Below are 144,179 nucleotides of genomic sequence, written 5' to 3'. Positions count from 1 at the left end.
TCACTCACTTTTGCAACTTTGTACTTTTGGGTTACTCGCAGCAACAACTCCACCTCATTGTTAGTCCATTTAAAAAACTCAGTGCTTTCCTCTACATTTTGTAAATAAACGGCAGACAGAAATGAGGCGGGTCGAATCTTCTTGCGTTTCACGCATGCGCAGTACTGGAACGTAACCATTTCAATGTGGACGCGCAACTCTGTGAAAACGCCTGAAAACGCTAGTGTGGACGCGGAGCGTTTTCTAACGAAAACGCCGTTTTCAAATCTATCTGGGCTAGTGTGGACGTAGCCTTAGCAAACATCACAGTTTGCTAAGTCTATGACTTCGTCCTGTGGTGTTGTTACTCGTGTTTAGCAAGTATGTCATCAACACTGTGACAGTTTTGTGAGTCCCTGGTTTTTTGCACACATTAAGGATGAACCTTTTTGGAGTTTTTTGGTGCCTCCAGTTCTAACACACTAAAATTAAACTATTTAAGGGAAACTTTACATTAAAAATCATATAAGTCTAATATCAAACGTCTCTACAATAACCAGAGGTTTTTATTTTGTTTCCAGATGTGTTGCACACTCAGTCTCCTACCTAAGTCCAACTGCGTGTCAAGATGAGACGCTTAATTCTTAAAGACAAAAATGAAAATAAATTCATACTGACACTTGAAGCACTTTGCTGAGAGTAAAGATATGCGTTTAAATGGAAGTAAAAGCGACCAGACCAACTACACCGCTCTGCATCCTCACTTTCTGACTGCTGAGACTGTGTGTGTAGACAGGTTACATTCATTTTCATTAAGAACGGACAAATTACGTTTGGGAGGGACTTAATCAGATTTTGTGTTCTGTGGAAGTCTGTGGTTTCTTATACAACCTTGTGTTCCATCAGCTGGGTGAAATTTTTAGATTTGATTACTTGATTGATTTGATTACTCTGATTTAATCAACAGAGTAACTACTAAGAAAATTGCTGCAGCTTGTTAAGACTGTCCTTGACTAGGGCAGGTAACAGAAGGAAATTTATGAAAGTGGTTTTTTTAAAAAGCAAAAAAAAAATCACGTCTTTTCATATTTATTGCCAATTCTTGATATTTGATCACCTTCAAAGACCAAAAACTAAACAGATTTATTAAAATTCTTTGACAATGAACTGTTCACAAAGTGAAAAGCAGAAGGAGAGATTTAAGGATGTTTTCACGAGCGGGATAATTTGATTGTTGTTGATCGTCTTGTCCTCAGGTGACCTCGAGTCTATTTACTGTAAAACTGTTCAAAGACACAAGTTTTTTGTGTGTGTTTCAAATCTGATCAAAAATTACATTTCTATGATGACCTGAAATCAACCTCAGAATCACAAATTCATAGTAATGCAGTACTGCGCAAAAGTTTCTTTAAATTTGTTTTCCAAGCAGCAAGACTTTCCCGTCATATTTCAAAAGTGGTTTCGATAAATAGTTCTTCAGACTTATTTTTAGTCAAACCCTCATAAAAAGCCGACTCTAATCAAGGGATGAAAAAATGTCATTTCTGCATATTGTGGGGGCTGCATTTCTGCCAGTGGTGTTGAAAATCTTAAAATTAATGAAATCATAAAGGCACAGAATTACCGGTAGATTTTGATCAACACTGCAGTACCATCTGGAAAGCATGTGATTGGGAACAACTTCATTTTTGAGCATAATAGCGATCCCAATCACACTACCAGTGCCTGGATAGAAAAACACTCTTAGTCATGGATTGGCCTCCCCTGAGTGAGGACTTCAACATTATTGGATCAGTGTGAGATCAGAAAAAGGAGGGCTTTGAACGTTTTTCAAGAAGCCTGGAGAGCCATTCCTGAAGGCCGCTTAAAGAACTCACAAGAACGCGTAACTAAGAGAGTTCAAGTTGTCTTGAAGAATAAGGATGGCCATGTTAAATATTGACTTTGAGTTCATTAGAACTATACAAACTCTATTTTGCATTACATACTATACATATACACATTCCAATAAATCGCGGCATTAGAAAATTATGCCTGCTAAAAATATATATATATATATATATATATATATATAAAACCTGGTGCATGTTTTTTGTATGTTTTGTTTTCTTAATCAGTAAGAAGTGTTAAATTCTATGTAATTATTTCATGTGTGAACAAAAGAATATGGGAAGATTACAGACACAATGAGCAAGTGATTATTTGAGACAGTGTGATGCAGCATGGGTAATCATGTATAGAAAAAATGAATTATGGTAGTGTAGCATTATTGAAAATCAAACAACATGCAGTGCACAAAAGCAAGATTCTTAAGATAGCAGTGCACCATGGGGAATTTGCTCATTTAGTAATAAGTCACATAGCTCTCCTATGTTGCTTCTGAGGTTACTGCCAGAGGTGGGACCAAGTCATTGTTTTGCAAGTCTCAAGTAAGTCTCAAGTCTTTATCCTCAAGTCTCAAGTCAAGTCTCAAGTAATGTCAGGCAAGTCAGAGTCGAGTCTCAAGTCACTGGTGTAAAAGTCCGAGTCAAGTCACAAGTCTGAAACTTTGAATTTCAAGTCCTTTCGAGTCATTCAAAAAAACGAAAAAAAGCATGTTGCAGTTATATGCTAAATGTAAATATTAGACCATGTAATTTTTAAATCTGTGTTTTTCTCAACACATGACAAAATAGTGAACTTAGAAAATATACACAAATTGTGAAATTGCACCTCTTTAAAATGCAGCTCAATTAAACCTAGCTCCAAGAATAATTTTCACCGACAGTTCTGAGATAAGCTGCATGTTATTCTTGGATGCGGTTGTAGGACCAGCTTTAAAATCGCATGACAAAAATATCATACACATTAAAAAAAAACTGCATCACCAACGTAGCCTGGACAACATTTGCTAGTTAGATGAAGTCAGCTATCTCATCGTAGCATATTTATATGCATATTTATAATTATACGGTTCTTGGAGTGAGTGCATACACTCATGAAGTTTAGTAACTTCAGGTCACTGCAACAAGCCCAGGTACAGTGTACCAACGGATGGGTGCAGGACCTTGAAATGCACCGTGTAGAACGAAAGACCATCGTACATATCATAAGTTTACCAGTCTCACAAATCGTCGTCATAAATACACATTCCTTAACCGTTTATTAATAGGACCTTTGAGCTCAACGATAATTAATTAGTAGTGGAAATAATTTCTGGTAGCATCACAGAAATGTAGCAGTGACAATAATATTGTATGCTGTAATCCTACTGGGCAATTAGTGATACAAAAAAACCTGTTTTATCCTGTGAATAAAAGTATATGTTTTTGTCAATGTACCATAATAACAGAAGCGAAACGCAATATTGTGTCAGGACAATTCACTATTTATGCACAATAAATAAAGGAGCATAGCGCGACAATTTCTGTTCAGCGCCAGACTTGCTTGTAACCTATATCACCAATTATGTTAAGAAAAATGACGCATTAACTACAACAGCAGACTGACCTGTGTGGAAATGCTTGGAGCAGAGTAACCTGTGAGCTGGAGTGTTCTAGGACGTTATATTTGATCTTTGAATGGCTGCAATCCAGGCCATCCGTCGCGTCTTTGTTACTTCGGAAACATGGCTCGAACAATTTCTCTTCAACGACGTAATCCGATAACAACCGATCTCTTTACCCGTCGGCTTCCCGTGGCTGTCATGCGACCGGCTATTGCAGTTAATAATACAACAGCTTCTTGACATTTTTGTGTTTCTTTTTATTGCTGTATAACTGATTTCAATTGAAAGTCTGTGTGCGCTAGTACCTCTTGCCACGAGTTCCCAGAATCCTTTGCGGTTCTACCCGTGAATGACGTCACATTTTCAATCTCTATATAATATGCATGTTAAATTTTATATTTGGGGTAAAATATCAAGTCTTTTCAAGTAAACCGGTTCAAGTCCAATTCAAGTCCCAAGTCATTGGTGTAAAAGTCCAAGTCAAGTCACAAGTCTTAGAACATTTTTTCAAGTCAAGTCTAAAGTCATAAAATTAATGACTCGAGTCTGACTCGAGTCCAAGTCATGTGACTCGAGTCCACACCTCTGGTTACTGCTCCATGTGCATTAAGCCAACTACATTATGTGATATATGAAATGATATATAAGGACTGCTCTGCAACAACTAGCCAGGATTCAACTAGTATAAGGATGTTACCATAGGAGATCATCAGCCTACATACAAACTGATTCCTCCAGGTCCTGCTATTTCTGGGCACTTAGTTCAAAAGTTATTTGAAGAGAAATCTAAATGCAATAATCACTTAAAATATTGGCCTTGAAACATTGCATTAACCCTTTAAGCCTTTGTTAACCTGTTAAAAGCTTTTTTCTTCTGGCAGTTATATGTCTGTCATCATCTTTACTGGTAAAATATTCAGATTTGATGAAAGTTATCACTATTACAAGTGCAGGACTCAAATGCAGGACTCTGAATGAAAAGTCAAAAGGTGGTTTATTTAAACAGGTGTCACCAGGTGAGATATATACATATATACAGTGCTGGGGGGAGGACCAGGGCAACCAGGGGAAGGTCCAAACTCCTCTTCACACAGTCTGTGACTCACGACAGTCTACACACTAATCCAGTCCAAACTCACGCTCACTCACTCAGGCCAAGTGTGGGAGCAGTCACTGATAATGGACAGCAGGTGAGTAATTATTCATCATAGGTGACAGGTGAAGAGGCTGCACAGGTGAACACTGAGGTGGGGACCAGGGCCAGACTCTGCCCTGGCGGTGAGGATTAAAGGAGAAACAACAACAAACAATCCAGAAAAACCTGGGAACATGACAAAGTGTTGTGTATTTTCAATAAAAAAAGAAAACAAAAGAAAACAAAAAAACAACTGTAAAATAAGTCTTTGTATGAGGGGAAGATGTTGCAGGGCCATCTGTTCATAAGCATGTCTAACCACATTCTTCAAAAGAAAAAAGAAACAAAGACGGACAAAGACCGAGCTGTACTTCTCAGGTGGTAAGAGACAGTCTGACTAGACTTCTATTGTAGGTAGAAACAGCGCTGATGTGCATCCGTCTATATTGCAGCTTTTATAGTCTCATAGTTTTGACCAGGGAGATGATGCCAGGGTTTCAATCCATCTAGAAGTTGAGAAAGTTCATGCCAGAGGGACAGAAATGAGTGATTACACGTATTAAGTGAACTGAAACAGTGCAAGGTTATTTGTGATTTCCACCTTTATTCAGATGGGTTTTTTTTTCCTATGCTGGGTGAGCTATAACAATCTTTTCACAACAACTTTGTTTTTTACAGAGATGTGAGAACGGGTCAAATGAAGCCACAACCCAGGAAAAATGAGAATCTGAGAGGCTTAATGAATAACATGGGGTCAGACTCGGAGGCCAGTCTGGAAGTAGTTTTCCGAAGAAAAAGCACGACTTGCTCCTAAAACTGAAGGAGCACTACTTAATCTTGACTCATTCAAGCACTCTTCTTCAAGGTCGACAAGTCACACATGATTTGACTGATTTAGCCACAGTTCCAAAGGCTTTTGTATGTTTTTTGTGATGAAAAAACCCATCTGTTTTCTTGTGAAGCGAATGTGAGATAAGATTTAAAGATATATTTTATTTATTGCAAAAATAGGGAGATTATGCTGTCACAGCAGCCAAAACATTAAACACTTCTTTACTGTCTCATTGCACAAACAGCCTTTGCTAAATAAAAACCACAGTCTGCCGATCGTATGGGGAAATTTCTAGAATTTTGGTTGCAGTGAATTTGTGCCTCAGCTTGACCTTCTAGATGTGCTCACATAGCATATTTCCATTAGTATTTCAAGGTAAAAATCCCCCGGTTCAGCGAAAAGAATGAAAGGTCGTCTTACCCGTAGGCTCGGAGACAGTTGGTGATTTCTGGTCAATATTCATGTCCCATAAGCTGATGTGCTGCAGCATGCTAATAACTTCATCGTTATACCAGGGAGCAAGCAGACCTTATGACATCCTTGAGAAAAGCTGCTTTGGCAGACAGGACAAGGCAGGAGAAGATCGGAAGACTCTGAAATATAAACACAATGTAATTATATATATATTTTTTTTTTATTTCATTTATAGATTTTTAATTTATTTATTAGATTTGAAACAGAGAGTTTCAGAGAGTTGCTGATTCCTTTGTAGGGTAAGATTTAGTTTGGGAACATGTTTAGAAGTGATGAGGTAATTGCCATTACGAGAATTGAAAAACAAGAAGCAGAGGCACAGACGGGGAAGACTAGAAACACTTACAATGCTTTCAAAATTCATTTGTTGGATTGTTAGAAATCCTAGCAGTATTTCAGTTACAAATTTCTGCATCCCCTTGAGCCGAGAAGCTAGCATGCTTAACCTCAGGTTTGTACTGGCTTATTTGCAATCAGAATATTAAAATATTAGATTTTACTGATTAATTCCTTAAGTATAGATGCACAGCAATTTATCCTCTTTAAAGGTGAGGTATTCATATACCCAAGAATCTGGAAAACCAAACTATAAGAGAAAAAGCATAAGCACAGTGCATGTGCTGTAGCATATAAATATTTAAAAAGGCACATATATGCTTCTTACACAACGCTGGGTGAGAGGTGTAACACAAGACGTCTCCACTCTTCTACCCTTAAGGCCTGAAACAGCTGAGGCCACGGGAAACAGATTAAACCAGAGATATTAAAAATGGAGACATTTATACTAAATACAAGAAGTGCTGTTTAAAAATGGATTACCCATAAAGACATGTTCCTTTGTAGCTTTGGCCCCGAGAAAGAAAACGTGTTTTGCTGAGAGCTTAGAGCCAGCGGTGCTGCTCTGGCCCTGTAGGAGATAACAGAAGATTGCTCAGGCGAATCAGCGGGTACAGCACCATTTCAGCTGACACTGGTTTTGTCTCTTTCTGTCAAGAAAATCTATTTGTAAGCTCATTGCCAGATTTCTGCGAGGTCCTAAGGTGAGGTGTAGAGTAGGATGTGTCGGTGTAGTCGGGGTCACTGCCTTTGAGAAGCTCTAATACTTCCGTCTGATAAAGCGAGTGACTTGAACTGAAACAACAACATGAGTCAACCACCAGCGCTGAAGTTGCTACTGCAGTGTCTGTTGTACTACGGAAAACAAAAGAAAGAAGGATGTACTCCTTCACGCAATTGGTTTGGTGCTATGTTTAACTGCTTAAGGTAATTTGAAAAGCATTCACCTTTAGATTTCTTTGCATAACACCTTTCAAGTTGCTTCTGAGTTTTCTTGTGCTCCCAGTTTAGCTTCTTGTCTGCTAGGTTCCCTTTTGTGCCTTTTTCTTTGTGTCTCCTATGAGACTCTGTCTTGTCGTTTGTGTTTACACATGTCTTAGTCATGTCTTTGTGTTTCGTCTCCCTCTTTGGTTTCCATGCTCGTACATCCAGGTGTGTTCTCCTAGACCCCTCTCTCTCCGTTTCCCTCCATGTCTCTCATTCCCTCTCCCCCGCCCTCTGTGTCTAAATCTTGTCACTGTTTTGTCTTCCTTACCGGTTTTCCTCTTCCTCTCCGTGTGTTTCACCTTTTGCCTCCCTGTTTGTTTATCCCCGCTCATGTGTCAAGTTTGAGTCTTTGTGTACTTCCTGTTTTACTTTGGCAGTCTCGTGTCCGGTGTGTTCAGGTGTTGCTTCCTCATGTCTTGTCATGTTTAACTCGTTCCTGCTGTGTTTCCCGTGTGCTTCCACTTCCCTTGTCACCTTCGTGTGTATAACTGCAAAGCTCTCCAGCGGGTAGTGCGGTGCTCTGAACGGATAATTGGAGGTGAGCTTCCCTCCCTCCAAGACATCTACAGGAAGCGGTGCCTGAGGAAAGCGGGGAGGATCATCAAGGACTCCAGTCACCCCAGCCATAAACTGTTCAGACTACTTCCCTCAGGAAGGAGGTTCTGCAGCATCCGGTCCCGAACCAGCAGACTGAGAGACCGCTTCTTCCACCAGGCCATCAGACTGCTGAACACGTCATAGACACCTCACACAGCAAATCCAGCATGTCCAAATTAACACTGTCGGATTTGATTTCAACACTATTAAAGTGTCTATATGGGTCCACACCAGAGAGTGTTAATTTAACTCTTTTTGGTACGTTAACTCTGATTTAGTGTTAAACACCAAATCTGTCTGGAGTTGATAATTTAACACTTGGTGTTAAGAGTTTATATATTAACTCTCAAAGAGTATTTTAGTTTAACTACGTAAGAGTTATCTTCTAATTCATTCTAAAAAGCGGGAATTTTACTGTTCTGAACTTCTAGAAATTTCTTTTGGAAATAAACATTTACTAAAAAGATGCAATGGTTTTTGAAAAACATTTATTCTGAACTGTGCACCACAATTTCAAAACATTTTCTGAAAGATGTAACAGTGTACATGTTCTCACTTTCATTAGAATTTTGTTTATCAAAAGGTCTGACATGGTAAATGCAAATAACAGCATTCTCATCACTTATTTCTTCAATACAATATGCATGTCCTTCATTCATCCCTTTGTGGAACTTCAACGCACTTCTGCTCTCCCCCATATTCCATCTTCACAAGCATATCCTGTGCGGAGATTGAATAAAAATTAGTTGACACTAATTAATAGCACAAATAATCCAGTAAACAATTGCAGCACAGTAAAAAAAAAAAAAAAAAGGAATCCTCTTTGAGCCATTACTTGTGTAAAGTATTTTCCCAAAAGACACAGGCAACAGGTAATACTGAACTAAATGTAAAACCTCAACCTTTTTAATTTTTACCTAAACCGTGTGCACAAAACTCTGGAGGGATCTATGCTAACGTAGAATCCAGTCAGGAGGTCTGCTACTGCTGTTTGCTCGTTTTTTTTTTTTTTATGGGCGATCGTTTTCAGGCTTCAAGTAGCACCATTATACCAACATTTCACATTCTAGACATTGTTTTAGGTGTATTTGACCAAAAGTTTGACTGAAAATTCACATGCAAGCTTTTTTTCAAGGCTGTGGTATTTGCCCGCAGACAATACCTTTCAGCTAGCTAAAACAGAATATTATGCTATCAGCGAGCAACATGGCTAATGCCTTTCACACAGCTTTGTCTCAACTCCAAAGAGCCACAGAAGTAAAAGCTCATAATAATAATTGAAACAATCTTTGAAAAAATGACTTACCAAGCATGGCAAACAACTCAAATATGTAGAGCAAAATGTTCTGAAACAGCTTCACTTCAGCTTCGATTGGAGCCGTGCTGGGGGCGGAGTCTGTGAATTTACTCTATTGGTGTCATAGCCCCTGTAGGAGTTCAGAGTTAAGAGGTCAAGAGTTAATGTTTCCATTGTAACACCAGATTTGACAGAGAAACACTCATTTTTAACACTCGATTTTAACTACTATCATTTTACACCTCAGAGTTACATTAAAAGAATGTGACTCTGCTTAGAGTAAAATTAACTCTACTTTTGCAAGAAGACTATTAACACCAAAACATTTAACACTTTTGAATTTGCTGTGCACCTTCACTACTGGAACTTTAACATTATGCACTCCATACTGTACAGTAATGCCACTGTTTTGCACATGTCTCAACTCTGTATATTTTTATATATTTTATTTATTGTTTACTCTATTTAATTTGTAAAATATGTGTACACACACACACACACACACACACACACACACACACACATAGAAAAATATTAGTATACACATCCAGAAATGCATATACTATTATATATTGTACATATATTTATTAGTTTCAGATGTAGCCATTCTTGTATTTTGCTTGTTTACATTATTGTATTTGCACAACTCTGTTGCTTGTGAAGCTCGCACACAAGAATTTCACTCACATGTGCTGTACCAATGTACCTGCACATGTGATGTGACAATAAAAGTGATTTGATTTGATTGTGCCTGTTTCCCTGTGATCGTTGTCAGATCATCTTGTGTCTCCTTGTCTCATGCATTCAGGTATTTCCAGACATTCCAGGTATTCTAGGCTTCATGCATTTGTTTTTTTTCCAGTTTAGGTTTTATGTTAGTTTTTCCTCTAGTTGCTCCCCTCGTTTGGTTTATGTTTGTGTATCAAGCACCAAAAAAGCCTGATTTTTTTGTTAAGTTCAGTCTTGCCTTAGTTTGTGTGCATTTTGGGTCCACGCCACACACCGGCCACCCAGCCATGACAGTCAATCACAGGGCTAATGGTGAATTTATGATTCTGCAACATAGGTGCATCTTCATCGTAAACCCTTCTGAAACCCTAAAGCATGTCTTTTTTTTCTACCACTACATTTTTCCTAATGGACGGGAAGAGAATAGATAAGTTCAAAGAGAGATTCACCATCTAGTTCTCTGTTGGCAGACTTGCAAAGCATTGCAAATGAACACAGGTGAAAGAACCCATTTGTGCTGGCCTTGTCAATGGTGCCAGACAACAAAAAGTGATATCATGTTCACTGGGGCTTGTTGTTTCGGCCAGTCGTGCACCTCTCAACTTTTGTAACTATACAGTTTAGCCATTGCCACTGCAATTGGACAATGAACGGGTTTGAGGCATGGCTGTGTGAGCAAGTCTGCTTGCACAGACATTTCATGACAGAACAGGGATTCCCAGATAGGCCCTCAGGGAGATTTCTGAAATAGTGCTGGAGAAGATAGACAAATAGACGAAAGCACCACGGTCACATAGAGTATAAAAGAATGTGGTCATGGGCTCTGCATAGAGGTAACATTTTAGATGTTAACCAAACGAGCACATCTTCGGACTGTGGTAGGAAACCAGAGCAGTTCAACATTAGTAAAAGTTAAAAAGTGCAGCACAAACCAGAAATAGTGAAGGTTAGCTAAAGTCACTTAAACTTTAAATTAAAAGTGATGCCTTTTGAAACATGTTGGCAGCAGCAGCTTTACACTTTTTACTACAGCTGGGAGATTACCTGACTGTAGCAATATGCTAGCAAACAAAGTAAACACAAAGAGGTTTTTACTAACAGCCATCAACCTCCAGCAACCACGCACATTCGACAACTGGTAATTGTCAGATAGTGGGCGGAGCAGTCTCTGTGTCACTGGGGCCTCATTCTTTTGATCCTACACTGATACACAAGATTGTCACACATGCAAAATGACGAATGAGTTAACATTGCATGGTTAAATGCTGCATGGCAGGAAAACCTCAACATGGAAAACACTCAGGCTTGACTGTTTGCTCTCCATGCAAAAATAAGCTCTCAATGAACAGTAGACAGACATCTAATGATAAAATATAACAAATACATAACACGTTGTTATGAAAATAAATGTCCAGTGAATGGGTGATTGACATTTTAGCCTAATACTGAGGTTACTTTCAAACTTTAAATGAAGCTGCCTTCATGGAACCTCTCAGCTCTTGTTCAGACAATTGGTTTATTTGAACAGAGCAGCAGAGAGGTGCAATTATCCAGTAATTATAAAACATTATGCTCTTTGGGGTCATGTGAATGACCTGGTCCTTCAAGCTAACTGGACAGCATATTGTCCAAAGAAGACATAGTAATCAGCCTGGGGGCACCGTCACACAATACAGGTCTGAAGCAATTTACTAGAATTTAGGAGATCCATTAGTTAAGTAGTCAACTAAACAAAATGAGCCACAGACCTGCGGTTTAATAATGAGATGAATGTTGACACTGAATAGCCTACAGTTAATAATGCTGCCAAAATGAAAATGGAGTGCACAAAGCATTCCCAGCTGATATATGTATTCAGCCAGTTCTTCATTTATTATTAAGTAGTATGAGCATCAAGGGTAAATTATATAAGATTACAGTCCAGTTATGGGAGCTCAAGAGGCATGTAATTTGTTTAGATACCACCAGATCCCAAAATTCTTCACCACATGAGCGTAAACAACCTAATGAGGAGTATCGCTTTAAATTTAATGTTTTGCTCTTACTCAGAGGAATATTTTGAAGCTAGGGAAGATAAGGATTTGTTCCGAATGCATCAGTGATTAATTAAACAAAAGAATCAAGGCCTGTGTCTTTATAAGACGCATTATTGGAGGAGGCTGGGCTTAGCAGTGCTGCTGCTGCACAGCAGGAGCGTATTGAAAGTAAGCACAGAGGTCTGGTCTTATATGCAAAGCATACACTCCCTGAATAGCTACATACGCACATGCTCTCTCATCCAGAACACATACTGTACATGCACACAAGCTTTGCTCTCAGAGGTTAACTCGCAACCACTGTTCATTCATGCATGTATGAAACATATTGTTTATCAAGGAACAGTGCCCATGCACCATCTTTAACTGTAAACACTTATAGTTCATGCAGATCCACACCTGATCTCACACTCTTCCCGTTTGCTGCTGGAAGCCGCAATGAATGAAACATGAATTCTACAGTTTCCAAGCTCACTGTTCATTTCTGAGTGAAGCATGCCTCATTACTTCATTTGGCCTCACAAAGAAAACAGTGATATTCATCATCTCTTACTGAGAGATTCGCTGTGTCTGAGAAGTGAACAGCTAAATGGAGTTTCGGACTCAAGCTGACCTTTGAACCTTGATGTTTACCTGCTGAAGGTTGGAGGCAAAGTGATGACGTCTCTCTGTTGTCTTCTTCGTGTGTTACTCATCCATAAACACAGTGCTCATTAATAATGTAACAGGTGCACAGTGTGCTTGGCTTAGCTGAGGGCTTATACCAAACTGTCAATATTGCACAGATGAAGCCCTCTCCATGTGCATGTTGGGATTTCTGGCTTTGTGAGCCTCTCTATGTATGTCTGTCTAATCCCAACCTTTAAAAAGTCTTTCCAAAAACCGTTTTTACCCTCAAAGTCCACTATGTACGGCCTTACAAATACATAAAATACACATGCACACACACACACACCGAATAACCTGGAGATCGTACATCTTCCCTGTTCATGCTTGTCACAACTGTTTAGTGTTGTTTGTCACAGACATTAAAGCCCTAATCCATGAAGTTGTTGTATGTTTGTTTCACTACATACTAATATTTCTGTTCTTGATTATATACAGTTTTCTGTAATCTGTGGATTCTCCACAGAAGTCGAGTACAGCGGAGAGAGAGACTATCCTTGTAGGGCACCACAATTAATCACATTTCAGATCTGAATCATAATTTTGGCTTCCCACATTTAAAGGAAAGAAACTGAACAATATTGAAAATGTGTGCTCCACCAATAGAAAGCGAGCACTCCCTAAATCACAGCCGTTCCCTGCACCGTGCAGCTTGAAATATCCTGGACAAGTCTAGATGTGTAACACTATGTTAAAAGGCAGATATACAACAAAATTCAAATGTCTGGCGCAGCCGAAGGCAAAGAGTTCGTCCTTCAAAGCAGTTCATTATCCACTGTTTGAAAATACTGTTGGATTTACTACAAGCTTTGTTTAACAAGAGCAAATCCAATGCAAAGAGTGATGTAGAGTTATGTCTTATTCACTCAGCTGTCAGTGTGTTTATCGGCTCTCAAAGACACACTGAAATCACAAATAGGTCTACATGCCCTATATTACTGACTGTGTTCAGTGGACACGGTCAGTAATGAAGGCTTCAGGAAAATGCTCAGCACAGTGGACAGCAGCTGTGTGGCTCAAGAGTTGGGTGTTCGTCTTGTAATCGGAAGGTTGTTGTGTCCTTGGGCAAGACACTTCACCTACCGCCTACTGGTGATGGCCAGAGGGGCCGATGGCGTGATATGGCAGCCTCGCCTCTGTCAGTCTGCCCCAGGGCAGCTGTGGCTACAACTGTAGCTTGTCTTTACCAGTGTATGAATGTGAGCGTGAATGAATAGTGGTATTGTAAAGCGCTTTGAGGGGTCCCAAAAAGCGCTATATAAATACAATCCATTATTATTATTATTATTTATTATCTCCTGAGGCAATTATTTTTCTAAATAATTGCAATATCCACACTGCATCCAAGATTTAGTCACATCCAGCTGTGAATGGAGTGAAAGACTATTCTGCTTCTACCAGGTAAACTCAAGTCAGGGGACTAAAGACCTGATTTTTTATGATTTTATTTAAATTAACAAAACTGTAGCACAGTGAAAAGATGCAATCAGTGCCCTTTTGCTCAAGATTTTTCTGGTACAGTATTTAAAATGTGTGTGTGTGTTTTTTAATTTTTCTTGTGCACTGTATTACTAAGATAAGATGAATGAGGAATATTATTTATTTTGATGCATTTGTCTCATTATCAGGAATGCACCACTTTTAACATGGATGTTAAAGGACATTTTTCACCACTAAAATCAACGAGTAAACACACTGAAAGCAAATCACTTTCCAGTCCAGTGGGAGATGGTGGTACACCTTACACACACCAACACAGGACTAACACAGAGCGGCAGACAAGCATTTATCCTCACATTCACACCTACTGTCAATTTAGAGTCGCTAGTTAACTTAACAAGCATATCTTTGGACTCTGCACCTTGTTCCTGTGAGGCAGCAATGCTAAAGTACTCTGTGCTCTTTGAGGCAGTATTATGAAATTTGTGCAGCAGCTGCATTTCACCTGGGACAGCTAATCCTCCTTTACAAAGACAAACACGAAAATCAAATGTCAGTTTAATAAAAATCATGAAAAATAAAGTGGAGGCTGGTATAATCTTCTGATACGTGACACTACCATATGGCGTCACATGCTGTATTCTCATTTATGCTTTTCCAGAATTTAGTTGACTATTATTCTTTTCATAGATTTAAAAGAAAATCCTTACCCTTGTGTTTGTTCAAAGTTCTTTAAATTCAGTACAAACCTTCATTGTGACTCAAGGATGAAGTATTAAAAGTTTGTTGGTCAAAAGTAAAGGTCATTATGACTTCAAAAAAAAACCCCTTTTTAACCAAAACTCAAGAATAAATTCCTCTTATGATGATAAAATGTCACACAGATGTCTAAGAGGATAATATGATGAAGCGATTACAGGCTTTTTCAAGCTGTTATTTAAAAAAATACTCCAGGAGCAGAAGGGGAGATTGTGGCCATATTTCACATTTTCTTGGATAATGGCCAATAATCTTTGGTGCCAACCAATAAAAGTCCTCTAAAGTCCATAAAAGTTTTTACTAAAACTATATAAACACTACATATCCGTCCTGAGATCTCTCATCGTTGGCAACACTTTTTCTCAACATCTACTGCAAGAGTAAAGCAGACTACGGCAGTGAAAGACCAAAGCAATCTCGCAAATGCCTAAAACTCAAGTGAACTGTTGTGATTGTCCACCAGGGGAGCTGTTGTATTGAATCTTCACACTAGTTATCTAGATCTTAAATCCGAGTCACTGCGGCAGCATTTATGAGCGAAGGGAGACCCAGTTCACGCACACGAAAGTACAGTATGAGCTGAACGAAAACAGACACTCAGTGACTCAGATGAGTAAATAACCTTAATTATGTCCTCAGAGCAAATGACAACAAAGGCTGGCACAGGAAACCACAAAACACACAAGCAATAATATGGATTTCATATGAAGGAATTGCAATAGGCAGGGGATGAATGAACGCAGAAACGGAGTGAGAGCTAATTCCCTGTTATACTCCCACCCACCCCACCCCATCCCCTTCCCCACTTGTCGATGTGCAATTAGATAAGCAAGTGTTCGATGAGGCACTTGGCGCCCACATGCTTCCATTTCAGAGCTGCTTTCATAACAGCAAAGCTCAACTCTACCAGTCCACTTTGACCAAACTCTATCAAACAGAGCCCCTTATCCCTCTCCAACGCAGGGAGTCACATCCCGGCCGCCCACTCCAAACTAACTCATTTCCCCCTGCTGTCACACATCATCCAACCTAATGGAAGTGCTCCCCCCTCCCTCTCCTGTAATTCACTCGGATTCAGCTAAACCACCTCGTGTTATGGAGCAGTTCAAATTTACTTTGAAAATCTAATTCGCTTTTCTTTTTTTCCCTTAATGGGTGCAGAAAGTCAATATTTGAGAGCTGAGCTGTTTGATGGTTTTGATTAGATTTTCATTTCCAAATGTCATCACTGAAAACATCTTTTAATAAGGTTTTGGAAAGGAAAGTGTTTAATTTAGCCCGAGGAAGAATGGGCCAATCATTCAGTGAATTTAAAATTCACTTTTTAAAATGTAAAGCATCATTTAACCCTTCAAGACCTACCATAGAACCAAGTTCGCCAGAGCTTATATTATATTTTTACATGCTGTGGAGCCATTTTTGGGAGCATTTCAAGTTGCTATACATCAATACAACCATTATAGCCCAAACTTTAATAATATGTCTGCATTAGGTGCATAGTAATTACATAAATTGCAAAAAAGTGCAATAAACTACAAAAAAATTGAAAATCGTTTTTGTTTTTTTAACATATATTTCTAGTTAGAGAAATTTAAGAGGCTTATCCCTCAAAACTGTAAATACAAAAAAGTTACACAAACTAGTTTCCCACCACAGGAAATTTATTTTGAGTGTCTTCATAGTTTTATTTTTGAGATACACCAATTTTTATATACTGCAGGAAAAACGAAAATAAATATTATAGTGCAAATTTGCAAAATAACAGCATGTGCATCAAAATAAACTATTTCCAGCAGTGCAATATGAGTCTTAAGCATCCCAGAAACGACACAGAAAGTCATAAAGTCAAACATAACTTTTTAAAACACATAACAAGTAAAACACAAGCTCATAAGGCCCCGATCGTAAAAAACTACATTTCCGCAAAATGACGTCACTTCCGGTTTCGGGCAGGTCATGCGGTCATGTGATAGTTCGCGCTGATGGACGTAGGAAGTGTTACAAACAGCTGATGGATCGGCGAAGCGTGTTTCTGGAATATCATGTTTTTGTTGCTGCAAGTGATTTTTATGCAGTTTTTGCAAAGCTATATGTGGAAGGAAACTGTGACCTAGGACAAGCTGATGGCATAAGATGTTAAGTACAACTCCTCCAGTTTCATATGCAAAAAAAATTATTGCGCTAGCTTACTTGGTTTCAGAGCTACCGGGATTTAAAAATAGTTACGCAAAACAGAGCGTGCCCGCTCCGATCGGCTGTAAAGGGTTAAACAACGTTTTGTTTGTTTGTTTGTTTGTTTGTTTTTTAATTTTCTTCCCAGCATTTGTAGTGAGACGAGATAAAATGACTCCTCCTGAAAAACTGTTTCTTATCTCTGAAATGTCAATAAGCAATTTTAAATGTAGGCAGTAATTGTCTATGTAGGTAGACAATTATATTTACCTTAAAAATACAACTAACCAAGTACAATTTTATATCCCTTAATAAAAGTGTCAGCCTGCCTTAAACTGCTCTGTTTTCCTCATTTGCACAGTTATTAGACAGTGATCCACTACATGTGCAGAGGTTAAAATTAAATGCTCCCTCCAGTCACTTTTCATGCATTCAAAAAAGTGCAGTAGCATGAAGACACTGGAGGACAGTGTGCCTGAATGTGTCCCCTGTTGTCCCCATTTTGATGACTCATCTCACTGCTCAGTTATGGCAGTTTCTCTCCCACCTTCAGCTATAAACAGTTCTGCCCTCAGGCGTGTTTAGACACTTCACAGAAATGATTAAGGCTAGTTTGAAGACTCTTAAAACTATAGGTGTTACCACCACAAAAGGAGGATGACAAACCTGGGATGCATCGATGGTACAAAAGCCTGATTGCTTTTATGTTTTGCATAAGCCCCTTGCAGACATGAGCTCCTTCCCATTAATCTGACAGGATCTGAACATGGCTTTATGTCTGAATGTACAGAGCTGCAGTGGAGGGAGCTTTTGATGGCTGCAAAACTTCAAACTACAGCAGTGAGCAATATGCAACATTTGCAGTGACAATCGGAGAGACCTGACCTCCCTATGGGGGCCCCACTTGACTGCACTCACTTCAGTTGCAAGTGGCCTGCATGATTCTGTTTAAACAAACCCAATTTCAATGAGGAAAGCCACTCAATGAAAACGAAGGGTATTATCTTTCTCAGAGTGATAAGAGAAAGGATAAAAAGAGAAAGAGTCTGGGTGTAAAGATAAAACTAACTAACTAAATGCTTCTAGTCCAGCTTTAACTGTTAAGGCTAAGTGACAGATACTTGAGTAATGTAAGTTCTACGAGCATCACATTACTTCTTCTGTTTACTTTGATGGTCAGCATCAAACATAGGTTAGCTAAGTTAAGGTAGTTAGCCTAAGTCAGGGGTGCCCAATCCCGGTCCTCGAGAGCTACCGTCCTGCAGCTTTTAGATGCATCCCTACTCCAACACAGCTGAATCAAATGGTTTGATTACCTCTTCAGCATGCCATCGTGTTTGGCAAAGGCCTGATAACAAGCCATTCATTTGATTCAGCTGTGTTGGAGTAGGGATGCATCTAAAAGCTGCAGGATAGTAGCTCTCGAGGACTGGGATTGGGCAGCCCTGGCCTAAGTTATCCAACCTAGCAGAGCAGCAGTGTGTCCAGTACCACAGATGACTTGTTAACATCACAGAAACACTGTAAACGGGTTACTGTCAATTTTAGAGTATTCACTGGCTGCTAGCTGCCAATAAAGTTACTGCAAAAAACTATTTACAGTAACTTCACTGTAATTTTATATTTTTTGCTATACTGTCATTTCAGGCTGAACGACAGTAAGCTTTTAGTAACAGTAATCTACATCTGACAGTCAGTCAGACAGAACTCCAAAACACAACCTTAGCAACATAGTGTATGCTGTACAGTGTAGCAAAGAATGCTCAGACCTCTACATTGGAGAGACCAATCAGCCACTTCATAAACGCATGGCACAACATAGAAGACAAGACTTGGTGGGCTATATGGTGGGGCTAGGTATCACAGCGGATTCTCCCGAAACCTTGGCTGATTGTCACCTACACCCGTTTTCACACCTTGGCTCATGTGATTAGGTAGGACGTCCATGTCCCTCTTGGAGGAAACTCCCATAGGGCTTAAATCTGGGACTGTCCACCATTTACCTTAGAACTGAAGAAGCTTCATGGATGAGAGGTGAAACGTCTTCAAGCAACTCAAAGAAGTCCTTTTCTTTCCAAGCTCCTTAGACTACGATAACCTGGATGACTGAGAACCTTCACAGACAGTATGCCACATCGTTTGATGGAAAGAAAAACTATCAACTTGCAGAGGGATGAATTTAAAGACATCACGAGAGTCAAAGTAAAAAACTGACATGGTCGGCATTAGATAGATTGAATCAAAATGTCAAAGGTGTCCTGCTGGATTTTTGTCAGGTGTGCTAGGGGCCAGAAAATGGTATCAGTTCATTCATCATGCAGGAACTTACTGCATATTCTCACCACTTAAGGCCAGGAATTGTGTGCAGGAACCCACAACCCAGCCTAGAATTTGGCAGTGGGATCAAGGATTTCATTCTGATAGCTAATGGCAGTCATGTTGCTGTTGCCTGTAAAGGCCTGTTGGTGCTCCGCATGGATATGCCTCCACAGACCATCACTGAACCCCTGCCAAATCGGTCATGCTGAATGATGTTACAGGCAGCATAATTTTCTCCTTGGCTTTTCCAGACTCTTCCACACCTGCCACATGCCAATCAGACTCCATGGTGCCAGGTAGTGAGCACAGGGCACACTAGAGGACAGTAGCCCCTAATGAAGTCTGTTTCTGATTGTTTGACCATAGACATTTACACCATTGGGCTCATGGAAGTCCTTTGGTAGCTCTAGCAATCAGCATCCTTGTACAAAAGAGCAGAGACTGGTCCTCCAGATGAGTTGAGTATCTTCCACGGCCTTCTCCAGCCCTCCTAGAGCAACTGCCTGTCTCCTTGAATCTGCTGCATGTTCTTGAGACTATGTTGGAAGACACAGCAAACCTTCTCACAAAGGTATGCACATGTACCATTCTGGATACCTGTGCAACCTCTGTAGGGTCCATGTATCGCCTCACACTACGAGTAAGGACACTGGCCCAACTCAGTGGCCTCTACCTGTAAAATGTTTCCTGTTTGGGGGGTTGTCTCACTGTCACTATCACTGTCATCAACACTGAAGCAGCTGAAACTGATCAGCACCCCCATCTGCTACCTGACCGACCAGATCAATGTCTCGGAATTTTAACTGGCCTGATGTTATACTGGCAAAGCAGTTTTTGTGACTAGTCCTCTCCAAACACTTTCCTACTGAGCTAATAGGCTTAGTCATTTGTTTTGGGTGAAATTAAATAAAACGCATTAAGTCCATTTTGTAAATCCTGCTCGTACTATGTTTCAAAATGGAGACGTTCATTGATATTACTGGGCCTAAGAACATTTTAATATCATCATGTCATGATAATAACAACAAAGCTGCAGTAGCAGAGAGGTGTAAACCAATAAGTAAATCCTAAACCCTCATGCTGTCCTTAAGTTTCTGTAGTTTTTGTTTAATGACAGCAGGGACTCTCTGTGATGACATTAAAAACACCGATTGGCTGAAGCAGTATTTACCCTGGGGGAAATCATACAAATGTTAATTTCAGGACAGCAGCTTGGTTGAATCAGGAGCTGTGAGAGACAGTAATATAAAAGTGACCTGTGCCAATGATGCTAACAATGTTATGTATCCTATGTCTAAAAGGAGCTATAAAGATATAGCTCATAAAGACTCAAGGGTAAAGTGACCTTATGCAACTGCACACTCTTGCCTGACTTTAAGTGATCCTGAGTCACTACAAATAAAATTATCAGAAGGTGTGGGCATCATCTCCTCTTCTGTAACATAAATCTAAGTAAAAAATTACAGTAAGGAAGATAATTGTGTTCTCCTGTTAGCTATGCCCTTCTTCTGCCTCTCCCTTTGTGTCCATCTCATCACATTACCCAAGCAGGGGACTTCTGTCAGATTTTACCATAACCCGTGTCTCACACCCAGTCATTAGGTTGCTTTCTCTGCTGCTGTCAGCTGTCATTTCAGTGTCATATTGATGCGGTGCTCTCCCCTTTCACCTCCAGTTTTCATCACCAGTGATGTCCATGTGTCCGTCCAATCAGCTTCACGTCACTATCTATCTTCAGCATCATTCTGTTTCTAGACGTCATTGTGTGAATATTTCTGCACATTGCTACCCTGGATGATATGTTAAAATACATTTTCTCTAGCCTAAACACTGAAGGTTGCATGTGGACAAACCTTAAACAATGCTGCTCAGAGCTTTAACGCCCGGCGAATTTGCACAACCTCTGTCGACTCAGTGCTCCCTCTTAACGAATCATCTTGTATAAGTCAGCATAAAATTAGCCCTTTTGATAGTTTAATTCCCACTGCAGCTAACCCTGAGGAAGGTGGATGCACTGCATTGCAGGATACAATGAAATGTGTTAACTGTGATCCCCAGAGGCCGCAGATCCTCTCGCAAACTTTATTGCACTTGCGCTTTAGATCCTGGCAGTGGCAGATGAATGTGTGGAAGGGCACCTTGAGGGTCGATGGAGGGGCCGCTGCCCTTCCAGAGGCTGACAGAGTCATTTGTCAAACGGAGAAGGCCGTGAATTTACTGCACTCGCTGTCTTATCCGCATGTTTAACCCCATGTGCTCCTAACACACATACACATATACACACACACACACACATACGCACGCACGCACGCACGCACGCACACACACACACACACACACATCTCCTGCCCCTGCAATGTACGCAAAGGGATCCGGATCTGATGGAATTAGAGTGAGACAGAGGGAGAGAGCGGGCTATGGAGCAGACAGGGAGAGAGAGTTTATTTAATTATAGAGACACAGGAAGAGAACTGAGTGACATCATTTCAATGTCGCCTCTGTCGCTCTCCCCCCCTCACCCCCAAACTGTTCACTGTCAAGAGCTCCATCTGGTAGACACATGACGCACACACACATTCACGTCCACACGTATATTCACATGGACAGACTCATGCTCTGATACTCTGCGTGCTCCTCTTCACTGAGTCAGTAGTTCAAAAAAGAAAAAAAAGAAAGCTTCTGCATTTCACATCCGAGCTATTCATCATGGGTTTCACTCCCACCACACAGTCTGATTTTTAACCCATGTCCCTGTTCATGGAGGGGTTCATAAAGCCAGGACTGTAAGTGATACATGTGACACATTCATGCAAGATGCAGGACTATGAGGATGTCTCATGGATCAATATGGGAATGGAGTCATATACTGATAATGTTCTTGTAAGTCTGCACACTCAATGCACGACAGACACGACAGAGTTGATCAGCCACTTCGTAATACTGGGGGGTTAGCATCTTGCCCCAGGACACTTTGTCACATGGACTTGATCAAAACACCAACCTTCCAATTAGCAGGCAACCTGCTCTGCCTACTGAGCTACAGCTGCACTTTTAATAAAACATATGACACATTTGTAATGAATTTTTTTGGTGATGATAAGTTAGATCTTGAAAGCTGAAAGTCAAAATATTATTTATTGGAAAAATGATATAAAGATACATATCTGTGTTCAAAACATTTTAACCGTTTTTTTCAGCAATTAATTAAATAAGATTTAATAAATAATTGTTGCCAGCCCTGGACATCAACCTAAAGTAGTTTAAGCTCATTTGTTTTTGTCTCCTGATATTCCACCACATGACAATTTCTTCAGGACTCAGTTCACTGATAGGTGCTCTGACATTTTCCCATAGAATTTGGTAAATGGACTGGTGCTTGTACAGTGTAGTGTGTTTCAAACTGAGCACTCAAAGCACTTTACTACGCAAGTTTTACTCTACGCCTTTAAATGCTTTCCAGCTATCACACATGCACATATTCACACTCTGATGGATGCATTGGGAGCAGTTTGGGGTTTTCTGGGTCAACACTTTAACACCTTTGCGACAACACGCACCCATTTGCTGGTATAATTCATTGCTTCATCAGAAATGGTCGCCCTATATATGAAGCAAAACAGGCTCAGACCATGACATCAACACCACCATGGTTCGCAGGTTGAATGAGGTACTAATGGTGGAATTCAGTGTTCGCTTCTCTCGAGAAATAAAGTACAGATACTTTTGACTGCTACGTTATTTGCAAAGGGTCACAGCATGTTTTGATATGGCAGAGTTTTATGCTGGATGCTCTTCCTGGCACAACCCTAGAGAGCTTTTTGTCTGCTCTCAGGGTTGAACTGAGGTTCTTTTTTCCTTAGTACCAAATGTATAAACCATGATACAACGAAAAAAAATTCTCATACAAAACATTGTTGACGTTCAACAAACTCTGGACAAAGCTCTTTATGGAGGCCAGATGCTTTCTCCTGTCTTCCTGCCAATGCATGTGCAGCACAGTAACTTATTCACTTTTTAAAAAATTATTATCATTTTAGCTGTGGTTTAAAAAGACTAAATTATTATAATTTTTAGTTCTTAACTTGCTTTGACATTTAGTCACAGGCTTAAGTAAAGTGAAGTTTGTTAAAGCCTGATCAAACAAATTTATATCTGTATATAAATTTATGTATTAGTACAGTCAGCGTTAATCTCGTTAAAATGACAAATCTCTGTTAGCGAGTTAACGTGGATCGCCCCGTGCGTGGGGAACAATCAGCTGAGACTGCAAGACCAGACTGACAAACCTGTGCACTGCCTGGATTGATCACAAGAAGGCCTATAACTCAATGCCCCACATATGGATCCTGGAATCCCTAGAACTATACAAGATCAACAGGACCCTAAGAGCCTTCATCAGGAACTCAGTGGGGATGTGGCGTACAACACTAGAGACCAACTTCAAGCCCATAGCACATAGCGGTCCTGAATGATGGCAAAATCAGGAAGAAGGAACACGAGAAGCTGGAGAAATACCAAGGGCTCAGAGAAGAGCTCGAGAAGATGTGGAGGGTGAAGGTAACGGTGGTCCCCGTGGTAATCGGAGCACTAGGTGCGGTGACTCCCAAGCTAGGCGAGTGGCTCCAGCAGATCCCGGGAACAACATCGGAGATCTCTGTCCAGAAGAGCGCAGTCCTGGGAACAGCTAAGATACTGCGCAGGACCCTCAAGCTCCCAGGCCTCTGGTAGAGGACCCAAGCTTGAAGGATAAACCACCCGAAGGGGCGTGCTGGGTGTTTATATATGTATGTGTATGTGTGTGTCTATCTGTGTTTTTAATGTTCCTCATACATATCTAAAAGATCATTTATGGGGAAAAATGCCCAACAGAGTACTGATAAAGACACTGTTAGTTCATCTAACATTTAGCATCTACTAACCAACAATAAACAATACATATCTCAAAAACCATGCCATTCATAAAGAGGATACAGCTGTCTGCTAAATAGATAAAAATTAAATAGTAAATATAGGACTAGGAAAAAGTGGAAAGAAATGCAACAATAAAAAAGGGTTTGATTAATTCTAGCTATGTGACACTAATAACTGATCTCCAGTAGCCCCCAGTTTGTATGGAGTACTGTGATAGTGAGGAAATAATCAAAGCATAAAATACATAATAAAAATAACCTATTATCTGTTCAGTTCTAAGGTTTTGCACATGAGGCTATAATGAAAAATTATCTGGCCCTAAGCACGTCTTAGAATTAGGTAAACACAACCTCAAATGAACAAAGGCAGATGAAATGCTAAATAGAAAACAAGAAAGGATGTAACATATGTTTTTACCAAGTTTTAATACCTGCCAAGATCATATATTTCATTTGGAAACAACACCTCAGTACCTTATTTTGTTAGATTTCCATTAAAGGTGTGTATTTATCTTCTGTGTCATATGCAGATGGAATGAACAGCGTTGTATTTTAGACTCCAACTATCCCAGCCGCACTGCAGAGCCATTGTAGCATAGCAGCACTGAGTCCCAGAAGCGTACAGCAGTGAATCTTCAGACAGTGAATCCTGCAGCACCTGCTGCATGAATGCTGAAGCCATTCTCTATTTCAGGGCAGTAAACACATGTGTTGTGTCAACCAGCATCTCTGCATGTATAACCAAGTGTGTTAGTAAGTAGTGTAAGTGAATGTGGGGGTGTGCATGTGTGTCATGTGTGTACATCTCAGCACGGAGTGGGTAGGTTGAGAACCACACAGGACGTGAAGTGTGCAGTGAAGTGTGGAGCATGTGGTGTGCATGTGTTACATGTACAGTATTAATGGAGGAGTGAACCTCCCATGGCTGGATCAGTAGCTAACCGCAGGGGACGAGGTGTCCAGGAGAGCTGTCAGTTTTATCCAGCACGAGCGCATTTGACGCATGAGCAGGTGACATTTATTGGATCAACTCTGTTTACACAATTGCCAAATATAACACATTTGTTCAAGACTAAGTAAGTAAAATTTATACCTTGACAGAAATCGCATTAACTGTTTGAGGAGATTTCAAAACCAGATTTGGACAGACTGAATTGGATATATGTTATACCTGAAGCATGTTACGAGGTTACAAAATCTTACAGGTAACAAATTAACAGGCTCTGTTCCATTTATCTAATCTCTACAAAAACCAAAGGACACAACTGACAGTGATAATGTCAGCGTCAGTTTGTCATTGCTCAGTGTGCTACACCTGGGAAGGCTTCATCATTAAACTCCCATACAAGCTCTTTAAAATCTATAGGCTCCTCCTGTTTGTATTTTAAAGTTGGGCAGATAGAACCAAATAGCAATAGTATCAATACCAATGCTGTTATGTGATTTAGTGGACATTAAAATGTATTCAGAATTTGCAAATTGATCATGGTTCATCTCATGGATCATGACGCACTGCTCTCCTCTTCATAAGCTGCCTTTGTGGGTTAAAAACTCTCAGTATCGGTATTGGTAGTGGCAGTATCAGCCCTATATTTAATAGGTATCAGATCAACACCAAAATTTGCCTTATTGAATAGCACCATTGTAGTTTTCTTTTTCTTTTATTTTGTCTGTTTATTCATTTTTATCATCATCCACAGTGTAACATGGCAATGCCAGAGGTGACAGGAAGGAAAAAAGTCCGGCTGTCTCTCCAATAGTTTGCACTTTGTCCGTTCTCCCTCTGCGCTCTTTCCCCGACCTCTAACCAATTGCAGTGATTGGCTGCCCCTCCCTGAGCCTGGTTCTGCTGAAGGTTTTTTCCTTTTAAAAGGGAGTTTTTCCTGCTCAGCAGAGACTCACTGCTCCAGACCAAGAAACTGTCATAAAAAAAATCCTGACTGTCATCTTCATACTTCATTTAATATAAACATTGGCATGAAAGGAAATCAACACAAGTATTTCTTTAATGAAAAGGCAAGTTATTAGCATTTTTGTTGACCACTGAATGTCATAAATGAGACAGCTTCAAAAAGCATTTAATGCTGAAGGTCTCATGAAGCTTTGTGAATGTGAAGCATGCACTTCTAAATGCATTCAGACTTCCATACAAGAAGTTCAAAGCTCCTCATTGAAGTTTTTATTTAAATTTCTATTTATAAGAAACTTCAAGAATGACTCTAAGGAATTTCCAATACAGCCAATAATTTAATAACGGGAAAACTTTTTTTGTTGTTGCTGCACTGCTCTTAGGAAAAAGGTTGGATACATGTATTCATAATAGATAAATGCCCATATGCATGCATGTGTGCGCCCTATAATGTATATAAAAGATGGATGATGGGGCTCCACTTGCTGAGACCATACATTTCATAGTTTCAGACCTTGCTGTCTTTGGCTTCCAGGGTCTGTGCAGGAGTGCTCCGGGCTGGACTTTATTCATTTGAATTCAAATTGATGGCAGTGTATACTAACTATACTAACTACTAACTATTTTAACAAGGCACAAATTTGTACATACTCTTGTTTTATGTACATAATTTATTTAGCTCCTGCTGTCAGTATGGAGCTGGTTTGGCAGATGTGTTGAGAAGGTTAACAGGCCGTATTTCAATGTATTTCATTCAAAACTGTGATTAAATTATAGTTGCCTATAAATAATAAAAAGTAGACACACAAGAAAAAGGGGGTAACAACTCTGTTTTTTACAGGAAACAGAAATGTTTATACCGTAAGTAGATTTAAGTACTGTTCAAAAATGTTTAATTAGTGTGCAGTTTCATGTTAACTTATATATAATCTTACATGATAAAGACGCTGTACATTTCGGGGGGCGGGCCATATTATTGAGTGGATTTATCTAGCCTTTTTGCATTTTTATTTAATATTAATTATGTTGATGTGTATGTATACTGTTCTCTCTTACTAACGTACATGAAAAAATAAACACTATCACATTTCTCAGGTCTATGTGATTTTATAACAATGGAGTAAAGTCTAACTTAAATTTTCTTTCACAATTACTGTTCAAAGATCAAAAGGAAATACCTAAAATACTTACATAATAATATATGTACTGTATACTTTCCTGTAAATTAAATGAGGTTCTACAATACTTAAAATTACTTGTGATTTATTCAAAATTACCTGCAAACTGTTTAATTTTACTTATAGTATAATGATTTTTCCCTTTCAAAACTTAAGTTGCTACCCCTTTATTCTAGTGCATATATCTTTAACTAATTGTAGATAGATATAATTACATTGTAATTTAATTTAAATTAAGGGGTCTTGCAACCCTACATACAGGCCGTATTATAAAGTGCTGCTGAGTCATTGTGGGATTAAATCTGTGTTTCAAGTGTGACCAGCAAAGTGATTCAGATGGACTTTTCCAACCTTTGATTGTTTGCACATGGGCAGGAATCCCTAATTACAAGACCAATCCAATGAAATGTGTTTTGTTGATGTAAATGAAAACAGGAAGTGGAGTAAAATGGGTGGGGTTTTTGTGTCCAGGATCAAACAGACTTATGTTTTAACCCTTTGCACTGACATGTCACAAACTCACAGAATAGCCTTCTTCCCACATCGTGAAATCTCTGCCCCAGAATTACAGGTCGACCTTGGGGTCAGGCTGAGATGGATCAGGGCCATGTGTAACGAAAAAAATGCACCCAGGCAGCAGGAGTAGAAATCACCAGGGAGGCTGTGAAACAGCAGGAAATGGTTTTGGTCATAACCTCTTGTCAGGAGAGGTCACAGCACAGATTATTTCACAAACGTGTCAAAGTAAGGAGGTGCTATTATGGCCAGGACTCCCTTGCAAAAGAGGTTTTTAATCTCAATGGGACTTTTCCTGGTTAAATAAAGGTTAATAATAATAATAAATGTACGCTGGCAGGTGGAAACAGAGGTATGACTGTAATATATTTGCCTGCAATAAACTTCTTCGATAGTGTAACCTGGACGTGTGTCCCTCTATCCCAATAAAGTGATCCACCCTACTGGCCCCAAGTGTAATACTTACAGCCCTCATCTGGTAGTTTAATTTCCGGGTTTGCCCTGGAGGCATCACCTGCAGCTCAGGTGGGGCCGAAAAACAGGAGTACGAGCGGGGAGAGCGAAGGGAAGCACGGGTTGTCCAATTCGTGGGGAAGGAAAACTTTCCGTGGAGTGTAACACTTACATTGTATGGGTCTAGGGCCTTCCAGTGTAGAATCACCACAAGGCTACTCCGATTCGCACTCACTAACCCACTAGGTTCCGAAAGGAGATTGGCCGTAGCCGACTAAATGGAAGCAAATAAGGCCTCCAGCCCACACAACACACGCTGATGAACAGGAAATTTCTTTATGATGCATTCAAAGAACCCTGTACTTTTGAGTGCTGTGAATCTAACCAGGTTTACAATAGCAAAGGGTTGTAATGAACACCGCGAGGGTGGGACAAAGTGAGGAAGAGGAAACACAGCAGCACCACAGAGAATACCAACTGGCTCGCCGGAGCTGAAATTGAGTTTTTTCTCGTACCAAATTGTCGCCGTTGTATCACATTTATTACATCACTGTGATATATAACACAATAGAGGATTCTGCCAAAGCAAATCTCCCTGAACATTTGTAGATATTAAAGAGAAAGCAAATAATGAAAAATCTAAATCATCTTGCAGACGTCTCACCTTCACATTCCCTGCTTAAACATGAGTAGTCGGCGTTACAAATAAAAGCAGAGACGCGAGAGCCAAGACGTCGCGCCGCTTGCAGAAAATTACACTCGGGGGAAAGCTGAAGTACAGCAGAGGAAATAAACAAAAGGTTTTGAGCTGAGAGCAAGGGCTGGCTCTTTGATGTCATTAAAGTTTGTGATGTGCTTGTCTGAGGAAACACTTTACTGTATCCATGTTCTGCAGATATGTGAAGATGAACAAAGATTAGGAAAGAATGCATTCAGCCTGCTTCTGTGTGTGTGTACAGTGTGTTAAATATTTTGCGATTTCGCCTGCTACCCGTGTGCACTGATATGTTGGGGGATTTGAGTTGATTGCTTGAGCTCAACACTTCCTCACGAGCTCAGAAAGGATCCATTATCCTTCAGTCGGGTAATGTCAGTCGTGCCAATTAACACAGAGCTTAATGCTTCACTATTACACACTGTGACACCTCATTCATCACAATTACAGAGCTGCTATCATTTTAAATCGCGCTGTGATCCTCATCAGAAGCGTGCAATTAAACAATGATTTCTTCTTTTTTTTTTCACCCCCACTTCTACAGCCTGTGACACTTTCAAACACATTTTTCACAAATGGGAAAAGTCTGTTAAGGGAACCCATTCGAGGCAATTATAGAGCAGTTTTTGACGGTAAATCAGATTAGCGTCTGATTTAGCGTCAGACGCTAATCTTTGTTTCTTGATCAAGCAACAAAGAACTCATGCACCCAGTTAACAAAATCCAGTGTCTCAAGAGAAACCCGAGGCCTTTATGCTGCACAAATGAGACTAAAGTCCTCCTATCCAGGGAAAGACTCTTTGTCAGAGGTGTAAGAAATCAAGAAATCAAGGCTACATTATGTTTTTTTCTCTGATCTTAAAGTTCAGATGCTGGGGTTTGGCATGGAGCTAGAAAATAGTTTTCAACTGTTGCTGCCGCTGATTGTTAAAGATTCAGAGGAGATGGAGAAGGCGAGCATGGAGGGCAAAAGAAAAGAAGATGGAGGCTGACAGATTGAGAGAGAAAGTGAGAGGCAAAGAGAGAGAGAGAATAGATATACAAAGATTGAAAAAAAATGGATCGGTTGGGGGAAGATGAGGTGGTGGGGAAATGAGAGGGAGGAAGAACGGATACCAGAGAAAAACACTTTTGGAAATGATACACATAATCTGGCTGATGCACTGTGAAACACCTGCAGGGATGCTGAAACTCATATAGCTCAGATAAAAGAAAATACGCCCTCTTTCATTTCTAATGTTTTACATATCAATAAAAAATCATCTTATTCTCAGCAGGTCTTACAATTATTCCAGCACAAGCTCAGACACCGAGTCTTTACTTATTTTAAAATCATGCATCCTTACTGCCTCCATAGGAGTTAAGATGAGGGTAAGTAGGAGACGTGAGCACCTCTGTGAAAGGAGATTTTTTTGGGCTGTTTGCTGGTTTGGAGCATACGGGTGTGTGTTAACACAATGCCAAAAAGGAAAGACATCACAAATGATCGTAGAGAAGAAACTGCTGCTGCATGCCAATCTGTAAAAGGTTACAAGGACATTTCCAAATAATCCAATTCCATCATTCTACAGTGAGAAACATTATTCACAAGCTGAAAACATTCAAGGCAGGTATCAGTGTTCCCGTTCACTCACACAAGTTAGGCCCATGCAATATTCAGAGAATCTGAATCACAATTAGAAAAACACTGAACAAGTGTGGCTTGTTTGGAAGGGCCGCCAGGAGAAAGCATCTTCTCTCTAAAAAAAACAACATGGCAGCACAGCTTAGGTTTACAAAGTTGCATCCGAACAAACTGCAAGACTTCTCGTCTGTCCTTCTAGAGTCAAATGTGAGGCCATCTGTCTGACAGCTGAAGCTTGGCACAAAGTGGGTCATGCAACAGGACAATGATCCCGAGCACAGCAACAAATCTACAACAGAATGGCTGAAAAAGAAAAGAATCAATGTGCTGCAACGGCCCGGTCAAAGTCCAGCCCTCAGTCGGTGGCGGGACCTGAAGAGACCGGTTCTACAAGCTACTATGAGGTGTGCTTGTGTTTACACACACTACTTGGCTTTTAATAAATAAATAATGACACTATGTAATATCTCATGTGTTGCTGTTCATCTGAGCTTGGACTTAAATCATTTTAGCACCTGGTAAAGACCAGAAAATGTTTTATTATTTCCTGATATGTAAAACGTTAGATACGACTGGGTTGAGTTGTAGCAGCATGAAAGTTTCTGTTTCAGTACACGAGTGTAACTGTGTGCAGGTAGTGAACCACACAGGCGAAGGTAAACAGAACTGTAAAGGCAATTTCACAGCATCTGCATGGGCATTTGTATAAAACCACAGGAGGGATATAAAGGTGTGCATACTGTTGATACAGATAATTAGGAAGTCTGCTGTAAGAGATACTGGAAAATAAGGCTAATGTAGGAAGAAACATCAAAGCGCTTACCTACAAAATAGATGACTACATACTAAACACACACACACACACACACACACAGATTTTATATGCATCTGTCCTCATTTTACACTGATTTTATTATATTTAATAAACAAGCTGTCACCAAACCCTCAGCAGCTTCAAATGAGAAACCCACAATTTTGTTTGTGTGTAAAAATCCATGAAAAAGGAAAAAAAGTTTAGAGTGTTTTGAAGTGCAGATCAGATTAAATGAAATGCTCATTTAAGTCAGTCATGTATACAAATCAGTCAATTAGGCTATATTATTTAGTATACTTCAACACTACTTCTTCTTGTGAGTTAGCTGATAGCCTAAATAAATCATTCAACTTAGCATTAGACTGAAAACAGGTTAAGAAAATTCACCTATTTGACAATAATTGCAAGAGCTGTGACCCACCTGATAACAGGTTATCGCCACCTCTGCTCAAGAAGCAGTCTGACACACACCTTGGCACCGAACAGTCAGGCTTGCTGTTTTCAGTTTTTAAGTTAAGCTAAGATAAGCAGTGCAGGCTGTAATTATCATTTTAATTAGTTTTTTTTATCCCAAATTTTAAGATATGTGACATCATAGGCACAAAACAGACAGAGGGATGATGAGCAAAGTGGATGATGCTGCCATGCACAAAAATTAAACACTTTTCATTTTACATGATTGCTTCTGAGAGCGTTTGCTCGGGTTGAGGAGTGGGTGACACGGTGCAGAAAACTGTTATTTTGCAGTAAAACAGTTCATGTAATAAACAGCAAGCAGAGAGGCACTTCAGGATGAGGGGAGTGACAGTGAGTAAGAAAGACGAAATGATAGCAGGACAGCGACGGCGCCCTCACAGAAATAATTCAGTTTCCTCTGCCACGCTGAAGGTCACTCAGTAAGAAACAGTGGATAACCCCGTTTAGCTGTGCCAAAGACCCAGGTGTGCTTAGTGAGAATTAGAAATATCAAGCACATAAATCTACAGACAGAACAAGGATAGGCGAGACCCAACATCGTACGGAGGTTGTGGTTTAATTACAAAGCCGTCTTTTCATATTAAAACCCCACAGAGACGTGTTGGCCTGGGAAGAACTGTATTAATTTCACATTTTTCTCAGCCTGCTTTGAACCTCTGAGATTAGCAAAGCTCAGTGACAGCAGACTGTCTGTTTCTATTGGTGTCAGACATACATTATAGTAACACGTCTTACATTATAGTAACTGAGGTTTTGATTGTCACCCTTGTGATTTTCCATAGTTACAGTCACAGGATTGTTTTTAGACAGTGCTTTTATTTATTCTTGCATTAGCCTACATTTACTGTGTTGGAATGTTTGATAGAACTTTATTATATAGCCCAGGACTCCTGTAGAAATCTCAGAGAATTAAAGGGAATTTCAAGGAATGTTACCTGAAATGAACAGAAATGAATGACATCATGTAATCGTGCATTTTCCTACATATTTCCCAGCAGATACACTATAATAACAATTCAGGTTTTCACAAAAAGGAAGAAAAAATAGATTGTAAGTAATTTTAAGAACTGCATAAATAATAGTACTGTGTAATTTGAAGTACCACATAACTTCAGGAATTGCTGCTAAATTACCCACAGTTACACACTTATTTAAGTTACTTCCTGCGTCATTTTTTCTATAAAATATTACTTTTTTCTTCCTATAAAAGGCTGAATTGTTACCCCATTTTTTGAATGTACCTATTGGTAAGGCTTTGTAGTTAAATATAGTAATTTCAGATAAAATACAAATACATTTGTAGGGGAATTAAGCCTTAAATGTGTGCATGTTGATGACAATGGTTGTTGTCATTGTCAGTTAAAAAGATAAGCAGCTCTTTGCCACAGTGCTAATAATATCAAAGCTAAACAATGTTACTTTACAAGTATAACTATGTTTAGAATGTTAGCATGCTAGAGTTAGGCATGAAGTAAGACTGAACCGGTGGTGATGTCATTATTTTGACAAGCACTGAGTCATTAACCAGCGTTAGAGAAACTTACATTTTGAAATGAAAATTGTGCCAGACTTTTCCACATACTGAATGCGGAATAGCTGTTGCTAGTTCCTGGTACCAGCTACTGTTTTGGTACCTACTCCACCCGGCTTCCAAGCGATCCGAGGAGATCCAAAAATGTGACATCAGCAGACTGCATGCCACTGATTGGCTGGTCGGTGGTGTTACTCCTTCACCAAATTTAAAACCGCTGTTTTAGAAACTTGGCAACGAAGGAAACAGCTACAAAAAACAACGCTGTGGGGGATGCCACAAGATGGGAGGTTGAGGGGTTGAAGGTTCCCAGAACTTTGACTGTTTTCATCATTTCTCCGCTTTAGAAAAATGAAACGAGCACCAAAATGTAATTACAGCTGCTAAATCAAAGTGAAGAGTGCCGAATGCTGCCTTCAGCGGGATGTGAAAGAATGCACCCGTGTTTCCTTCTTAGAGCTGGTGTCAGCAGATCATTTACCTGTTTTTGTTCCAAAATGATCCAAAATATTTGAAAGCCAAGGAATAAAGTTGATGTAAGCAGCACCTGGCAGTCGCCCCTGTCACAAACTGCATCCTGATCCTGAAGGAGGAGAAGACCACAGGCAACTGTAACAAACAAACCAGTAATTTTATGGTAATTCTTGAGGGAAAGTCAGGGCTTCACACAGTAAACAGTAAATTTTGATCCCTGGTGGTTCTAACATCATATCATGTGTTGATGATTTGGGATCAGATGCTCCCGATTCCTCTGGGGACATTTTCCCAATCCAGCTAAAAACCTGTGATGTTTCAGGATGAAGAAAAGTGGCGTCTGTCTGACGAACACTACCATCCCTAAATGGATAAACTACGACTTCCACTAAGCATGATCATGGATATTAAAACGCAGCCGGCTGCTTTCTTCTCTACTGAGTCAGTCTCCCACATAATCTGTTCACATTTTCTACTCATTCCACTGTAAACCACAGAAAGCTGTTCTTTCAGCAGTCTTTTAGCAATATGCACATCACACCAGTAATTTTCAACTAAGGCTCTATGGCTTTGTTGTCCTCAATGAAGGAAATAATATGCCAACCAGAGAAAAAAAAATGTTTTTTAAACCCTTCTGCAGTGCATATGTGATTTTAGGTTCTTTTTATGAGCTCCATTATTTTCAAGGCTGGAACAAGAAGCTGTACAGCCTCGACCCTGCCACTTCTTCTACTGGACATCTTTTAGTGACCTGCAAGTTTTTCTTGTGCTAGTGTCTCTGAATAAGGGCCTTTTAAATCAGCATAGACAATAAGGTCATGTGTGCTTTTAAATCCTTCTGTCCACGAAAACTGACGCACCAAATCAGAAACAAGAGCACCAGATGTTTGATTTCTGCCTGAAATGTGTGTAGGATGGACAAAAACAAAATAAAGAACTGAAATATTTTAGCATTTAAAAGTGCCTGTACTGTTTTCAATTCAGAGCATTATATTAAAGTTCGTTTTTTTAACGTCAGCTCGTTGGCTGAAAACGGGATCTAAAAACTGTTTAAAAAAGAGATGTTAAAAGTGCTGCTTTGGTTTATTCAAATCGTAGTCGTTTAAACAGAAAGAAGACAAAAAAACAACAACTTGCACATCTCACACACACACACACACTCACATGTTTGGGATTAGTAGAGCTGCTTCCACTGAGCCAACCGCTGAAGTGAGCATTTATATTGTGTGATGTAAAATGTCAGCGGGTATTTCCAGGCAGCAGATGGTGACAGTTTGCCTACTTAACTTTAACACAATGCATCTGAACACACTTACACACACACGTAAGCACAGGGACCCAAACTCCAACTTTCACCATAAAAACAAAACAAAACCCCCTATACGTTCTCAGTCCCATATTCCCATCTGAAAATAGCAGGTACTGCATGCCATTTAAATGCAAACACCCAAACGCACGCGCACACACACACACACACATTTACCAGCGACAAAAGCCTGCCTCTATCGACCATGACATCAGTGCCGTTTCCCACAGATGATACAGGAACTGCAGATGACAGATTGATTGAAAAGATCTTCCTCTCTCTCTCATACATCACTCTGGCCTCTTTATCATCGTCTTGCTGCTCAATCCATCTGCTGGAAAGAGAAGAGAATTCCATTTAGGCCAGCCCTGACCACCAGAGCAGCTTTATGCATCATATCCAAAGCAAGACAGCCATGATTTCTTCTCCTTTAATTCTACTTTGCCCTCCTCCTGACGATGGAAACGACTGGATGCTATTAGCCTTGTGAAGTTTGAGCTGCTTGATAATCTAATGCCAAAAGTTCTGTACTTTTGAGAGGTTGGGAGAAGCCTAAAATTTAATCTAAAGTCGTGGAGGGATTTGTCTGAGCTCCTCTGAAATGTTTGGAAGTTTCTTTTTAAAAATCTATTCGCCTTGGCAATATGTTTAGAAAAAACGAGAGAAATGGAGAAAATTTTTATAATGCAAAGAAGATACAATATACCGTATGTATATATGTGAGGCGAAGCTCTAACTGTATCACACTTATCTCTGTTGTAATGTCACCATAATGAGCAACTGCACGGATCAACACAGGCAGACTTTTGGAGATGACAGAAATGAAACACCTACGCAGCAACTCTGCAGGCAAACATATGCAAAATGATTCAGTAGCTACAAGCAAGTTTAAGAAGACTGACTCTTTTGGATTAACTTGGCTTTTCACTGTAATGCTTGCACATCATTTAAGTACGTCTGAGCATCTTTAGATATTTTGTGGACATGTGACCACTTATTATGTGACGTTAACTTCCTCTGCTATTTTGCATGTGTGACAACTATGGTGGCAGTATATGATAATATAAATAAGGTCTCATAACACAGCTGGTCTGTGACCATCTAGCAATCAACAATCAGGAGGGAAAACTGAGTAGTTGCAGCCAGTACCCAAGTGGTTGCTGTAATGGCAGTTGCTGGAAAAATGATTGCTATAAAGCAACATTTAAGCAGGCCTACAGACTGGTCAGTGACACTCTGGCAAAAATATGCAATCCTCAACTGGTTGGCAAGTGATTGCAACACACTGCTAGCTATCACAAGGTGCAAAAAACCCTCCTTGTGATTGTTTTAGTCACTAGCAGATTTCCATGGTTGCCAATAGCCAACTTATCTGCGAACGCTCGCCATTTAATCTCTGAGCTGCATTGAAGATTGTGTAGTGTAAAGCGCTTTGGGGTCCTTAGGGACTAAGTAAAAGAGCTATACAAATATAGGCCATTTACCATTTAAGATTGAAAAAATGTGCTGCAAACAGGAAACGAATAAAGTTCACCTTCAAAGTAAAAGTTCTTTATTTCCAATTTGCATGGTGCATTTCACATTTTTACTATTGCTTGGCATGTATTTGATGTTTGCAGACAAATCGCCATCTTCCATGCAAACTGGTGGCCATGAGGGCACCAGTTTAGTTCACTGGTTGAGCTGGTGTCTGTATTACCCAAGGCTGAAATGCAGCAGCCTGGTTATGCCTGGTCTGACCTCTGGGTACGAGTCTGAAAAAAACAACAACCCAAAAAACCAAAAACGAAGCAGTGACGAAAAACCCTGTAGTTTTTCAGTGCATAAAGAAATTCCATTTTGCAATTGGTTTTGTGGTACTGACTGCCAGCAACTGGCCGTACAACATAGTTGCCAGGGGGAATACAAATTTTTTACTGACCAGTGGTTGCCAAGTGGTTGCCAGACAGTTGCAGACTAGTCTCTGTATCAGTGTGACTGTAATCACAAGGACACCCTCTTTGTGATTCCACTGAGGAACCAACAACACATTTTTCGCCAACTGTTTGGGTTATACCCGAGATTCCAGAGGAACTGAAGGTTTCCACAGGATCAGTGGCTTCTGATTCTCCTTTCTGCAGTTTCATGGAAACTAAAAGAAACTACTCTGATGACACTGACTAGAAAAGAGACAGCAGATTTTTATTCATATTTCTTTTGTTAATATTCCCTTTAATAGACATGTGATGCATAACAATCACTGTAAGATAAAATTCAATGTCTTGAAAAACTTTCAGACTAATCTGAAATGGTTCGAGGTGTTTTAATATGAGTCATACCTCATAGATCAAAGCATATTGTGAGGAGAATGAATTAGACAGCTCCGTACATTAATCCTGCAGCTCTCCAGCAGTCTCAGAGAAGTTACTAAATTTCATCTCAGTAGCAGAAATCCAAAGACAGAGCACTGCTGGGAGAGAAGCCAGGGAGCAACATTGATTAGCAGCATTATCACCTCTATTCCTACCAGTTGTGCGCACACACATCGACACACACACACACACACACACACACACACACACACACACACACACACACACACACAGGCACTTCCAAGGTTATTGCAGGTTTCTTTCACTTTGATATTGGCTGCTGCACTCAGAGTGACAATGAATTTTTCAAAGCGTTGGATTTCTCACATACAAACAAGATTTTTTTTTCTTTCTTTCTTTTTTTTTCTCCTTTCAAATGAGCCAGATAGAACTGTTTTGTGAGTTATTAAAATCTGAAGAACTCACTTGTCTTGTCCATAAGGGGCTGCTATCTGATGCTTCAAATGATATGCATGATAGTATAAGAAAGCCTCTAAAAAGCCAGAGTGTAAACATACAGTCCACAGCATATGAGGATTGATTGGCTCATCACACACAATCAGTTCTTCTAAAATGTCTCCTGGGAAGACTTTTGGTGGAGTGTTTTTTCTTTTGATAGCCTGTTATATTGATGTTCTCAGCTCGTGCAGAGCAATTATGACTTCATCCCATCTTTCAGCATAAAAGGTAAACAAACTAAAATGAGAAAAGAAATACGCTGAGGCTATTTTTGTATCCTTTGTAAGTCTTGCAATTGGAACACAGAGCTCTGCGTTCACTTGGGAACTGATCACAAGGATAGCGTTAGCAATTTGAATGGCTGAGGTAAAAATGCAACAAATAACACAAAAAATCCAGTCTGGCAGTGGCAAAAGTAAAAAAAAAAAAAAATACTGGTAAAATTGTAGTGTTACACATAGTCTCAACTGTTTTTATTTATCCACTTTTTAAGACAAAAAATTAAAGTAGGATTGGTTTGAATTTTTGATTCAAAGCTACTTTACAAAAATATAACAACAAAACAATGAAAGTAAGCATATATTTTAAGGCTCTGTCCAACAGCCAGTTATTTAACATAGTTCAACTGTTTGTCAGTAATTTGGTTAAATATGACATTTATCAGATTTTAAAAAAAATTATAAACTGAGATTAGAGCAGTTTCTTGGTTGGAAGCAGCTGACGGCAACTAGCTAAAACTCCAGGGCGTTCCTCATCCAGGCCCAAGATATAATCTGGGAATGTTTCATTCCTGCGCTTAAGTTTAGTTTAGAACTTATTGCTAACCAGTGAGCTTACAAGTGCTTGTAGGAAAATTACAATATCTTTAATTGGAGGTAGGCTATAACACTTTAAACAAGTGTTTGAGCTAAGATAAGCTAAGCTAAGTTAAACATGTACTAGCTGCATCTTCCTGCATAACCTAGCTGGGTGTGTCCTTATGAACTGGATGGGCAACAAACGTCGACAGAGGAGTATTTGTTTCTAGTCACTTGCACATTGTATATGTACAAACTCGGGGTGTAAAGTAAGAACTCTTAAATTTTCTTAATTCTTAATTTCTTCTTCAGACTGAGTTTAGTTCATGTTTTTCCAGCTGAGGCCCAGCTCCGTCATCTAACATCCAGGACATCATTAGTCAAGCTAATCTGCTTTGTATTAGCATCGGCTTTGTTTGTCTGCATGTCAGCCACATCGTGGGCTGCTGTGGCACCTGAGCCAGAAGGCAGAACGATGCAGGTGATTAATGCAAGCCACAGTTTATGATAAATAAACCCACCGGCCTCTCATCTCTCTGCTGTTGGAGGAGCAATGACAGCATTCTGTAATCTGTTGTAGAGAAAGCTTTACTGCCGCATTCTTGTTGGCGTCTATATGAAATGAGAATGTAGATAAGCGATGAGGTGGTGAGTGTGTAATCCATATGGTGCACATCTATCTGGGTTTGTTTTGCTTGTCAGTGACCCTGAGAGTGTGAGGCACAGATGTACTGCATCCTAAATGAGCAGGTGTTGTCCAAAACAGCTATTCCAATGCATGAGTCAGGCAGGCAGGCATGACAAATATTCATGACTGCTGTTGACATGGTGTTGAAGAAATTTCCAGAACATCCGCCTACAAATGAAACTTTCATCTGGCAAGTTTGTTTTTAAAGTTTCTTTTTCTGCTCGTCAGCTTTTAAATATTTATGAACGAAAAGGCTGGAGAGATTTGTAGGGGGGAGAAAACACAGTGTTTAAACAGGAGTGAAGGTTGGCCAGACAGACAGCACCCTCTTCTGGTCACTTCTAAAAACTGCAGATTGCAAAGGCGTGTCAGAACAGACAGGTCTCTGGACATCAGTATAGTGGTTTTAAAAATAAGAATCTATTAAATTAACATTTTTGTTTAATAGTGTTTTGTTTAATGACTAACATATTGACATGATAGCATCACACAGTTGCTGCAAATTTGTTGACTGCACATCCATGACCTCACTCTTCTCTATGAGGTGCCGTAAGGGACATTATTACTGAAACGCTCTCACACACACTACTGAAACGCTCTCACACACACTACTGAAATTTTAGCTCTCACACACACAACTGAAACGCTCTCACACACACTACTGAAACGCTCTCACACACACTACTGAAATTTTAGCTCTCACACACACTACTGAAACGCTCTCACACACACTACTGAAACGCTCTCACACACACTACTGAAACGTTCTCACACACACTACTGAAACGTTCTCACACACACTACTGAAATTTTAGCTCTCACACACACTACTGAAATTTTAGCTCTCACACACACAACTGAAACGCTCTCACACACACTACTGAAACGCTCTCACACACACTACTGAAATTTTAGCTCTCACACACACTACTGAAACGCTCTCACACACACTACTGAAATTTTAGCTCTCACACACACTACTGAAACGCTCTCACACACACTACTGAAACGCTCTCACACACACTACTGAAATTTTAGCTCTCACACACACTACTGAAACGTTCTCACACACACTACTGAAACGCTCTCACACACACTACTGAAATTTTAGCTCTCACACACACTACTGAAACGTTCTCACACACACTACTGAAACGCTCTCACACACACTACTGAAACGCTCTCACACACACTACTGAAACGCTCTCACACACACTACTGAAATTTTAGCTCTCACACACACTACTGAAATTTTAGCTCTCACACACACTACTGAAATTTTAGCTCTCACACACACTACTGAAACGCTCTCACACACACTACTGAAATTTTAGCTCTCACACACACTACTGAAACGCTCTCACACACACTACTGAAATTTTAGCTCTCACACACACTACTGAAACGTTCTCACACACACTACTGAAACGCTCTCACACACACTACTGAAATTTTAGCTCTCACACACACTACTGAAACGCTCTCACACACACTACTGAAACGTTCTCACACACACTACTGAAACGTTCTCACACACACTACTGAAACGTTCTCACACACACTACTGAAACGCTCTCACACACACTACTGAAATTTTAGCTCTCACACACACTACTGAAACACTCTCACACACACTACTGAAACGCTCTCACACACACTACTGAAATTTTAGCTCTCACACACACAACTGAAACGCTCTCACACACACTACTGAAATTTTAGCTCTCACACACACTACTGAAACGCTCTCACACACACTACTGAAACGCTCTCACACACACTACTGAAACGCTCTCACACACACTACTGAAATTTTAGCTCTCACACACACAACTGAAACGCTCTCACACACACTACTGAAACGCTCTCACACACACTACTGAAATTTTAGCTCTCACACACACTACTGAAACGCTCTCACACACACTACTGAAACGCTCTCACACACACTACTGAAATTTTAGCTCTCACACACACAACTGAAACGCTCTCACACACACTACTGAAATTTTAGCTCTCACACACACTACTGAAACGCTCTCACACACACTACTGAAATTTTAGCTCTCACACACACAACTGAAACGCTCTCACACACACTACTGAAACGCTCTCACACACACAACTGAAATGCTCTCACACACACTACTGAAACGCTCTCATACACACTACTGAAATTTTAGCTCTCACACACACTACTGAAACGCTCTCACACACACAACTGAAACGCTCTCACACACACTACTGAAAAACCAAGTCATTTCAGTGAACAGGAAGGTGTTTCAGTTGAACAGGAAGGCGTTTCAGTTGAACAGGAAGTTAATTCTTGACAAGGAAACTGAAGGAAAAAGTGTTAGATTTCAAACAAACCACTACACAGATGTCTACTCAGCAACCTGTTAGTTAGGGGTGGGTTTTTATAATCGATTTATTGATTAAAATCGATTCTGGCTTGGATAACGTGAAATCGATTCATTAAAATCCTGAATCGATTTTTTAATATAAATTTATTTTGCCCGAAATGCCAGAATCTCTGGTGAAACCTCACAAAATTTCAACAACCACCAAACAGCTAAGACAGTAAATGAGAGCAGGTACACGGCTTCTGCACAAAGACGTAAACACACAGCGCGGACCCGCGGATCAGAATCAGTGAGATGTCGCCTTTCTCACCCGACAGCACGGACACGGTCGGGGCTGAAAGCCGACAGCTCGCTGACTCTGATCTGTCGGCAGGTCCGCGCTTTGTTTTCACGCCGTTTTTGCGCCGATTCTAAAGCTGTTAGTTTGATCTCTCTCCAAACAATATTGACTGAACCAGCAGCAAAAGAAGATCCAAACTGCGCTTCACATAAACATCGTCATGAATTCCTTCACTGTTTTGCTTCCACCACGATAAAATCGCACGTCATGCACAGCCCTCTCTCTCTCTCTTTCTCTCTCTCTGTACTTCAAGAACAGTTTCTCGTCTAAAAATCTGTTTTCTGCATTATTCGCTTGCTTGTTATGCACAAGTCTACTGTTGTTTACAGCGCAGTCGGCCGCTGGTTTTTTTTTTTTTTTTTCATTTTACATACTTCCGAAAAGAAAACCTAATTTCTGCCATTCAATACTGAATAAATTTAAACTTTTTAAAATTATGCAAAATGCAAAACGTTAGCCGTGTCTCTAATAAAACCGCTGTAACGTCAGAGGTAACGTTCATATGTTGATTAATGGTTTTCTTTCGTTTTTGATGTACTGCAGAATATTTTTTATAAAATCCCAGGCCAGGAAAACCACCTTCATGTTTTTATGTGTTTTATCTTCAGCTACTTTGACACAAAGGCATCTGCTGTGATGCTCACACCTTTGATAAAGTCTTGCGTGTGTCAGCTTCCTTTTTTTAAATACAAAAATATGTAAATGTACTGATCTGAATTATAATATTTCTGACTGTCAAAATTCCCCATAATCAAATCGAATTGAATTGAATCGAATCGTGGAACAAATCGATTCTGGACCTTAGTGAGACAGCTGCATTACTTAACAATATATTAGCCTCAGCATAAGTCAAAATTTAGAATAGCGGGAGACGTGCATTATCCTGGTTATTTTTTTGGCATATGTGCTTTTTGTCTTTTTTAGCAAAGAAAAATATCTTAAAATCATCAATAAAACCAGGGAGAGAAGGCTTAGCGTTCCTCCATTTAGCACAATGGATATGATATTTACTCAAAAGTATGATGATGTTAATAATGTCTGAGACATCCAATGCTAGATGATCCATATAAAAAAAATTATGATGTAATTCAAACAGTGGCACATCATTAATATTTAGGGAAATCCAATTTTTTAAGTTGCACCAAATACATTGTGTGATAGGGCATAGAAAAAAAAAAAAGATGTTCTAGGGTTTCATTTTCATCAGTACAAAAAGAACACTGATCCACCTCAAAGCCAAATCTCTTTTTTTAGAAATTCTGCCACAGTATTAGTTTTGTTTAAAGTGTGTTTCTTTAACTTTAGGTAGAATAGGCTATTTCATAAATTTTTAGTATGCTTTATCCAGTGTATATGAAATAACTAAACTAGAACCATGCCATGTAACCATTCTGTTGTAACTATGAAATATTTTGTCTTTGAAGAAACTACTAACAAATTTCTTATTGCATTTTTATCAAACAGCTGACATTGCCCTAGCAATAAATTTGGGAGCACTGATGAGAAATTATTGTATATCATAAAAATTTTAATCAAATGAAGCAGAGGCAGTGGGACCAGTTCACAAAATGTGTTATATTCTCTTTGAGAACAGTTTAGACAATATTTTTCTGAAAAGTCTGTGTAACTTAGAATGACACCTTTATCATCCAACAAATCTGTTATGAATATAATATTTTTGTTCAAACCAGTCACTCTTGAAAATAGATTTTTGATTAAGTGTTATTACCCTATTATTCCATAAGGTTGAATTATGGGGAGAAGTTGTGGGTACATCTCATTTTCCCAAAAATGCAACGTCTGTTTTGGAAAGTTTGATATCTTTATGGGGATTTTATTTGCCGCAAAATCACATTTAAAAATAAAGTCTAATCCTGTATACTATTTTATTAAACAAGAATCATGGGATGTGGAGCTAAGTAGAGTCTGGCTGTGACAGACAAGATTTTAACCATTTAATTCTAAGGGTGCCAACCATAAATTCCAATTCTGGAGTTTTGATACCACCTTTACTGTATCCCTTCACAAGCTGAGATCTTTCTATGTAATGGGTTTTATTCCTCCACAAAAATTCGAACACATTTCTATTTATGGTTTTCATGGTATTTATGGTTTTTTTATTTTTATATCGTTTACGTGGCGCAAAAAAGGTTGGGGACTGCTGTACTAGCAGGTTGCTGAGTAGAAATCCTTGTAGTGTTTTGAAATATACCACTTTTTCCATCAGTTTCCTTGTCAGGAAACAACTTCCTGTTCAGCGGAAATGCGTTTCAGTAGTGTGTGTGAGAGCTAAAATTTCAGTAGTGTGTGTGAGAGCGTTTCAGTAGTGTGTGTGAGAGCTAAAATTTCAGTAGTGTGTGTGAGAGCGTTTCAGTAGTGTGTGTGAGAGCATTTCAGTAGTGTGTGTGAGAGCGTTTCAGTAGTGTGTGTGAGAGCGTTTCAGTAGTGTGTGTAAGAGCTAAAATTTCAGTAGTGTTTGTGAGAGCGTTTCAGTTGTGTGTGTGAGAGCGTTTCAGTAGTGTGTGTGAGAGCGTTTCAGTAGTGTGTGTGAGAGCGTTTCAGTTGTGTGTGTGAGAGCGTTTCAGTTGTGTGTGTGAGAGCTAAAATTTCAGTAGTGTGTGTGAGAGCGTTTCAGTAGTGTGTGTGAGAGCGTTTCAGTAGTGTGTGTGAGAGCTAAAATTTCAGTAGTGTGTGTGAGAGCGTTTCAGTTGTGTGTGTGAGAGCGTTTCAGTAGTGTGTGTGAGAGCGTTTCAGTAGTGTGTGTGAGAGCGTTTCAGTTGTGTGTGTGAGAGCTAAAATTTCAGTAGTGTGTGTGAGAGCGTTTCAGTAGTGTGTGTGAGAGCTAAAATTTCAGTAGTGTGTGTGAGAGCGTTTCAGTAGTGTGTGTGAGAGCGTTTCAGTTGTGTGTGTGAGAGCTAAAATTTCAGTAGTGTGTGTGAGAGCGTTTCAGTAGTGTGTGTGAGAGCGTTTCAGTAGTGTGTGTGAGAGCGTTTCAGTAGTGTGTGTGAGAGCGTTTCAGTTGTGTGTGTGAGAGTGTTTCAGTTGTGTGTGTGAGAGCGTTTCAGTAGTGTGTGTGAGAGCGTTTCAGTTGTGTGTGTGAGAGCTAAAATTTCAGTAGTGTGTGTGAGAGCTAAAATTTCAGTAGTGTGTGTGAGAGCTAAAATTTCAGTAGTGTGTGTGAGAGCGTTTCAGTAGTGTGTGTGAGAGCGTTTCAGTTGTGTGTGTGTGAGAGCGTTTCAGTAGTGTGTGTGAGAGCGTTTCAGTAGTGTGTGTGAGAGCGTTTCAGTAGTGTGTGTGAGAGCGTTTCAGTAGTGTGTGTGAGAGCGTTTCAGTTGTGTGTGTGAGAGCTAAAATTTCAGTAGTGTGTGTGAGAGCGTTTCAGTTGTGTGTGTGAGAGCTAAAATTTCAGTAGTGTGTGTGAGAGCGTTTCAGTTGTGTGTGTGAGAGCGTTTCAGTAGTGTGTGTGAGAGCGTTTCAGTTGTGTGTGTGAGAGCTAAAATTTCAGTAGTGTGTGTGAGAGCGTTTCAGTAGTGTGTGTGAGAGCGTTTCAGTAGTGTGTGTGAGAGCGTTTCAGTTGTGTGTGTGAGAGCTAAAGTTTCAGTAGTGTGTGTGAGAGCGTTTCAGTTGTGTGTGTGAGAGCTAAAATTTCAGTAGTGTGTGTGAGAGCTAAAATTTCAGTAGTGTGTGTGAGAGCGTTTCAGTAGTGTGTGTGAGAGCTAAAATTTCAGTAGTGTGTGTGAGAGCGTTTCAGTAGTGTGTGTGAGAGCTAAAGTTTCAGTAGTGTGTGTGAGAGCTAAAGTTTCAGTAGTGTGTGTGAGAGCGTTTCAGTAATAATGTCCCTTACGGCACCTCATACTTCTCTTCCACGACATCCCAAAGGTGCTCTATTAGATTGAGATTTGGTGACTGTGGAGGCCATCTGAGTACAGTGAACTCATGGTCATGTTCAAGAAAACAGTCTGAGATTATATAAGCTTTGTAAGATGGTGAGTTATCCTGCTGTAGGCAGCCATCAGATACTGGATATATTTTGGTCAGAGATGGAAATGGTCAGCAACAATACCCCCAAAAAGTGCCAAGAACATATTCCCAATATCATTACACCACCACCACCAGCCTGGCTATATGGCAGGATGGGTCCATTCTGACCCTACAATCCAAATGTTGCAGCAGAAATTGAGACTCATCACACCAGGCAAAGTTTTCCCAGCCATATGTTGTCCAAATGTGCTGACCTTGAGTGTTTAGTCTTACTTTCCTGTTCTTAGCTGACAGTCTGGTCTTCTGCTGCTGCAGCTCATCTGCTTCATGGTTTGACACGTTAAGGCTTCAGAGATGCTTTTCTGCACACCTTGGTTGTAACAACTGGTTAGTTACTGTTGCCCTCATTGGAACCCATTTTTGCCCAGAGAACTGCCACTCACTGGATATTTTCTCTTTCTCGGACCATTCTCTGTAAACTACAGAGATTATGTGATCAGTAGATCAGCAGTTTCTGAAATACTCAGAGGAGCCCCTCTGGCTTCCAACATTTTAAAGTCAACAGATCATCCTGACCACATCACATCTACATACCTAGAAGCACCGAGTAGCTGCCATGTGATTTCCTGACTAGCAGATGAATAGGTTTACCTACGACACGTTCTCATCCTGACGCGTAAAATACAGACGATTGTGACAAGTCGATATTTTACACGTTGGGAATGAGAGCTGGTTGGAATGAATCTGTTTTACGTGTGAAATGAAAATGATAAACCTGTCAAAGCATGATGTACGTTAAATCTGTTCACTTTCAGATCCTGAATCACTATGTGATGGCCACAACATGAAGCTATTTTATTGTTGAATTATGAGTGATACTTTGTGTTTGTGTTGGAATGGACGGCTGGAGCCTCTGCTCGAAGCGTCTCATCGTATTATCACTGGATTGTGCAGTTTCCCCTCTATATCTATCTCTCTATCTACTTTTGTTTATGAGGCTAACAATGAGAGTGATGATGAAATTATTCCCAATACTCTCTGAATAATTACATCAGAATACATAATTTTTTTTAATACATTTTATTTGAAAAGGGAATACTGAGCATCTCATTTCCAAACCACCAAACTTTTATTTTATGTGCTAAAAAAAAATAAAAGCTGGCCCCAAACAAATCATACAGATCTTATTTAATCACAAAAAAGATGCATATTGCAACATAATGAATGCATGATTGTGAACACCATGCAGAGAGTTCAGACGTGACAGGCAGCTTTACTACCAGCATGCTGTATATACCATCATATCATTACAGGGAGTACGTTTGCATTAAAGGCAGTTATGCAGCACAGTTTCTCTCAGTCTCTCTTCACAACACACACCTAATACTTTTAAAAGTTGCACCCTTGCTCACAAAAAAAAAAAAAAATCACACATACACAGAAAAACATAAATGAGACAAAGCTTAGATTTGGTCCCAGATAACCAGAGGGGCAGTTAATTATAAGAACAAACTAATCGATATTAATGATCAACGAGGATATTTTTGGGGGGAGAGTTTTGCAGATTGCTTTGTTGCTCATGCGTCTGCACAAATTTAAAAATGCTAAAAACTGAATATTTTTCTGTGTGTGAATCAGACGTCTGTATCAACACTCTGGTTAAAGAGCAGCAGAGAATCATAGATTACAGGAATTGTGCACAGACCTTCAATTTTTCTTCCTCTGTTCTCAAAATATGTCGATATGTCATATTTCTGCTGTGCAATTGTTTTTCTTAACACAGAGGTGGCTTTTCCATGACGCATTTCAAAAAAAAAAAAAAAAAAGAAAGAAAGAAAAGGAGTAAATAAAATTCCCAAAGTATAAAGACCACAGGCATTTTTTCATAAACAAACACAGTTTTAAATGAGAAATAAAACTGATAAAAAACATTTATGGTATATTACATATTTATAATATGAGGATAAATGTAAAACAAAACATTTCTATTAACCCTTGTGTGGTGTTCGTATTTTTGTTACTCAGCCAGTGTTCATGGGTCTGGTGGACCCGCTAGAGTTTTGGCTTTCCAAATTAACACTATCAAACAATTTTATGTTAAATTACTCAACAGATGTTTACTTCATCCCAATTACAAGACATATGAACAGCAAACATGGTTAATTTTTTCCCTTTACCTTTGTTAGATCACATTTATGAATTAATGTGCTTCTCGTTTTTCTTTTATATAAAATGTTATAAATAAATCAGTTATAATCAAGTGGAGTGAGTGGAAAGACACAACACATTTACACGTGAAAAAAATAATTAATTGTTTAATTTTTCTTTTGAAAAAAACTGAACACGGGTCTCACAGACCCGAACACCATACAAGGGTTAAAAAAAAAAAAGGTTAGCAATTGCACATAGGCTAGAATATTTCACTGATAAAGGGGGAAAATGGCACTGTTTTTTAAAAATAGATCAACATTTGAACAAAATTGTACATTTGCTTTTCCTAAGTCTTTCTACAAAATGAGGCCTGTTTGTTTTTAATAAAACACGTTAAAAATAAAAAAGACCCAACAGATGCGTGAAGAAAACGATGCGGTTTTAAAACAGACCCTTGCTTTTCTTCAGATTCTTTTGCTTCCAGTTTGGCAGAGCGTTGAACTCAACGCGACTCATCTCAAGAAGTTTCTATAAAACATTAAAAGTGAGCGGAAAAATAAATGTCGGCATTTATAACATTTTTCTTTATTTACTGAATTTAAATGTAACAAATAATTCTAATGGCCACGGAGCGAGTTCTACCTTGAAGTCCTGGTCTGAGAGGTAATCCTCCAGACGCAGAGGGTCCACTCCCTCTGGCAGCGGTTTCCTGGTCAGCTCCTCGATGGAGTACTGCTGCTTACTGAGCTTGGACAGGGCCTCTTTCACCAAGATCACTTTTTTGGAGAGCCCAGCCTGCGAACACAGAGGCAGAAATACTCTACTTTCTATTTTTTTCCACATTTAAGCTCAAACTCTGTCTTTTTGCAACACATTTAATCAAACATAACACCTGAATAAAAGGATAGAAAACAGCACTGCACTCTTGCTGCGATGCTTAGGACAAAATAATCTCCAGTTCAAGCTGTGACAGCTCCCTGACACCAACACTTCATAAGACAGACTGAAGTAAAAGACAAGCCATCACCCACCTTTGAAGCGATATTGGGGTCCTTCTCCCAGTATGGGAAGATGTTGGTGAAGGTCAGGGGTTCACAGCCTGCTAGGATCAAATAGGCCAGAGGGGGGCGCCGAGGATTCTTCTCTGTAGGTCAATGTTGTATTGAAAAACAGAAGGAAAACATAAGCCAAAAAAGAGACCAGACATTTAAGTACAGAATATTAGAGACTTTACATAAGAACAACATTACTCAGACAAACACGTTACTACGAAAATCATTCCTGCATGACTCGACTGTTAAAGTGAAATCTGTGATCTGAAGATTTTTATGGCCTCTCTCTTTGATTTCTCTTCTTTTCTTATATTTAAAAATGATGATGAAGTATTTGTGAAGAATATTGCAAAACTTTAAATAAAATGTTCAAAATGCTTGTGTGTGACCTCTGACCTTTGCAGTACTGCAGCACAGTTTCCATGGCGCACTTCCTCTCGCTGTCCCAGCGCATTTTCGCAGATCCGGTGCACTGTGTGTCTTCAGGCTGCCAGCCCTGCCACAGATACACCTCCATACGGTTGTCGAGCAGAAACAAGGCTGAAGAAGAAATAGTGATGTGATAAGATAGCAAGCCATAACATGATTACATTGAACTTTTGTGTTGCGTTTGAACTGTTGCAAAATATTTGTGATGCATGTGGCATAAGCAGGCGTTCCTCTTGATTCCATCTTTCTTCATATCTGTAGATGTTTGCTGAAGATAAGCCTGAACTTGCTTCGCTAACTTTAAACTTTCTTTAAGAACTGAAATGTAGAAATAACTGAAATGCGACATTGCTCGCAGCTTGTGTTACCTGGTTGTTGTGCTGCGTAGAGGTTCTCCTGCAGGAAAGGCATCGCCATGACTCCTTCTGCTACCCTGGCGGGATACAGCACCTCCTCCCCTTCAAACACCCCGGAGCTCGCACTTAAGCTGAAGAGCCGCGGTGTGTGGTTGTACTTTCCTGGATCTGCAACACACACACACACACACACACACACACACACACACACACACACACACACACACACACACACACACACACACACACATTATCTCTCTATCTACATATCTACATTCTGCTAAACACCTGGATAGTTGCTAAGCAGCGCATGTTGGGCCGTACCATCCAGCATACAGTCGTAGGCCTTCTTGTCTTTCAGACCCAGAGCCTTCACAAACTCCGCAGGTTCAGATCCTTCCTCCACCTCCTCCACTCTCACGCTGCTGCTGAGGCTCAGGCCTAACTCTGACGGATGCCTTGAAGACACAGACACGTGTTGATCCGCAGCCGCAGCCAAACATCCATTCATACATTTACACATCCTGTGCCTTACCTCTGGGTTAGTTTGTCCACTGCTCTTTTGGCCACCTGCTTGGCGCTTGCATGAGCTTTGCAGCCGTGCCACAAGTAGAGCTGGCCTTTCTCAGCATTAAGCAACACCAGGCTGCCACGAGAGCGCAGACTGCTATGCTGGCAGTCCACCTCCACCAGCAAGGCCTCTGACTCTGCCTCACCACGGACACAAAACAACCTCCAGGCTTCTGCAGAGGTGAAATGGACGTGGCATGCTTTCATGTTTTCTACCAGAACCACCTAAATAATTCATTCGGTTTATGAAGTATTGTGAAGCTTTAATCTTTTACAACAAGTCAAAGTTTCAACATGACATTTTTTTGGTTACCTGTGTTGTTGGTGTTGTTCTCTCTGCTGCCCTTATGGATGATCAGACCTCCCTGGAAGAGCTGCAGGAAGCAAGGAGGTTCTTTTCCCTGAGTCACCAACACCTGGAGAGCCACCCGCAAAGAAAAAGGTGAACAAAGCTGGATCTAAATTTACTTTCAACAAGCAGGGATTGTGATTCTAACACTTATTGTGGTTATTTTTGGTGCATCTGTGACTCACCTGTGACCCCCTGTGGCTTCCGAGCTCCACCGTCATGAGAGCGGAGGTTCCTTTCTCACTGGCACTGGAGTGGCGGCCCTGCCAGAAAAAATACGCAGCCCTCTCTCTCCCAGGACCTCCAGCGCTCAGCTCCCCAGGTTTCTGCCGCTTCCCCACTGGAAGAACAGAGCACAGAAAACCTTCTGCTTATTCGGTTCAGGCTTTCAGTGACATAACAGTCAGCTTTTCTTCACATGCTGTTCTGATGAATGTGTGCCAACATGGTAAGCATGTGAAGCCACACAAATTTATTATTATTATTTTTGCTCGCATCTTCTTCCACTATTTATTCTGAGGCTGTGCCAAAATGTGACTCACCGAGCGTGGTGACAGAGTACTTCCAGCGGATGATGTAGGCGTCGCCCTCGTGCAGCTGGCCCAGGCTTTCCTCAGGCACTTCCTCCTCTCCGTGCTCTCTTATGTGCCACGCCTCTACGGCCACGGTTGCTAACTCTGCCTGCCTCCCATCCTCCGTCCTCACCAGGCCGTGACCCCGCTGGACATTGATGCCCTCCAGAATGGTCTTCACCGGCTCCGGCTCATTGTTCAGCAGATCTTTAGCGTCACATGGGTGGAGCTCCAAGTCAAGTGGGGCGCGCACAGTGGAGTGGACTGGGCTCTGAGCAAACCAGGACACTTTTAATTAGCTTTAAATTTGTTACTTTAAAAAAAAAAAAAAAAAAACAAACCCAAACAAACAAAACAAATCTCCTCTACCTTAACTTCCTCAGCTTGAGCCGCTTCCTCTTTCTTCCTCTCAGCCCAGTCCAGGAACTTCTCTCTGAACAGGGACGTCTCATTGTGCTCTGACAAACGACCAAACAGAGCCCAGCTCGGACGACCTTCCCCTTTCCTACATGTCACACACATGAAAGTTACCTTTAGTATTTTTAGTGTCTTCTCTGTGTGGCTGTACATGCACAGTGAGACCACTAGGGGCTGCAATATAACTAAAAATCTAACATAGGTCTCCGCTTGAACAGACAATAGAGGTTTCTGGCACAACTTCACCTACTTCCAAAGTGCATAGAGAAGAACAAGAGTCTGAAGAGGTTGAAGCTCCAGCTGCGCATGCAGTTTAAAGAACAGCTTTATTACTTAACCAAACAATAAAGCTGTTCTTTAAACTACGTGTGCTGCTGAAGCTCCAAACTTCTTAAACCATTTATAGCTGCTTTAAATGTGAGATGACCACATCATGCATTTAAAAAGCACCCCACAGAGGACAGAATACAGGATTAACATGTCACACTCACTGAGGCGTGTTCTGGTCTGTGCAGGAAGCATCCAGCGGGTTGACTCTGCAGTGGCTGTAATCGTAGCTGCCGCTGTAGAGCTGTTTGCCTAGTTTGACGGCCACTTTTCTGTCGCTCAAGGGCACATCTTTCCCGTGCCACACGTACACTTCGCTGCCAAAATCAAACACCAACACCTGGTGTGAGACAACAGCAGCAAGAGGAAGGAGGAGAGAGAGACGTTGGTTAAGTGTTTACTGAAATCTCTGTCTTGACTTTTATGGACGTGTCCTAAAGATCTTCAGCTTCCTGTAAGCTTTTAAAGACTTAAGGCTTGTAGGAGAATGAAATGGACTGAGTTTCTATTCCACTTATCAGAACTTCCCAGACATATGAGTGACATCACCTCTTTAGAGTCGAGCAAGGACACACTTGGGATAGAGGCCCAGGCGTCTTCGTGAGGCACCAGCTTGTCTCCCTGGAGTCTGTACACGCCATTAGAGTCCACCACGCCACTCTCGTACAGCTCATCCTCCTCTGGCTCTCCCGCCCCTACAATCAAAAACAGGGTAAGCACATGTGTGTGGTGGAGTGGGGGCTCAGTGGTTAGACAGATAATCCTTCAAGAGGATAAGAGAAGTGCTCTAAGGAGAGTTTGACAGAATATCTACTGGTACTAGTCAGTATTATTAGAGATACAGATGTCAGAGACTGTGTTGGTGTTTACTTATGAAAATGTGTGCACGTACCTCTGTATTTGGTCTTTCCACCCAGCAGGGTCCAGAACTCTTTGGCCCATCTGCTCTCAGTGTTGATGCCCTCCTCCAGCACCGTCACCTGAGGGGCCTTACAGCCGAGGTCCCTCTTAGCCTGAACGAACGCCGCCATCTCCGACGTCTGTCCACACAAAGCACACGTTACAGCAAATACACAGCAGTCACATTTTTTTCTAAATGTGTAAGAGCAGACACATATTAGCTCATTTAATCCATCTGTAGTGATCGGACTTTGTGAAAATGAGAACACAAAGCAGCTACACTATGCTAACTTGTGTGAGAATAGCACAGGCAACACTTGTGGCTGTCCCACATTCTGCAGGCCCTACTCAGACAGGGCCCTCACCCAACCAAATCAAGTATCCCCAGTAGTGAGAAAAGAAATGATGAAATAGAGGTGGAGGAATCATCTGAACCTGTCTCAGCCGGTGTCTTATTAATTCAGCAATTCTCTAACCACAAGAATCCGTCACCCTGTAGTGTCAGCTCTCCAGCTCAGGCACAGCCTTTGATCTACTGATGAAATTCAGCTGATATAAACACTGACACCATTGTCTACTTACCTGTATATGTTTGAGGGTTCAACGTATCCCTGTTTATATATTTTATGTTTTTATGTTCAATATTTTACATTTGGAAACAAACATGTTTTAGGTTGAACTCCTAAAACCAAAGTGGTTCTCTGTTGCATCTCTTTGGTGTGATGATTGTTTGAGTCACAGATCAAACAGTGTAAAGACGTCTTTATGTCAGAGACCTTATTTTGGTTTCATGGATTTTAAGATTTTTGGTTGAGACCTCAGGATCTTCAGAGACAAATTTGTTAAACTCATTTTTCACGTGAAGATACTGACATATAATAACTGAAAAAGTTCACATAACATGAACGTCTGACAAGCTTTTTTGATTTCAGTGGCAGAAACAAGCTTTCATACATTACACAATGCAATAAACACGAGAGCAGCAGAGATCACCTCCCACGGGACAGTGTCCCTTTGGTAGGTATAGTTAAAGCCTTTTATAATCCGTTTGTTTCAACTCTGAATATATCAAACATCAAACTTGATCCTGCAGTTCATGATGGAAACAGCCCGTCAATGCACAACATTATCTGCTCTGAATCTCTTTGTTTTTTCAAATGTGGTCATTAGGGTGCTGATTGAGTGTGTGAGGTTCACTACCTTTGCTTTCTCAATGACATTGGCGAACTCTCCACTCCACATGTAGCAGTGCTTTGGTGTTATCAGAAGAAAGCAGTCACCACTGTTTAGAGACTGAGCTGTGGGCTCCACCAACCGAACCTGGACGTGCCTCCGGCCTTCACAAAGTAACAAAAAAAGACCTTTTACTTATTTGAAACATTAAAGGGATTTAAACTGTGGAAAAAAAGAAGTTGATTTACCAAATATTTTTAAGAAATGAAACAAGAAACATTTTACTGAACCTTTGATCGCTTCAATATTCAACACGTAATCATAGAAAGAGTTAATCCCCTCGTGTTTCCTCACCTTTGATGCGGATAAGCATGAGCTTATTGAAAGGAACTGCACTGTTATTGGTCACAACATCAGTGGACTTCACACTTCGCAGGTTCACCTTGCGAAAGTTTTCCTTGCTGGCCAGACCGGCCAAGGCAACGTCAGCCAGGTTCGAGTGTTTTGCCACTGGACAGGTGAGAAAACAAGAACAGGGACTCAGTTACACATCAGCTCTTGAAATATTAAACTGTTTTGAGGTTTTGATGATTTTCTGTTCCTTTTTCTAATTCTTCATAAACAAAGAGACGAGACACACTTTAATTATTTCTTTCATGTGAGCTATACTAGCACACAGCACACGTAGCTGTGGTGCTCACTTCCTCTTTTGTAAACTGTGAAGACGTCACTGTGGTCAGTCAGCAGAGTAGAATACTTGTTCAAGCAAACATCACACTAATATGATACAATAACCGGCTGGCAACAGCCCCACAGCTTTACCTGAACATCATTTTCATATTTTCTTCTTACATACAGTGTGTTTACGTTACGGCTGATTCACGACACAAACAAGAAATTCACTCTCCAGACATATTTCCTGTATAAAATAATTCACTGACTTTAATGTGATTTTTTTCTTTTTTAGAAATAACCCTTTTTGTGCTCCTTTAAAGCTATCCAAGACTTTCTGGCTATCTTGGGTGAGAATATACTGTTTGAGCACTTACTCCTCTCCACTTGGATCCTCTTGGTCTCCACGGTGGCTACGTTAAGCCTCTGCTCGGTGTAGACCTGCCTGATGTCATTGCGGGCAGCTAAAGCTCGCAGAGGGTTCCTGGAGCCTTGGTTCCTTCTGGCTGGTCGCACCGCTCGCTTGTGCTCTGCTACTGCTGAAGTGAGCCTGATGACAAAGTTTAAGACTTAAAAATATTATAATACTAAAAAACAAAGGACAAAAAACCCATTTATGTTTATTACAAACTTACTTTGGCGACTCAGTCGGGATCTGGCTTAGGTCTTCCTCAGTCACCACCACGCCGGTGTCCTGGATTGCTGAGGGCGAGACGGATCTGTAGAAGTTGCCGAACGTCTCTTCGTCGTCCAGCTTCATCACTTCTTTCTCCATCTCTGCTGTCACCTCGATGGTGGATGTCTTGCTTTTGCTCACACCTGCGCCCACAAGCCATAACATCGGCAAGAAGAAAAGATGGAAAAGGAAGTGCTACAAAGACTTTTTGTGCATAACATTTCTGGCATTTTACAGGTCAAAGGTCACATGTGGTGATGGATGTCCTGTGATGTCTATAGCTCAAATGCTTACACTAATTGAAAGTCAACTTTTTTTAATGTTATTAAATTAGTGTGTATTATATTAATAGGATGAAACAGAGAAGAGCTTACTAAACTGCACAGGGATAAAAATTTACTTAAAATAATAAACAGGGCAAAAAAATAGATGAATAGAAGGAAAAATAACAATTCTGCAATTTTACTTGTGCATTCATTTATTTTTGCTTTTTTTTTTTTTTGTTTAAATTCCTTAAAGTAAAAAAAAGCTCCAAAATCTTAATTTAATCTGAAAAACAAATGTTCTGCCAATCTCATCGTTTCCACTAATCCACATGGTGGCCCAAACATTTGTGTTGGCAGTTGCTCTGCGTGATTCTTAAATGCTTAAAAATATGTTCCTGTATGTTGAAGTGGTCAAAATCAGGTTTGTTTGTTTTTTGGCAAAGACACAATTTTTGTAGTTTTGCCTCAGCAAACGATCAGCAGTGGATTTTAAATCAAACATTCAAGATATGATTGAAATGCAGACTTTCAGCTTTATTTCAGTGGGTTTAACTACAGCTCTAGATTTTAACTTTGGAATGACACATTTTTACCAACTCGGTATAATCGTGTACTATACGATTGTGCAATACATCATCAAATTCAATACTGTGTACAATAATCAGAAGCAGAGAAAGTGTACCTTTATTGTGGAGCTTGTCTAGGAAGGACTCCAGCTTGTCGAGCCGTTTATCTCCTTCCACCTTGACATCAGATCGAGTGGAGATTTCTGTACAGCAGAGAAAAACTCATTTACTTTTCAGTGGATTTTCCAACTATCTTTTTCATCTGTAATTAAGTGGCAGTTTGAGCCATATTTAATCATGAATATACTTTTAAAAGACCTTTCAGTGAGGTATTAGAAAGATTTACAGACCTTCAAGAGGTTTGACGGGTGTTGCATTAGCCTTCTTCAGAGCTCGAATGGGTGACTCTTCTACTCCTGACACGAGACCTTGCAAAAAAAATAAAACGTTTCAGTATTGGTTATTTGTTTGTTTCTTTTTTGGTCTTTAAATTCAAATGTTTGGTTTTTTGTGACTGTCTGGACTACAGAGATATTTGTATCTACTTTACAACGAGTGCATTCAACCCGACGGCTTGGAAACGTCCTATTCAAAGTAGTACGCTTTGTGTAATCAAATATAGGTCGTCTGCGTCTGTTGGGAGGGTTGGATTTCTGTGTATAATGTTATAAGGGCTGCAGTTATTAGGATTGTTGTCAGTGGAAAACAATGAGCTTATTCAGGCCAACTAAAGCCCAGAGTATAGTCTCACCTTTCTTGGCCATGCGTCCAGCCACAGTGAACTGGTTTGAGTCGTTGGCCGCTCCTTTGCCTTTGCATTTCCACTGCTCCTCCTTCTCCTTGAGAATTTTCATCCTGTCTGCCAGCGACATTTTGGGCTCCACATCTACGTTGGATTTCTGTTGAAACATTCAAACACTTTCAGCTTTGTGTTTGTTTGTGTGTGTGTTTGAATGCAAATCTGTTAAGGCTTACACTCTGATAAACTGTGTACACAAGAGCAGACACACATGAAAACTTGGTGCAGTAACTATGAGAGAGAAAAAAGTGTTGCATCAGGAAAACAGAGACTCTGATGAGGGTGAAGGAAGGAGAGTGAAACACTCATACAGGCAAATATTACTCTGTCAGCGAGTTAGGAAAATTTAATACTGGCAACAAAAACCAAGACCTTTTTTTCTTTTTCAAATCCATCTCTCACCCATTATTCAGCACACCGTTTCTTCTGTGATTTACTCCTGCTGCCATTTTTGCACCTGAACTCGACCATTAAAAGGGAATCGGCAGTAGTTTACTGGCCTCCCTACAGCCCAGGAACTGTGTTGCGGTAATTAATGATTTTCCAGTCTGAAATATTTAGGTTGTTTCTGTCACACTTTTCCCATTGCTGTCTAATTAGTAAGTCACACCGTGCGCAATGTGTGCCTTAGTTTTTGCAGTTGATTACACACAGCTTAGTCAGTGACTGCACAGATTTAAAAAAACAAAAAAAACAAAAAACAGAATTAACTGCTAACCAAGCATGAAAGGTCATAAAAAAGGTCTACACGATTAGATTTTACATTCATTTATGCATGCAAGCTGTACGTACAGCATTTAAGCAGCGCAGGATGAAAGCTAATGTTTGGGATTCCCCACACCAAACAGCTGGAATGTTCTCGGCAGATGAGTAACGATCTGTGTGATCTGTTGACTCTTACTCTATAACTCATCGCCTCATTTTTACTGTAAGCTCAGAAACCTTAAACTCTTACAGATGCTAGAGGCAGCTTTAAAGAGAAAAACATATTTAGCTAAATTTGGGATTAACAGAGGTTCAAAACAAGCTGTCGGTGCAGTTTATTGTTGTTTTCATTATTTTTCTAACACTGAAGTGACACGAAATCATTTGGCAAAACAATTTGAAAAAACTACCATCTTCTTCTTCCAGATGTTTCGCCAAAGCAGATCATCTTCCTCCATCTGTTCCTATCCCTCGCATCCTCAATCACACCAACTCATATCATCCTTCAAGGCATCCATGAGTAAACGTCTAATAGCAATTTAAACTTTATTATGTACCATAAATGTACCATTAGGTCTCTCTACAGTTGTTGTTGCAAATTGCTAAGTACAGTTAAAAGAAAACGTATGCAGACACAAATCTCTGTGAGGGCAGGTTTACACTCAAGCACCACGTCAAGCCAGTCAGTTAGGAGACAATTATGTTTTTAGGTAACATAAAACAGAAATCAGAGATCAACAAAGTGCAGTCATCCAGTTAATCCTCCATTTTCTTTTTAAATACTTGGATTTACAGCTTCTCTCCCATGTAGATAAGACAGCGAGGTCCTGTTCAGTGTTTCATATGAGATAACAGACTTTTGTTGATGCTCCAACAGGCACAAAGTTGGAGACCCAAGGTCAGATCAGCACACTCCAAGAACAATCCATCGGGCATTATCTCATTACCTTCAGACATCACTTAGTAGGAAAAAATAATCCTTTTGTGAATCAAGAAAAATCATTTTTGATCAGCCAATAAATCGCACATCTATAGAGCACATCCAGTCTCATATTTAACAATATTAGAGATAAAACATATCTTTGGCCTCTGCTATATTTAGCACACTGAAATATAATAAATGTGCTTTTTTTACTGTGTATGAGAAAATGGAAAAACGAAGGGGGAAAAAAAAGCATGCTGACATGCTCAAACAATTATCCACCAAATCAAATCGCACGTTCTCTCTCTCCTTCCGCGTCTCGCCATTTCAACCTGAACTTTATTTTGTGCTTTCATATCGAATGTGCTGCCATATGTGCTCAAATATTTGCCTTACATGAGACAAAAGCTCAAAGAATTAAGACTGAACCATGCTGGAATGCACAGACACCTGGATAGGCTAATAAAGAGCTTTTCTACTCTAACAGACAAATCCCTCTAAAACATTCCTGCTCTTTTGCTCATCTCACACACTAAAGGGTGAGAGTTACTCTACAAGGTGTTCTGTGTTTTTCTTAAAATCACTTCAAGAGCCAGAAAGCCCGAATAAACATTTCTGCATACCAATAACACACTTTTGGACTACAGGACTAAGTAAAGTCTGCTTCTTGCAGTCAAAAACTACAACTTCAACCCCTTCCATATTATATTTCATGCCTGCTATAATACAAACAATATCTCCCTAATCACAAAGTCTTGGAACAACTCTCACACACTTGCACATTGCGATAGCCCTTCAAGCTAGCACGCTCCTCTGGAGTCAATCAGAAAAGGGAAATACCTTGGCCTGACAGGACCCCGGAGAGAGTGGAGGAGAGGAAAAGACCTCAAAGCCCCACAGGAAACCACTTTTCCACCCCCGCTTTACCGTACAGTGTGGGCAGCTTTTTGGGCGAACCACTAACACAGATATCAACCACCTGTAGTTCAGCAGACCGCATTCATGTAGCGAAAGAAAGTGTGTCGACAGCTCTGAGTTCTCAGTGGGACTCGGTGAGGGCGAGAGGCTGTCCGGGACACAAGTTGAGAAATACGAGCGAATGTTAAGCAGTTAAGTCCATGCATTGTATGTATGTGTGCACGCACACACAAACACACGCACACTCACCTGAAGGGGTGGGGAAAAGATGCCAAAGTCAAAGAAAGGGGAAGAGTCTGCATGTGAGGACAGAGGCCATAGGAACACAGCAAGACAGAGGAAACTAAGGGAGGGAAAATATAAGAGGAGAAGAAGAAAGGAAAAATATAACAAAAGAAGAATTAGAAAAGAAGAAGGGCAACAGTAAAGACAAGGATTATTTTTATAGCATAAAGTGGGTGAAGCTGAGACTGTTTTAAAAGCTGCATTAAGAGACAGCACATATGAGTCTCTGTCGATCGCTAATAGACTCTCTAATAGACTTTCTGGGAACAACACACATAAGTCTAATGACTAGTTAATGCACTTAAGTTTCTGTGTGGGGCCTGCACTGTCAGTGTGTTAGCTTGTGGAGGGATGCCAGACTGTTCTTTGTTAAGTCATCTCTGAAACATGAAACCCAAAAACTTAGCAAGCCTTCAAGGATTATACAGCAAACAATTTTAAACAATCTTCAAGAGTCAGTATGTTTTTGTAAAGGACACCTAAAACAGCTTGGTTTCTTATGTTATTAACCATTAGCTCGAAACGTGTAGCCATCACTCATTGCAATTTATGACTAACAGGCACAATAGACCCTCTTTAAATTAAATTTACAACAAAGCATCACTTTACAGCACCACTGTGTACAGATCAGCTTAGCAGGCTTAACAGGAAACATCTGGAGCCGATCATGGCCTGTACCATGCGTGTTACATTTTCTGGTCTTCCACATAGTAACCGAAGAGTAAAAACATCTGAAATAACTTGGCAGCGTATGAGATAAGAGAAAGTGTTTAACATGAAAACTCGAGTCTGACTGATTCTGGATTTTTGAGGCTGTGAAAAAAAACAGATCTATTAGACAGGATTCTTTGGACAAACTATGTGAACGCACATGTCCATTTACTCAAAGCTTTCCTCTGTCTGAAATTGAATCACTAGACACTTTATTAGATGCATATGTTCAACTGCTTGTTCATGTAAATAACCAGCCAATCACATGGCAGCAACTCAATTCATTTATATATGCATACATGCTTAAGATGACGTGTGCAAGTTTAAACTGAGTATCAGAAAGGGGAAGAAAGGTGATTTAAGTGAATCTGGACATAGCATGGTTGTTGGTGCCAGACAGGGATTTGCTGTGATTTTCCCAAACAGTCATCTCAAGGCTCAGGGAATGACATGAAAAGGAGAAAATATCCAGTTAGTGGCAGTTCTCTGTGTGAAAATGCTTTGTTTATGTCAGAGGTCAGAGGTGAATGGTCCGACTGGTCTAAGCTGATAGTTTCAAAAATTACCACGTTATAGGATGCAGAAGCGCATCTCTAAACATACAACACATCACACCTTGAAACAGATGGGCTACAGCAGCAGAAAACCATACTGGGTGGGGTTCTCTGCTGTTGGCATCTGTTAGTGAAGAAAAGGAAACTGAGGCTACATTCAGAGGGACTCACCAATACTGGACACTAGATGCTTAGTCTCATGAGTTTCAATTTCTACTGTGACATTCGGATGGTAGGGTCAGAATACGGTGTAAAAACCATGGAAACATGAATCCATCCTGGCTCAAAGGTTCAGGGTGGATCAATGGTATGAAGTCAACAGATCACAAACTGATAGAGTACCTTAGGGATGTAGTGTAACATGAGATTTGCATCATGGATGCAATGAACTTGCAGCAAATATGTGATGCCAAGGATGAAAATCCCAGAGGAATTTTGAAGCATCTTCTTGAATCAATCCCAAGAAGAATTAACGCAGTTCTGAAGGCAAAAAGTGCGTCCAACCCAGTACAGGCAAGGTACAACTAATGAAGTGTCTGACAACTGCTTGTGCATCTGCTACATTTCAGACAACTCATACCCCAGCGTAGATATATCGGCAATAGGCCAATATCAGTTGGTAATATTTGTCTGGCTCTAATGAAAACCGATGACCTTTCCACATGAGAGAGACATGTTCCACATGGGAGTAAATGCCCGATGGCTAATGCAGACATGACACTAATGCCGGTAATTTAGTCAAACCCTGTATTAGCTGCATCCGTGACATAAGTTGGTTTCCCAGACCTCTACAGTAGCAGCCACAATAAACAGTAGGTTCCAATTCACAAGCCTCAGACAGAAGTAAAGGAAGCGATCCAGAGACATTTCAGACACCAGCTTGGCACCCGTTCATGCGTGCGAGTGTTGAGGATGCAGTTTTTGTGCCATCACTGGAAATACACTAAAAAAAATTTTTTATGGCTTTAGCATGGATTTATCAGAACGAATAAAGACCACACAAATATGAAATGACATCATGCTTCAGTATTTGGGGATTTGCTCAAATTTTGGCTGCTTGCACTCACTCATAAAGTGGCTTTTTCCAGACCTGGATTTGTTCTAACGTTAGCTCATATTTGGATGAACCCAAACCAGTAATCCCCCGAGAAAAAAACACTGATCTTGACAGACACCCAGCCAAAAATAAAAAATAAAAATATATAAAGAAATATGACATCATTTCAATCTTAAGAGTCCATTTAACCGTTTTGGGGATGTCCATGCAGAACACACTGGATTTTTTTCACTTGTGCAGTATCATCCAGTACAAGCACTTTCAGTGGACTGGTTTTTGTATGGTGTAGTCTTGTGTTTCCACTTGAATACTTGCTTTGTGTGGGTGGTCATGTTTTTGTAGAAAAGAAGAGCGTGTAGAAACCTGCATAAACTTGCATCACTGCCAAGTACGACAGTTGCTTTAGCATGTATCTACTAGACCGTTTACACTGACCTGTGCAAAACCGTATGATCTGGATGTTTATATATATTTCTGAGAAATGAAAGTCTGTTAAGAACAAAAAAGCTAACCCTGTGGAGGAAATTATTGTTTTAACTTAGAGAAGTGAAGAAGAAAGGAGAGTGCAAAAGCCAACAAAGGAAGGAAGCATAAGCTTGGAAGGCTTGCAGGTGTTTGGTCATGGTGTAGGATTTTATTTTTACAAGGGGTAAAAGGTGTGTCCTTCATTCTCTCTGGCAGGCTAGCTAAGCCCTGGATCTCTGGCTTTAGCATCGCCACTCCTATATCCGCTGCACCGCCAAGCCCTCCTGACCTCACACCTCTTTGGCAGCAATTCAGGCAAACAAGCTGATTCAGCAAAGGAATACATGTGTCCGCAGCCAAGTCTTTTCTTTGCCTTTACACAAAACTGATGGTAATCTGCAACATATGGCTGTTTTTGCTCATTACCACCCTTTTCCCAGTGAAGAAAAAGCCCTGCAACCCTGCCAACACAATAGCCTCCAGCAAAAATGACCAATATAAAGTTTTGTAGAGGTGCAATTTTACAAAGTGAACAAGTTTGCGACCAGCAATCACATATTTGTTCAGTAAGTAAAAACTCACCTTTTTCTTCCAGGCACCTTCAGCATCTTGGAGCTGGTTGAAGCGGTCAGCCAGTGACGTCTGGAGCACCTGAGATGGCCTCGCCTTCTTCGGTGTGTCCTTCTCACCTTCTCTACCGAGCTCAGCCAATCTAAAAAGAAAACAAGACACATGAATCCTTTTTGCTTCTCTTTAAAAGTCTGAACCTTTCAGTAATTTTAAAGAAGTTTAAATTTCCATCTTATGCATGATATTGATTTTTTTTGTCTCAATCATGTTTCTCCACATGCTGACCTCTGTTTGAATGACGAGCTCTGACTTCCATCCAAACTGCTCTCGAGCTCCTCGACATCTTCTGACATTGTGGAGGACTTCTCCAGGCTCTCATCAGGGGAGGGACTCCGCATCTCCTCATAGCTCCCTCCACCGCTACTGCTGCTGCTCCCCCTCTGATATCTGTTGATACTGATGCACCCTCCGTCTGGGAACTCATCTGTTAATGACTCATCCTCTTTGCCATTTTCCCCATTAACCTCTTCTTCCATCTCTTCTTCCTCCTCCTCCTGCTGCTCCACCTCTTCCCGCTCTTCTTCTTCTTCTTCTTCTTCTTCTTCTACCTCCACCTCCTCCTCGTTGTCTTCACTCTGAGGGTGGCTTAGGGTGACACTACTTTGTTGTGCTGGAAAACGGTCAGGCATGGAGCCGTCGCTGTGGTCTGACTCCACACTAGTAGAGCGGCTTTTCTTTAGGATTCCCTTGATGCCTTGAGGCCCCGAGTCTTGGCGCTTCAGCACAGCGGCAGACTGGCAGGGAGGACTGGGAGGGGGAGAGGCGTCTCTGTTTCTGCTGAGTGGGAGAGCTCTGTCAGAGTGGAGACTGGAAGACTGTAGAGGGGAAACAACACAGAACGGTATTTTTTAATTTATTTTTATTAGCAGCCATTATAATATGAAAAGAAATACAACTTTTAAATCTAACAGCTTTCTCAGTTTTTTGGCATTTATAGTGAAAATCTATTTTTCTTTCTCCCTCTCTTCTCCATATTTGTACAACCTAATACAATCAACACAAAGACAGATTCAAGTGCTTACTCACTGCTTTCAGTGACCTACTCCCACGTTAAGGTTAGTGAGTCACATTAAATATGACGATGACTTAGCCTCACTCCCCCCCCCCTCTAAGAATGTCAACATATCAAATACGGATATTGTCAACAAATCTGAAAGAGTTTTTTGTCTTTTGCAATATAAGGAAAAGATTCCGATAGAGAAACTGGTGTCAGAAAGCAAAGCTTTTTGAAAATATTAGAAATTCCAAGGCCAGACCATGAATTTCTTCCCTGCAAAAAGAGGAGGCATGATCATGTCTTTAATATGCTATAACTTAGCAAAAGCAGCTGTGACAGCAGACGCTAAGAGGTCAAAGGTGATGAGAGGGTGCTGATTTAGGAAGAGACGCACAAAGAAGTAAGACTGCAAAGCCAGCTGGGTGTAAGATTAAAGTCCAGTGCTAATTCGGTGGTCTCCTTTAATGAACTCCAGAGTTCGATATGTGTGTGGGCATTTACACGAAGAAGTATGTGTGTGTACTTCATCTGATTACTTTCGAGAATCAGTTTGAGTCACGTTATAATATTTTGTCCAGATGAGGGATTTATAAATCAAGTTTACAAAAACAAACTAAACTAAACTAAACTAAACCAGACCAGGAAAAAACAAAACCAAGCAAAGAGTTTTGGAACTAGAAATTGCAGATGTCTAGAAATAGGATATTATTAAATCCGGTTCTTTTGGATTCTTTAGAGCCAAGAAAGACACGGCTGAAAAGTGGTCCTTTTACTTTAAAAATTATCTTTATTTTACATATCCGGGGTATGGAGACCTGACCACAAAACACACAACCCAGAAAAGAATTCACAGAATTTCACTTTTATAGGTTTGCCTATCGACTCATGAGAATCACTTCTTATTTTTATATACCTTCACAGTTTTATGAGTGCATTATTTTTCATTTTGGTAAGCTGACCTTTTCCTCTGTAGTGGCAGTGTCCTCATGTTGCTGTTTCCATGAAGGTTCGTCTGCAGACTCCTTCTCTTCCATGACTTTGCCTGGATCAGGTTTATGGAGCCTATAATATATCAGAAAAAAAAAAGACAGAAATCACAAAGATCTTAGAACAAAATTAAACATTATATAAATTTGCTGGATTAAACTGGCAACACTGATATGACTTTAAGCTTACTATAACATAAGGCTGCCACTGTGACAGCTTACATGGTGAATCCACAGTAATAAAAAGGAGCTGATGATACTCTCACTGTTTGTATTTTATTAATTTATAACTTAAGAAGCTCTTGAAACAGTAGTCTGATGTCTTTGAAACTTCAGTCATGTTTAATATGTGCATGTATGAGTATAATGTATACAGAAGATATGAGATTACATACAGAAGACATGTTAGCACAGCAGGCTTGCCCCCGGACTGTTCAAACCTTTTATTTGTGAGGGGCAGCCAATCAGAAAAGAGGTGATGACCTAAATAGACTTGTTTCAGACAGCAGCTAATCTGAGGGGGCAACACCAAGGTCCAGTATAAGAGAAAAAAACATCCTGAAATCATCTGAATCATGCAAAGCTACTCAAGAAGAATAAAAATATAGATGCAGGTGTAAATAAGAATCTAACTATTATTCACTATACATGTTGCAGGCAGTGATGAGGTTTAGTTGGAAATGGTAATGCACACACATACACACTGAAACAATTCCTGACTTGGGGAGAAGCTGAGAACAGTTTGTGGGATTCATTCAAACTCCACATGGACCAGAAGGGCCAGGAATGGTTTCAGTTATACCTTAAACTGTCCACACAGTGGTTACAGTGCTAAGTACAGTGTGGCTCTCACTGCAGCAGCTATTAACTTCAATCTGGTTTGAATCACTGTGGCTACCACTGACACCTGAGTGCTTGTGTGTTGATGCATGTGCACGAGCGTGCGTGCGTGCAAGACAGAGCAGTATTAAAGGCAAGCCCTGCAGGTTTATCTGGTTTATCTCTGCAGCTGTTTACAACATTAGACAGCCTGTAATTACCTCTGTGCTCCATTCAGTCTGCTCGCCCTGCATGTCACCGTGTTTCAAGGTATATCTAACTATTAATGTTGTGCTGTATAATGTATCACAGCCCACAAGAAAGACACTACAGCATTTAAACGGTTAATATCGTTCATCTAATAAAAGCGTTCGACCTGGCTGGAATTGCTTACCTCGTAGAGGTTTCCTTTTCCTCACTGTCGATTACCTGATGCTTTCCTTTAACATCAACTTGTCGGCCGCTGCTTCCATCTTCCATCCCCTCCACCTCCTACAGGTAAAGAAAAAATGGAGGGAGTAGTATCTTAAAGGCTAGGTTTAAGTTTTTAAACACATACTTCTGAAGTCCTACGGCAGCTGTAAAGGATTTCTTGATATAGGAAGTAAATAAATGAATGTGGCTCCACCTCCCTCTATTTGAGAAAAGCAGTTAACCCCTGCAACGCAAACAGGGTGTTCCAGGAAAAAAAAGATAAAAGGAAGTATGTGATGTCAAAGAGCAGGTATGACATATTCATCCACCCTGTGTACGTGCAGTGTGAGAATTAAAAAGAAAGGAATTAGCTGGGCTATATTTTTCATGTTAATGCAAGGGAACCGCTGAGGCAGGTTTCTTGTTTGTGTTGTTTCCAATTCTGCTCGTGTGCTTATTTTAAATGCTAATAAAACAGCATTAAGAAAGTATGACTACCTTTAGACTGAACTATGGTAACTCTTCACCCAAGCTCGTAAACTAACAGGTTGTATATGTTGTGTTGTAACATAATAGCATCAATTTACTCATCAAACTTGCCAAGAAAGCAAAAGTGAAAGGATTTACATGTCTTCCTTTATATTTCTGTCTAATCGCCAGATTTGTTTTTTCTTTAAAACCTGCAGCTGTGTGGGACCTTTGTCAGTAAACACTTTACTGAGCCCTGAGGTAACCTGGTGAAGATAAGTGGATCTCCAGCAGTGAGGAAATTAAACTCCATCGAATTAGAGAATTAGAGGCTCCTTACAACCTAGGCGATGCTCACTGATTACAAAGAAGGAACACATTTTTCCACCGGGGAGGATGTGCTGCCTTCTGCAGAACAGATTTTTATACATTCAGGAAATTCAGTCAGGAAATTCTAAGTATAAATGAGCTGAATCTCTCTTTTATTGCTTCCATCCGAGCTGGAAGACATGCTGTAACCTCACTCCTACTCTGTCTCTTCTGATGGAGACACTGACTCACCTGCTTTTTTCAACAGGAGGAGAAATGAGTGATAAGGGAAACGTGAAGACAGAAAATGGGCATCTGTCACTGCTGCTGACAGTCGAGTGAGGCATCTTAAAATAACAGATCTAGGTCAGAAGAACGGATGGAGGTGGGGGTGGGGGTGTACTGTGATTTTCAGTTGGGCTCCCAAAGAGAGGCTACTTTCCCAGCAATTTTTTGGTTCAAGCAACTTGCTGCCATCTGGGTTCACTTGGCCAGTCTTGGCACCGTCCCTAGTTTGCAGGCCCAGTTAGAACAGCTATTTACATCAAACATCATGAAACCTAACCACTTCTGAAACCTTAGCAGCCTGGGAAAGACCAACACTCAGTTCATTTTAAGAACACATGTGAAACTCTCCCATAGGATTGAGGACATTATCGACATTTTTGTTTGAGTGCATCTTTTTATTTTTCCACCACCAATTCCACTGCCTGTGTGAGCTGAAGTCATGACTTTGGCCAAGCATGCATCCAGGTGCAGGACATCTCTGTGCTGTATGGAAAGGCTCAATTTGTTATTAATGGTGCAAACCTCCAGAGGGGAGTTGGAGTGCACACCAGCTGCATTGGAAAGCTGCTGTGAGTAAATCAGCAAGGGGGCTGAAAGGGATAAACCAAAGACAAACGCACCCCCAAAAAAATAAAATACACATACATTGCAGTACATACGGCAACTGTTCTACCACTAAACGAACAGCTGATTGCCTAACCTTGATTTCCAATCTGTCATCTAAAGCTCATAGCCTTTTATTTTCATGAATGGATTTGATGTTTGTTCCCTAAAAAGGTGCCAGGTCCTTACAACGAGGCAGTAGAAACAGATTTATGTGTCCACAACAAGTGCAAATATATACAAACAGACAAATGCATGAAGTGAGACAGATGGCAAACCAAAATACCGTACCTTAAAAAGAGACACGCTGGAAGTTGCACTTCTCTTGGAGTCCACAGGCTTTTTATCAACTAAAATGAGCACAGCGAATAAAAGAGTGAGAATTAATTGCTCCACAAGTGTCTTTCTTTATGCCAGTGCAGTAAAAAACGATCAGTGGGAGTGTATGCAAGGGAAAATGATTCAGGACAGTGTGTTTGGCACAGAAAACATTGCATTTTTAAAGCTTGTACAAAAGTAGACATAACAGGTAATTTAATGCATTACACACCAATCTCTCTCTTGGTCAAAAAAAAATAGTCATGTCAAAGGGCTCATGAGCTCCACTGGCTTCAGGGGGAGTCTGAAAAGTCAGTGGGAAGCGCCACAGTGAATTCAGCGAGTCTTTCAATAATGCAACAGTTCAACATCTGATGAGAGGAATACGTTTACTTGAGCATATGCGTTAGAGAGAAATAGAATTGGGTCTCATGTGAACTCCCTAATCAAGAACAGCCCTGAGAATATAATCTTCTAATCTTAACAAAAGGAAATCATTAAATTTTACAATACTCCAAAACAACACACACTTCTTAAGTCAACGCACTTAAATTCATCCCCGCACTCTAAATCTGTTTTTATCGCCCCGACAATGTGACATTTTTATGCCAAAATAACAGCACGTCTCTGACAAACTCACTGTTTCCAATGAAAGAAAAAATAAAAAGAAAGCTCCACTTTTAATTTATGTTTCCGAGCTCCCCTGCTGTCGAGAACATAGTGTTTCATCATCTGAATTAAATCATGCTAAGCATTGCAGACTAGTGACTCCACTCAGACTGTACTCTTATAGCTTTGACTTTAGTCCAGTCTTTAACATCATCACCCATCCAAGATCCAAACTAGAGAGAGGGAAAAAAAACTTCCACTGAAGTTTAAAGACTCGTCAGGTAGAGTTTCTTACAGGACTGCGATCTTTGTTCTACTGTTGATGCCCAGGTCAAAGGCTCAGGTCAAATGTAAATAACAGCCAGGCACTACTACTTTTAGCTGCTCCCTTGTTATTGGGGGTCGCCACAGCACATAGCTCCAGATGTTTGACACCAGATGGCCTCTCTGACACAACTTCAAAGCAAATTTCTGTCACTGTCTGGAATTAAACCAGCAACCTTCTGCTTGACAAGTGTAAACAATCACACTACAATACCAGGGAACATCAAAACATCAGATTTGTAAAATCAAACTTGCAGCAGAGGTGATGTTTAGCCAGTATCAGCAAACATCAAATGGAGTATATTTACTGTGGTGGGCATCACCTATTTTGTAGAGTTTAATAATTATGTGGGTATCAACAGTGCTGCATCTTGGTTAGGTATTAAATTTGAACCAGCTAGCTGTTTGCATACATGCATTACTGACTTGATGAGAGGTCAGAGAAACCTTTGATGTAAATACAAGAGGTGTTCTGCCTGAGAATCGACTCTTCTGCCAACATATCATTTTTTAATGTTATTCTGTGAATATTTTGTTCCCAAAATCAAGATTGAAATGAGCTGTTTAAAGCTATAACATGGTTTAACTGAAATAACATAAGTAATGGTCATGTAATCCTGTTGTTTCCCAGCTGGGGTACATTTAGCTGGGAAACACAATGATTCAGTGTCCTGTTGGTGTTGACAGAAAAGAAAAGTCACTCAATACTGAAGAATATGGCAGTTTGAGACAGTCAGCAGAATACTGCCTGCAGCTTGTTTCATGCTGGGTTTTAAATTTCAAACCCTCTCATTACAGATCAGACCGAGTTCACTGGAGAGAAGTTACAGCTGGTGCAGGGAATAAAAGCAACACCAGTGATAGCCAGTGTGTGTGTGCACCTCAGTCAAATACACTATGGACACAATAGTGCTATCATTTATAATTTATGCCTGCAGTGCACCTTTTACACTGAGCAAGTCCAGGTTAAAATTTGTTATATGTTAAAATGAAAACAATCATGGGAAGAATATATTTAGCTCCATTTCTCTTCTCTAACATATGATTTTCATGATTAAATAACAACTTTTAATTAAATCTAAAGCTAACTTCCAGAATTCAAGCACTAAAAAAAACAAGGAAACATGATCATTGTGTGTGCCAATAAGATGCTACACAACATTACTCTGCTGTGAAACACTAAAGTAACTGTTTTGCTCACTGCACAATTCTGAAAACTTTCACCTTCTACTTTCTTTGTCTAACCCAGCACTTACACTTATCTCTAAATACAAGGTAACCAAACGGAAGGGACAACAAACATGTAAGCAGAGAAATACACGGGTAAGTGGGCCAACCATGGACAAAGAAAGGCATGGTCACAGATTGTTGCATGCATCCACACTAAAACACCTCAAGCACTTATCTGCACAATGTCATACAAACACACCTTTAAACATGTCTTTTGCACAACCCACTGTGATTTTTGCACTTTTCTATTTCTTTATTCTGTGTCTGTATCATTCTGTTCTGTCTGGTGTTGCACTGGTTATTTGCAATTTTTGCACACTTTGTACTTTATGTAGTCCTGTCTTGATCGTCTGTTATGTGTAGCAGCATGGTCTTGAAGAAACGCTGTCTCGTTTCACTGTGTATGGTACAACTGCACATGCTTGAAATAACAAAGCCACTTGACTAGACTTGAAAAAAGTGTTTTTGTTTAAAATGTGGCATTTATACTACATTTATGGCTAGCATCCTACTTCCTGTATGTCTTTCACATCCACTAACAACAGTCACTAAACTGGACCTACAGACCGTGTTTATGCTGTTGATGCCTTTTGTACCATTTTAACAAAACATCTTAAAAGAAACAAACAATGTGCTGCTTGGTACAGACCATCTAAACAGGTTTATGCTTCAGTTTTAATAAGTAAAATTATAGTATTTTATCAGTCTGATACTTAGCATCAAAGCAAAGACTGTATATGTGCCTGTGCACTGCTAAGGCACATAAATGGTTTATGAATTCCTTGCTAACCAAGTTTGCTGGCATTAGCTGATTTAGCTGATGACTTAGCACTCCACCCTCTCATTCTAATATAGAAGCTTCCAGATGGCAGCAGCCCAAATGCTAACAATAAAGTGTATAATTCAAAGTACAAAACCACTGGATGATATAAAGTATAAAAAGGGTTATCAGCTAATAAACTTGTTTATATTGTCAATTATATCAGTTAGTAATATTTAGAGGAGAATAATAAGTAAACAGAAGATAAAAAATTACTTCTCCGTAGCTTCTTTTCCACAGTGGACACAAATAATAATCCTTGTAACTATACTTGTATGTAAGATATGTTTCTGTGTTTTATCTACACACCTTGGACACAGCTTTAGTTTGTAAAGCTAGCTGGTTAGCTGTCTCATCAAGTAAATGACAAACAGCTTCTCTATTTTATTTATTTATTTATTGGAAAAATATCAGTTTAGAAAACCTAAAGCAATGCTTTTTTAAATTATACATCAACCACAAACTGAGCAAAGAACATTTCAGATGTATTTTTCTTCACTTCTCGATAAAAGAGTATTAAAAAGCCAACGTCTATAAATCAGGAAGGTAATCTGACATCAGCAATGAGCTCAGTATTCCCTTCACACTGAGTAATAGAACTTGAATGAGCTTAGTGATAAGGCAGTGTGTGGAACAATAGAGGATCAGAGCGCAGTGAAAGTACGAGTTCATCTTACCCTTTGGCTCCTCTGTGTCATCAGTTTCCAGCAGCCTGGGAGACAGAGAGAAATGAGGTCACTCTCTAATGCAATAAAGAGATGACAGAAGTTACACGTTTTTTACAAGTGATGCTGGCAAACAGCACAAAATATATGTACATCCCTCTTAAATACACTATTATAGTCCACATATGCACACTTAAGTCTAAAATAAATTGCAAGAACTGCAGCAAGCAACTTACTGCGTCTCATATGACATAAATCCATTTACTCATGCTGCTCTTCCACTCCCGTGTCAGCTATGATATAACAGCAAAGCCTTTCTTGCATCTGAAGATATGGCCATTCATTTCCAAGTAATGGGCGTTAAAAATGGATGGGGACAGCAGCTGCCTGTGGGGTAGCAGCAGTGATGTAACAGGAGGAGGGGAGAAATGCTTTAATACAATGGAGGACATCTGCAACGGGTCAAAGGTTATTGGAGAGAGGGAAGGCAGAGGCTACACAAACCCTAGTTCATTTCAGATGCATCATTCAAGTACATCCCACTGTGCTTCATTAAAAGCCCGCAACCACACACTGTTGTGAGAAAGTGAACCTCAAAGTTCACACTATAAACAAGCAGCAGCAAGCTCTTCCAATTAACTGCATCACAGAGTGCTTCTTGAGAACGAGGGAGTGTGGGTTTAGCCTCTACTTTAAGAGTCTAAACTCTTAAGTTCAGTTGTTCCTTCAGTGTACATTTGTCACCAAATACTTTCTGCATAGTGGAAATAAAAGGAATCTGAGATAAGCAAAAGTAGTAGTTTTAAGCAAATAAAGCTGATTAATTGGCTGGTTTCTTCCAGCCCTCTTTTCCTCAAAGACAGACTTGACACAGTTGGATTATTATCAGGATTTGATAATCTTCCTAAAGCTATTTTGAGCAAATATGGCTACAGATGAGCAAGTGCCAGGTACCATACTATAATCAAATGTCAGTTTATGAAAGCTGCCTATGCCCATCAGTCCAAAATTGATAGCATGCCACACCCAGGCATAAAGGATGTTTGTTTCCTCCTTTTTCTTATTAAGTAAGCAGTATATCTTCTTAGCTGACACTTAATGTTAACCGTTTACATGCACAGGAGCTACAACTACACTATGCAGCTGCAAAAGGGAACAAAACAACATTTAAACATTGGCTTGGACTCCGTATTATTTCGCTTTTCCCTGTACTGCTGTAATTTGTGGGCCTAAAACTACTACAGAAGTGTTTTTTTATTGCAGTTTCTTATGAGTAATTCTTGGCTTGGATTTGTTTACTACACAAACTTTTGTCAGTTCTTAACAGCCACGCTTCCTGATAGTTTTGTGAAGACATCATGCTACACTGGCCAATATATTCTTTGGCCTGTATTTATGTAGTTAACAATAAACTGAAGTGATGCAATACTCAAAAATCTCTGGCTGCAGAGATTTAAATTTAACACAGACGTATAAAACCTATGTTGTGTGTAAGCAAACCACGAACCCCTCTGAAACTATTCTCCGTCACAACATGACGTGCGCCTTCGTAGATCTGCAACCATACGTCAAGTCAACACAGCTCCAAACTATTTTGAGTGGCCTGTTCAGTACCGTTGATTCCTCCTACGCATTCCCAGCTATATTTTCTTTTTTGGGGCCCCAGTTTTTGATTGGATCAATGAGAGAATGATCATAACATTATAATGTAAGGACTCACAGATGTCAGCTCATTTGTGGAAGGAGATTGCCAAAACTATTGGAATGGAGACAATGGATTGTACAAAGAAATGGAAAAACTTGAGGGACGAAGATGTTTGTTTCTTGAAAACAAACAAAAGAAAAGAAAAATTGACCACAACAAAGAGTGGGAACGCAGGAGGAAAAAAGTCCCAGCACTTTGTTTCTGCTGTGGCTGGCAGCACATAAAACATCAGGACAGGACCACAAGGTAATTAACACATAATGCACCTCACACAAGTATGAATGCTGGTAATGGTGACGGCAACTTGAGTAGATTATGTTGTAGACTCTACAATGATTTGCTGCAGAAGTCCAAATCGGTCATTGCTCTGACTTGCATGTATTTGTAGACCTTGTAAACCTCATTGTTTGATCTCGGACAGCCCATTTTTAACAACCAACCTTATAAGTCTCAGAAACACATCACCTTTGCTACCCACACGTTGACGGTCAGCTGAAAGTAGATGAAGAAAACCGGAATGCAGTTTAGTGGGCGAAAAGCAAAACAGAGGGGAACTTTCCAATCCAGCTGGGCACTTGTGTAATCAAACAAACACTCACAGTAAAAGTGTTCACATAAATTTATGTTTAGCTTTGTGTGCATCATATTAAATTATATCATGAGAGAAAATGAAATAAGAGCATAAAAACAACACTTGTGGCTGCAGCGTTGTTAAAAGCTGTAATTTTATTACATCTGATTTGTGTGCTTAACTTTTTGAGGCATTTGTCTTTGCTGTGGCTCAGTACTGTAAACAGTCCTTAGCCTTAATCCCAATTCTGTTTTGTTTATAAAGAGGTACCAACCCCATCATGTCAGTAGCATTAATAGTTGTGGTTTGTTACACATGCTTGATAGCATAGAGCACTTTCAAACCAAGATTACTATGACCTATGCAGCAACTTGTCCTGGAAATTCTATGTATACTATCCCAAACTCATATGATAACACACACACACACACTAAAAAATAGATACTGTTGGCTTTTAACCTTATGTAACTGAATATAACTTGTGGTAACTAAATGGTTGCCCAGAGTGTTTCACACTCACCATCATGTTAGATTGCACAGTTTACCTGATAGGAGGCAAACTTTCTGGAAACAGTCACAGTCTGGACTGAGAGCAATCGATCTCAGAGAGATTAAAGGTTTGCAAATAACTGATGTCTAATTTATCAATTCAGACAGATTGCCAGCATGTTGCCATCAGTCTGAACGAGTCTTTGTCAATGAGCACAATTCAAGGGGACTGGACTCAATTGGCAGCAAGCTGGTTGTATTCTGGTTATATTCCTATAGAATGAGAAGGATGCTGAGGGCAAATGTAGTGGTTACATTTGCATTTAGCACAGGTCATTGCTATGTTATCAGAAACAGATTGTTGAAGTGAAGTTGAAGTTGGCAACTTGAGCTCATTTGTCTGCAGTCAGACTGATATTAGACTGACTCTGTCTCAATAGCAGGCTTTAGTTACAGTGTTGACAATCACATTTTGCATCAAAATAATAGCTGAAGCGAACGTTATCTTATCGAACATAACAGATATCAACAAAGTTTAACTTGAGGACATAATTTAAAGTTGATATCACACAGTGAGGAAAGTACTGTGATAATATTGTATTGTGGGGTGATTCCGATTCCTACCTCTATTAAAAACCAGGAGTCTTTAACATAAAATTAAAAAAAATAAATCATAATAAAGGGAGAAAGAAGCCAAAGAGTGCGCTTTCATGCACACAAACGCATCAGATGTTGGATGACAAAGCATTACCAAACGGATTCTTCTTAAATTGCTAAGGGTGCAATGTAACAGTTTAACGTCAAAAAGCAGACTTTTGGAATGTCACCCTTCAACTGCAACTTCACGAGGAAAAGATTCGTGTCTGTTGCAGATAAACGCCTGTTGACAGCTTTCATTATCACCGAGACAGCCAAGCTCCAGTTTCCTGTACGCTCTTTCTGTAAAAGACTACACAAAAATGTTGCTCAAGTTTCAGTAAATATGTGTGACCCACTAAAGACATGAGAGTCAATGCTGAACGCAGATGTCTTAAAATAAAGGAAAATATATGAAGTACTAAAAACCATTAATATATGGGAATACCTAGACAACAAAAGCTTCTACAGTACCATACTTATGTATGTTGTGTAAGCGTGCACAGCTGGGCTGTGATGTGTAGTGAACATCATAACAGAACTTACAAAAATAGTAGCTAACATGACAGGCATGTGACACAAACACCTTAAACTGTCAACCTGCCTTTCTGCTCTCTGTAATTAAAAACAGTCCATAAACTGCACTCTGTACTTTCCCCAAACACTCTTTCTGCAGTGGTAAGCCGACGCACTGAGAGAAGTTCCTCTCACATTTCATAACCTGTTTACAAAAAAAAGAGAGAGAAAGTTCTAATCCAAATAAAGCCACAAAAGCAGAACGATGATCACTGTTAAAATATGCATGTAGAAATAAAAAAAAAGACATATATTTATTTTAAAACGTAATCAAACTAGCCAAACTTGCCATAAAATATGATAACGTAGAACACTGAAACATGCCATGCTGCTTGTGCTCTATTTTTATTTTAAGGCCATAACCCAAGTCATGTCTTTTCCAGTGTATAAAATAGCTTGTCTATAATATGCTTAATTAAGCGCAAAGCATGAAAAGTTGGCAGAGCTCAACAGCTCTACACTCATTCCCTTCCAACTCTGATTTTATCTCAGCACTCTTATCCATCTCTGTTCTTCTCCTCACCAGCATCACTCCCTCAGGCAGCTTTATTCAGGAACAGACAAGTCCAGTTATGTGCATGCAGCAGAATCCGCAGCATGATTACAGCCCCAGACCCACGACTGGACATGTTTTACTCCGTCTGTGTACAATTCTCAGAAACAAGCATTCCTCTGAGAAACCTCCAGGTTCTTCACCAGTCAAGCTGACAATAGAGGTTCATTATTCGCTGGTTTTGTGAGCCCCTCATATAACTGTGAAGTGAACCAAAGCAAGCAGCATGTACGTAATCACAGCAAAACACACCATGGCAAAATAAACAAGGTAGTCCTGTTCTTTGCACACATGGCCAATTTTGGAAATGCTAGCACTTGTGTTTACCTCAAACAGAAGATAGCACAAAGTGTTCTCCAAATGCGCCGATTTGTTACCTCCTTTTCACGTACTGGGAGCCAGCAAGCCCATTTAAAGTTATTTAATAGCTGAATAAAAATGGCCCAATTGTTGCAAATGTTCTCTAAATCAAAGAAACCTCAGAAAAGCAATACACTACGTTTTCTTCTCCTGAAATTAGTTTTAAGAGATTTACATGTGCATCAGTTATCTGTTCTTAGGGGATTTTCTTGCACAAGTCTGTGCAGCTCTGTTTCATGACCCTGGCCAATTTTATGTCACCATGAAAACAACAATGAGACTGGTCTTGCACAAACAACGGGTTAGTGTGTGTTTAATATCTAATATTATGACAATGTGGATAAACTCACCTGGAATGGGAGGACATCTTTATGGAGGGCACAGCTTCTGATTTTGAGGATGTAGTCGTTTCTGTTTTGGGGTGAGCTGTTCTCTTTGTGGGCTCTTCATTAGCAGGCTCCACAGGTTCTGCTACTTTACTCCTGAAGCCCCTCCTGGTGCATGTTTGCTCTGCTCCATTATCCTCACATTTCTCTTTCTCCTTTGTTGTTAAAGACACTGTTTCGGATGTGCCTGCAGTTTTCCTGTCCTTACGCACGTACTTTGAGGTGAGCTCCTCTGTGTTGCCATAGCGCTCAGCCAACTCCCGCCTTCTTTCTGCCTTGTAGCGAGCAATTCGCTCAGCCTTGGTCTCCGGCGCAGAGCTCTGCAGGGTGTCTATTCCATCCATTACGCTGTTCGACTCGGTTTAAGAGACTAGTTTCTTGATATGTGATCCAACTTTTTTCTTTAAAATCTCCCGTGACAGCAATGTCTCACTCCATCAAAATCATTCCAGCGCTGCAAACAAGGAAGGAAGACATCATTAGTGCATCCTGCAGATACAATTTCAGACAACTGGCCCATTAAAGCTGGTTAAAACCGGATGTACCAACACATACAGTAAACAAGAGAAGTGAGGGCACTCCTGTACAACATCACTTAGACGTCCAATGCAAAACAGATGGGTAAATGCTTCAGACTTGGCACAAGAGGCATCAGTGCATATCAGTAACAGCTCAGATACTGCGGAGGACATTTTGCACAACCTTGACCTCAATAGACTGCATCCAGAAAAATAATAAACGTTGCTAAAGCACATCAAAGAAGGATTGTGAACTCTGAGATAAGACGAAAATAAATTACTTAGTTAATTATTTGTTTTTTGAACGTGTAGTATGCACAGAGGTGGGATGTTGGGGGAGGTAAGATTACCATGCTAGCCTGTGGAAATATCGAAAATACTGACTGACAAGACAAACTCAGGAATCAGAAACACACACATTGGTGCAGCTTTCATAAGAAACTAAGCAAATTGCATCTCTCTCAGCCAAGCCCTGCCGTATCACATCTGGCCCCCACCTCATGAAAATGATGTCAGCCAGATCAAAGACGCCCGACCACCGCTGTGAGGCTCCGATTTGAACCTCTATTACATCGGCCGACTTTGAGGTGGTTGGAAAGTTGAGGTGGGGGTATAGAGTGGTAAATGCACATGCAATATTATCTTAATCCCATGTTATTCCTTACAGCTTTGCACCTAGCTTATCTGCTCTCAGAATTATTATCCAGAGTAATGACTGTCTTTACAGTGCATTGAAATCTCTATGTTGTCCATTAGTGTGTATCAGTAAATGTTTATTTTCATCTCTACATGTCCATGCATGCTGAGACAGGCTTCAGCTACCCGTGTCTGTGAAAAGGATCATCTTTTAATCATCTCCTTTCCACATTCTTCAGCACCCCAAAAAAAGCACTATAAAATAACTTGACTTTTCAATACCAAGTGAGTCACAATGATTTAGGGAGAAAGAAAAAACAAGACTGTTAAGTTCAACTCACTTTGTTCCAGTAAGTATTCACAGAGGAGGGGAAAAAAAGCCACACACGGTCTGAACACAGAGCTCTGAAAATGGCACTGCCAGCTGACAACAGCAATAATAATTAGGCACAGTTTCTGACCGCTGGACCAAAAGCACTGGGGCTTTTCCACAGACGTTTCTCACAGCACAAGTATGCTCACGATGCTTTGGAAAAGTCACAGAGAAGACAGAGAGGGGCGTGAGGTATTTTTATTGGGGAAACAAAGAAACCGTCATTATACAAAAAAAAAACAAAGTCTTTTAGAGGCTCGTCACACCATCTCTAAACATTTAACCAGAGCAAAGTCGATGTGACACCACAGATAAACGTTAGCCAAACATCTTCATATTTGCCGATAAGCCAAAAGCAACAACACCACAGGTCATTTTAGCCAATGCACGTGCATGACCAGTATACGTATCCATACATTAATCACAGATGCATATACCATAGAGGGGCACATGTTAAACATAGCCCCCCGAATTCCCTATAAATACAGAGCATGAGTTAATTAAGAACATCAGTTCTCACACTTCAGGGATATGGGAAAATAAGTGTTCCGCATCTGGGCAATGTTAGTAATGTGAGAGGCAAGAAGAAAGAGGAAAACTGAGGAATGGGTCAAGGCAACAGGAAAAACAAAGGTGTGTCTGATCATAAGGTAGAATAAATGCTCTGACTCTAAGAGCCTATTCTGTAACAGTGATAAGCTAGAACAAATGTTGAGTGCTTACAATCTCTGACCACCTTTTAGTTAATAAATGACTCCCTTTAAGAGAATACAGCTTTGAAATATTACATAGGAAACTGGTGTATATTATACAGAATGTGTATGTGTACTAGGTTGCCACAAACAATTATTTTGATAGTCGACTAGTCACCGATTATTTTTGCGATTAGTCGACTAATCAGATCATGCGTCCATTGGACGTAAATCGTACAGCTTATTGCACCAGCATGCATCTGCTTTTATATATCTATCATTAGCTTACAGATTTAAGTGTTTAAGGTATGTGCTAACTAAAAATAAAGACAAGATGATAGTTTATTAAATTTAAATGAAATTTGCAGATTGTTTCGGTGGAGTTTAATAAACTCAGCCGTCTGCTCCTTGCTATCTAAAATATAATGGGACACCAGAGTATACTCTCGAGCATCTCACACTTCTGATAATCAGCTGTCTGCTTGACGTTTATTCAGCTGTGCAAAAACTATAACTTTAACCTCAGCCAAACCGATTTACTCAGGAACAAATAAAATACTGAAAAAAAGCCAAACAATAACATTTTTAAGTTATCTAAGTGACTTATACATGTTTAACCTGAGTAGCGAAAGACGGCGGTGGGTTTCAAAACGATTTGCCGGGTGTCCGGTGTTCTCACCGGCTCTAGTGAGCCTTGAACCCCGGCTAACTATCGAGCTAGTGGGTAACAGACGTCTCCGAAAATGTCGGAGCGCTTTTGAAAATATGTGGCGTCTTGATAAACTGAGCAGATATTTGAGGTTTACACAGCTACATTCTCGCCTGAAAATATGTTAAACGTTTATTTTGTGACCCAGAAAGAATAATAAGAGTAACATTAAAACTAACTAGCTGCCACCACTGTTCAAAGTTGGAAACATTGAACAGTGAATTCTGGGACACAGTTTCTTCTTCTTCGGGGTTTAACGGCAGCTGGCATCCTTGTACATGCTGTGCTGCCATCTTCTGTTTCAGTCCGTTATTACACTCTTAAATCCTACTACTTATTCCTGCGTCTTTTGGGATCTTACAAAGCTTTGACGCGTCGACTATTAAATTAGTCGTCGATGTAATCGTGACTAGTCGACTAATCGTGGCAGGCCTAATGTATACGAGTGCCATCCAGTAAGAGAAAATGTGTCCGTTGGTGTTCACCTTGGCCTCCCCCATTCCTCCTCAACCTAAAATAAGAGATTTTCTAAACACTGAGCGACCACAGTGTCTCCCTTAGTTTACTTTGCGACTGTGTTGGACGGCTCCATGCCGTCTGAGCCTTCTTACAAGCCTGCAGATGTCCTAGACACCTACTATTAATCTGCTTTGTGCAGAAAAGATCCCAAAAATTAGTCAATGAGTACAGTTCACATTGATTCCGGTTAGTCTGATGTCAAACATCTGTGCTCATTTCACCGTTTCTCCTGCAGACGCCCAGGTATATTAAGTGCTACAAACTATGCTTGGCAACTTATGTTAGTGCTTTAGTTTTCATTCTGTCACGCCTTCAAGAAAATGTGCCATCGACAATCAAATTACACATGGAAAAGTCCCCTGCATCTATTTTAAAAGTTCAGTGACTGCCCGCATGCTGGTCCGAGCTCTTCCTGTCTTTTCGTTTTTGGATCACAGACTAAGTCGCTGTTTTGGTGGTCTTTGGTAACTTTTAGCTGCCTCTCCAATTAGTGTTTTGCCTTATGCCTTGACAATAATAACTTTTGTGTACTGCATTCCTGCTCTTGTTCTGATGAGCAGCTGCAAGCTGGAGGGCCGCTGTAACCAGAACTGCAGAGCTGAATCAGGACTACAGTTGCAACCAAGTGCAGTCTTGGCTGAAACTGGTTTCTTGTGCCACTGCATGAGACAAAGAAAAAGAAAGAAAGAAAAAATTCACTGTCACAAAGTGCATGGGTATTAAGGTATTTAAAGGCTAGCTTCTTATACATGTATTACTTAACAACAAATGATGTAAGCGCCAGAGGTTGTGGTTTGAAGTTCACATACACTCATCATCCTGTCATGGTAATTTGGGGTTTTTTCAAGCGGTTTTCCATGGTGGAATAATTGTGCTGCATACATCTTCAATTACTTCAAAACACAAGAGTTGGGGCACACTGGGTCAAGATTACACATACAGGCTCAAATGAATTCACGCAAATCTTTTCACAGGTGCTGAGGATTGACAAATAAGGCCTATTAAGTTCTTATTAGTCATCATGATTGACTACAACTGCTAATTTCTCTTTGCTGCCATAAAAAGGATTTGTTTGACAGGACTCGTTGGATTGACCAATACTCAGGAAAATGTCCAAGAAACTCAGTTTCTCCTTCTTCGATCTGCACTAAGCTTGATATTTGGTCCCAAATGAAAAGACGTATGTGAGTGGTGAAATCTTCAGCCAGAATTATACCAAAAGCTTGTTGATGGCATCAAAAGCATCTGGTTGTGGTACAAATTACTAAGGGACATTTAGCCAAATATTAGTTGGGGGTGTTTGTATGTATTTGAGGCTGTATGTATACTTCTTTTCTTGTGTGGATTGGATTTATTATGGATTTTCTCTAAACTTGTGCACCCAATTTGTTATTTAAAGTCATTGAAGATATGTTGTACAATCATATCCACCCTAGAAGAAAAACGGCTCGAATTAATCATTAAAAGCCCCAAATTACCATGACATTTATGCCCATGATGAGTGTATGTAAACTTCTGACCACAACTGGAACCTAGCTCTGTGGGAAAAACTGCAACTAAACTAGAACAGACTCTGGGTACACATCCCAGCTTAGACTAGGCAAAAGCTTTTAAAGCAGAGTTCACAACACAATACGAAAACCAAATGAGAAATTAAACACGCACGCCTAATCAACTGGGAACACCGCTTCCAAGACTGAAGCTTTCCTGGGTTACAGAGCTCAAAAAGAAACAGATATTTATGATTAGAGTGTATTAGACTTCTCATCAAGCCTAATTTGTTTTAGGGTATTTCACAATTTACATTCTTATAATATGGTAAAACCACCAAAATCAAAGTAGAACCAAAGCAACCCTAAATTGTGACGTTCCCTGACCTGTTTGAAGCAAAGAGCCATTTTCGCAACAAATACTAACAAAGAAATCTTTAATTTGACTTGACCTTTAGGTTTGAACTCAATGCTACACCAAAACAAAGCCTTATGAAGGCAAAAAGGATCCTTCATTTAGATGTTGATTTCAGGACTGCACGCACGCGTGTGTGTGCGCTTACGTAATTCACCTAGGTCACTACCTATAAAAGGAGAGCTCCACAGTGCACTAAAGCTTATCCGTGGAGACCCAGAACGTCGAGGCTGCTTTGTTTGGAAGCCGCCTCTGTTATTTTAAGCAACAAGGGGACTCAAAATGCAGTTGTGAGTCATACTTTAAAAATCATCACCCCCTCTATCAGCACATGTGGACTCACCCAGAATATTTGTTTTGTTAGGTGATTTACAACACCAAAACACTGCATGGTGCCTTTCCCTATTTATGGTTATTTCTTGAGTAATGAAGACAAGAGCAGCTACCAGGATCAAAAAAAGCAGTAAGACAGGCCTGCATAAGTGAAAGGAGTAATAGCAGTCGACATAACAATAAAAAAGGGCCAAAGCTCCCAACAGAACAAAACATCTGTTCCCATCACAGCAGCTAAGTCATCTGGTTCAGTATGATTGTCCCTGAAAGGGGATCACATCACATATTTGAGAGCAGCTTGTTAACAAAGACAAAAAGAAAAAAAAAACCATCTTGTTCTTTTGTTTTGTGTCACTGGTGACAATGTGTCTGTCTTGTTCACTATGTAGTTATACCAGTCCTACCGGCTAATTTATGTGGGCAATAATATTTCTGCTGCTCTAGGGCACGCAAACAAACTGAATCATCGGCTTCCAATCACTAGAGTGTTCTCTGACCTTTTGTTGCCCATTGGGAGCTGTTACTGTCTACAAGAGGAAGATCTGTCTCAACACAGGCCAAGTATGTCACTTCCTGGCCGTGCCCCATATCCTTCTTCCTAAAAGCTTTTTCTCAACCCTGGCAAATGTCCAGTGCTCTCTTAAATAGAAGGGATGGGTAGTGAGAAAAACTTTGAATTGTTTCAGGCAGCATCTATTTTGGACTCAAAATATCTTCAAATCATTTCATATTGTAAGTCTAAGTACTACATGACAGGGCCATCTTAAAATGTTTACTCCTCTCAAGTAAGGAGTTACTTGAGATTACATAACGTCTGTAAGAAATGCAATATACCACAAATGCAGAAGTTACAACACTTAAACTCACTGGATAAAACAATTATGCTGCCTGCAGTTAAACTGTCAAGTGTTTTACTGGCTGGTATAAGCAGCTCAAATGAGAAAACCCAGTTAATTTTCACCATGTCACTGTTGGTCACTGATGATTTGAGTTACAGGAAATGAACACCTGTTGACATATTCATAAGAACAGCATACACAGAAACTACTCTGAGATAAGGGCCAGACAGAATGCTGCCCTAGAGGCAGATATTGACCTGTAGTCTACCAGACTAGATTTTGTCAGAAATCACATGTCCAAACAAGAGGACAGAGCAGGACTGTGGTCAACACTCTACTCTATGAATAGTAGATTTGTATGGAAAAGGCTTTTAACTGTGTATATATGCAAAAAAAATACATCACCGGTAAAGAATGAACCAAAGTGCATGTAAGCACTGTTTAGCAAACATTTAAGGTGTTATGACAGACAGTCAGTCAGCCTTTCATCACAAAGCCCACAGCTCTGTAAGTCATCAACTTAATGAGAGAAGTCACAGGACCAATGAAACACATTGAGCTCGCAACCAAAGACCGATATGAACTCGTGTCCAACCTTTCAGTATTGTTTCAGTTCAGCTTTGCCAGAATTCCCACAAGTCTTCTGTTTTTTCTCATTGAAACCCTAAACACCACAGACATTTACACCTGACAGCCCTAGACTGTGACAGCGCTCAGGTTTCAAATCTGCCAAGTTGTTTTATGGCCATTAGTACACAGGATATACATGTTGTTTTGTATCATCATGAAAACATTTTAGCCACTTCACAAATTCACATAAACAGTAAACCATCAGAGAAATGTTCTTTTCTTAATTGTACAAAATCGGGGGGAGCTGCTGAAGACAGAGCCAGCCAGTTGCTGACACAGTCTCTTCCTGAGAGAAGAGGGTGGAGAGTGGAAACTCTGCTCCACTAAGAAAGCCAGGTGCCAGTGGAAAAATAAACTGGCCTTCCAATTTTGAAATAAAGAAGAAAAAAAGGATTTACAGCTGGTGGTGTGCTGAGAAATCCTCAGCCAGCATCAGGAGCCATGAAGGAACAAAACAAAAGATGGAAGTAAAAAAGTGTGCTCTTTAGTGCAGAGGAAGGAAGCATATGCGAGCAACTTCCAAAAGTATTCCTTCCTTTGAGATTTGGCCATCTAATGTGAATCCCCAAATTTTACTGATGAATTCCAGTAAAAGTAAGAAAAGATCAGTGTTTACTGCCTCTGAGGGAGACTGTGACATCACCCATCCAGCCCTCAAGAAAATGTACCCAATTTATGCACGTCTCAGCTCAGTGTGCAAGTCTCTACTGCATTTTGGACTCATGTATGTTGTGCAATGGTTTCTATCGTACTTCCTCTCCACAGGTGTTAACATGAGGGGGGTAGGGTTAAAGTGATACATGCACACATAGAAACAGATGAGAGACACGTAATAATATTAAATCCTTAGCCCAGTTAAGTCCAACAAACATCTGTAAAGGAAGCCCTAGGCCTGGTTAGCCCACCAGGAGCTCTGCTGCAGAGTCACAGGTCAAACACCCGAGAGGACAAACTTCCACCTTCACTGCACTTCAAAAGCAGTCAAAAAGTCACTGGCACAAAAACAGTTAGTCCACAAAAATATTCTTACCCAAAGAAGTAATATAGTAATATCAGATCTTACCATTATTGTGTTCTTTTTATGTCCAGAGAAAGCAGCATGTCATCCTACCGCTGTCGACAACAGAAAAATGACAGGAAGCACAAGAAGTCCTGTGATTTATTTGGTATACAATATGTTGCATTGGGTGTGTATGACTACAACCAGGTCATGTGCCTTTCCACTGAAAGCAGACACAGGTCACTAGTCCTAATGCAATAACCCCATGTTTTATACGTATATCGATCCATGCAAGCAATCAAACCAATGTTTTTCAAATGGAAAAAAATGCACCGTGATGTGGCCCGGGAGGACGGTAGATGGAGGGTGTGTTACTTTTTTTTTTTTAAGCAACCCTCACATAACAATTAACCACATAGTGAGTGTTCAATGTGTGTCTCATTAAAAAGCAATCTTTCAGCACTTAAGGTGGTTTAAGTGCCCTGCCTGCAACAACTGGCAAATTTGAACCACAACTCCAACTGCTCGCATCCCCGTCGCAGCTAATAGAGTCCGCTTCAGAGTTTCAATCTGACAGCAGGGTGTGTTTGTCTATCTTGGCAACGGGGTCTTCAATCACATGACTAAACTATCCCTTTGATCTGTGAGGGAAAAGAGGGAAATGGAGTTAAAGTGACAGAGGAAGGAAAAGCAGCTGTAGACAGAAGAAGAGTACGGAGGGCAGAGGACGATACAAAAAAGGGATTGTGAACGGAAACAAGAGGGTCCAACAGGAAAATGTGTGGGGAAAGAGGACGGGAGATGGAAAGAAAGCTGGAGAAAATGGGCTTTTGTGGGGAAGGGGGGATGGATGTGATGGCTTTGTGGGGCATGTGTTTCCAGGGTGCCGAGAGGCCTCAGTCTGGTGATATGGGGGTGAGGAGCAGAGGGAGGAGGACAAAATCTGCTACTGCAAAAAAAACAACAGGGTCTGAGACTAATCCATCTCCCCCTCTCCCCCCCCTCTTTCTCACAGAGACACAAAGTCCCTTAAATCCCTTTTACCAGAAGTCCTGCTGACTGGAGCCAGTAGCCTGAAAAGCAGTTGACATAACAACCCTGTGGGTACTCGTGCTGTAGAAATGCACTGACCCGCTTCAGGCAGCACTACTTATGTCACCAGAAAGACAAAGAAAGCGTGCAGCTTCCCCTCCTGGAAATATTTAATTTGGCTACATGTCATTCAAACACAATCAAGCCTCAAAGTTACACTGGACAGCGCGAGTGTGTGTTTTTTTCTCTATTTACAGACTACATTTTTGTCCAAGCCTTCCAAGCTTTCCATTTTCCTCCATTCAGAGAAGCCATTAAGCATTGCATATGGGGAAAAACAAACAAGCAAACACACTCACACAAATGCACTGTGCACATGCAACGAGGGGAACACAAGAAAAAAGAAAAAAAAAAAGAAGAAGAAGAAGAAGATAGGCGAGGAGAAACACACACACACTGCCTCTCCAACAAAATACTGCAATCATGGAAGCTGCAGCGGTGAGAAGGAAGGGTGGGGTTTATGCTACTTTATCTAGCCAGGAGATCATATACGTGCACACACACAAACACACACACATGCACAGCAGAAGCAAACACCCAGACAGATGTTGGGGGGTTTTTTTTGTTAAATGGGATACATCTAGCATAGTAGCTGCAATTAAAGCCACAACCCCCAGAGCAGGCACACAGAAAGAATTTTAGTGCTCCAGCAACACTTCCAGCACATCGGTTTTGCCAACTTACGATGGAAAATGTGAAAAGTAAATGACTAAAAGCCGTTTCAATTTTACAAAAACCTCTACTGGGTCAGTTAAGCGAGGGAGAACTGATGTTTGCATCCATTGTTCCTTCTCTTCTGCATGCACTTCCACGATTTATATCAGTAGTTCCTGCTGTGAGGCCACTTTTGATCGAATGCAAATATTGTTGCACAACCAAAACTAAATTCAAAAACTGCCCAGAGGCAGGACATTTGACAAATAAATGGGTTTGCACATGTTAAAGTAGCAACTTCAGTAGCTAAAAATGACATGACCTCAACTACATGAGAATTAATCCACTCTCTTTTCAGACAGCTGTTCGATAGCTGTATTTGAAATAAGAGCATGTAACTATCTCTGCTGTTGTTCTTCCTCACAGCTGAGTTGAAGACCCTGACAAACCATAATGAGATTTTTCCGCTTGGCAACAACTTATCAGCATAGAGTTCTTCCACAGAATAGCAGCCTCTGAGATACCGAGAAGAAGAACAGAGAGAAAGAGGACGCAAAATGAGGACTGAGGGGGGGAATTAGTGGGGTGGAATGTCTCATCCTGCCAGTGGGGTTTCTCCCTCTCAGCTCTGTGGTGTCCACTGTGCAGGGCAGACACCATCTGGCCAGCTGGAATGCTACTGAGCAGGGGGTGAGTGGAGGGTTAAAGGGGGCGTAGTATCTTGCAGGGGGATGGGTCATGGCTGAGAGATAGAGTATTAACAGTAGTGGTATTAACCACTTAATGCCAGACAAACTAAAATGTGTCAAGTAAGGAGAAAAAGCAGAAATACGACATTAAACGCTCATGAAAAAAGTGAAGGCCCCCCCCCCTCCGAATTTTCCAAAAATGCTGTTTTGCAGTTCATTCCAAAGTTTATGGCTAATTACATTTACATAACGTCTACTGCCCCACATATGACATGCATATATGATGAACAAGAGGCCTTATTTGGATTTGCTCTGTAAGCTTGAAAAACTTCCATGCAAACTTTGGCTCAGAACAGGAAGTATTGCTGCCTTTAAACACTCCCCCCAAATATGGTTTACCAATAACTGTGCATGTTTTATTCATGGGTATTTCATGGTAACATCTGCCACTCATATGGGTTTGAAGGCAATAAAAACGCTGGCTGAAAAGCACAGAAAAAAATAAAATAAAATAAAAAAAATTAAAAAAAACACCACCGCAGATACACTAACTACCTCACTTATATTTTACTCTGAGGCTTTGTTGTCAGTTGACGGTGGTGTCAGATGAAATTCGGCTCTGACAGCTAAAAAAAACAAAGCGAAAGGCAGTACGGAGAAATCCCCTGTGCTCCCTCAACGCATGGAAACTATTACGCGTTTGTGCAAATCAAACGAAACCCTGAAGTATAACCATATGTTTATGTGCCATGCAAATATTAAATTGGTTAAACAGACGTCGTTATTGAAGTTGGTCCCGGTGGTGGTGGTGCTGACCAAATACAGTTTGCATCTTAGCGCTGAAGCTGGAAGCGGTCCACTCTAACTGCTAGCAAGGTTTATAAATATGTCTTAGTAGAGATTAGCCCAAGGATAACCCTCTAGCATCTTCCCAGTAGAGTTCCTATTCCTCACACTGTCACATCCCGTCTGGTTTATATAAATATTTGTACTGCTGAACTTTTTGGCTGTGCAATTGACATCAAATCCTACTGAGAGCTGAGGAAGAAAAGATGGGTCAGCGCAAGAAAGAGGAGAGCAACAGGGCTGAGTGGAATTGTGCCTGACTTTCTCAAGTACACTATAGCTAAAGACTGAGAAATTCTCAGTATACTTAAATTCCACTGACCAGGTGAAACAATATCTACTCTAATAACTGTCTTATTTACACTGCACACGTTCCCAAAACAGCTGAGAGTTATAATCTCTCCGGCATGTCTTGGGTCTGTCCTGTGGCCTCCCCCTATAGGACTTGTCCAGAATATCTCATCCAGAAGGCATCCTAGTGCCCGGACCACTTCAAGTGGCTCATTTCAATGAATCCCAGAATGACCAAACTCCTCACCCTATATTTATGGGAGAACCCAGACCCACTACGGGGGAACCTTATTTTAGCCACTCGTATCCACAGTCTCATGCTACCCAAAGCACTTGGACATAGCATCTTATACTCAGTTCTCTCTTCATCACAGCAGACCAGTACAACATCCTCATTACTGCTCCAAGACACTTAAATTCCTCCACTTGGGGGAGCAACTTGTCCCTTGCCCAGAGTGGGTACCCTCCCTTTTACATATAAAACATTAGCACTCAAATTAGATGGCAGAGTCATCTTTTAAACTCTTAGTTTTAGCCTTTTGGATGCTGGAACATTGTTTTGTTTTCATTTTATTCCTGAACCCAAAGTTATTGGTTTCTGACATGGTTAGCCAGCTGTGTCCATGCACTATGTATGCACACTACAGCCAGAGATACCCATCTATTAGCACTAAGTACCACACAATTAAACGGTAGAATTCCCCTCACCATAACTGAGGGGACCTTTTGGACAGACTGTTACATAAAGTGTGATAAAAACTACCTATATCAGCGAGTACCTGTCAAGTTGATTTAATTTAAGTTAGAATAAAAACCAACGAGTTTGCACAACTGGTGTGAAAGGGCGAATTAGCTACAGAGACCGAAAAACGTTTATATAGTAGGCTGGAAACAAGTTATATTATGTTTAATACAGGAGTCTATGAGGACTGATTGGCTTGTGGGATTCAGCCTCAAGTGGCCGCCTGAGGAACTGCAGTTGTTCTGCACCATTCAGCCTAATTTTTTCAGCCCTGGAGGTTTGTGCCCATCTGTACATGTACACTTTATCCTGTCAAAGGGGATATTATTGTGAAGTGAGTAAAGCCTTCTTCAGTCATAAGATTGTGATTACAATGTGGCAACAAACTCAAGGAATGTCCATACCTGCCACCCATTGCTTCTGTCACGACCAGACATCTCGGAAATTCCACTAACGTATCAAAACCCTGTCATATGACAATCATCAGGATCCTGGGCTCTCAGTAGTTGTCACTTCACTCGACTCAAAGTTAACAAAAGTTTAATTCGGGACCTTTCCAATTCATAAAGGTCAGGGACATTGTCTTGAAATCACTGAATTTGATTGACCACTTTTCTGCTAGTGGTTTCCTGTGTGGGTTTTAAGGTCCCAACGTAGCACTGCACTGGTAGTCTGTTGGTGAGACACATGTCAGCAAGTTGTAGTTGTAGTGACAGTCACCTGGGGGCACTGTCATAAATATGTGGAATAACCGGTTGTCCCGTTAGCTAAGCCTCTACCACAGAAAAAAAAAAAAAAAAAAAACTAGAAGTGATAGTATGAAAATAGAGATAACAATAAAATGAAGCCAGGGTTACAAAAACTGTCAAAAGAAGTAATTTAACTCTTCTTCCCATTTGTGCTTTGTTGATTTTTGATGTTTTCTTCCACACTTCCTCCTCTTTCCTGATGTCCTTGTTGTTGTTCAAAACAATGCTTCAGTCATTCAGTGTTTTACCACTGTCAGGCTACGTGAAGTTCTCTTTTTGTAGGACCTGCACACATACCGTATTATGCAAAAGCCTTGAGCCACCCCGTCATTCCCTTATATTTTGCTTGGGAAATAAGAAGTAGGTGCAATGATTTATGGAAACATATGCAAACATAAATGGAAATACAGTAGATAAAGCAAAACAGAGTGAATCTGAACTCTTAGACAAGTTTTCCTGTAATTTCTTTCAGTAGTCTTCAGGAACAGTTTGCCAGCATTGTAAGGACATTGAAAGTTCTGCTTTGGATGTCGGCTGCCTCCAAAATTACTATTTTATTCATTTTAAACTGTGTCAACTTTGACATTTTTCACAGATTAAATAAAATAAAAATAAAACATCAATCTTCTTTGAAGTGAAACTAAATACCAAAAGATATAATTTAAAACTCTAAGGTGTTGTGTCTACTCATAGAAGACACAACACTGGTTCATATCTTGAGTTTTGCCTTTATGCTTGAATGATTCAGAGCAAACAAGAAAAACAGGAAAACATTTCTCTGTAAACATTTCTGTGAAAGGACTGGACCGAAAATAAGTGAAAAAGCAGTCAATGTCAAGAAGACCTTCAGAAAACCTGGAGAACTATTGCTCAAGATCACTTTAAAAGAATTACAAGACAGAAATACAAAGCAATGTGATTTTAGTCGGTTGTTTCTTTTTTTTTTAAATTAATGTGGAAATCTTGGTGTGCTTGTTTTGGTATTTTGCCTTTAGAGTCTTGTTAAAACAGTCATTGCCCAACTGACAGCTCTAACTTTACAGATTTTTTTTTTTTTTTTTTTAAGTAAACATCCCTTAATTACTTTTGAGCGAAGCAACACTCTATCGGAGGTGCAAACACCAAAAAACAAAAAAAAAAATTTTGACAGTGTTCACAAAAATGCAGAACAAGCCTTAATGACAGGTCTTCAACCCATCTGTCGCTTGCAAACAAGAGGGAAATTTCTCTGATAGCAGAAAAAAAAAGAGAACAAGGAAAGAAATGCGCAGCCACCAAGTAGCAGGGCAATGTCCCACGGTCTTTGATTCTGCGGGATGATTCCAGGGAACTGGCCCATGGTTAAGAGCCTCGTACACCTTGTTATTGTTTTCTTGTGATGGCAATGATCCAGGAATTGAGTTTTCTAGAAGAAAACAAAACAAGTCTGTGCAGCAAAAGCCCTCATCCACGGCACACTTCTCCACTAGTGTTGAGTAACAAGATCCCTGCAGGGACAATCCATTACCACCCCAAGACTGACAGGAGGTGTTTGGATGAATGATAATACCTCCCAATGCCACTGCAAAACACTTACTTTTGCTTGACAACAATGGAGTCTCTGTCTCTCTTTGTTTATGGTCTTTGCATGGCTCAAAGAAAAGGCAGGTAATGTGCGGCAGCACTATGCAGATGAGAGAGAGGAACTGTAAATAAAAGCAGGATGCATTGTTTGCTGGTCTCATAAACCCATATTTTATTCACAATAAAAAACAGAAGAAAAAAAATCACATGTTTAATGTGAGACATTTTTGCTATTTTACAAAAAAGAAATTTGCTCATTTTGAATTTGATTGCATCAACATGTCTCAAAAAAGTTAGAATTGAGGCAGCAAATGGCTGGACAAGTAATTGGAGCTATAAAGAAAATAGCTAGAGGAACACTTTGCAGCTAATTAGGTTAAATAGCAACAGGCCAGTAAAATCCTATATCAGACATACCTGGTAAACCTGGCAAAACATAGGACTCAAAATCAAAAAGTACCCCCCCCAAAAAGTACATTTTATCAATATAAACATTTGATGTGTTTCCTATGTTCTATGGTAAATAAGATATGGGTTCATGGGATTTGAAAAGCATTTTGCTTTTATTTAGATTCTGCTAAGCATTTCAACCTTTTCAGTGTTGGGTTTATTCCCACAGAGAAACAGGCCCCATTACAACAGCGATTAAGAGCAATGCTTTAACATGTGCCATCCTGTTCTGCACCTGACACACAGCACATAGTACATCTTATCAAGGCATCAGGGTTTTTTTTTCCCCTGAGTTGCTCAACACCAGCTGGCTCATGATGGTCCTGGGAAGCCTGTTGTGACACAAGCCACTGAAATGCCTTACAATGGGAAAATTACAGTCAAGCCTTAAACACAGTACCCCTGGGATTCTAAAAAAAAAAACAAAAAAAAAAAACTTTAGTTCTATTCATAATTTCAGAAAAAAATAACAGCGACTCTTGAAATCATACATCAAACCCTTTTTGACAGATGAAAAACATGTGAACAGAATGTAATCAACTCTAGGGTCACCTTTCCATTAAAAACCAAAAAAAGGACAACATTTTGAATTTAAATATGCTTCGTGGCATGTGACAAGAACCAGACCCAATCATATGATCAAAAAAAGAAAAACATACTTCAAAGACAATCATACACACCTCCCCAGCAGTCTGCCAGTATTTGCACAGCCATGGTAGTCTGACACAGATAAACACGACTCTGGCTCCAAACTATTATGTGCCAGCTGGAGTGACATTACTGTAACAGCAGTGGGCCCTGAAGCCTTTTCATTTTTATCGCTCTCTCTCTGTCTTTTTTTTATCACTTTGTTTTCACAGGTGGTTTTGCAGAACAGGCCTCAAATGTTCACTCACTGCGCCCAGGGTTAGTTCCCCTCTGTGGAGAGTGAGCTCAACAACTCTCTGCTGACTAATTTGCCGAAACCTAAGTAAAAGAGTGAGGGGACGCATAAAACCAGCTAACTTTAACATGCAATTTGACATGTCACACTTGAACTGCCTTAAGGGGGGGAACCTATAGATGGAAAGGAGCGTTTGGAGTCGTTTTGCTCAATGAATACAGTTAAAGTGAACAAGCCGGTAGTAGGCGCATTCAAGTGCAATATTAACCAGAAAGATTTAAACTGGTGTTATAAAAAGCAACATTTTACTCACACTGAGTAAAATACGAAGCTAAATATGAAAAAGGCGATGACAGCCGATTTACAATGAGTGTTTCGACCCAATGCATGCATCATATCCTTGTGCGCAACATTTTTTTTCTATATACAAAAATGCACGACTATCAGAGATGAGCATTTCCTCAAACAGCCATTAAATGCTTCAAATTGTTCACAGGAAGTACACAGTTTGTGCTAATGCCTTCAAACATCCAGCGTGACAGCACCGGAGTTAGTTACGCCATAACAACACGGTCATTACAAAAAAGGGGGGGAAAAATAACCCCCTAACTTGTAAACATACCTGCGACCCACCGTGGAGGTCTCCTTACGCGCCAGCAAACAACCACATACACGTCGAGATATTAGAGACCCTCTGTGATACAGCTGTTCAAACACTCGCTCTGTTTTGGAAAGTTTGGTGGCAGCACTAACGTTAACCTGAGCACGTAGTTCAAGCCGTCAGATAGCGTTTCACCGGCAAGAGCGAGTCCTGCACGACAGACGGCATGAAAGCAAAGTGAGCAATGAGTCAGCACTTGCCTTCTTCAGAAGACAGATAGGCTCTCCATACCACCCTTCACCGAAACTGAGGGGTCAGCACGGCGGAGTCCTGCCTGGTCAGTATGCAGAGAGAGAAAAAGCTGTGATAGCGGCTACTGGAAGCAGGTCGAGTGGCTTCAAACTTAAAATGCTATCTCTTCTCTGATTGGTTGGAACCAAACGGCGGTGCGTTCGCGTCTTTCCAGTAAACGCCCCTTTTCCTAGCTGTAATGTATAAATTATGACTGTGTGTGTGTCTGTGTGTGTACAGTAAGAAAATAAAAGTAATTATATACCAAGAAGTTAAATTTAGTAAATGCCAAAAGCTTTACATGACTACATTATGTGTATTCCTTATTGGGGCATTTCTTGTTTGTGCTGCTTGATACACTGATTAAAATAAAAACAATAATTGAGCCAGTGGCAAAGTCTATGATCTGTTAGTGAGGGACTGAAAGCTTTAACACTATTTATCGATCCATAAACTAAAAAATGGGGTGGGGTGGGGGGTATACAAACCCAACACTTTAAAAACACACTCTCCCCTCTTTCTCTTTGCGTGTCACTGTCGCTGCTTCTTATATGTTACAGATTTTGTTACACATGCAACCACATAATGCAAAGCAGGTGAGTTCTATATCTGGCACTCTGGTTGCTCATTAAGCGAAGGCCCGCTTTGATATCTTGCAGCGCACCCTGGTGTTCATTGAAAGGCACTGTAGGTACAGCATTGTGAAATAGTCATGAACCAACCCTTCATTTCTTTATATTTTGCAAGGAAAATGAGAAATAGGTGCAAAAACATGTGCAAATACACATCGTAATACAGCATCTAAGGCAAGAACTTAGTTTGAAAACTCTTAAGAGCTTGAAAATCAGAATTTGGAATGAACACCTTTAGTCTAACCACACACTGAACTATCATAGGCAACTTTTCATTTGGATTGAGCACGTAAGACCTTTTGCCCCTGATTTTCAGTGCAGTTATCGTGTAATGTGCCATATCTTAGCTTTTTCTTCCTGTTTCTCTTTCTTAAGACTGGCTTCTTGACAGCCACCCTTCCACTGAGACCATTTCTAATGAGATTTCAGTGAATAGTTGACTGAACAGCTGCAGAGCCAGATGCATCTCTCAGGTCCTGTGTCAGGTCTTTCCTGGATTTTCCCCCTCTTTCTTAAGGAAATGTAGGTTTATAAGGCCTGCAGTTTCTTCCTTTGTCCTCCATTTGTCTGGTTTATGCCAAGTTTACAGCTAACAGCGCTTTGACCTTGTTGGTGCAAAAATTGGCATTTTTCATAGATTCAACTAAAGAACTGGGAACAAATTATGTGTTTTGCAACAGGCTCCTAGTAGCAAAGTGCCTGAAGACACAATTTAAAATAAGGTATTTGCTAAGTTGTTTTGTGCAGACACAACTGTGGTTTGTCCCTTGAGTTAGGTATGTCTTTATGCTTAAATGATTCATAGGTTGGAGTTACGAGGCTTAACAAACAAACAGAAAGCAAGAACAAAAAATCCAGTTTCTTCATTCAAGGCCACCTGAGCAGTAGTTCTCAAGTAAAGGCAGAAAATATTTTAAAAAATGAGGGAATGCTTAAAACCTATGTACAATGAACAGCTTTTACACTGTACTGCATTCAGGAGAGAAAGTAAAACAAAAATTTAATATGTGTAATTTGTCTTTTTTTCATCAAACATAACAAACAGGTTACAAACAGGTTATTCTGAAGCAATACGGTCAGCTCTTGATTTCCAGAATGTCTAAGATGTAGAAAAAAACTAAACTTCCTGCTGTGTGATAGATACAGATTTATAGATTGTGAGAGCATTGTTCACTTTACAGCATTTACCTTTGGCTTCTTTGCTGACTGTTAGCCCTACAGAGAAACCCCCCCAGAAATGCTCATTAATGTTTCACTTTCACACTTCTGGAACAAATCATGCCTAGTTGAGATTTAACTTGAATGGCTTCATTCCTGTCATGGTGTACTTGGAAACTAAAAGGGAATAGCAAGAGCAGATAAGAAGACAGACTGGTTTGTGTACGTGCGTGTGTGTGTACTGTGTTTACATATCTTTGTGGGGACCAAAAATTGGAAATTTACTGTACTTGTCGGGACCAACATCCCTTATGGGGCCAAAGTCCACGTCCCCATGAGTTTGAAAGTATTTTTGAGACTCAAAATGTGGTTTTAGTGTCAGTGTTACAAATAGGTTATGGTTAGGGTAAGGATTAGGGTCAGGCATTCATTTTTTATGGTTAGGGTGTTAGGGTAAGTGGCTAGGGATATCATTATGTTAATTAGATGTCCCCAGAAAGATATGAAAACACAACTGTGTGTGTGTGTGAGTGTGACTCTAATGCCTTTGTCTTCCAATCATGTTTTTGTGCTGGTTGCACTCTAACAAGAGTCATGCCATCACAGGTTATATGAGTTTCCTCTATTAGTCAGAGGCTAATAGACTAATACAGCGACATGCCCTTCTGCGAGTGTGCGTGCGCACACACACACACACACACACACACACACACACACACACACACACACACACACACACACACACACACACACACACACAGGTGTTAGGATGTGCAGGGTCTATCTACTGAACAGCACAAATTCTCCTTTACGTCAAAAACAATTTGTCCCTGTTACTAAAAAACTGGACCCAATGAATAACTGCCATAAAAATCAGAAATGCATCTGGAAATTTAATTCAGCCTTTATTCCCGAAACCCCAAATTCCCCTTTGCTGATACTGATGCAGTTTGACGTCCAGTCTCCTGAAAGTCCTTTCACTCGCTTCACCGCTCTGCCACTCTGCCCTCGTCCAGTAGCAGGTCAGTTTGGGAACACAAGGCCAACCTGTGAAGCACACGTCCATTATATGAATTACTGATGAGCAACAGTTATCAAGGACAGGAGACACCTACACTGAACCTTACAGGGTGGACTCGCAAACATTTTTAAGCAGTTTCTGACATTGCCATTTTATTTATTTACTTTTTATACCTGACAAGACAAAACGGGTGAAAAAACGGTAACGCTGTCAACTCATAATGTAGCAACTTGTCAAACACAAAGTATTCACATCCAGAATCATTTATTGTCTATTTTAATCTAAATGGGATTATACTTTATAAAGTAAACATCATGTTATAATAAACCTGTCTTGAAAGTTGATTTGAGGCCATGAACTAATTCAAAAAGTATACAACAAGGTGTTAAATCAAGTGAGACGTAGCATCATTTTCTCGTTGTCCTCACTATAATCTTAGTCGTCTAAAAAATGTGCATTTAAGGCATTTGCAAGCACTGGAATCCATTGGGTCCTGTTAAAAACGATGTATACCCAATGATTAAATAGCATGTGGAACAACTTTGAGCAGCAATAACCTGCAGTAGTGGTTTTCTCCACATCACCGTGGAGGACTTCTGTCCCACTTTTCTTTACAGTTGATGCACTGAACCCACAATCTGACCCAAAGCAAAACTCATCAGTGCTTTGACCCAAGATTAGACAATAAAGTGGTGGACCATTGCATGTAAATGTAAAAAATGACAGTAATGGCTCTTAACTGATTGCAACATTAATGCACTGAATACCTTGTCTGGGCTCATATTAGGACACATCCAGTTGTACAAGTAGTAATGAACACTCTGGTCAATGACACTGAACTTGAGCTTCTCCAGGAAACTCTTGTTGTCCATCACATCGATGGCAGAGAAGACGTCACAACCTTTCTGTTAGCGAGGGGATGAAAAACAATAACGTGACCATTATATGCACAAAATCAATTATACACAGCTTCATAGCTTACAGCATATGAAGTGGAGTGACACATAATGGCACATAATTCAGTTTTTAGATGATAAATGGTTATATAAAGTGGTCATAGGTGTGAATGGGAGTGTGAATTGTTAGCCCTGCAACACACTAGCAACCTATCTAGGCATTACTCCACCTTTTGCCCTACGACAGCTGGGATAGGCTCCAGCCACCACCCAACCAGAGACCAGAGACTAGGGTAACGAATATGAGGATGTACTTTGGCCTCTGTAAAGGATCCCTGGCTCCCATGCTTTATATGAACTAAGGTTTTACAGTGACACACTCACAGACTTTGCCAGGACCAGGGTGTCCTCCATTAGGTCGACCAGCTTCGTTCTAGTAGAGACAACATAAAGGAGGCGAGCTCCTCTGAGGCTTGTGTGGACCGGGTGATTCAGCACTCTCGAGGAGAAGCTATAGAAACTCACTATATCTGTCAGGGCACCATTATCACCCTGTGTGGGAGGAGAGGAGGCAAATACATTTTTAATGACTACAGCATAATATCATTTTAAATTCCCCCCAAAAAAGAACCCCAGCGAAAAAACTTTTTTTTCTTCTTCGATATAATTTAAAGTAGAGATACAGTGAGGTCAGACCTCGACCACATAGGTGTCGATCACATTCTCCCTCGGCAGCAACAGATGCTCTACATCTTGCAGGGATAAGATGGGGCTGAGGTGAAACTTGCAGAAGTTTGTCTGGAGTAGTGAATGTATCCCCGGGATATCTTCTCTGGTCATAGGGCGCAGACCTTGCACTTTTGTCACCTTGGAAATAATTCGAGCAAAGTGAATGAAAACAGGAGAAATGCTTTCGAGAAGTGCTGCAGTAGCAACATGCAGCAGTAAACTTCTGTCTCTAGATGGCGGCACAGACTAACCTCAGGTAAGCGGTTGAACTTCAGAGCTCTCTGCAGGTTCATGCTCTGTCTCAGTGCTGGGTGGTTGACCTCCATCAGCTTACGAGGATTAAGTGGGCGATGCCAAAGTCTAAAAGGATTTATTTGACAGAGACGTTCCTTCATAAATAGAACACGAAATGTAACCTAAGTGAAGCATACACAATCACCTAAATGTATAATTAGTTATTGTAGATAAAGGTGGAAGAGTCTGGCATCCATGGCAACGTGACAAAAACGTGCTGATTTTATTCCCTTTTGCACCGTGCCTTTAAATTGTGACTCAACTACGTGTGGCAGCTACTACCTGCAGGAGCTTGTTGGTGTGGGCAGTACTATGCCAGTGGTGTAGACAGCCTGGCAGAGCCCCTGCTGGTTGACCCGTCTGGCGAGCTCTCGGATCAGCACTGGAGTCATTCGCTTGAGGCGGAGCTTCTTATGAACACACAGGAATTTGACCTGTACCACCCGCCTCTCCCTGCAGAAACATTTTGAGTCCCAGCTTTGAGATGTTCACGAGGAAATTGCCACGGTTACGTGCTCTGAATGCGGACATCACTCATCAGACTTCACACAAACACACATCTTTGCATATATTTATGAGCTACTCACATCTCATAAATGCGAACATCTGCAGGAACAGCAGCGATGAAGCCGACTAACTTCTTATTGGCGTCTACTCTCACACCGCAGTGCCAGTGAGCCACCCAGTTAGGAGGCTGTAGAGCCCTTAAGGGAAAACAAATAATGCTGTTTGCAGCACAACACTCATTTCATATAGACATAGTTCACAACACCCTGAAAAAAAAAGAAAGAACTCAGCATGATGTGAATTCAGAGGCTGAATGAATGCAGCAGTTTTTTCAACCTCAGGGCCAAACACTTGTGCCAATTCCTGGAAAGATAGCGCTAATTATTCATTTCAAAGTAAATGTTATTATATTTAGTAGCCCCGAAGGTACTGCTTTATGGAGATCACTGCCAAAAAAAAAACCCAAACAAAAAAACCAAAACAGCAGTGACGACATTAAAGCAGAGGCTTGTTAAAGATATGATGTGTTAGGTCAGGTTGGGGAAAAAATGTCCTTTAAAGACATTTAGTGTTTTAATTCGGTGTAATGCAGAGGCTGAAAGCAAAGCACTGTGATTACACAGAGCAGAGTCCAGCTGTGAATCTGTAAAAATCTATGAAGTATGCCTGAGCCGTATGTGTGTGTATGTCTGTGTGTTTCTCTATTAGATAAGAGGTTTTAAAAGGTATTAATGCTAAAAAGTAGACATCAAAAGGCACTACATCTTTTCGGAGCTTACCACTGCAGATATTCCAGAGAGAAGTCAAATCTGGTCGTGTTATCATCTTCTTCCATGTAGTTCTCATTTAGCAGACTGCATAGTTCTCTCAACTGAAATGATGGAAAACCGCTGAATTGGATTCATTTTATTTTAAATAGCATTTGATTTTTCTGAGCCACACACTAAGAAGTTGGTCCTTTACTTCTGAAATGCTAGCAAAAGACTGCCATATATTTTCTGTTATTGCATACAACAACCTACAATAAATAACTTACCACTGGAGGGCTGCTCGAGTCCAGAGTGTCCCAGGAGAAGCCCTGAGGTAGTGAGTAGGGCTCCTTCCGGATACTTGCCTCACCCTCTACTATTGGGCCATGAGTTGTAATGCTGTCACCTGAGGGCAGAGAAATAGACATGACTGCATCGAATGACATTCAGATAACACTATTCTCAGTACAAGTGAATGAAGGAGTGATGTACAAATGCACTTTTTATACTATCTACTATAAACTTACAATATATTCTCAAAAGGTCAACACAAAGTCAGTGTTTCAGGACTTCTTATCATATGTAAAAGCAAAAGGAAGGTCAGCTGAGCATAAAATTTTATATATATATATCGCACTTGGGGCTATGTACCCAATCTCGGGTGGGGGTGATGATATCTCCCCCCTGACCTGGCGTCCTGACTCCTCCTTGCCGTAGCATTTGTGTTGTACCTCGTCAATCTCTAGCTGTGAGAGCAGTCCCTTCTTTCGAATGTTGGAACACTGAGCTACTAGTTGTTTCGCCGTCATTGTGGATGTTGGGTATCGAAGAATCCATAGGTCCCTCATCCTATTCATGTAGCCCCTTCCGCCGGGGTTACTTGCGTAGTAGCATTCCAACAACGCCCTGTTTTCGTCCCTTGCCCACCGATGCCTTCTTGTTCCAGTAGCCCACTTTTCGTCAGGGTGCCCTGGTTCCTCAACACCTGACGCGGACCTTGTTGATCCGGGCGACGTCCGAGCCGGCATGCCTTCATATTTATCTGTCTCGCTCATGTCTGCGGTAGGCTTGCTTAGCATAGGGGGTCTAGCCTTAGGACCCTTACTGGATACAGACGCCCCAGGCAGGAATCGAACTTGCGATCCTCTGTTCCAAAGGCGTGTAGTTTAACCACTACGCTATCCAGCTGCTTGGTGCCGTGACCCGGATTCGAACCGGGGTTGCTGTTCTCCACAGAACCAGCAAAGGTGTACTCTCAGTGGCAAGGGAACAATAAGAGAACAGCACCACCAAGGCTGGAGACGGAGCAATACTGGAAGAGCATATGGGAGAAGGATGCAACCCATAATGGCAATGCTCAGTGGCTAGTGGATCTGAGGGCAGACCACAGCGACCTCCCTGAACAGGGTCCAGTAACCATCACAGTGGCAGATATCCAAGAAAGGGTCTCCAGTATGAAGAGTTGGACAGCACCAGGGCCCGACATGGTTCACGCCTACTGGCTGAAGAAGCTGACTGCACTCCACGAGCGTCTGGCAGCACAAATGAACCAGCTGCTAGTTAACGAGAGACACCCGGAATGGCTAACTGAAGGCCGGACGGTCCTGATCCCCAAGGACCCCAAGAAGGGACCGGTCCCCTCCAACTACCGACCAATAACCTGCCTCAGTACTACATGGAAGCTCCTGTCAGGCATCATTTCGGCTAAGATGAACAGGCACATGGGTCAATACATGAGCGGGACACAGAAAGGAATTGGCAAGAATACCAGAGGTGCAAAACACCAGCTACTGGTAGACAGAACAATCAGCCGAGACTGCAAGACCAGACTGACCAACCTGTGCACTGCCTGGATTGATTACAAGAAGGCCTATGACTCAATGCCCCACAGCTGGATACTGGAATGCCTAGAATTGTACAAGATCAATGGGACCCTAAGAGCCTTCATCAGGAACTCAATGGGGATGTGGCGTACAACACTAGAGGCCAACTCCAAGCCCATAGCACAAGTTACCATCAAGTGCGGGATCTACCAAGGAGATGCTCTGTCCCCACTGCTGTTCTGCATAGGCCTGAACCCCCTCAGTGAGATCATTAACAAGACTGGCTACGGATACCGACTACGGAACGGAGCAGTTGTCAGCCACCTCCTGTACATGGATGACATCAAGTTGTATGCCAAGAGTGAACGAGACATCGATTCACTGATCCACACTACCAGGCTATACAGCAATGACATTGGAATGTCGTTCGGACTGGAGAAGTGTAGCCGGATGGTAACAAAGAGAGGGAAGGTAGTCAGAACTGAGGGGATTGAACTACCAGAAGGCAACATTGCAGACATAGAGGACAGTTACAAGTACCTGGGGATCCCGCAGGCAAATGGGAACCATGAAGAGGCCGCTAGAAAGGCTGCAACCACCAAGTACCTGCAGAGGGTCAGGCAAGTCCTGAGGAGTCAGCTGAATGGTAAGAACAAGATCCGGGCCATCAACACATACGCCCTGCCCGTGATCAGGTACCCTGCTGGGGTAATAGGCTGGCCAAAGGAGGAGATAGAAGCCACTGACATAAAGACAAGAAAGCTCCTGACCATGCATGGAGGGTTTCACCCCAAGTCCAGCACCCTGAGGCTGTACGCTAAGCGGAAGGAAGGGGGCCGGGGACTGGTGAGTGTCAGCACCACAGTCCAGGATGAGACAAGGAACATCCAAGAATACATTGGGAAGATGGCCCCAACTGACCGAGTGCTCAGTGAATACCTCAGGCAGCAGAAACCCAAGAAAGAGGAGGGAGACGAGGAACCATCATGGAAGGACAGGCCCCTGCACGGTATGTACCACCGGCAGATAGAGGAGGTGGCTGATATCCAGAAATCCTACCAGTGGCTGGACAAAGCTGGACTGAAAGACAGCACAGAGGCACTAATCATGGCAGCACAAGAACAAGCTCTGAGTACAAGATCCATAGAGGCTGGGGTCTATCACACCAGGCAAGACCCCAGGTGCAGGCTGTGTAAAGATGCCCCAGAGACAATCCAGCACATAACAGCAGGGTGCAAGATGCTAGCAGGCAAGGCATACATGGAACGCCATAACCAAGTGGCCGGCATAGTGTACAGGAACATCTGTGCCGAGTATAACCTAGAAGTCCCGAGGTCAAAATGGGAGATGCCCCCAAGGGTGGTGGAGAATGACCGAGCTAAGATCCTGTGGGACTTCCAGATACAGACGGACAAAATGGTGGTGGCTAACCAACCGGACATAGTGGTGGTAGACAAACAGAAGAAGACGGCCGTAGTGATCGATGTAGCGGTTCCGAATGACAGCAATATCAGGAAGAAGGAACACGAGAAGCTGGAGAAATACCAAGGGCTCAGAGAAGAGCTCGAGAGGATGTGGAGGGTGAAGGTAACGTTGGTCCCCGTGGTAATCGGAGCACTAGGTGCGGTGACTCCCAAGCTAGGCGAGTGGCTCCAGCAGATCCCGGGAACAACATCGGAGATCTCTGTCCAGAAGAGCGCAGTCCTGGGAACAGCTAAGATACTGCGCAGGACCCTCAAGCTCCCAGGCCTCTGGTAGAGGACCCGAGCTTGAAGGATAAACCGCCCGCAGGGGCGTGCTGGGTGTTTTTTTTTTTTATATATATATATATATACATACACATAATGAGAATGCAGTATCATACAGATGCCAGAAACAGTGGGAGAAAAGAAAAAACACTGTTTTCCAGAAGAGGTCCTGTATCTTGCCGACTAACAATCCACATGTGTAGCTGTGATACGTTTTGCTGTAAAATGTAAGAATGCACCAATACAGTCCAAAACTACTTCTTTCTCTGTATACAGACTTTAGTAAGCAGCCAGTCCAGGCTGTATGTAAAAGATAGACTTAGCCCCCCCATATTGGTTAGCAAAACCCCATCATGTAACCTTGCTTATGGCTCCCTCCATCTTTGTTTCAAATCCAGACCTCATGAGTGAAGGGTGGAACTTACTGAAAACCCCAAGGACACTGCACACTAATGCTGTAGTGAGTGTGAGTGAACCGAAAGGAATTAAACCAGTATTACAATCAGATGTCACAACCACTGCACAGTTTACTGTGCTGGGCTAGAAACCATTAGCAAGGCTTCCTTCTGTATAGCCAGTTTCATTTACTTATAGCTCTGTTTTTGACTCAGCTATGGGCCATAATTTGAAAAATCAACATTTCAGTCTATTCAGTAAGGATTGAAACTACAAGTGTGACTGTGAACTCAACAGAAGACAGTCACTATACTTTCATGTACATGGAATTATTGTTTTCCTATTGACTCCTTTGTAACTGGAGTTATTTTTGCAACCACGGGAGTTTCCTGTTGGTGAACAAGACTCTGACTCCACTAAGTCCTTAATTGTATATAGCCAGTTATCTTACAGATTAGCATAGAAACTGGACACAGAAACAAGTAACCTAATCATATTGGGATAGCTAAAGCTCCATAATTACCTTGACTATTAAACCGCCTTTCTTATAATGCCTTGTTTGTCTAGTCTGCTAAAATCAAAGTTTATAAAGATTTTGCTATCTTTGGACACTTGGACAAGCTTGTTTAAATTTTCTATTTGTGCTAAGCTAAGCTAACCCACAGCTGCCAGAATTATAGCTGACAGACGAAAGAAAAAGTTTAGTGTTTTTATTAGTGCTTTCTTAGGTAGACTTTTTCTAAAAGACGGATTACCCAGTTTAGGGACAGGTTGCGTGTCCCAAAAGCAGTAGGTGTGTTTTTTGGCCTGCTGCAGGGTCTTTGGCAGACCTGGCTCCAAGGAGAAGAGGTGAAGGGCTCTCTGGATCTCCTGCTGCTTGTTCTCTGGCAAAGCATCCAGCTAGTACAGAACAGGACATTGAAAGGACAGGTCATTGTGCAAATATCCCACCTAAGAAAGTAAAAGTTTGACCGTCAAAAAGAAAGAAAAATCAGCTACAGCTAGAATACAAATGCACTGAAAACGAAATGTTTCCAGCAGCCAAATATTCATAGTCCACAAACAAAACATATTGAATATCACAGTCAACCATGCACAAAAAAACAAACCATGGCGAATGGGTCTCTTGGCCCCTGTGGTCTCCAGGCATCGTCCCCCTTTTTCTTCTTTTTGCTCTTCTTAAAGCTACTATTCTTGTCATCTGGCAGTTTCTCATCACTGAAAGACATTTTTAATGCCCTAAAGTTCCCGTATATTCCTCTGTACTCAATACTGAAACTTTAGATGTTCAGTTAATGGAAAACAGAATTTATTGCTGTACTTACTACTTTGACTCAGCCATTGTAAGCAAGTGTGACTCCCTTAAGCTGAGGGTGACTGGTGGTGTTTTGTGGTTTTTTCATCTCTTATCTCTGCAAGCAGTGAGGGGAGGAGGGCGGACGCCTCAGTTACCCAACCCAGCTCCCACCCAGTGGATAGATAACCGAGAACAATACGGACAATTACGTATGACTTCTCACGGTCTTCATATGTCAGACTGCTGCTAAATAGAGTCCTCTGGTAGATTAAAGCTTACAGCAGCTTGATCCAGGTAGAGGTTTTAATTGGTTGGGGCTGTCTAATTGCAGAGTTCCCATACAGGCGCCCTTTTAAAATTCAGCACTTTTCCAGAACTTTATATCTCCTGTGGACTTGACAATCTTTGTGCTTTTTCAGCACAATGTAAGAAAACATGGCTAATTTGACCATATAATCTCACTGAGGATTTTTCTGCACACAAGCAAATGATAGCGATTGAATTCAAATATTACCAAAATATTAAAGTAACATCAGTTTACAGTTTAAAGTACTAGGGAGTAATAAGAGCTCAGTGTGGCTGAAATACATTCACTTGCCAATTAATTAGGTACACCTGTTGGACTGCTTGTAACTCAAATGTCTATCAGCCAATCAAATGGATGCAACTTAGTGCATCTAGGCCTGCAAGCATGATCTCAATGACCTGTTGAAGTCTAAACTGAGCACCAGCATGGGGAAGAAAGGTCGTTGAAGTGAATAACTAGTGAGCGGCAGTTCTTTTGTTGATGCCGGAGGTCCAGACCAGACTCCTTTGCGCTGATAGGAAGGCAGCAGTTACTCAAATAACCACTTGTTACAACCAAGGTCTGCAGAAGATTGTCTTTGTATGCACAGCATATCCAACCTTGATGCAGATGAGCTGCAGCAGCAAAAGAGCAGATGTCTTGTTTATCAGAATAAAAAATGTCCTTAAATGAAAGGAAGTGTTGTGGTAAGGAATGTTATTGTTGTTGTTACTGAGTTTTCACCTTATAAGAAAAAGTGCCTTGAGGCATCTGTTGTTGTGATTTGGCGCTCTGTAAATAAAACTGAATTCAATGAAACTGAATAAAACCCAAATCCCGGCATAGGAACAGTTTCTGGGATGAATAAGCAAACTTTTATATAATCATCCATGCAGCCTATTGATCCGGGCTGACAGAACAATTTCCAATAATAATAATATCACAATATCTACAGATTTATTTTAATTAATAAGTAATTTTTTTAAGGCTATCGTCAGATTCATCTAGAACTCTGTGTTTTTCCGTAGCCAACACAAGACTTCACAGGTATATTTATAATATTATCCTACTATGTGTATTATTGACACATCATTGATATTTAATTTAGAAATACCACAATGTTCATCAACACACACATCAAGAGATCTGTGCTCTGCATATAAGATCAGCAGAGAACAAAATATTAAGGTACTGATTGTTCTAATGCAGGAAAGACGGAGAGCTATTCCTTTTTTCTTTGAAGAGAAGGGAAGTCTTAATTGTTTTGTAAGAGAGCAGAAAAAGGGGTTTGTAACTTCAAAAAAGATTAATCTAATATGTCATTCTTACACTTGAGTTTTTTAAATAAATAAAAGATCAAATAGTTACATAAAATTATGGCTTTTGTTCATGTCATAGTGCATGAACAATGCAGTCCATCAGCAGCTGCAGACTTCTCAAAGAGCTGTTATACTCTTTATTATGCAGCTCTGTATGTGAAAACACAGAGTGGCTGGAATAACATTTTGCTATGCCTGGAAAGTATTAATAATTTGGGGACAACTTGCTTTTTTATTGAATAAAATACAAAGCTCAGAACTTCTCCCCCGCTACAGTAATTTTGGCAAAATCCCTTAAGGGGAATAACAATTTGTTGACTGTAAAATGTGTTATGACACAAATATTTGTGCTCTCTGGTCTTAAGTTTAGGCGTTTTCTTTTTGTTTCATAAGCGCTGATCTCCAGTTAGATTCAAACTAATCAGCTGCTTTTGGCCATGCTTTCTCCCTGCTGCCACTTTTGCTAATAATAATGATGATTCTGACATCTCTTGCATTGTGCATGACAAATATTCTCTTCCGTTATACCCCAGGGGAGGTTTATTGCGGTCCCTGAGGAGTCTGTTGCATACTTTCTTGGATTCGTCTCCGGAGTACTGAGCTCAATTCATCTGCATACCGATTTGTGCTATAAATGGTCCACTCCGCTTTGATCCGAGTGTTTTTTAACCAAAATATACATGTAAAATAGATGCAGCCTGCATCTTTTATTTATTTTATTTTTTTAAATGTGCACCCTGGAGCTATTTTTGTCTATACTTCTTGGTTCTGCTGTGTTATTATCCTGCCACTCAAAGCTAAATGCCAACAGAAGGATGCTCGTAACACCTGTCATCTTTCAGGGTGAGGCAGTGGAGTTACCTCAGACAAAACTTCTGATGTGACAACAAAGAGACAGCGGGCAAGAGTGGGCACTGGAGCGTGCTCATCTTGAGTTTCAGGTGCTTTAACATAATGTAACAATTACAAATTACTCAAGGCCACTGCACTGCAGCTGCAAAACATGGTAGAGACAGCCGGTGGTAACTGGTGGCACAGCTAGCTCAGCTGCGCAACCTGAAGGCGCCAGTGGAACGGGAGGAAGACGAGCTGATGACATTTCCAACTGCTAGCCACACAATGAATTTCTAGTGAGCTGAAACAGCTTTTTAATAAATTTTATATTCATGTTCATCTTCATACTAGCATACTTTTTTCTAGTTCAATCCCATTTCTCTTATAAAGCTGAAGTTTCCCCCAGAAGACATTAAAATTTAATCTTCTAACGGAGTCGTAGTCCTATCTGAAGGAGTCTGAAGGGGTACACCCACACGTGGAAAACAATTTACCAGTTATGACAAGAATAGGTAAAGCTCGATGAACTAATAAATTGAATGTGTCTGTGATGATTTCTGTCATAAACTGACATCAGATGCATTTGCCGGTACATTTGCCAGTACAGTTTCTTGCTCAAGATGATAGTGTTCAAAATCAGCATGTGCCTGGTGACCATCGAGTGCTATTATGAAGCCAGCATGAACAGGATAAGATTTGCAGTTAGATAAAACTGGAATCTTCAGCCCCACACCATCATATTCATGAAAGGGAATATTAGGAAACAACTGATGAGGAGGCCAAGCTCCTGTGAGGCAGACCTGTTACAGTCTGTGGTGTTTCTTTATCTGTTTCATTTTCTGTGTTTTTACTGCGTCTGGTAAGACAACAGCAAAATAAATCTCTTCATTGTCACTGATTGCGATTGATCTAATTAAATTTTGCCCATGTTTGTTTGGGGTTTTTATGTTTGGTATGATGAAAGTACAGAGTAACATTTTTTGTTTTGGCAGTTTGGCTGAAAAGTAAGACAGGCCAAGTTTCCCAGTTTAGGCTACATACACCCCATTTATCCTGCGGTCCTTGCAGTAAGGTGGTCAGTGCCAGCTGTAGCTGTAACTCTTGACCTAAATGGTGGACACCCAAGCTAAATGGAGTCATAAATCTGCGGAAGGAGTCATATCAAGCTTAGCTAACTTGCAGAAAACGGCCTTGGAGCAATTCTGACAAACTGACATGTGACTCTGGAAGGGGAACCAATGCTCTGCTCACACGTGTACTGCAGGGAGGTGCTGTTGAATCCCGAGAATGAAGGTTTAAGTACTTTGAGAATCCACTGGTGTGCCTTCTTAATGGAAGCACATTCTGGGGACAAAGGAGACGACAACGTCAGTGGTCGGTGAGGTTGCGGGCTCCTGGGTTGGACGAGATCTGTTTGAGGATCTGCTGTGGGGCTGTTGTGGTTGAGATATCTTTTCAACAGCGAGGAGGTCTGGAGGTTAAGCTATTGAAGAGGAGAGCGAGTCTGTTAGTTGAGCCTCGGATACTCAGAGTTTTCCATCCTGGTGATGGAACAGCATACCAGCTCTTTATCCTCTCAAGGATATCTGAGTTTGCCCAGGCAGTCTACATGTGTTTAGTGGACCAGGAGAAGAGCTGCTCGTTTGTCAGATCTGTTGCTGGTGGGTGTTGGACTCTGCCAGCGCTGTCATTTGTCACCAATTCTGTGAATACTTTTTATGAAAAGAATTTCTATCTGCTGCGAAGTGGTGAAAGGAACCAATTGAGGTGGGTTGGCCATCTGCATACGATAACTCCTTGACACCTCCTAGGTAATAAAATTGTGTATACCCTAATGGGGGGAGACCCAGGACATTGTTGAAAGATTATGTCTATTGATTGGCTTGGAATACCTTGGTGTTTCCACAAAGGAGCAGAAGAGGAACTGATGGTCCAGCAGGAGTAGCATATTCTCAGTCTGCTGGTCATCTGGAATTAGCCCGTCTAAATGCAGAGAGCTCTGTTGTCAGATAGAGACAGTATACAAAGTTGGTGTTACAACCGATCAGTGGGTAGTCTTGTTGTTGTTGGTCTGTCACCCAGCAGAATTATAACATTCAAAGAGCTGAATTGAAACTGAGCATTAATAACAATGAAGACTGATCACTGCAGCCACTGTCAGTGCTTTTCAAATTGTATTTTCTGATCTTTGAATTTTTTTTCTCTGTGAACTTGACAACCAATCAGAATTCTGCAGATAGACAGTCAGGATTTTGAAAGACTCCACAGGAGTGTGTCTGCAGCAGGTGCACATTTGCAGAACCATAAATTACACTTAAAAAGATGGCCAGGTGAAAGGGAGGTCTGATATCGCTGCTTAGACTGTTGCCCCCATGACCCGAACACAGACGAGCAGCAGAAAACAGGTGGAATTCTCCAGACATAGAATGGCAGACCTGGTCAAACATGACTGGGAAGGCATTCTGTTTCTAGTATTAAGTATCAAATTTTACAGAATGACTCCATGTTTCTAGTTTTGCAATTAATTCTTGCATCACAATCCCAGAGATAAAAATCAAAAGCTTTATATTTACACTCTCTAGATGGCGCAAAAACACCTGCAGCCCATTACAACTGATAATAAACACAATGCAAGAGCAGGAAGGTTTTGCTTTCTACTCGGGGGATACGAAGATAACCTGCCAAAGGGGTATGTTTGCCGTGTGTGTGTGTCTCTGAGTTTGACATTGTAGGTGTTGGTACCTGCTGTACACACACACACACACACACACACACACACACACACACACACACACACACACACACACACACACACACACACACACACACACACACACACACACAAAGTCAGAACCATTACTAATCTGTAAATAGATCTGTATTGCTGTGATCTCTCTGCCGAACAAGATCCTCTTCTCTTTGCCTCGCTTTCTCTTCTTCTTCCCCATCTCCCTCGTCTGTCTCAGACTCTGTAACTCTGTTGTTTGCAAGTCTGGATGAATGAGCAACAATCTCAGCGTCTCCCTTTCTCTCTGCTGACTCTTGTCTTTCAGTTTCTCTGACTCACTGTCGCTCAGATTTATTTTTCAGCTTGTTGTTCTGCCCTCGTCTTATTCTCTCTCCCTCTCGCTTATGCATTTCTTTATCTCAGCTCAATTTTTTTTGTCAGCCGCGGCTGTCAAATGAATCATCACGATCTCCAGATATATCTGAGATATTTCTAAAAAAGTGCACAGGAGTAATTACTCCATTAAACATCTGTTTATCTTTATTTCTGCATTCAGCCTAAATAATAACTGGACTGGCTTATCTTTGCTTTCTTATTTGTTCATTTGCCACTTTATTTCTTTCTCTCTTTCCCATATGTGGTTCCCCCATTGTCATTTTGACAAGATAAAGATACAGACGTGAAATTAATAGAAATTATTGGGATTATTTTTAGACTTATTTGGACAAGAAAACATTTGATCCTCTTTGAAACAGTGCCTGTAGATAAAGGTGGGAGGTGGTAATTATCTTTAAACAAAAATATCAATAGATGAAAAGCAAGTACACTCTCAAACTCAGATGGTACTGCCTCCTTAAGGAAAAACGAATTGTTGTAAGCGTTTGGCATAATTGCCTCTGATATCGGCTCACAGATATTTTTCATTATTTTTTCCCATTCCAAAGTTCACAGTCATCAGTGGTGTTTAAAGGTTTTCTTGCATGCACTTTTTAAAGATGTCTGTTTAGTTATTTCACTTAACTGCACCAATCTATTGTCATAATAACACCCCATCACAGATTTCTTGACTTTAATCTCAGGAATGCTTTTTTTCCTTAAAATTTATTAGAATATTTCTTATAATATCACCCTTCTTCCTCAGCTCTGTAATTATTGTAATTTTTTTAACTAAATATGTCTTTAATTCTGTGTTTTAACTCCACAGCCTTCTCTTTCTTCTTTCTGCTTTGTATTTAGTGTCATCATTCTGTTGAACACTCCACTTCCATTTCAGATTCAACTTTTGGACAGATGGCCACACATTACCTTCAAATACTCTTTGATATGATGCAGAATAGAATATTTATAGTTGAATCAAGGACCGCAAGCTGCTGAGTCTCCAAGGCAGTAAAGTAGCTCCAAACATTTCCACCACCAAGCTTTACACCTGGTATGAGGTTTGGATATTCCCCTCACAATAAAAGCTAGTATTCACAAAAATGAGTGGAAAATTGGGAATTTTGCTACGGATGCCCAATCCTGTTATGTTGGGCTGTGCAGCAAAGTGTAAGTAGTTCAAATTGTACATTTATCCCTTGATTAATGCTACAAATTGATCTTGAGATGTTACTGGTATGTCAGATTTTCTTGTTAATATCATGTGATCAGCTGTCAAACAGTTTTTTGAAAAATTGTCTGAAATTCCTTATACAAAGTTCCTGACACAGCATATAGGGCCGTGTCACTTACGGAATGACATGGCCATTGTTAGGAGGTACTACTTGGTTTGGGATAGGTAAATGTCAAGGTCTAGAGTCAAAATACACCCTTTAAAAAGGTTAAATAGTGTTAAAAAGTTCAGTTTTCTAGATTTCCAGGGAGTTTCTCTCCAACTACAAATGAGGACACACCAGGTGACTGAGGTCACCCTGCAAAGATGATATTTCCTGATGTTTTTTACGGTATTATTGTTGTACTTTTTCATACTGCCACTGATGGGGCATCAAACCAGTTTGTCAACCAGTACCTAAAATGGCCTTAAGTTGCCCTATTGTTTTAATATTTCACAAATATCATCAAACAGTGCAACACATCTTTTTGCAGGATAGTTCCTCAATAGTTGAGTTTGCCTAATTGGTAACAGTAAAACATTTGCATTGTGGCAGTAGTATAGTGTCTGGCTATACTATACAAGTCTGGCTTTCAAGGAGACAGACTTTCTTGTAATTTTTTTTCAAGTGATCTTGAGCAGTTGTTTTCCAGGCTTTCTGAATGCCTTTCAAAGTTTTTCTACATTGTGTTTTCATTCATTTTCAGTACCTGACAAGCAGAGTGTTGCAAAAACACAGAATTTGTTCCAATTTCTTTTTTTGAATCTATGAAAAATGCCAAAGTTAACACAGTTTGACAAGCATGAAATAGTATTTTGCCCCAAGAAGGTGATTCCTAAAGAGCTATTAGCTGAAAACCTGGCATATCTTAGCATGGACTGGATAAGTGGCAGACAAAGGAAGAAATGGCAGACCTAAACCCTCACCCAAAACCCAATTCAAAGCAGCAAAGTCAGAAATAAATAAGAAATAGGAAAATGACCTGACTTAGGACCTGAGAGACACATCTGGCATTTCAGCTGATCCATCTTCTGTTTACTGAAGCCTCATCAGGAATGGTCTGAGTGGAAGGGTGGCTGTCATGAAGCCATTCTTAAGGAATGGAAACAATAAGAAAAAGCTGAGATATGCTACATCAGGCTGAAATATGCCAAAAGAACTGAACTAAAAGTGAGCACAGTCGTAGTGATGAATCCAAATTTGAAATTGTCGTCATTATGTATGGAGAAGGTCAGGAGAGAGGTAGAGCAGTGAGTGTCGGCAGCCAATACAGTGGAGACTCACGGTCTGGTGCTGCATTTGAGCCAGTGTTGTTGTCAAAATTGAATAATTACAAATGCATAAAAGTAACACCAGATCTGAAGTAGTATTGGTTCATCTTTACAGAGAACAGAACAAAACACAGCCAATATCCAAAGAAGAGCTTTGAATGTCCTTCAAGAAGCCTGGAGAACTATTCCTGAAGACTACTCACAAAAATTACAAGAAACCTTGCCTAAGGCTGTGCTGAAGAATGAAGTTGTTCATACCGAATATTCACTTTCAAGTTCATCAGAGTTGTACAAACTCTGTTTTTGCCTAATCGACTGTATTTCCAGATATATTTGCAGATTTTTCATTAAACCAAGGCAACTATTTCACATTTTTCTAACAAAATATAAAGAAATGAGTGATTGTTCAAGAGTTTTGCACAAAATCTGAAAGTTCAAACTTTTTATGGGGTTAGCCATTGAACCAAACTTCTTGGTCAAATTTTCTCAATAAACTCGAGAAGGCAGAGGTTGTTTCTTTCCTGTCAGTGTGAAATTACTACCAGCCCAATTTTGGCTCCAAAACAGCAGCTTTTCATCAAAGAGTCCATGACGCGCTCTCATGTTGCCAACAACTCCGAAAATGAAAAGCTTGTTTTGCACTGATTGGAGTGTCCTCCCTCGTAAGTCAGGCAATCAAAGGCATTGTTATTGTTATTTGGCCATGTTGCCACACTTGATGAAAGAACTGGACAAAAGTATCTGCATTCAAAATCAGCTCTGAGCTCAGTATCGTTGGCTTTCTCTTTCTTTGTGCAACTTTCATTATTAAAGTCAGTCAGGAGAGTTCATGGCAGGAGAGTTGGGGATCTTTTCTGGGGGTGTTTCTCCAACTTACACGTTGATGAGTAAAAGTAACTAAAAGTGACAAGAAATGTTGAGTGTCTTGTTCAAGGGCATGGCAGATAATTGAGAAAATCCCCATGGTCTGAGATTGAAATGTTGATTTTCCAATAATGACTATTACTATTGGCAACCTTCACCTCGCCTTTTCTTTCTGTATCACTCTGCAATCCCATTATCTATTCTGGCAAAGAAATGAAACAGAAAATGGAGCAAAACCACACATCACCTGTCTGGGTCTGCACCTTTCTAAAATTTATTTGAGTACACCCAGAATCTCCCCATCCCCCAAAAAAACATTTACTATAAAGACTACTGCAGGTATTTTTCTGTTATGATGATAATGATGTCATTAAAAACCATCTGTACTACTTTGTGTGTGTCCATAAGACCATGGATTGCATTTTCAAGCAAAAACATCACAGTTTAAGATTAAAACCTGGTTTTGAACGCTGAGATTAAGGGTACGCACTCTGCCAAGGCCTTGATTATTTTTATTCTACTATTGTTAAACTTTAACAATTCAAGTACTACTTTAAGTCTCGAGTGAATGATGCAGAGTCCTCCTAAGTATGGGTATTTGGCTTCGATTCAAAGCAGCCGTTTCATTATTTCTGGCCTGGCGCGATATTCAGTAGGCAATCTCTTGTGCATTATAAATCCCACATTATATCATTTGACATGATAGAGAAATTCAATAAAAACATCATCCACTTAACTGCCAAATGAACACAAAATATGTTGTATATAAAAGTATACAGTATTTGTGACATATACACTGGACACTTTATTAGGTACACCTGTTTAGCTGCTTATTAATGCAAGTATTTAATCAGCCAAACACATGGCTGGAACTCAATTTATTTATGTATGCAAACTTGGTTAATGCAACCTGCTGGTGATGTAAGTGACTTTGAATGTGGTATGGTTGTTGGTCCCAGACGAGCTGGTCCGAGGAATTTAGAACCTGCTGATCTGCTGGGATTTTCACACACAACCATCTTTAGGATTTACTGACAATGATGTGAAACAGAGAAAACATCCAGTGAGCCGCAGTTCTCTGGGTGAAAATGTCTTTTTGATGGCAGGGGTCAGAGGATAATGGCCAGACCACTTTGAGATGATGGGAAGGCAAATAACCACTTGTTACAACCAAGGTATGGAGAACAGATGGATAGCACACATTCATCTCAGACTGTTTTTTTTTTAACATGACAATGAGTTCAGTGTAGTCAAATGGCCTTCACAGTCACCAGACATCAACCCAGTAGCGCGCATTTGGGATGTGGTAGGGCAGGAGATTCACATCATAGATCTGCAGCTGACAAATCTGCAGCGGCTGTGTGATGCTATCATTTTAGTTCAATAAGGACAGATCATTAGACTGAATTGAATCTGATTTATTGATATAGAGAATTTAATTATGCTATTTGGATGCTAGACTCTGATGGCACATCACAGCACAATGAAATCCCAGCAGTCACAGGAATTAGGGCAAGAGTCTAACCGGTGGTGTAGATGTTTTGGAGGACTGGATGGAAGATGGTTTTTCTGTTAAAACAGATGACAAACTTTGAAATAGGACAGTCTTCTGGCATCATATGATTTCATCTCACCATGTGGCAGAGCACCGACTGAGCTTTGTTGTTGGTGTCCTGTATTTATATTCTCTTACACGACTCATCACTTTAAAACCCTCTGGCTCTCCATCCCTGACAGACACAAAATAACCAGCATACATCTTTTTCCAAAAAATCGTTGGCAAGTATGAGGCTACAATAAATCAGAGGACGAAACATTGTGTTTGTAAAGTGAATGAATATGTGGTTTCTACTTTTTCTAGATCCACACTTGTCAAGCACTAAAGAAAAAAAAGGGTAAGACAAGTGTAGTTTGAATCTAAAATAGTGCGATTGTGTGATTCAAGCCTTTATTTGGTGAGACAGTGAAAAGAAGACTGAAACAGTAGGAGAAAGACTCACAGTAAATAGCCTGAGGGTTGATTTGAACCTAGGTCTCTGCATTAGCCTTGCAGGTTGCCCGCTCAACCTTCTCAGCTAAACAGGCTCCTTTTTAATGTCATTTTTAAAACTGGAGAATAATTTTAACTTTATAACCAAACCAAAGCAAATTTTTATACACATTTTAATTCAAAATAATAACAAAGAAATTACTTTTTAAGATCAATATTGAAATTTAGGAATATAAAATTGGATACATCTGGCAAAACTGTTCTCTTTCAGACAGATTAAACGTTATTTATGAATCCGCACTAAGATAATGTGATGATGTAGTCAAGAAAACCCAAACAAACAAAAAAAAATAACTTGATTGTCACAAGTTAGCCAACTGGAATTCCAAACCAACAGGAAGGTTGCAGCAAGTCCCTCTGGTGGACAAATTGTGCAATTTCAACACAAATAATACAGTCAGTGGGTTTTTGTCTCATCTATTGTTCACTTTCTAATTTAAAAAAAAAATCACCATTATTAATGCTGATACCGATACACTGGCAAATAGCTGAAATTGGTCAATAACATCAGTCCACAAGTTGAACGTCAGGCTCTACTTTAGTTGAACACCATCGTGTCATTCATTTATTTATCCATTTTTTGCAGAGGGTTGAAGGACTTGCCTGCCTCTTTGGTATGTTTAGCTAACTTAGATAACAACTATTAACTCTGTTAGGTGCAAAAAAATCCAACATGTTTTCACAGTGACTTCATGAAGTGCCCTTTGTCAGAGAGCTTCAGGTGTGCAGTTCGGAGTTTTTCTAAGCTAAATACCTACGGACACTATGAAAAGCAACCTTTTTTGTTTCATAAGTGTCCTTCGAAAATTAATTGGTTTTTTTATGTACTTGGTTGTAGGGATAGGAGTAAAGAACTAATTCTTGTAGAGAACTGGTTCCCAGTAGTTCAATTTCTTGGAATTGTTAGCCAATCATTTTGGCTTGGTTCCACTTTTTTGCTGCAATCAACTGATTTGAGTTTGAGTGCCAGAGGAGAAAAATAGTGGTTGGTTTACAACATCACTTTTATTTTATTTATTTATTTTTTACAAACTGCATCCAGGACAGAAATATTTGCAGTAACATAGCATAACTGCTCTTTGCAAGCACCTGTGCAGACAGCAATGCTAAGCTAGCCAAGAAACCAGAGTGATGTTAAACCTGAGTGAATGCCAACCCCAGCCCTGCAGCCAGACCCTGAACCTTAACAGGTAACAAAGGCAGTGATGAGCAGTCAGGCTGCAGCTTCCATTTCTACCTTTTCATTTTTCTAAAGTAGAATCAGTGTGGCGATCGCTTTAAAGTCTCTTTGTGCCAGTTTTCATCTTTGCTAAATGCTTTCAGCTTTGTTTTTATACATAAAAACCAAGAGAAAGATCATATGTGTGTCCTCATTAGGATAAGGATTCTTGTGTTGGTGTGTGAGACTGTAGCCTGTAGGTTTATATTGTTTAATGGAAATCATGAGACAATGCATTTCAGGTAATTTTACAGAGAAATGCCACAGTAATATACAGTAACGAGTAGTGCAACAAGTTATTTTCTCCTGGCATTAAAGTAATGTATTACTTTTAAGAACAGTGATCTGTGTAATATGTGTAATGCATTCATTTTGTTTGAGTAACAATGACTATAACAAAGAGGGGAAATACATCTATGCACAAACATTTGACCACGCAGCAGGCAATTAATTCACAAAAATGTAATGTCTTTACTTAGCAACTGCGAGAACTGATGAGAATCAATTGCGATATCGAAATTGATAATGAATTCTTAATCACTGAATTTCCCTGTGTCTGTCTTGCTTATGCAGTCTTAGGTAGAGTAAAAGATATTTGATGGTGCCCATTGCCCTTAGAGATTAGCAGCAGATCTCTTAAAGCCTTTAGGAGTCGAAGGAGCTGCCTCTCTGCCAGGAGATTTGTTTGTGCAGATCGCTTGTACTCTGTAGCAAGTCAGTGGTTTGTCTATTGTCAGAACACTGTGGGTATTTAACATTGCTGACACTAGGAGTTCGAAACAAGCTTTATCAACTCTGGCGTGCTACCATTAGCTTCTTGTCAGAGTTACTCTTATATCTTTGCACCTTCCCACTTCTCAGCATCCAACATATTCACTTCAAGAACATTTACTTAATATACCAGACCAAGAGATATTCAGAATGAACTTCATTTGTTCATTTTGGGTTAAAATCTCCAAATTTCAACATAACTTGAAATTTCAAGTTTCATATCTCAAAATTGTGAGTTACCCAGAGGTAAATAAAAATGTCAAGATACTTTCTGAGTGGAAATTGTGAAATATATAATTCAAAATTTAGAGATAGTGACCCCACCTTCTACATGTCACTGCCCAGTTCCCAGATTGATTTTATTTAGGCTTTCTGTCCATTGTTTCTTGGTTCTTGGCTCAGTGTTCTTCGCATCTTCCTTGTGTTCATAATTGATCCCTTCGTGCGTGACTTTTTCCCACCCTTCAAAAGAGTTGTTTACTTGTTCACCTGTGTATGACCACTGCTTGTGCGGATTAAAGATTTGGATTTTGGATCTGCCTCCTGGTGTTTATTTGAATCCTCTTCCATCTGATCCCTTACAACCACAGAATCTATGTGCATTTACTTATAAGGTCATCCTTATATCATCAGGCTGCTTTATCATCTTCCAGAAATAACCTATGGTGTTGCTTCTTAGATGATTGAGCCTTTGTTTTTCCAGTTTCATTGTAGCAAATTCCATGTCACCTTTTCTCTTAGAGGAATAACTTGTCTTTCTCCATGAAACTTGTCATCGCTAACTTTCAGGACTAATCAAGCATGTATCTGCTTTGTCTATTCAAGCAACTATAAACTTCCTGTCCTACTCGATTATATTCTAAGCAGAAAACAAATCTTCTCTTGGATGTCAGCCATAGTGGTTTCTGCATCCCAAAATTCGTCAGTCACTTCTATTATTCTAGCAGCCAAAGTAATTTTGTGCTTTAAGTGAACCACCATATGCCAGTTTGGACACTTGCCATGGTGGCAGAATACACACAGCTAAACAACAGCAGTCAAAATTTACCAGCATTTACTGGCTGTTGGCTCATATTGTCAAACCCCATGTTGATTGTATGCAGTGTGAGATATATGTAAGAATGCGAAAATAGACATCCATCCATCCTTGTCACCAGCCTTTTCATGCAAAGAAGTTTATAAATCCATTTTCTGACAGAAACATCTCCAGAACAATTTGTACCCAATTTAAATAAGCTAGTGACCTAACTTTGGATGCTGCACCAGTTTTTGAGGCGTGCAAAAGCTGAAAAGTTAAAGCTGTAAGGGAAACAACTCTCACTCAGACAGCAGCGGGAGCAGCAGCAGCTGCCTTAGGGTCAGGCAGATAATGCTGCTTAAGTTCAGGAAACAGTTTGGCTCCATTTGGGACACTATTACATCTAAATTTCATCACAAATCATCATGACAGACGACGCAACACTTAGACATACCAGTTATTCCCTATTAGTGCTGTCTTCTCAGCTTCAGCTTTAAAGCCGGGACACTCCGCAGATCACTGCAATCCATCCCCTTCTTTTAAAGGTTTACTGTAATCCTATCGATGCATTACTGGACAACTTCTGCTATTACGTCAAATTCAGATTCAATTTATACTCCAAGTATGATTAGATAAAAATCTTCAGGGTCAGAAGTTGGTTTCAGATGAGGATATAGGTCTGGTTTAGTGCAGATTGCTTTATTCTTCCACGTGAGCTTCACCCCAAATCATCATGACAACAGGCGGAACATACGGATGAAGTGGATGAATGAATGGAGTAGTGATTAGAAGAGAGTGAGACAGTGCAGAATTCATGAAGCAGAGCTGTGTTATTGGGAGTGTCAGGCTGTGAGTGACTCATCCTGGGAGCCTCCCAAATCACTTAGCATGGAAAATCATGAGACAATTCATGTCACTGCCTTGGTTTTGTGTGTATCACACGTTAAAGTGTGAGCACATTCAGCACCATGCACACATTTTCGTCTATTTCATTGTGAATGAACCAACCATAAAATCATAAATAAAATAGATGATAAATTTGATTCTCATATATTCAGAAACTCTAATTTATTGGTACTCTGCTGGGTTTTACATTTTATCTTTCTTATGCCTTACAGTAAACTCCCACTCCTACTCCGCGTGCATGTGGCTGTGCATTTGAGCATATTCAGCTGCTTATATATCCACGTGAAGGTCATGACTCCCCATGAAAGCCATCAGAAATTAATTTGTTTTTACTGTTTATCTCTGCTTGGACAGTTATTAAGAAAAGAACACTGACAGCGAGCGCTTGGTCCACGCACAGGCGTGTATGCGTGTATCTCTGTGTATGTGAGTAGGCCATACAGATTAGCTTCTGATCCCTTCGTAAACTAGCAATCAATAGGTCTCTGTATTCAGACGGTTAGACAGACAGTTCTGCTTCAAAACATCCAAACATCACCTCCACTCCACATTCAGAGCACACAGACGTCTTTCTGACACCTATGAAAGACAGAGGGAGAGTGGAACAGAGAGGTGAGCGAGAGCAAAAAGGAGGGGAAAGAGGCAGGAACAGGAATGAAAAGGTCTATTTTTGACATCAGTAAAAACTGACAGACGGACCAAGAGTAACTGAACAGGAAAGAGGAGTTTTTCCTTAAGCAGAGGGACAAAAGGGAAAATGGAGGGTGTAAAAGAAAGTGGTGAAAAAATCCTTTCAAGTTACATCTTTTACTTAGAAAAATAGAGGGAAAAAAGTGGGTCAATTAAAAAATGGTCAAAGATATGGACTAATGTCTTTCAGAACCACTGATATTTAAATATTTGCATTATTGAGAGAACATTTTGGCAGCTGCAAATACCACCTGCAAATGATGCTGTGTACACTCAGTGGTTCTTTTTTATCAGCAAGCAGAGCACTCTCTCACTTCTTCTGCACTTATCCGAGGGATGGTCAAACTAGCTACTCACTGCTCTCCAAATTTGACATGAAGGTCAACAAAACACAGCGCGAGCAAACTGATATCATACTGCACAAACACAAAAAATGACTCAAGCAACACTGTTGTTACTGTTATCAATATTTGTCTATTCAACGAGTTTAGGAATGCATTTATAGCATTAAACCTGAATCAAACACTGTGAGCAGTCTCTATCCTTCAACCTCAGATTCTCTACCAGAGGTCTGAGAGCTTGAGGGTCCTGCACAGTATCTTTGCTATTTCTTGGACTGCCCTCCTCTGGACACATATCTAGGATGTTGTTGCTGGGATCTGCTCCAAGTATGCCCTGCCTGCTAGCATCTTGCAGCCTGCTGTTATGTGCCAGTTTTTCTCAGGGGCATCTTTACACAGTCTGTACCTGGGGTCTTGCCTGGTGTGGTAAACCTCAGCCTTTGTCAATCTTATACTCAGAGCTTTTTCCTGTGCTGCCATAATTAGTGCCTCTGTGTTACCTTTCAGTCCAGCCATTGGTAGGATTTTTCAATATCAGCCACTTCTTCTATTTGCTGGTGGTACATGCTATGCAGGGGCCTGTCCTTCCATCATGGTTCCTCTTCTACCGCCTCTTCTTCTTTGGGTTTCTGCTGCCTGAGGTATTTAATCAGTTGATCAGATTCAGCTGCTTTGGTATTAACGAAATTAACAAAAAGTGCACTAGAGCGACAACAATGAGAGAACCCCTGGAACAGGTTGAGGTCACTGACATTTTTTCCTCATCATCTTTTCTGACTGTTTTTCACTACTTTTGCATTTGACTGAAGTCAGTGTAACTACTGGTAGTATGATGACCCTGCACCGGTTGCACAGGTAGTCCAGCTCCTGGATGGCACAACAATAATGTTGGTTGTCTTTCAGCACAGTCTGAAGAGCGTGGCGGAGATTCCAGGAGACAGAGAGTTACTCTAAGGGAGCTGGTCAGGGCCATCTCATCATTTCTACATTTAAAAGATCATGAAGATGCACAATTTTTTTCCTGAGCAAAGTTTCCTCCTCAACGATGATACTTCACATTTCTTAATCAGGTGTTAGTAGTTTTAGCACTCTCTTTAGTTGTTTTCTTAGCTTGACGCAGTCTAATAACTGTTTCCAGCAGACTATTTTAACCACGGATGTAATAATCTGATGGATGCAACGGCTTGCTTAGTTATAACCAAGTATTTCATTTTTGGGCTTGGCAGTGTATATTAACAATGCATATTAATTTTAAGATGCTGTAGTGTGCTTCAGGCTACAATCCTTGGTAGAAAGCAATGGCCTGGATTTAAAACAGTTCTTCAACACTGAGTAGGTATTTTTCATAAAACTTCTGTAGCTGACAAGCTAAATATGCCTTCTCTTGCCTAGAAAGTTTTTTTCATGCAGGATTATGGATGTTTGATATATATATATTTGTTAGAAAGACCTTCTGAAGGAGTGGTGCACTCAAAGACACCTTGGTTGCTAACTGTTTATTAGGATGCAACCAGGCTCTTTTAAGGAAGCAACATTGTCTGCACAGCTGCTAAGGAGGAAGGAAACCCTGGGAAGAGCGCAATAGGAATAAGAAACAACACTTAGCATGTTTGAATGCGATATATGCCTTTCAACCAGGCATATGTTCATTAATAATCCTTCTTACAGAGTTTCAATGGCCCCTTTATGGTGCAGTGGAGCCAGAATCCACTTGCAATCTTCTCTTTATTTAATCAATATTGGCATAAGCATATCTGTAATGTATTAAGTATTGCACTGATTTTTTAATTGAATCTACTGTTTTGTATATAAGTGTAAATTATAACTTGAATGAGGTGCTTGTGAGAAGGTCAGGGTGCTGTCAATAGTAAAGTGGTCCTTTCTGCAGGAGGCAGGAAATTGCTTATGACAATCTAACCTTTAGGAATTTTAGATACAATGGGTAAAAATGGTTTCCCTGCAGATGGTGCTCAGAGAGAGGTTGTTAAAAATCCAAAGGATGAATCCCCTGGGGCGCACAGATCTATTTAGAGTAGGTAAGCATAATCCACTTTATGTATGTCATGGTGAAAATCAGCCATTATGTTAATGGAAAGGTCAGGGGGTGACCAGAATCCACCCGAGTCACCTTGAGAGTGGAATAAACAGACTGCAAATGTAATGGAAAGATGGTTATTGTTTTGCTGCGTGTGTTCTCTCATGAGCTGAAGTGTCATTAAGTGAATATTACCACTTGCTAGTGGCACAAAAACAAATGTCAACCAGGTCATTGGCATTTCTGAGACACATTTTAGGAGCAAACTCTTCATTAATTTGCGAACAAACAAAACATTTCAACTGATCACCTGACAAGCTAAGTCCAGGTGTCACAGCCATCGCCTTAACAAAAGGCAGGAATATGGGGGAAAAAATGGATGGAATTCTCAGGGAATAAAATGGGATGCACATAAGTGTATGCGTAGACAGAAACATGCATTTCTATGCATGCACACAGGTACCGGACCTTCATCTGCACTCACATATGCAGTCTGTGCATGTACATGCAGGGATCTTGTATCCTGAGCCAGGACTAGCACAAGGGACTGGCAATGCTTGGTTGCCTCTCTGGCAGAGACAGAGGGATTGGCATGACGTGAGTGAATGAATCCATTGGCGTAACAATGAGGATGTGATATTCAGACATTATTTTAGAGGGAAAAGGGAAGCTTGCATAAATCTCCGAGCCAGGTTTAACTTTTTCAGCTCTGGCTAAGCAACATTCTGCTGCACAATGTGCAGCGCAAAAGAAGGACTGGATGTTCAGACACTTATCAAAGAAATGACTGCTTAAGATAATAATCAGTCAGGTTTTGTCACCTTAAAGTCTCTCTTTTTTATGAATCTTGAGATGTTACAACAAGAATACACAGGAATAGCGTCAAACCACTACATTCATATTATGATGAATATTTGCTAATTAAAAAAAAAAAAACTGTCACCTGAGATTGAAATATTCTTTCCATTTTATTGGGACTTTTTTTTCTTTTCTTTTTTTTTTACATCTATCAAATGGTGATTGCATTAAATAATTTCAAATTTCCACTGTGAAGCTGCCAGGACAGATGGTGGTAGGCAACCTGTCTCCAAACAATCGCAGTCTGACTTGGACTGACTGCAATCATTCTCAGACCGACTGGCAAAGATATGCAAATAATTCTCATCTAATTTATAAACATAGAGACAACAGTCTGAGTCTGATGAATGCAACTCATCTTTGGCACATCTCTTTGCAATATGAGACTCCAGTGAACTGGCTGTACAGTATACTGGTTTTTATTCCTAAGTAAAAGCAAGTTCCTGCAGCAACTACATCACAAACTGTTGAGGGATTTTTATTTCAAATCCATGAGGTTCCAGCTGGGGTCTGAATGTAAGTAGTTAATAGGAATTTATGTTTAATGTGCATACGAATGACGACAGATTTCCAGCAGAGGGCAAAAGATTTGTGATTGAAACCATTCAGTCCAGAACTGAGAGCAGACAAACTGTCTTTTTGCTGTTTTATTGCCATCTTATTACTTTATTGTTCTGATAATAACAATTGACTGCGAGTGCTTGCAGACCTGTCCTTGTCTACAAAGCAACCATTTCAAAAACAACGAGATCTCAAGTTTATTAATGAAAAGGTTTAATAACAGAGCATTAATTACAGAGAAAACCCCAACAATCAGATAACCCCACTATGAGCAAGCGCTTTGGTGACAGCAAGAAGGAAGAACTCCCTTTTAACAGGAAGAAACTTCTTGCAGAACCAAGCTCAGGGAGGAGGAGACAAGCGTCTGGTTGGGGGTGAAGGGAGGACGATGGGACAAGACAACCTAATGATTAAAAATAATAATTACTATTAATAATATTAATATTAAAAATGGGTCAAATTTTACAGTAACAATTCGATTGTGTACTTAACAGCTGGATAAGAACAGTTTTTTATGGTTCCTAACAGCATGAATATAGGACCTTGTGAAGTTTAAAAAGAAGAAATACCTCAAACACTGGAGCTTTAGAAGGTTTTGTGGCAGTGGCAGAGATTCTCCTGTAACCTCTTACTGAGAGGCGATGGGATCATTGACTTCTTCCCTGCTCCTAGCTGATTTATTCAGCACAAACACTATATGGAGGAGCAGTACAACAACATGATGAGACAGCATGCATTTGGGTAAGCTTTACACACATACGCAACGACATCCACCATGCACCAGCGTATCGAGAATACAGAAAAATGTATGGGAAGGACGAAATAAAATAACATCAAACACACAGTACCAGGCAAAAGTTTCAGGCACTATAAGGGAAGTGAAGATGACTTCAGAAACAATGTCATGAGCAGTTTCTATCAATTAACTTCATGAAAATTTCAGTTGATTGAAAAAAGAAAATCAAATTACCTGCAAGAGTTCTCCTTTGGCTTCAGGATGTCTCATTGTCTCTTTATGTTATCTCACACTAGCTTAACGATTTCAAGATCAGGACTTTAAGGGAGCTATACCATTATTAGAGTCACTGTCACACCGCAGAATGAATTCAATCAGACACCCCACTGATGGTATAGTGCAAATATATTTGCTGAGGACCGAATGTGCCAAAAGGCACACATATGCAGTTTATACACTTTCACACACATGAACTCACATTTCTGAGAAGATTGATATCAACAGGAATGGTTGACATTGCAATTTGCCCATGCTCTCTGGCAATATGTCAGTCCAGGTAGCAAAAAGCAAGAACCAGGCATTCATAGAATCACAGTTTTCTTTCCATCACTTGAGAACATGTGGCGTAGATATTCCCACACGCCTCGTCTTGTACCCCAGGATTCAACTAGGTTTTCACTTTAAAATGGAACAATTTTCTAATTTTTGTGACTATGTAAACACACCAAAGTTCCCAAGACACGAGTAATACAAATACACACGCACATATCCATACTCAGAGGTATATAGTCATGCTTGAGAAACAGACAAAAAAAAAACACAATGAGAGAAAAACCTGTTTACAGTGCTTCCCTGTTTGAGACTTTCAGCTCTTGAGATGAAAGCAGAGGGACTTGAAACTGATATTTTTCTTTCTTCGAATGTCACATGTCCCACTTTCTGTGCAATAGAACCATTATTGTGTGAATCCAGGTCATAGCTATGCTCCCCAAACGACTTTGCCCATTAAATCCATTGCACTCATGACAGGGTGAAGCACGCGAGACCGGGTAGAAGAGATTCTTAGAGCCTTAAGGTATGTTCATAGTGAATGCGAGATGAATTTCAAGAAAAGCACTTTTGCATATAAAGTCAAAGAAAAGATGTGAGCAGGCACAGGTTTGCTCCTGGCAGTGCAAACTGAGTCATGATGAATCTGTACGAGAACACATTTCTTGGGGGAAAAACTGTACATATTTATGCTTTTCTAATACTGTATGACTGTCACACAGTCGTCTACCCTGCAACGGGATGATGCATCCTCTTGTAGCCGGAAGAAAAGTGTTGGTGCTGATTTAATAAACGTGGGTGAAAATTGCATCATTTTGATAAAGCTCTCTGCGCCTGAATGCGCAACAAATGCAAACAAACAAAAAATGCCAATTACCCAGGTGCCTAAGTTGCATTGCACTCATGAGCTGATGCCATGACTGTTGGCACCTGTCTGAAGGGTGATGAGGGTGATTCATCCTGAACTATCAAAACAAAAAAGCAATAGCTCTGGCTAGCCAAGACCTTCAGTCACGCTCAGCAAGTACCAAGAGAGCAGACAGCAAGTCAGGGACTGGCAGAGACAGCGCTCCCAAGAGAAAAGACTATCAATTATGTCAGTAACTTACATTTATGGAGTACCAAAGCCCTCTGGCAGCCATAATTAATTTGGACTTTAGAAACCAAACAGAGTTGCTCCCTCTGTTTGGTGAGTTGCTAATACTACAGAGAGGCCTGGAAAGGTCAGGACTGGTGGAGACTGACTGGCGTAGTCTGTTCTGCAGCTATGGAGGCCTCGTGGACAGTGCTGCTTGTTGTCTGGGTGTTGTTTGAGAGACTTTCACTGCTTGTCTTATTTGTAGGGGAGCTATTATAAAGAAAACTCTCTGTGGACTGATTAACTTCAGGCTTGGAAACTTCAGACACATGCTCATCTCGTATCTGTTTGATGTCAAGTGTTTCTGTAATAAATGTATTTTTATTCCACACTTTACATTTGTGTCTCTTGAAAGACACACATTGCTAAATCTGATCTGTTGGTTGAAATATGAGGCCAAAAATGCTGAATTTGAATCTTTAATATTTGAATTCCTCAACTTGACTAATTGCAGTTAAATTTAAGAGTTTAATGTTTTGAATTGTTTTACCTGAGGAAGTGCACTAAAAATTTGAATTTCAGGAATTGAATCATTTGAAATAGAATCTTGCTATAATACTCGTGCTGTCTGCGTTAATCTCGTTAAAATGACGTTAACGCCATAACTGCATTAACGAGGTAAATCTCCGCTAGTGAGTTAACACGTGCAGGCCTCGCACGGAGCGAGCCGCGTTAACTCGCTAACGTTAACGTCATTTTAACGAGATTAACGCTGACAGCACTATATAATACACAAAATCTCTGTCTATGTGTTGGTTTGTTTCTTTGTGCACAGGCTTCTTTTACACAATCAGGAGCCGAGCAACCAAACTTGGCATATGCGTACATATTAGACCCCCGATATTATGACATCACCATATTGCCAACCACCTAGCAAGGAACCAAAATTGCCTGTTTTTAGCATTAGTATCTTTAACATTTGTAAATGCTTTGCATCATTTAGATTTGATGTCAACAAGTAATTTATATTCACAAAACCTATATACAAACTTAGATATGTTATAATGCCATCATGTTGCCTAGCAACGACCTAGCAACACTCTAAAATGACTTTTTCTGACTTTCTGCACCTGCAACACCAAACAATCCATCCTGTTGTTTTAATTTCATGATAATAACATCATATTTATATCTATAAAAGCTCAGTTATATATCTATAAAAGCACTTTGAATCACTTTGTTGTTGAATTGTGCTATACAAATAAACTTGCCTTGCCTTGCCTTATACATTATATATTTTAATATTATCACGTTGCCGGGCAACCACCTAGCAAGGGGCTAAAATGGTCCATTTTGTGGTGAGCGCACTCACAATACCTTATAAAAGCATCCAAAAGCAAATTTACAGAACTGAATTTGGTTGAAACTCAAATTGTACTTCAGTATCTTTGCTGATTCAGTTCAGCTAAAATCTTTATATAACTGTACAGTCACTTCTCAGAATTGAAATTCAATTCTTGTAATAAAAAAAGTCTTTAGAATTCAATTTAAGTGGGCTGAGAGACACTGTCAGAGCACAAAATCGAATAACAAAACTCTTTCCTTGAATGTCTATTAAATGTTTTGTTGTGACACAGTCTACACCGGGAAGTTAAATGGGTGGAAGAACAAAAATATGACACATATTCAACCAAAATTCTCTAATGTGAAACAAGTAGTTATATGAAACAAAATGTGTTGGTAAAGACCTGGGATAGTTTGTATATTTTAGTTTTATTTGACACTTTTGATATTTTTTCTTTAAAACCACTATGCTTATGCTTTACTATCCACAATTTTATATGTAAAATAAAAGATGTGTATATGGTCCATTCGTGAGCATTTATACTGCTAATGTTAATACTCTGGCACCTCAAAGTAGATTTTAAAACTACCGTTTACCAAATCTTTGACCTTTAAGTTAAAGATAATCAGTCTCAGTGCCAGATAAGGCTCATATAAATTTAACCAACTTTCTACTTTGCCCAAGGTACCTATTAATAGTCACTCATGTTTTTTTTTTTTTAATGCTAATATAAGTTTTTATTTTATCTTTGATAAAATGTACTATTCATAAAATAATTACAAAGAGAGATTAAACAGATTAAATCCTTGCAAACCAAGAAAACTATTTAAGGTTATAATATTAACAATTATGATTTTATTTTGTTATATAGTAAAAAGGTTAAACTTAGAGAAACAGTGTGCACAAGATAACAGGGCCAAAGGAATACATGACTCATTTTTCTATATTATGCCATACATCTGAAAAATAAATATTCAGGACCACAGAATTGTTGTTTAACAATATTTTCTATGTTTTAACACATGTTTATGTGAAAGTCAAGAACAAATACATAAATTAAAAGAAGGAAGCTTGGTGATTAATTAATTAATTAATTAATTAATTTTCTTTTGTCTTTTGCTAATATGGTTTACAGGGTCGCAACAATGAGGGTGTTGCTGCCTAATCAGAAAACATTGGGATGACACAAATTATATGAAAGGGGACTGAACTGTGGTCGGGGGGGGGGGGGGGGGGGGGACACGTGTCATTTAGAGAACAAATGTTTGTAGGGCAGAGATTATGTTCAACATTATTGGTGGGCCAAAAAATGTCCCAGAACTCTAGAACGGTCCTTTAGAATCCCTAAAATTTAGATATTTAGAAAGACCGTTTCCTTAGCTTTAGCTTGAAAATGCAAAGATACACCCATGTTTACTACATGACTGTGAAACCAATCCATCCCAATAATTTTTTTTTGGAATCTTTAGATAGCCGATGACTGTGCCTAATTGGCATGTGAACTGGAGGCAACTGGAGTGTCTGCAAGCAACATTTGAGCCCTCGCCTTTGGAGATTTACAACGAGAAAATAGTTTCCAGTGTGGATACAGTCTCAGAAATCTACTTCCATCGAGACATGATTCTTGGAGACAAGATGTGTTTACAAGACAATACAGATTATGGACAGATATCATTTTAAAGCTGCTTTAAAATGTAAACGTAAAGTGTAGGTGTAGTTCTCAAGCTCAGTTTCACTTTTTGAGAACTCACCTTGTTTTTTTCTAAACCGTGAATCACATATCTGTGCTGTCAGCTCTGGGTGTCTGTAGAGAAGCGCATGTCACACTGGCAACGTTAAGAATCTAAAAAGAAGCAGCAGTCAAAAACAGCGTGATGAGGCTAGGCACTTCAAAAAACTTTGGCATGCATTGGAATAGAAGGATAGTCTCCAATATTAGGCTGCCAAATCTATTAAAGTTTTGCATTGTTTGTGTGAAGAGAGGTGAAGATGATGAATTTCTTTGGCTCTGATGCAGCGAAGTAATGTCAGGCATTGATGATGGATTAGGTTTGCACTGAAAAATCCTCAGTGGAGTCTGTTTGATTTAAAAGGAGAAGAATAGGTGATGATCCTGTGTTGAGGTGACTCGGGGACTTCCAGCAGATGGCTGAACATAAGAGACGAACAGGGCAACATTTGTGGTACTGCCAGAGGAAGGGCTTGACAGCTGAATAGTTGTTGGACATGATTAGTTTTCTCACTATGGGGTAAAATAGGTTTGGTGAGGTGTGTGTTAAAGCATGAACTGCTCTGGGGAAAGTATTAGCAGCATATGTGAATCACCCTTTCCAAGTTTTGGTTATGAATTCCAATTGTGTTACACATGCAGTCGCTGATCTCATTCAGAGAGAGATTATTCTTGTTCTTCTTTCCTAATTGATTGTTTCTCTTCTCTAGAGTCTACTCTCTTTTTCTTGAGATGTCACTCACAGAGCCACGTTTTTGAAAACACAAGCCCAGAGCTCTTCTTTACCATAGTTTTGTTGCCATTTGTTCAAAAGGATTGATGCATTACATCCACTCACCCGCTTCACTTTCAAAATAAATACATAAAAAATACATAAAAAATAACAGAAGCTAATTTGTGCCAAATTCTGTCGGCAGAGAATCCACAACCTGTCACTCCTACACCACCTGTGCACCAAAGTAATCTGGGCAGACGTTTGGCAGCGCTGACATTCAACCAGCGTCGAGAGACCAACAGAAAGAAATTGAGTTGCAACAAACTGATGCAATTGCTTCCCTATAGATGTTTGCTCTCTAATCACTATATTTCAGCCTTATTTGTAGTGTTTAGGTGGATGCAAAACAAATTTGCAGAAACTTCATGTCATACATGAAAGGTCACAAAAGGTGCGTGAGACTAGCTAGCTTATTCAAAGAGAGTAGGCTAACCTTATATATGGAAAGGGTTATTTAAGGTTTTCTACACAATTGAAAGTGAAAAACAATTCAAAGTCACAGTTCTGTGGCTTGTATCTAAATGAAAAGACTACCTGCACAATTCATGGCTGCTAATTTAGCCCTAAAACCTCTTGCCGACATTGTTTGTGTCTAATGCATAAATAATAGGACAGGGACTTCAAGCTTTGTTTGCCTGGATGAAACACACACGACGGACATATTTCTCTAGCTTCTGTCTGTTCTGTCTGACTGCTGTTGTTGGCATTAATTTTAAGTGAATTGAAGCTAGCTTTGAAGCACACAGTATATTGTTTATGTAAACTTTTTCTAAATTGGGAAGAACGAAGTATACAGATGTTCATGCAAATGGAAGATATAGCTGTTCCTGCCAGATAAGATAAGATAAGATAAGATAAGATAAGATAAGATAAGATAAGATAACCTTTATTAGTCCCACACGTGGGAAATTTGTTTTGTCACAGCAGGAAGTGGACAGTGCAAAAGTTATGAGGCAAAAATTAGAATACAATAAGAATAAATACAGTACACAACTGTACAGAATAGAATAAAATAAAATACTATATACAGTAGAATAAAATAAATATACAATAAGATAAAAATAGAATACAAATACAAATACTATATACAACTGAGTAAAAATACAACGATGACAGAAAGGATTATTGCACTTAGTATTATTGCATATGTATGGATGTGTGTGCTTGATCAGTTAAAGTCTTTATTATGGAGTCTGACAGCAGTGGGGAGGAAAGATGTGTTGTTGATGTGTGGTAATTTGGCCACATTGCCAATCCCTTAGTTCTTTTAAGTAGACGGCTTTTAACAATTAATATTTCTTGCCTTTGTCTGTGTGTGTTGTGTTTTTGTTTGTGCTGCCTGCTGGTTCTTTTAGCTGTGTCTGTTACTTGGTTAGGAAGTGCCAAGTAATTTGTTTTTCTGCCATCTACCTGGACTATTATACATAGCTGGTGGTTTATTAACCACTAATGAATAAAGCACAAATGCGGTTTTATACATTTTATCTGCACTCATTGGCTACTTTGTTAGATGCCTTGCCAATGCCGAGTATGGCCCTTTTTGTGCCTTCTGAATTGCCTTAATTCTTCATGGCATAGGTTCAACAAGGTGCTGGAAACATTTCTCTGAGATTTTCTTTCCCTATTTACATGATGGCACCACACAATTGCTGAAGATTTGTTGGCTGCACAAATCTCATTACATCCAAAGTGTATATCTGGTGACCGTGGAGGCAATTTGAGCACAATGAACTCATTGTGTTGTGCAAGTAAAGTTTAAGTGATTTTTGTTTTTTGGCATGGTGTGTCCTTCTGGAGATGGATACACTGTGGTCATGAAGACAGAGTTTAAATGATGATCAAGGGACCCAAAGAGTGCTGAGAAAAGTCAAGCACAAACCTACACCACCAGCCTAAACCACTGATACAAAGCACTGTGGATTCTTTTTTTAATGTTTACTCATAAGACCAGGCAGCTTTTTCCAGTCTTCTTTTGTCCAATTTTGGTGAGCTTGTGTAGCCTCAGTTTCCTGTTCTCAGCTGGCAGAAGGACCACGTGGTGTGGTTTTCTGCTACTGTAGCTCATCTGCTTCAAGGTTCAACATGTTGTGCATGCTGAGATGTTCTTCTGCATACCTTGTTTACAATGAGCGGTTATTTGAGTTACATCCAACCAGCCTGAAGGAGTCTGTTCATTGTCTTCTGACATCAACAAGGAATTTTCTCCCAGAAAACTGCCACTCACTGGATATTTTTGCTTTTCTGGACCATTAAAACCCTTATCCTTATCAGGGTCATGGGGCGGCTGGAGCTTATCCAAGCTACCATAGGGCGAGAGGTGGGGTGCAACTAAGACAGATCTCCAGTGTGTCACAGGGATACTCTGGAGACAGTTATACGCCAACGCTCACATTGCCAATTGCATCCAAGCCCATTTAAGGTCACTTAAATCAGTTTTCCTCCCCATTCTGATGCTCAGTTTAAACTTCAGTAGGTTGTCTCAACCGTGTCTACGTGCCTAAATGCTTTGAGTTTCTGCCATGTGATTGGCTGATTAGATATATGAGTTAAAGAGTAACTGAACAGGTGCACTGAACAAATAGCTAGTGCCTGTACTGTATATAATAATGGCTATTTATTGCTGAAACTCTATGATAGAGGTGTCCATAGAGCTTATTGAGGGTGTGATTTGTGGTATTATTGAACTGCACTGCAGTATTCACAGAGGTGTTTCTGTTATTTCTTCTACTTTTTTGAACATCATTGACTTTATCTGAACTCCTCTAAAATGTTCTAGTGTCTGGGTTTGTCTGTGATCTCTCATATGAGGCCACCATATGAAATAGTGTCACAAATATGACAAGATAATGCATTAGAGACTTACATTGTTTGATTTATTAAGACCTAACTTCTGCAGGAATTATTCACTATTATTTGTCTGCAGTACATAAAGTTAAGTGCATGTCAGGTCTCATATCTTAAGTGCATGGACAGAAAAGCGTCTAGACCATTTTCCCAAATATAAAAGTCTGACATCGGCCAGAGTGACTTGATCTCACAGGATATGGGAACCATCAATCATTTTTAAATGCTGATGTACAAGCAGCAGACACTGCTCAGGACATCCAGCCAAGAGGAAACGGAGCTGGTGCAGCTGGAATGCAAGATTTTCCCATGGCTTAGAACAGGCCTGTGCGGAGGATGGGGGGCACAGCAGTATATCACTGGTCATTGTACAATAAAATGCATTTTTATGTTAGTTTTTAATATTTGATTAACAAGAAATTATTATGTTTGAGTCAACCCCAATTAACAAAAATGGTTTTAAAACTGTTTTACTACTAGCATTGTCATTTTTCTTGTTTTATATCATTGGTTGTTTCAAAAATAACAATACAGGAAGAACTCTTTAATGTTGGTTACTTTTGTCTATTGTTGCCATTAAGTTTTTAAATATACAAAGCTGTTCTGAAAAAGTAACCATTAAGAGCATCTCAACGGCTGCAGCAAAAGATCCCTGCTGAGGTGGCATAACTAATAAATTTATTCTGCCCTGCATTGCCCGTATCACCTTCCGTGCCTTTTCCAACAACATATCAAGTGTAATATAGTGCCAGAATTATTCATGCTTTCACTTAGGCCTTACAAAAGGCAATGCACCATTACTGGGGCACGCGAAACACTCCCAAGGGAAATTAGGGTGTTCGTTGCTATGTTGGAGTTCAGCGACACATTGAACTCAGCCAGCAGGAGATTGAGGAGGATACCAGTCTGTAGCACCGATCAAAGGAAAATCCAGAACTAAGTACTTAATTCACAAAGTGCTTCAGCATGTGGAAACTAAGAGGATCCCATATTTACGAAGGAAATCGTAGCAAAGTCAGCGTGGATTAATTGTGAATGAATCAGATTTCTATCGTGATAAACAAATCCCTCTGCACATTTTCACCATATCATTACCAATCTTTCTGAATTCTCAAAATTCTTTTTTAAATTTTAATCTGACCTGTTGGCAATGAGAAGATGACTGGACACACTACAGATGAAAAAAATAGAGGTGAGAAGCTGACTTCCAAGACCAATATTAAAATTTAGAATTAAAAACACAATACCCTACTACATCAAATAAAATATATTTTTTCTTTCAGACTCACAAATCATAACGACATTTTCCTGTTTATGTGTAGCTTTTTATTTACATGTTTACATGCTCTGCTCAGATCAGCTGGTTTCTGTGTTTGTGGCATTTCGAACATGTTTTGCAGAGCTCTCTCTGGTGGGCAAACTAGGCAACATCAGCATTCAAAACATAACTGAATGGTGTTTCTCTTTTACTTTTTAAATTAAAATGGATTGGGTGTTATCAATGCCAATACAAATAGATTGGGTAATACATAATATCTGCAAATATCATTGGTCCACTAAGAATTTGGTTGGGCTCTAATTTTTGAAATGCTTATTTTTTTGTAACGAATAATGCTGGATATGTGGGACTAATGCCTGTAGCAAACACACTGTGCTGACATCGATAAATAGCTTAATGTTCTCAATATTACAGCCCAATCAATACTGGATCTGTTGGGTAGATGTCATGTTCTATGTAACTATAATATATATTACTGCAAATTGGACTACAGACTGTTGTCTTATGCACGCTGGACTTACAGTATGCACCAACACTGGACAAACAACAGACAGCTCTATAAAATACCAGCAACGTTTTATGAATGGATTCAGCCTACAATATATGTGAGCTGAAGTGAAAGGCAAATAGCCAAAGAATTTTTTAACTCACTGCAGAAAAAAGGGAAGATATTTTCATATTTTTTTACCTCCACAAAGGAGATTGTGTTTTTCGTAGTGTTTAAATCCATTAAAATTTGTTTCACATCCACCAAGGTCTTCAAGGTCAACTTAATGATTAATTGGTTGATTATTGACAAAAAGTCTTTTAACATAGAAACTATGATTCTTACAAGTGTGATGTGTATTGTTAACATATAGAAATGCATATACATATACACACAGAAAGTATCCTTTAAAATATTTAAAATATCACATAAGTGTCCCATTTAACCTCTGACATGTCTTTTAGTGCCAATAGACTGATCTGAAGCTTCATACTATGTACAACTGTTTCATACTATGGTTGTTTTTATTGACATGGCATATGGGAATATATATATATGGACAATCTAAATATCAGATTATTTTGGCCCTCTGACCTCTTAGTCAAGGTCCATTAAGGTATTATCAAGAGAGTGAGCTGTCTAGTTAGTTAGTTAGAGATGTTATAGGATAATATTATACAGTATGCTTGTGTTAATCAGGTACCGTTATGTAAAAATCAATACATATTATCTAATGCCTACCTACTCCCTGTAAAGGAAATACTGCAGAGAGCACGAGCTTCTTGTTTTTAGATCTTTTTCTTTTCTGCCAAAGTTTCTTTTCTTTTCTTTTCCTGCAGATGAGTGAAGTTCATGTCATCTTGGTTAAGGGATGTTTAAGGGGATTAAAACACACCGAATGAAAACTAGCGAGGTATGTCCAAGTTTTCACAAGTTTTGGCCTGAAAGGATGTACAAACACACACACACTAAAATGGCAGCGGTGAGAATGGTTTATTGATTTGTGATCAAGACTGCAGTGACATTTCAATTCTTCTAAACCAAGAGAGGAAATTCTGCTAAGGTTTTTTTTGTTTTTCCATGTCTGTTTTTGTGAGTGTAATAGCTGTATGTAGTAAGAAAGAAAGGAGTTGGATGTGTGTGTGTGTGTGTGTGTGTGTGTGTGTGTGTGTGTGTGTGTGTGTACACTTCTACCCAGCACCAATCCTACAGGGAGTTTCAGATAAGGTTCAGTGTAGAAACAATCAGCACACAGAATGAAGTGAACATGGCGAGAGAAGTGAAATCTCAATGGAGACAAAGATGGCAAAAAAGGAAGAAAAGGTGAATAGGATAGAGTCGAAAAATAAAAGGATTAAAGGAATTGAAAAACATCAATTCAGACAAGAGGCAAACAATGGGAGCGTTAGCAACTGACATAAGAAAGGTGTGTTTGAGACATAAAACACACAGGAAGATACTTGTCCACAGCATCCCTTTTAACTGTCATTCCATACAGTTCATGCTAGTCAGTACTCTCAGTTATTTATTTTCCTTATCTTTTTTTCTTTGATCATAGCAAACTGTAGAGTATAGCAATGCTTTTGTTTGGTGCTTGATATTAATTTCCCTGAGGTATTATGATGAAAAACCTTTGTAAATTCAAGACTACATATGGTAAGTCTGGCTTACCATGTGCATAGTAAGTATGGCTGTATTTCATTTACAGTCAGAACCATTTGTATTAGAAAATGGCACAAATTTTTCAGACTCTTGTATTGCTGAGCTGGTCAGTGCATGCCTCCTTAAGAATGTACCAGATTGTTGATTTGGAGACAATTTTTCTGCCATTTCTCAGTTTTTTCCAGCTTCCTTCAGGTGGATTGACCTCTCTTTTGAATTAAATCGACAATTCAGTTGAAAAGCTATTAAATAATAAAGGGATAGCTATTCTGCTTCCAAAGTAAAAAATTTCAATCAACTGCAGATCTTCTCTCTGCTTATGCTGTTATAAAAGAACAAGGGGAGAGGCCTCATTTGGCCATGAAACAATCGTCAGTTAATTATCCACTTACTCGCCCTGTAGACGAGGGGGTGTATGCTGTATAAAAATTGATGTAATTCCTAAAAAGTTAATACAATACTTTTGTTAAACCATTTGAATTAAAAGCTGACAATCTGTAAGTCAATCACATGTTGATTGTTTGACTTAAATCTAAAGTGGTGTTTACCACTGAGTTCAATGTGGCACTGAACAGATCAGGGGCCATACTGTTTTAGTAGCACATCTGAAGTCAGCAACACTTCATAGAGTTCATCTGACTTCATCTGGAGCAGTGGTTACCACTGTTGCCTTTCTTTATGGTGCATTAAATAACTTTAAACACAGTGACATGCTTCACTGAAAAAAATTCGAACCTTGAAATTAAGGGGCGACCGTGGTTCAATGGGTTGCGAAGCTCATCTTGTAACCGGAAGGTTGCTGGTTCGATCCCTTGCTCTGTCTGGCTTGGTCGTTGTGTTCTTTGGCAAGACATTTCACCTACCGCCTACTGGTGATGGCCAGGGGGGCCGATGGTGCAATATGGCAGCCTTGCTTCTGTCAGTCTGCCCCAGGGCAGCTGTGGCTACAACTGTAGCTTGCCTCCACCAGTGTGCGAATGAGTAGCGTAATGAGTAAAGCACTTTGAGGGCCTCGAAAAGCGCTATATAAATGTGTCAGGAGTAGTGTCGTGGACGAGAGAAGGAGGACCCAATCGCTGGACTCACAGGCAGGTAGGTGAAGGTGGATGTTTATTGCCGAAGGAGTGAGCAAACAGTACAGAGGGAGGAAATGGCTGGCTGGCTGGCTGACTGAATGAATGAATGAATGAACAAAGGACTGGCTGGCTAACTGAACATACAGACGACACTAACATCAGACGTACATCAATGACACGACAAGGATCGGATGGAACTGAGGACTTAAATACATGCTGGGTGATGAATGATTAGAAACCGGTGAGTACGCAGCTGAACTTAGTCTGACTAATGATACAAGGAAATAACTGGAACACAATACGCAGGCGGTATGCTGGCACAGAAGACACAGATGTGAAAATAAACTGAACATGACAAAACAGAAAACACTGGGTCAACGACCCAGGAACCCTGACAGTACCCCCCCCCCCCCCCCCCCCTCCAAAGGCCGGCACCCGACAGCCAAAAGAAAAAAAACAGAACAGGGCGGGCGGAGGGGGCCCAGGACGGAGGGACGGAGTCCACACAGAGCCAGTTCAGGTGGGCGGCCAGTGGCTGAGCCCATACAGTTCAGGTGGGCGGCCACGCGGCCAGTGGCTGAGCCCATACAGTCCAGGTGGGCGGCCACGCGGCCGGCAGAGACGCTGAAGTCGACGGCGACGAGGAGAAGGCGGCCAAGGAGTAGCTGCAGAAGGCGGCGCGGGAGCCGGCGGAGACTGAGGAGCAGCTGTAGGGCCAGGCAAAGCAGAAGCCGAGGCAGAGTCTGAGGCCGGACCAGGCGAAGCAGAGGCCGAGGCAGAGTCTGAGGCCAGACCAGGCGAAGCAGAGGCCGAGGCAGAGTCTGAAGCCGGACCAGGCGAAGCAGAAGTAGAGGCCGCGGCCGGACCAGGGGAAGCAGAGGCCGAGGCCGGACCGGGCGAAGCAGAGGCCGAGGCCGGGCCGGGCGAAGCAGAGGCCAAGGCTGGACCGGGCGAAGCAGAAGCTGAAGCTGAAGCCGGACCGGGCGAAGCAGAAGCTGAAGCCGGACCGGGCGAAGCTGAAGCTGGACCAGGCGAAGCTGAAGCAGAGGCCGGACCAGTAGGCGCGGGAGCCTCTGGCTGGAGACAGGCAGGGCCAGCGGGCGCGGAAGCCCCTGGCTGGAGACAGGCCGGGCCAGCGGGCGCGAAAGCCCCTGGCTGGAGACAGGCCGGGCCAGCGGGCGCGGAAACCCCTGGCTGAAGAGCCGGAGAGCTCACAGCTGGCTCTGGGTGCTGCGGCTGCAGGTCCGGGAACTGAACAGGACGGTAGACGGGTGACTGGACTACTGACTGGAGGACAGGAGCAGACTGGACTACTGACTGGAGGGCAGGAGCAGACTGAACTACAGGGGACTGGAGGGCAGGAGGAGACTGAACTACATGGGACTGGAGGGCAGGAGGAGACTGAACTACATGGGACTGGAGGGCAGGAGGAGACTGAACTACAGGGGACTGGAGGGCAGGAGACTGGACTACAGGGGACTGGAGTGGAAGCTGAACAGCAGGTTAGGGAACTGACTGGAGTGGAGATGCTAAGGGATGAACAGAGGTAGGCGAGGCTGACAACGGAGCTGAGGTTGGTGTGGCTAATGGTTGAGCTACAGACTGAGCTAGTGACGGAGATAAGGCTACAGCTTGGGCTAGTAAGGCTGGTGCCTGGGCAGGGGACAGTTCAGCTAATCTAACTAGGGATAGTGCGAGGGCGTGAAAGGCTGGGTCAGGAGGTGGATGAAGTGGTGAGGTAGCAGGTGAACCGGTTAGCTCTTCCAAGCCGCTAGGGAGGTCTGGCTGGGTTCTGGCTGCCCTCAGCCTGGGCGTTGGGACAGGCACGGGAGGTGGCTGGACACCAGTCACCCTCACCCGAGAAACAGGAGCGGGTGTGGAGGTAGACTGGGTCGCAGCTGCCCTCCTCCTGGGAGCTGGCACTGGAGCGGGTGTAGCCTGACTGACGGGAGTGGAGATAACGACTGGGTGTGCGATACTGGCAGGTTTCTCTGGAATTGTTCTGGTCCTCCTGCCACCACTATTTACAGTCTTTGACTGAACAGTTTTTGGGGGAGCAGAGCAGAAAAATTCGTCCCAGTCTACGTCCTCGTCTAGGAGGGAGACTCCCCATGAATCAGAGATGAGTCTATTAGTTATTTGAGGCGAAGAATCAAATGAGGAGGGTGGAAAACAGTCACTAGAACTCACCACCGGGAGTCGCTGAAAACAGTCCTTGTTATGGCGGTGTGTGCGCCGCTTTTTCCGGGAGGAGGAAGCGGGCGGGGTACACAGCCGAGCCTCCATTGAGCCGAGGTGGTAGGCGGAGCCGCTGTGCCATGGCGAGGCTGAAGGTCCGGTGAGTAAAACGGCTGGCGGGCGAGCGAGGAGCGGAGCGGCGGGAGAGCGAGCGACCGAAGCTTGGCCTGTGATGCCCACTCTCCGCGGCGAATGCTCCGGTGCAGGTGAGGCAGCAGGTGGGGGAACGCGGCGTCTCCGAGGCCCGCCCAGAGCCAGGCGAGTCCCCTCGAAGACGTGCTCTCTCTCCGCGAAGAGCCGCTGTTTTCCCCGAAGCCCCTCCGTCCAGCGAAGGAGCGCTGCCTCCTGCCACTCGAAAAGTTCAGAGTCCGCTGGGTCCACAACGCGGGGTCGTGTCATTCTGTCAGGAGTAGTGTCGTGGACAAGAGAAGGAGGACCCAATCGCTGGACTCACAGGCAGGTAGGTGAAGGTGGATGCTTATTGCCGAAGGAGTGAGCAAACAGTACAGAGGTAGGAAATGGCTGGCTGGCTGGCTGGCTGACTGAATGAATGAATGAACAAAGGACTGGCTGGCTAACTGAACATACAGACGACACTAACATCAGACGTACATCAATGACACGACAAGGATCGGATGGAACTGAGGACTTAAATACACGCTGGGTGATGACCGGTGAGTACGCAGCTGAACTTAGTCTGACTAATGATACATGGAAATAACTGGAACACAATACGCAGGCGGTATGCTGGCACAGAAAACACAGATGTGAAAATAAACTGAACGTGACAAAACAGAAAACACTGGGTCAACGACCCAGGAACCCTGACAAAATGCAATCCAATATTAATGTTCTTTCACGAATTTTACAAGATATATCGCGGAAAAAAGTTGCTGATCTGTTGTGCTTTACAAGTTATTTATTGAATACATTATTAAGGAGGCAACTGAATTAGCAAACTGAAATAATAGAAATCCCTTTAATAACACTGGTCCCTAAAAACAATTTCTGATTGAGTTTGTCCGTTGCAGAAAGCCAGTATATTCGTCTAGTCACCCAGTCCTGTATATAAGCAGGTGATGATCAAAAGACTGAAAGTCCGAGGTCAGAGTCTAGCCCCAGACTTTGGACACTTTCACCCTGAGGAGAGACCACTTGTCTGTGTGTGTATGATCATTAAAAGGATTGGCATAAAATGGTTATGATCTGCCTGTCTTTGTGGGCATTTTTCAATTTAAGGGAGACTTGTGTTTTAAGCATTCACTGAAGCTTTTGCTCCCCTGAAGAGATGAAAACTAGCGGGAGATGAAAACATTGTCAAATCAATAGACCAAAGAAAAAAAGTAATGGGCAAAACATCAATACCATTTTTTCTTTATGTTTTTTTTTTCTTCACTCTTAGGGATGTGCCATGCCCTTTTTTTAACCCATGTTTCATGCTTTCTACTTCTGCACTCAATTACAGGCACCCAATTGGGAAACTGTTTATCTTGACCAACCATGTGTAATACTTTGACCACAGCGGTAGATGGATAATAATTCATTAATATTAATTCAACATTTTCTTTTTCCTGCATCCTTGTATTTATGCTAAATCTGGATGGAAAGGTGGTATCTTGTGTTAAAAAGCAGGCTAAAGATCTTGAGAAAAACTGGAAAAATAAAGAGCTTGAAAAGTTGTGCCTACAAGTGTATTGCCTAAAAAACATGCTTCAGAATTCCTGACATCTTGTATTCTGAAATTAAGAAAAGACATCTAAGAAAAGCCCTGATGTGTGGTATGTTGCAACAGTCAGAACATCTAAGGAGTAGAGAAATACACACACACACAAACACACACAAACACACACACACACACACACACACACACACACACACACACACACACACACACACACACACACACACACACACACATACATATATATATTTGTGGTGAACTGAAATGCACAGAAGCACAGATATGTGTACTGGGCAAAAAAAGCAGGAAGACTGCAAAATCTGAAATCATGTTAGAGGTGACAGAGCAAACAAGGTGTTTTTAAATTTTCTGCAGGTCCTAAATGGCTGATTGCGTGTTATTTCTGGGAAATGTCATTGGTATAATTGCAACATTTAACACCAATAGCTAAACTAGTGTAATTAGTAACTTAGGCACCCTTTGAGTTGGCCTTTTCAAATGAAGGGTAATAAGAAAACACTCCAATCCACTGGCCACTTAGTTCTGGTTAACAGAAGGTTTGTGGATCAAGTCAAAAAGAATGAGCAAAGCAACAAGTAACTTTGCTGTAATCCATTCCATCTTGCTCTCCCTGTGTGAATTTTTATACATAAAGGGAAAGATGGTAGTTGTTGCCAATTTGCTTGTTTTTGCTCTGTTACCTTCTTTCCATGACTCTTATTCACTCTCCTCCCGCCCTCAGTCGTTACTAACATAAATCATTGCTGACAGTCAATAAGGCCCTTGTCTTAAAGTTTTAAGCGGGCTGCCAAAAGGTCAGAAATACCTTAGAGAGGTATGAGAGAGTCCAGATACAAACTGCTGATTTGCTGTCTAAGAAGCCAGAGCAATGACAGTGATCCGGCGCTCCACAGACAACAGTTGGGTCCTTCCCTTCCAGATGCAGAACGTCTCTGTATCCAGAGCTCAGTCGAGACATGAGGGAGAGGAAAAATATCTTTAACCTAGTAGATCTCAAATGTTAACTCGGACCCTGCTGTGAGCCAAAACATATGAAAACCTTCCAACCTCAGCATGACTGATCTGTCACAAGTGTTTAAACAAGACTAAAAGACTGTAGTATTGCCGGATGCTTTTTGAGGGTATAAAATTGCAACATTTTGATAATATTTGACAGTGCTTGCATTTCAACAATTTATAACAGAGGAAAACAATAGTGGATAAGGAAAGTTTAACTGATCATGAATCAGTTCAATCAGTATAGAGCATGACAGAATTAAAACAATCCTGCAAAGACCAGTTGCCCAATACTCCTTCACAGTAATG

At 40.5% G+C, this 144,179-nt stretch overlaps 2 protein-coding genes and 2 long non-coding RNA genes across 6 annotated transcripts; all 4 read right to left on the bottom strand.

Moving 5' to 3' along the window:
• Positions 1–4,441: 4,441 nt before the first annotated feature.
• On the bottom strand, positions 4,442–6,864 carry LOC145430404 (uncharacterized). The gene is made up of 4 exons (XR_013910971.1): positions 6,727–6,864; positions 6,572–6,636; positions 5,854–6,026; positions 4,442–5,107 (listed from the first exon to the last, which is right to left on the bottom strand). It is a non-coding gene; the product is annotated as an uncharacterized LOC145430404 (long non-coding RNA).
• A 1,434-nt stretch (positions 6,865–8,298) lies between these two features.
• LOC145430403 (uncharacterized) lies at positions 8,299–9,258 on the bottom strand. Its single transcript, XR_013910970.1, has 2 exons — positions 9,134–9,258; positions 8,299–8,547 (listed from the first exon to the last, which is right to left on the bottom strand). It is a non-coding gene; the product is annotated as an uncharacterized LOC145430403 (long non-coding RNA).
• A 37,983-nt stretch (positions 9,259–47,241) lies between these two features.
• svild (supervillin d) lies at positions 47,242–94,917 on the bottom strand. Of its 3 annotated transcripts, none has more exons than XM_080305486.1 (29): positions 94,754–94,917; positions 77,744–78,233; positions 72,516–72,550; positions 68,829–68,887; positions 66,850–66,947; positions 65,610–65,712; positions 63,879–64,468; positions 63,606–63,735; positions 57,359–57,506; positions 56,958–57,035; positions 56,724–56,810; positions 55,735–55,918; positions 55,477–55,649; positions 54,782–54,937; positions 54,455–54,591; positions 53,247–53,394; positions 52,904–53,049; positions 52,519–52,694; positions 51,980–52,115; positions 51,581–51,881; positions 51,224–51,378; positions 51,003–51,105; positions 50,655–50,862; positions 50,444–50,577; positions 50,132–50,287; positions 49,731–49,874; positions 49,314–49,426; positions 48,925–49,077; positions 47,242–48,810 (listed from the first exon to the last, which is right to left on the bottom strand). In XM_080305486.1, the coding sequence occupies exons 2-29, from the start codon at positions 78,121–78,123 to the stop codon at positions 48,724–48,726; spliced, it is 4,518 nt and encodes a 1,505-aa protein (XP_080161612.1). In that variant the 5' UTR covers positions 78,124–78,233; positions 94,754–94,917; the 3' UTR covers positions 47,242–48,723. The 3 variants fall into 3 exon arrangements, with proteins under 3 accessions (XP_080161612.1, XP_026018841.2, XP_026018844.2); XM_026163056.2 differs by having other exon boundaries at positions 94,515–94,916; XM_026163059.2 differs by lacking the exons at positions 77,744–78,233; positions 94,754–94,917 and adding an exon at positions 72,740–72,811.
• Positions 94,918–97,460: 2,543 nt separating this feature from the next.
• Positions 97,461–106,212, bottom strand: LOC113013090 (glycylpeptide N-tetradecanoyltransferase 2-like). Its single transcript, XM_026153698.2, has 12 exons — positions 106,063–106,212; positions 105,847–105,955; positions 105,493–105,637; positions 101,058–101,176; positions 100,801–100,892; positions 100,102–100,218; positions 99,797–99,967; positions 99,472–99,580; positions 99,188–99,358; positions 98,876–99,043; positions 98,363–98,500; positions 97,461–97,621 (listed from the first exon to the last, which is right to left on the bottom strand). Exons 1-12 carry the CDS (start codon positions 106,077–106,079, stop codon positions 97,598–97,600), a joined length of 1,380 nt encoding a protein of 459 aa, XP_026009483.2. The 5' UTR covers positions 106,080–106,212; the 3' UTR covers positions 97,461–97,597.
• Positions 106,213–144,179: the final 37,967 nt, after the last annotated feature.

Source organism: Astatotilapia calliptera, chromosome 8 (genome assembly GCF_964374335.1).
Source record: "Astatotilapia calliptera chromosome 8, fAstCal68.1, whole genome shotgun sequence".
NCBI lineage: Eukaryota > Metazoa > Chordata > Actinopteri > Cichliformes > Cichlidae > Astatotilapia > Astatotilapia calliptera.
This window is presented reverse-complemented; position numbering and strand designations above follow the sequence as displayed.

Bases quoted from the DNA above. Each gene is read 5' to 3' on its own strand.
- svild (XM_080305486.1), bottom strand. From the start codon at position 78,123: ATGGATGGAATAGACACCCTGCAGAGCTCTGCGCCGGAGACCAAGGCT. The intron at 72,551-77,743 runs GTGAGTTTATCC...TCTGTCTCCCAG, and splicing joins AAGATGTCCTCCCATTCCAG to GCTGCTGGAAACTGATGACA. The intron at 51,882-51,979 runs GTAGAGGAGATT...TGGTTTGCTCAG, and splicing joins CTCAAGCTGAGGAAGTTAAG to AGCCCAGTCCACTCCACTGT.
- LOC113013090 (XM_026153698.2), bottom strand. The intron at 100,219-100,800 runs GTAAGCTCCGAA...TTTTCCCTTAAG, and splicing joins TCTCTGGAATATCTGCAGTG to GGCTCTACAGCCTCCTAACT. The intron at 97,622-98,362 runs GTATTCAGTGCA...TGTGCTTCACAG, and splicing joins CTAATATGAGCCCAGACAAG to GTTGGCCTTGTGTTCCCAAA.